This window comes from Oncorhynchus clarkii, chromosome 3 (genome assembly GCF_045791955.1).
Source record: "Oncorhynchus clarkii lewisi isolate Uvic-CL-2024 chromosome 3, UVic_Ocla_1.0, whole genome shotgun sequence".
NCBI classification, from domain to species: Eukaryota; Metazoa; Chordata; class Actinopteri; order Salmoniformes; family Salmonidae; genus Oncorhynchus; species Oncorhynchus clarkii.
This window is the reverse complement of record NC_092149.1, coordinates 77,552,190-77,677,280: the sequence shown is the minus strand read 5'-3', so window position 1 is coordinate 77,677,280 and position 125,091 is coordinate 77,552,190. Positions and strand designations below refer to the sequence as shown.

The window sequence follows — 125,091 nt, the reverse complement described above, 5'->3', positions numbered from 1 at the left end:
ATTCGTCAGGGAAGGAACTCTACAAGGTGTCCAAAGCGTTCCACAGGGATGCTGGCCCATGTTGACTCCAATGCTTCTCACAGTTGTGTCAAGTTGGCTGGATGTCCATTGGGTTGTGGACCATTCTTGATACACATGGGAAACTGTTGAGCATGAAAAACCCAGCAGGGATGCAGTTCTTGACACAAAGCCTGGCACCAACTACCATATCCTGTTTAAAAGCACTTACATTTTTTGTCTTGCCCATTCACCCTCTGAATGGTGCACATACACAATCCATGTCTCAATTGTCTCAAGGTTTAAAAATCATTCTTTAACCTGTCTCCTCCCCTACATCTACACTGATGGAAGTGGATTTAAGAAGAATCATCAATAAGGGATCTTAGCTTTCAGCTGGTCTATGCCTATACCGCTCGTCCATATATGGATATATTCTCATTCCATCCCTTTACTTAGATGTGTGTGTATTAGGTCGTTTTGGAATTGTTAGATTATTTGTTAGATATTACTGCATTGTCGGAACTAGAGGCACAAGTATTTTGCTACTACACTTGCACTAACATCTGCTAACCATGTGTATGTGACCAATAAAATGTGATTTGATTTGGTCAGTCTGTCATGGAAAGAGCAGGTGTTCCTAATGTTTTCTACACTCACTGTACAGATTCTACTTCAATAAACAAGGGGATAGACTCCTAAATACAAATTGCAATATCAAAAAGACATTTATGAAACACATTTTGGTATGTAACTTTTGATAACCACATTAGACGATATTATAAATAATAATTTTGCAAAGACAGGAACATGAATGCTGGCCAGAAAACCAACATCTAAATGCTCTAGTTTTGGTATTTTTGTAAAAATGAATGGTCTGACACACACAGTGCACATAAAAAAGTGAAAGGTATCTCAAAATGTCCTTAAAAAGGCCATCCCATAGTGGAGTCATTAAACAAAAAAGCAAAGCTACCGGTAACTTGATCTACCCTTTGGGATGAGTGGTCTGACAATCCAAAAGAAAACTCAAAATCCCAACTTCACCTTTCCCATGATGAATCCATTCGTCCTGTAAAGGCTCATGGGAAATGTAGTCCAGAAATGCAGTCCAGGTCTCTTCCCACTGGGCACAAACTGGTTGAATGAATGTTGTATCCATGTCATTTTAACAAAAACAATCAATGTGATGACGTTGAATCAACGTGGAAAACTGATTGGAGAAAGTCATCAACGTCAGGGAATTTAGTCTTTTTTCCAACTGACTTTTAACCTAAATCCAATAACATGATCACATGTTTGTTTCTTCACGTTGAATTCACGTTAGTAGACAACTCAACCAAACGTAAATCAAAACTAGACATTGAACTGGCGTCTGTGCCCAGTGGACAGGAATGGGCTTTTTGAGGAAATGGTCACTGGTTACCACAGTGACTTTTTGCAACAGAGGCTAGTTAGAGTTTTACTGTGGTCAAATGCATTGTATTCAGAAATGTAGTCCAGGTCTCTTGATCTTTTACAGTCCATGTTTTGTACAGTAGAAGAATCATAAAGCCCTCGCTGGTGCACTGAGCCATGTTTCTCTTAAAATGTCCTTGTTAGACAGTTTCTGTGTTTGTTTCATCATCACATGTGGCACATTTGGCAAAGCAGCAAGTTTAAAGGCTTTAAATCCATGTGGCACTTTGTAGATCTGCACTGACAATCCGAACAGGAAGAGGAAAGAGATACCAAGACAGTTCGCTCTGCTTGATTGTAGGGATAACAACACCTTCCCCCAATCAAGATAAAGCACAAGGTAAAGTGTCACCACTGTGTATAAACCCAACCCATCATTTACGGTACATGCTGAGAATTGAAGCATAATAATAATGCTGACGACGTGGAATGCAGGGGGAATCCTCCACTTATAATCCCACTGGTTGTGTCCCTCTCTCCCTCCCGACACTAGCCCACGCTGATCCTGACGAGGTGGAATGCAGGGGGAATCCTCCACTTATAATCCCACTGGTTGTGTCCCTCTCTCCCTCCTGCCACTAGCCCACGCTGGCACTGATGCGTATCCACTGCAGACCCTGTCTGGTGTACTGGACTGCATGAGCAATACTACTGTGTAGAGTCAATGGCCCTGACAGTGTATTCAGGTAGTTAAAGAACTCTGGAGAGAGGAGAGACAGAAAGAGGGAGAGAGTGAGAAGGAGAGAGAGAGAGAGAGAGAGAGAGAGAGAGAGGAAGGGAGAGAGAGGGGGAGAGGAGAGAGTTAGATAAAATCAAGTAAAGCAATGAAACCTAGTATCAACAACCTGAGCTCTCAACTTTCCAAAGCATGTGAAAATAACAATAAACAAAAATGAAACAAACAATCAGAAATTCATAGTAAATATTACACTCACAATAGTTTAAAAATAATAGACAATAATATAACATGTTAAATGTCTATGTACACTGTTGAAACAATGTTCACATTCTCTCTCTCCAAAAAGCCACAACTTTCATTTCAGTCCATCTACACATTGCCTAATAATGGGTTAGTCTCTCTCACCATTGTTGTCTCTGACCAGGCTTTCTGCTAGCTCCCAGTACTCATAGCTGTATAGGACATTGTTGGTGATGTTCAGGTGGTTTGCTGCCATCTGGTGGATACGCAGGGGAATGTTGATGAGGGAAGAGGGGGAGCTGCCCAGGGGGAGGGCTGAGGGGCTGGGGGAGAGAGAGGAGGGAGGCCCCCCTGTGCCCCTGTGGATGAGAACACCACAATGATGCTTCACTGGGGCGAATCAAATCAACCTAATACTATATACACATTCACAAATACATTGCAGAGATTTAGAGGGAGGAAATAAGAGAGGGAGAGACTTCCTTACTTTCCTGAGCCGCTCCAGATGGGGGGTGTAGTAGGCACTTTGGGAGAACTCTGGAACGAAATAAAACGCATGTTTACAATCTATCCAATTTAATTCGAATACATCTGCGTTTAATTGTATCACACCAAATGTTGGTGCTGGTGAGGTTTGTACCTTGAAGTAGTCCACTAGAGCTTTGGAGTATTTCAGGGTTAGGGTGAGGATAAGGGTGAGGATGAGGCTTGTACCTTAAAGTAGTCCACTAGAGCTTTGGAGTATTTCAGGGTTAGGGTGAGGGAGAGGATAAGGGTGAGGATGAGGTTTGTACCTTAAAGTAGTCCACTAGAGCTTTGGAGTACTTCAGGGTTAGGGTGAGGGAGAGGATACGGGTGAGGATGAGGTTTGTACCTTAAAGTACTCCAGTAGAGCTTTGGAGTACTTCATGGCTTGGTCCTTCTTCAGACGAAACATCTGCCAGTACAGGAGAGCAAGGCACCGGAAACTAGGGAACACACACACACACACACAGCCACACACAAACACACATTTCAAATACCTTATTTGAGTCCACAAATCCCATTACAGTTGAGAAGGAGTCAAATATTCAATGGACACAGATATCCAGACACTTACGGATACAGAAAGCACCTTCTTCTCCATACAGCAAGGCTGCCTACGACAGCTGACACGGAGCAGTACCTCACTACTCAGCTAACAATTGTAGGGAGAGAAAACGTTTTTGTAATGTTTCCTGTGTAGCTCTCCGTATATATCCAAGGGCCAGCCGTGCTGCCCTGTTCTGAGCCAATTGCAATTTTCCTAAGTTATTTTTTGTGGCACTTGACCACACGACTGAACAGTAGTCCAGGTGTGACAAAACTAGGGCCTGTAGGACCTGCATTGTTGATAGTGTTGTTAAGAAGGCAGAGCATCGCTTTATTATAGACAGACTTCTCCCCACCTTAGCTACTACTGCATCGATATGTTTTGACCATGACAGTTTACAATCTAGTGTTACTCCAAGCAGTTTAGTCATCTCAACTTGCTCAATTTCCACATTATTTATTACAAGATTTAGTCGAGGTTTAGGTTTTAGTGAGTGTTTTGTTCCAAATACAATACTTTTAGTTTTAGAAATATTTAGGGCTAACTTATTGTTCTAGAAGCGCTTTATGTGACTTTACATGTGTCCAGTTCTCTGAGGGTTAGGACAATATTCCATCAATGTTCCACCAAACATACACAGAACATAGTTGCCATGTTGTCAGAATGTAAGATATTAATGTTCTAGACACGTTTCATGAGATGTTGCAAGTTGTCATGGCTCCCGACTGGCGCATTGCTTTTAGACACTGCATCTCGGTGCAAGAGGCGTCACTGCAGTACCTGGTTCCAATCCAGGCTGCATCACATCAGGCCGTGATTGGGCGGCGCACAATTGGCCCAACAACGTCCGGGTTTGGCCGGGGTAGGCCGTCATTGTAAATAAATAAAAAATCTTAACTGACTTAAATAAAGTTCAAGTAAATAAAAGGACGTCACCTGATGGTCCCAAAGAAACATTCTCCCCCCAAAACAATTTTCATGACAGCTTGTTACGGTTGCCAAGCATATCAAGACCTTGACTGAAGAACCACTGATCCAATCACAGCTCTTTTAGTCTGTTGGCAAGTTTAGGGATTCTCGTACACAGTGCTTCACCTTACATGTTCGACACACTTGATGACATTGTGCATGTATACAGTAATTATTATCCAACATGTCCTCAGGTTGGATTTGAACTCACAACCTCTTGGTTCACAGCATTCAGATTTTCCTGCTACACTGTTGGAGTTAATATTTGATTTGACTATTCTATCATGGAGTTGATTTACTTATTTCAAGGGCTTTCTGTACAGTCTAATATTGGTGGGGCATATTAACCTGGTTTAATGACACTCCTCAATCACTGGGATCAACCAAATATTTTCTTGAGTGTACTCTTACCAGAGCTGATATTTACTTCAAAGTGCATTCATCCTATTGCTTCCACATATCCAGTTGTTTTAGATCTGAACAAGTGCCTAGGGAGGAGGGGTTAGGGTTTATTTTGGACAGGGCCTAAACTATACTGCCCCAATAAGCACATGTCCTAGAGCAGTGATCATCAACTAGATTCAGCCACGGGAGGATTTTTTTTTGAGCAGATGGGAGGGGTCGGAACATAATTACAAATATTTTGTAGATGGCAAATTGACTGCAAGAAGCCCAAACAGAGATAATATTTGACTTAAACATAATCATGTCAAACCGATCTTACATTTGTTTCTCTACTATGCGTGGGAATATTTTAACAGATTTCTTAATGTAAAATCACTTGGAGCTGATATCCTGGTGTTTATATAGTCTTACGTCCAACAATGAAAATTCCCCAAAATAAAACGTGATTGTTTTTTTTCTCAGAAAACTTGGGGGGCCAAATTAAACCACCTGTGTGCCAAATTGGGGAACCCTGCTCTAGCGCTATACCTTATTGGGACAGTGGTTAGGGTGCTTGTCATTGGTGCTGGTGGCTTGGGTTTGAGTCCTGATAGGAAAGTAACCCGACTCTCACACTCTTAGCAATATACAGTATGTTAATGTAATTATTTGGCCACGGTTACAACACATATATTTTATCTAATAGAAATTAGTTTCTATTTTTGAATCGGTAGAATTCTACATAGCTGAGCATCTCAAAGAGAACTCTATTGTCTTTATGGAATTCACACCCACACATACAGAACCATGTAGAACAAACATGCCCAGATTTGAATCACATCAACTCTCGTCTAGCTGTAACATTGCTAATATGTGGTCGAAACATAGGCCAGGGGTAGTGTTGCTTCTGATAGAAACATAGCCCAGGGGTAGTGTTGCTTCTGATAGAAACATAGGCTAGGGGTCATGTTGCTTCTGATAGAAACATAGGCCAGGTGTAGTGTTGCTTCTGATAGAAACATAGGCCAGGGGTCATGTTGCTTCTGATAGAAACATAGGCCAGGGGTAGTGTTGCTTCTGATAGAAACATAGGCCAGGGGTAGTGTTGCTTCTGATAGAAACACAGGGGTAGTGTTGCTTCTGATAGAAACATAGGCCAGAGGTAGTGTTGCTTCTGATAGAAACATAGGCTAGGGGTCATGTTGCTTCTGATAGAAACATAGGCCAGGGGTAGTGTTGCTTCTGATAGAAACATAGGCTAGGGGTAGTGTTGCTTCTGATAGAAACATAGGCCAGGGGTAGTGTTGCTTCTGATAGAAACATAGGCTAGGGGTAGTGTTGCTTCTGATAGAAACATAGGCCAGGGGTAGTGTTGCTTCTGATAGAAACATAGGCCAGGACATGGTTGCCATATTCTCAGAAATGTGTATATTTACAGCAGTATTTCTGTACTCTCACATTTGCCTTTTAAGCAAAGGTGATGATGCCCGCTAAACCAAAACAATACATAACACAGAGTGCCATCTCTAAGCTTTGATGTGCAAAAACAGACAAATTGCAACAGAATCACTTGGGCCAAATCACAATATGTTAAACGGGCAATCTGGGGCCTCTAGTGTGGCGCAGTGGTCTAAGGCACTGCATCGCAGTGCTAGCTCTGCCAGTAGAAATCCTGGTTTGAGTCCAGGCTCTGTCGCAGCCAGCCGCGACTGGGAGACCCATGGGGTGGCGCACAATTGGCCCAGCGTTGTCCGGGTTGTTGGTGGATTGATTTATTTAGAAAGAAAGCAATGCACATTTGAACACTTGCTTGTAGATTTGCTGTAGATTTTATGATTGTGCCAACGTGCACTATGTCCGCTCACACACACGCCAGTCCCCTTCAAAATGTCAACAATAGTACAGGGTTTTGATCGGAATCTATTTCCACGCTGATGCTTGGACCAGGATTTACTGCACTGACACTTGGACAGGGACGAAACGCACAGACATAATACTTATATCACAAGAAAGAAAAGTAGGCTAACTCGACCACAAGGGAATCCGCTCTGGAAAATGAATAACCAACTAAACCATTTTTGCATAAAAAAATTATAGAGCAGGGCGTTTAGGTTAGGTCCTTTTCTTAAATACAGTCTCGACCTAATGTTGAATATGCAAGCAGATTTGACAAAAACAAATCAGGAATATGAGTGAAAGCCATGGGGAAAGCTATGGAAGATTGTGGGGTGTGGTAGAGGCCTAGAAAGATGCTGGTTGCATAGAGTATAGGCCTAATTTCATGTCATTTTGTTATTTCTAAAACACATAAATAGACCTTATATAGTTAACACTAAATTGAATACTTAAGATGCCATAGATTTTCGGGATCTTATTAAATAATGGTTTATGTTCTATAATTCAGCCAATATTCTTCCATTATGCAGATGTTACTGTATATTGATCAGAACTGTACTTTTGACCTTTTATACATTTAGACGACTGTTGCTAGTGACACACTTACCACAGTACGGCCAACTGTTTGTCTTCCTGTCTGGCCCCAGGACCAGAGTGGTTCTTCAGCCTCATGGCATACCTGACAACCCCAGAGGATCACTGTTAAAGTGGGTGTATGTATGTGCGTGTTTGTGTGTGTGCACATGTGTGTGTGTGTGTGTGTGTGTGTGTGTGTGTGTGTGTGTGTGTCTCACCTGATGAGCTCTACCGTCTCTGTGTACATGGTATAGGGTGACTTGTCCTCCAGTGGTCCCTCCTCCATAGCTTTGCCACACTCCATGAAGGAGAGAGCAGCATCCACATAGTTCACTGCCTTCCCCAGCTTATCCACCTGAGACAGAGACAGTGAGAGACATTTTGCAAGTGATATGTGAGATAAAAAAGATTGGGAGAGATGAGAGCTCTCTCTAGCCACTTAATCAAGTAATTTCATGACAGGGTCCTTATTTTAAACCAGCTGTAAAGTTGTACTAATTGTCCTAGACATCTTTAAAACATTTGTAACGGTCCTATTTCAGTGTTAGAACAGTCCCTCTGGTCCTGACCCAGTCCTAACCCAGTCCTAACCCAGTCTTACCATGGCATCTGCACGGTGCTTCATTCTCTTGGCCTCATGCATGTAGTACTCAGCATGGTGTGGGCTAGATAGGGATGGAGAGAGAGAGAGAGAGAGAGAGAGAGAGAGAGAGAGAGAGAGAGAGAGAGAATAGTAAATGTCAGACACATGTTACTGTGTGACAGCTACAGACTGCTTCTGGTGGTATATGGTGGGCTGTAGAATGTGGTCATGAGGACCAAAAGGGGTCTAATTTCAGTCACTCACGGTTCATGGTTGAGTACAGTTCCTCTCTGGCTCCCTGCCCGTTGTAAAGGAGGTCCCCAGGATTCACACATGTGCGGGGGCTTCCCTGACACACCTACGCACTCCACCTCCATCTTAGCATGGGTCCTGGGCACCTCACTGTTTGTGTAGTGCTGCACTGGGGGCTGTGTTTTGATGGGAGGCTTAGTGGGGTCCGGGGTGTCAGAGAGAGGGGACAGGGGGGACAGTGGCCTCTTACTGTCTAGGTAGTCCTCCAAGAACCTGCTCACACATACACCCCCCCACCCAAAGACACAGTCAGTACTTTTTACAGTCTGTATGCCTGTTTTATGTATGAGTGGGTATAAGTGTTTATGAGAGTGTGTATAAGTGTTTATGAGAGTGTGTATAAGTGTTTATGAGAGTGTGTATAAGTGTGTATGAGAATGTGTATGAGAGTGTGCGTTCCAGTCTCACCTGTTGTGTCTGGCATCTGTGTGGGGGTCTAGACATCTGTTAGCTGTAGACTCTGTGTGGGCTGAGGGGTCGTTGGAGTGGGAGTTACTCCGCTTACTCTCTCTGTTAGCTGTAGACTCTGTGTGGGCTGAGGGGCCGTTGGAGTGGGAGTTACTCCGCTTACTCTCTCTGTTAGCTGTAGACTCTGTGTGGGCTGAGGGGCCGTTGGAGTGGGAGTTACTCCGCTTACTCTCTCTGTTAGCTGTAGACTCTGTGTGGGCTGAGGGGCCGTTGGTTTGGGACTTACTCCGCTTACTCTCTCTGTTAGCGGTAGACTCTGTGTTGGCTGAGGGGCCGTTGGAGTGGGAGTTACTCCGCTTACTCTCTCTGTTAGCTGTAGACTCTGTGTGGGCTGAGGGGCCGTTGGTGTGGGAGTTACTCCGCTTACTTTCTCTGTTAGCTGTAGACTCTGTGTGGGCTGAGTTACTCTGCTTACTCTCTCTGTTAGCTGTAGACTCTGTGTGGGCTGAGGGGCCGTTGGAGTGGGAGTTACTCCGCTTACTCTCTCTGTTAGCTGTAGACTCTGTGTGGGCTGAGGGGCCGTTGGTGTGGGAGTTACTCCGCTTACTCTCTCTGTTAGCTGTAGACTCTGTGTGGGCTGAGGGGCCGTTGGTGTGGGAGTTACTCCGCTTACTCTCTCTGTGGTGCTGGATTCCATTCTCTGACTAGGAAGAAACACAAGCATTATAGTTGAACAACGGACACCAGGCCACTATAGTTCTAAAGCAACAGTGATGGACACCAGGCTACTATAGTTCTAAAGCAACAGTGATGGACACCAGGCTACTATAGTTCTAAAGCAACAGTGATGGACACCAGGCCACTATAGTTCTAAAGCAACAGTGATGGACACCAGGCTACTATAGTTCTAAAGCAACAGTGATGGACACCAGGCTACTATAGTTCTAAAGCAACAGTGATGGACACCAGGCTACTATAGTTCTAAAGCAACAGTGATGGACACCAGGCTACTATAGTTCTAAAGCAACAGTGATGGACACCAGGCTACTATAGTTCTAAAGCAACAGTGATGGACACCAGGCTACTATAGTTCTAAAGCAACAGTGATGGACACCAGGCTACTATAGTTCTAAAACAACAGTGATGGACACCAGGCTACTATAGTTCTAAAACAACAGTGATGGACATCAGGCTACTATAGTTCTAAAGCAACAGTGATGGACACCAGGCTACTATAGTTCTAAAACAACAGTGATGGACACCAGGCTACTATAGTTCTAAAGCAACAGTGATGGACACCAGGCTACTATTGTTCTAAAGCAACAGTGATGGACACCAGGCTACTATAGTTCTAAAGCAACAGTGATGGACACCAGGCTACTATAGTTCTAAAACAACAGTGATGGACACCAGGCTACTATAGTTCTAAAGCAACAGTGATGGACACCAGGCTACTATTGTTCTAAAGCAACAGTGATGGACACCAGGCTACTATTGTTCTAAAGCAACAGTGATGGACACCAGGCCACTATAGTTCTAAAGCAACAGTGATGGACACCAGGCCACTATAGTTCTAAAGCAACAGTGATGGACACCAGGCTACTATAGTTCTAAAGCAACAGTGATGGACACCAGGCTACTATAGTTCTAAAGCAACAGTGATGGACACCAGGCTACTATAGTTCTAAAACAACAGTGATGGACACCAGGCTACTATAGTTCTAAAGCAACAGTGATGGACACCAGGCTACTATAGTTCTAAAACAACAGTGATGGACACCAGGCTACTATAGTTCTAAAACAACAGTGATGGACACCAGGCTACTATAGTTCTAAAGCAACAGTGATGGACACCAGGCTACTATAGTTCTAAAGCAACAGTGATGGACACCAGGCTACTATAGTTCTAAAGCAACAGTGATGGACACCAGGCTACTATAGTTCTAAAGCAACAGTGATGGACACCAGGCTACTATAGTTCTAAAGCAACAGTGATGGACACCAGGCTACTATAGTTCTAAAGCAACAGTGATGGACACCAGGCTACTATAGTTCTAAAGCAACAGTGATGGACACCAGGCTACTATAGTTCTAAAGCAACAGTGATGGACACCAGGCTACTATAGTTCTAAAACAACAGTGATGGACACCAGGCTACTATAGTTCTAAAGCAACAGTGATGGACACCAGGCTACTATTGTTCTAAAACAACAGTGATGGACACCAGGCTACTATAGTTCTAAAGCAACAGTGATGGACACCAGGCTACTATAGTTCTAAAGCAACAGTGATGGACACCAGGCTACTATAGTTCTAAAACAACAGTGATGGACACCAGGCTACTATTGTTCTAAAGCAACAGTGATGGACACCAGGCTACTATTGTTCTAAAGCAACAGTGATGGACACCAGGCTACTATAGTTCTAAAGCAACAGTGATGGACACCAGGCTACTATTGTTCTAAAGCAACAGTGATGGACACCAGGCTACTATAGTTCTAAAGCAACAGTGATGGACACCAGGCTACTATAGTTCTAAAACAACAGTGATGGACACCAGGCAACTATTGTTCTAAAGCAACAGTGATCGACACCAGGCTACTATAGTTCTAAAACAACAGTGATGGACACCAGGCTACTATAGTTCTAAAACAACAGTGATGGACACCAGGCTACTATAGTTCTAAAGCAACAGTGATGGACACCAGGCTACTATAGTTCTAAAGCAACAGTGATGGACACCAGGCTACTATAGTTCTAAAACAACAGTGATGGACACCAGGCTACTATAGTTCTAAAGCAACAGTGATGGACACCAGGCCACTATAGTTCTAAAGCAACAGTGATGGACACCAGGCTACTATAGTTCTAAAGCAACAGTGATGGACACCAGGCTACTATAGTTCTAAAGCAACAGTGATGGACACCAGGCTACTATAGTTCTAAAACAACAGTGATGGACACCAGGCTACTATAGTTCTAAAGCAACAGTGATGGACACCAGGCTACTATAGTTCTAAAGCAACAGTGATGGACACCAGGCTACTATAGTTCTAAAACAACAGTGATGGACACCAGGCTACTATAGTTCTAAAACAACAGTGATGGACACCAGGCTACTATAGTTCTAAAGCAACAGTGATGGACACCAGGCTACTATAGTTCTAAAACAACAGTGATGGACACCAGGCTACTATAGTTCTAAAGCAACAGTGATGGACACCAGGCTACTATAGTTCTAAAGCAACAGTGATGGACACCAGGCTACTATTGTTCTAAAGCAACAGTGATGGACACCAGGCTACTATAGTTCTAAAACAACAGTGATGGACACCAGGCTACTATAGTTCTAAAACAACAGTGATGGACACCAGGCTACTATAGTTCTAAAGCAACAGTGATGGACACCAGGCTACTATAGTTCTAAAACAACAGTGATGGACACCAGGCTACTATAGTTCTAAAACAACAGTGATGGACACCAGGCTACTATAGTTCTAAAGCAACAGTGATGGACACCAGGCTACTATAGTTCTAAAGCAACAGTGATGGACACCAGGCTACTATAGTTCTAAAGCAACAGTGATGGACACCAGGCTATTGCAATTCTTCTGAAGCAACACCACGGATTTCAGGGTATTGCAGTTCTGAAGCAACATCACCAGAGATGTAGTGGAGAGTAAACAGCATTTACCACTATATCACGGACACCAGTCTATTGTATTTCGGAATCAACAGTGACCTCAGGTCTCAGTAAAGGGTGACATTAATATTCCATGATAAACTAGTTACAGTACAACTACCTTGTTTACACATAAGTTATGAAGAGAAAAAGAGAAATGTGTGTTACCTTCCGTTTCCTCCTGCTGTCTCCTCCCTCTGTCTCTGGGGTGTACAGGTGTCTCATGGCCTCTTTTTGCTTGGAAGACGAAGAGGAGGGGTGTAGGTGAGAGGCTGGGGTGTCTGTCGTAGTATCAGGCACTCTGCTGAGCAGGGAGAGGTTTAACTGCACCACCAGATTCCTCAGGCCTCGATGTGAGGATGGGGCTTGCTCACTACGCCCAAACGGGACCAAGGTGTAGAGTTTCTGCTTTGCCTGGCTCTGCGGCCCGTGGTCTTGGTTGGATGTGGCAGTGGGGTAGAGCACTCCTGGCCTGATGTCTGAAGGCCTCCCAGGGCCCTGGTGCCCTCTCCTGGGGATGGGACGCTGGCTGGACGTGGAGTCGGCTGGGACTTTGGCGACGTTGGGAGGCAGACTGGGCTCCGAGTCGGACTCTGATGAGGAAGATGATGAAGAAGAGGAATCTGTGGGAGGGATGACCGGTGTGGGGGAGGAGGGCGACGGCGGAAGGGAAGGGTCCGGCTGAGACTCTCTCTCTTCCTCCTCACTCTTCCTCCTCCTCTTTTTCTTGGTCCCGTGGCGTTGTGGATCGATGGGATTGCGGTGTCGCTCGCTGTTGGTGTGAGGTCTCTGCTTGGGCTGGACCGCCTGCCATTCACCTCTCTGCTGCTGCTCCTTCCTCCTCCTCCTCTTCTCCTCCTTCTCTCTCTCCTCCCTCCTCCTCTTTCTCTCCTCTACGTCCTCTTCCTCCTCTGAACTCTGGACCCAGGGGCGTCTTAGCAACTTATCCTCTGCCAGTCTTCTCTCTCCCTGTTTCTCCTCTGGCCTCTCTCCCTGTCTCTCTACATTACCCCGCCCCCTTCCCTCTGCCTGCCTGTCTGCCTTCCTGTCTGCTGCCTGGGTCTCTCTCTGGTTGTCCACCTCCCGTTCTCTCTCCCTGGATTGGGGATTCCTCTGTGGAGGCTTTGGGTGGGGAGCAGGGTTCTCCCGGGACTTGACTTTGGGTATAGGACTGGGGCTGGATCTAGAGCTAGGCCCAGAACCAGCTTTGGAGATCGGCCGAGAATGTGGCTTGGGACTCGATTTGGAACTGTGACCAACTCTGCTGCTGGTCTCTTTGCTAGGGTCTGCGGGAGGTAAGGTCTTGGCCCTGGGTGTTGGACTGGGACTGGTACTGAGGCTGGTTGTCAAACTAGGCCCAAACTTGGGCCTGGGTTTGGAGTTGGAATTGTGGCTGAGTCTGCTACTCTCCTTGGGCCTTTGTCCAGGGGTTGTTAGTTGTTGGCTGGTTGTGTTGGGGTTGTGTTTCAACCTAGGCTGAGAATGAAGCCTGGGACTGGAGTTGGGACTAGGTCTGGGTCTGTGGCTCGGCTCAGTGCTCAGCGCAGGGGCTGCCTTGGCTGTGTTCTTGGGAGTGGGAACAGACTGGCTCTGTTTGGGTTTAGGCCTGGAGTTGTGCTGAAGTGGAGGCTGGGGAGAGGAACTGTGCCTCAGTTTGCTCTTGGACTCAAAGCTGGGAGCAGGTGCGATCCTGATTTTGGGTCTATGGCTCGGGCTGGATGTTAAGCTAGGCCGCGTGAGAGGCCTGAGGCTTTCCTGATGAAGACTCCGAACCTGAGGATAGTGACGGGAGCTAGACTGAGTAAGGCTGGGACTAGGACTCTTAGGGGGGTGTCGGGGTATGGGGCTAGGGTCGCGGCTGGCTCTGGTGCTGAGGCAGGGGCTCAGACAGACACTGGGGACCGGGCTAAGGATGGGGCTATGTCTTGGGCTGTGGCAAGGACTGGGACAGGGGCTGTAGCCAGGGCTAGGCCGAGGGCTAGGCCGAGGGCTATGCCTGGGGCTGTAGTTGAAGTGTGGGCTGGGAACAGGGCTCTGGCCGGGGCTGTAGTCCTCTCTGGTCCCCCAGGATGTGGCTGGAGACGGGGCTCTGTGGGGGTCTGGGGAGGGCGAGCTGTGCTCTGTAGCTCTCTGGGTGTGGTCACGGTTGCTGGAATCCCAGGAGGAGGATTTTTTTCGGACTTTCTTCAGCCACTTATCCAGCTGCCACTGAGTGGTGGGGGGGTGATCTGTCTGAGAAAAGAGAGGAGGATGGAGAGGGATGACATATATAAGGAGAGAGGGATGACATATTTAAGGAGGGATGAGTAGAGAAACAGTCCAGTAGGAACAGCAAAGGAGAGGGATCATGCTTTTTGTGATGAACAAGTCAGGTTGACTTTGATACATTCACATTGGTTTTAAACACTAACTTCCACTGTCAGTAACTTGCAGAAAGTGATTGAACTATATTCAATGAAAACAGGGGTTAAGCCAAAAACAACAATCTTCCTGAGCAGCAAGAAACACTATTTATAAATATACAGATGAGCTTTTCCCCACAAAAATATTGATATGTTGAATGGCCAGTGCAATATATATATATATATTGAAAGAAAACTACATGTTTAATAAAGTTGTGTAAGGAGGGGAACAGGAGGGAATAAGGAAGAGAAGGATCTGTCGTTTGCTCACTTCTTTCTGTGAAGAGAGAGAGAGAATTCTGAAGGGGAGGGAGGGATAGAGTACGGAATGAGAGAGAGGAGAATGAGAGAGAGAGGAGAATGAGAGAGAGGGGAATGAGAGAGAGGAGAATGAGAGAGAGAGGAGAATGAGAGAGAGGAGAATGAGAGAGAGAGGAGAATGAGAGAGAGGAGAATGAGAGAGAGGAGAATGAGAGAGAGGAGAATGAGAGAGAGAGGAGAATGAGAGAGAGAGGAGAATGAGAGAGAGGAGAATGAGAGAGAGGAGAATGAGAGAGAGGAGAATGAGAGAGAGAGGAGAATGAGAGAGAGGAAAATGAGAGAGAGAGGAGAATGAGAGAGAGGAGAATGAGAGAGAGGAGAATGAGAGAGAGAGGAGAATGAGAGAGAGAGGAGAATGAGAGAGAGAAGAGAATGAGAGAGAGGAGAATGAGAGAGAGAGAATGAGAGAGAGAGGAGAGGAGAGGAGAAGAGAGAGGAGAATGAGAGAGAGGAGAATGAGAGAAAGAGGAGAATGAGAGAGAGGAGAATGAGAGAGAGAGGAGAATGAGAGAGAGGAGAATGAGAGAGAGAGGAGAATGAGAGAGAGAGGATAATGACAGAGAGGAGAATGAGAGAGAGAGGAGAATGAGAGAGAGGAGAATGAGAGAGAGAGGAGAATGAGAGAGAGAGGATAATGAGAGAGAGGAGAATGAGAAAAGAAGCAACAGTGACAGGGGAAAATTATAGATTCCCTGAAAAAATATGACACACACTGGAATATTTCAAAACACACAACACACTCAAAACCATACAAACAGTACCCAAATTTCTTACTCACAGTCCCAGCTTCATTCTTATCACCACTGTCAAAACTGCAATTTTTTCTCAACGGCTCTAATCTACACTGCACACGTACATTAAGACACTGCACTGTCAAAACTACCACTCGTTCAACCAGAGTCTAAGAAGACCAGTTTTAAAAACAGTGGCTGCTTCTTCAACCTTCCTTCCTTTTCTACTTTCTCTGGAATCTACACACATCTGCCCTGACAGACGATAACCCCCCGCCCACACACACACATGCTGTTTATTTTGCCTAACAACTCACTCATTAATCAAGAAAGAATAGAAGAGCTTTAAAAAGAAGAGGATATACTCACTGGTGGAGGGTACAATTACTTTCCTACTCTCTAATTATTTTCTATTTTTTCCTCTCTCTCTCCCCCCCCCTTCTCTACCCTTCTCTCTCCACCCCTCTCTCCAGTAGCTGACCAGAGCTAATTTAAACTACTCCTCTACTCAACCACTGCTCTCCTCCCAGGTCACGCCCCCCTCCCAGGTCACGCCCCCCACCCAGGTCACCCCCCCCTTCCCCTCACCCTCTTTTCCAGAGAAGACACTGCATCTCTTGTACCCTCTCTGTCCACTTCCTCCCTCTCTCTAAATGGAGCTCTGGAGCGCTATCCCCCCCCCCCCTCCTCCTCCTTGGGAGACACTATAACGCTCATTCGCTCAACGTAGATGAAAAACACATGGGGCTCCCACCCCCGCACCACCACTCTCACTCCCACCACCTCTATAGGGGCCTGATATACTGCATGAATAGAGCCAGCTATGGTCATACACAGACACACAGGAGCTTCCATTCATACAGACAGGAGAAGCAGGTTTATCCTACTCAGCTCTCTCTGCATAGCTAACCTACACCCCCAACTGCTGTCCCCCTCCATTGACAATACACCCCCCCCCCCCACACACACACACACACCTCTCTCTCCCTCTCCAATTGAGAGAGAGAGTGGTCTGTCTATAAGCAGTGGTGTAAAAGGTCCTTATAGGTCTCTCTCTACTGGGCATTTACATGCTTGTAACGCACTGCCAATAAAACTTCAATTTTAAAGTTGGTCTTACCTTTACTTTAGTGTAAGATAGTACAGCAGGGAGAGTCTGCTGTTGGTTATTAGTGTGGGAGAGACTGTCATGCTAACTACGTACTAACGCAATGTCAGCATGAAACCGAATCTCCGGGACTCCCAACTCCCATGGGCTTTCCTCTTTGGGGCTGGGCTTGTTCACGTGACGCCCAAACTCTAATTCCTACAGCAACTCCCCTCACCCTGCACAACCCTCCCCCACCCCCTGCCTCCCCCTCCCCCTACATACCCCTCCCCTACCCCCCTCTCCCTGCACACCCCTCCCTGCCTCACCCAGAGAGAGAGAGAGAGAGAGAGCGAGAGAGAGAGAGAGAGAGAATTCTAAATGAGGGGAGGGAGAGAGAAAAAGGGGGAGGTAGAAAAAAAGTGTGGAAGGGGCGAAAGGGAGAGAGAAAAATCTAGAAAGAAAGAGAATGAGAAACGCCATGAGAGAGAGAGGTAGCTAAAGAGAGAGAGATATGGTACACAGACAAACAGCAGTGTGACAGACAGTGATCGTGGTGGTACTACCTCCTCGGTGCAGCCGAGGGACTGAGCGTCGGTGGGTGTCCCAGGATCGGAGTGTGTTTCTGGGCTGGGGCTACGAAGGCACTGGCTACTGCTCTCCTCCTCCGACTCACTGGAGGAGTCTGAGCCTGAAGAGTCTGAGCCTGAAGAGTCTGAGCATGAATGTCTCACCCTCCCACCATGTGTGTGTGTGTGCTGCTCCGACAGACTGTCAATCAATAAACACACACACCAGAAAGGGGTCAGCTTAGACACAGAGACACACACACACACACACACACACACACACACACACACACATACACAGATGCACGGGCACGCACAAACACGCACAGTTGCACGAACACACATACAGTACAAACAATTTGTGGACGCTCAAACTCGCTGGCCCTCTTCATTAATCACTATCAGTGTGCGTCTGTTTAAGAGTGACCAGGAGAAAGATAACATGGATTGGTCTACCATCCAACTGTCACATTCCACACCTTCATATTGCTTCCTGAATTAGAACAGGTGTAGACTTTACTGTGAAATGTTGACCTACAAGCCTTTCCCAACAACGCAGAGTAAAAAAAAAATCACTAAATAAAAAGGAAATAGTAATAAAAGAACAATAACGAGGCTCTATCCAAGTGGTACCGGTAACGAGGCTCTATCCAAGTGGTACCGGTAACGAGGCTCTATCCAAGTGGTACCGGTAACGAGGCTCTATCCAAGTGGTACCGGTAACGAGGCTCTATCCAAGTGGTACCGGTAACGAGGCTCTATCCAAGGGGTACCGGTAACGAGGCTCTATCCAAGGGGTACCGGTAACGAGGCTCTATCCAAGGGGTACCGGTAACGAGGCTCTATCCAAGTGGTACCGGTAACGAGGCTCTATCCAAGGGGTACCGGTAACGAGGCTCTATCCAAGTGGTACCGGTAACGAGGCTCTATCCAAGGGGTACCGGTAACGAGGCTCTATCCAAGTGGTACCGGTAACGAGGCTCTATCCAAGTGGTACCGGTAACGAGGCTCTATCCAAGTGGTACCGGTAACGAGGCTCTATCCAAGTGGTACCGGTAACGAGGCTCTATCCAAGTGGTACCGGCAACAAGGCTCTATCCAAGTGGTACCGGTAACGAGGCTCTATCCAAGGGGTGCCGGTAACGAGGCTCTATCCAAGTGGTACCGGTAACGAGGCTCTATCCAAGGGGTACCGGTAACGAGGCTCTATCCAAGTGGTACCGGTAATGAGGCTCTACCCAAGGGGTACCGGTAACGAGGCTCTATCCAAGTGGTACCGGTAACGAGGCTCTATCCAAGTGGTACCGGTAACGAGGCTCTATCCAAGTGATACCGGTAACGAGGCTCTATCCAAGTTGTACCGGTAACGAGGCTCTATCCAAGTGGTACCGGTAATGAGGCTCTATCCAAGTGGTACCGGTAACAAGGCTCTATCCAAGTGGTACCGGTAATGAGGCTCTATCCAAGGGGCACTGGTAATGAGTAAATGTGCAGGGGAACGAGGTAGTCTAGGTAACTACAGTAAAGGTAGTCAAGGTAACTGCGGTAGTATGTACATGTACTGTGGGTAGGGGTAAAAGTGACTAGACAATCAGGACAAACACACACAATGCTGTAGACACATCTAGTACCTATTGTTACCAGTCCAGGAGGCTGACTGCTCAGGGTCCTAGTAGAGAGATGACAGAAAAGGAGACAAGAGAGACTGGCATCATTCATTAGCGTGTAACCATGAGCAAGTAGTGTTAACCCTGTGCTGCCCTGTGAAAACAATATGTGACCCGTTTCAGGAAACTAGGTGCATGTCACTACTTCACAGGAGAGACGTTTGAACATAAACTTTTTTTAAATTCAAAATGTGCTTTTTTAGCAGAAATGCCGTCTCGATCTTGTAAACATTCATGTGCCTTAATTACAAACCTGTACGACATTTGTAAATACAAATACAATTAAATTACAAGACTAGATAATTAAGCTACAGAGAAAGTCAGCAACCTTCCCACTAGCCATGATTGGCTGAGATAATGAGTGGGCTGGACATGCTGAGAGATGAGTTGGGATTGGTCTGCCATAAAACACGCTTCTATCTATTTGAGCTGGTCATTATGTGAAGGTAATCCTGTCTACTGTATTGCATAGTAAAACTTAACAAAAGGCTCCACTATGAAAGTATCCATTTCAATACAACGTCACTGCAACACCTGTTTCAGAGCACTCTGGTCTGAGTGTACCAGAACGCAGAATAACTGATGAATTTACGAATGCTGTCAACCGGTGGGTGTAGCTGGTGCATGGAAGTCAGGCGCAGGAGAGCAGAGATGAGTGGACTAAGCACTTTACTCAGGCAATTATTAAAACAGGACGCAACCGCGTCACAAAAATAAATGCCCAAAGAACAAGTGAGGCAGCACAAAGTACACACAACCAAGTACAAAGTACACACAACAAAGTACAAAGTACACACAACCAAGTACAAAGTACACACAACCAAGTACAAAGTACACACAACCAAGTACAAAGTACACACAACCAAGTACAAAGTACACACAACCAAGTACAAAGTACACACAACCAAGCACAAAGTACACACAACCAAGTACAAAGTACACACAACCAAGTACAAAGTACACACAACCAAGTACAAAGTACACACAACCAAGTACAAAGTACACACAACCAAGTACAAAGTACACACAACCAAGCACAAAGTACACACAACCAAGTACAAAGTACACACAACCAAGCACAAAGTACACACAACCAAGCACAAAGTACACACAACCAAGTACAAAGTACACACAACCAAGTACAAAGTACACACAACCAAGTACAAAGTACACACAACCAAGTACAAAGTACACACAACCAAGCACAAAGTACACACAACCAAGTACAAAGTACACACAACCAAGTACAAAGTACACACAACCAAGTACAAAGTACACACAACCAAGTACAAAGTACACACAACCAAGTACAAAGTACACACAACCAAGCACAAAGTACACACAACCAAGTACAAAGTACACACAACCAAGTACAAAATACACACAACCAAGCACAAAGTACACACAACCAAGTACAAAGTACACACAACCAAGTACAAAGTACACACAACCAAGTACAAAGTACACACAACCAAGTACAAAGTACACACAACCAAGCACAAAGTACACACAACCAAGTACAAAGTACACACAACCAAGTACAAAATACACACAACCAAGCACAAAGTACACACAACCAAGTACAAAGTACACACAACCAAGCACAAAGTACACACAACCAAGTACAAAGTACACACAACCAAGTACAAAGTACACACAACCAAGTACAAAGTACCGGCTGCCACAAAGCACGGGTACACAACAAAACCCGGCGTGCACCGGCCGGAGGCGAACCCACCTGATAATAAACAATACCCCACACAGACATGGGGGGAACAGAGGGTTATATACACAACAAAACCTGGCGTACACCGGCCGGAGGCGAACCCACCTGATAATAAACAATACCCCACACAGACATGGGGGGAACAGAGGGTTATATACACAACAAAATCTGGCGTACACCGGCCGTAGGCGGACCCACCTGATAATAAACAATACCCCACACAGACATGGGGGGAACAGAGGGTTATATACACAACAAAACCTGGCGTACACCGGCCGGAGGCGGACCCACCTGATAATAAACAATACCCCACACAGACATGGGGGGAACAGAGGGTTATATACACAACAAAACCTGGCGTACACCGGCCGGAGGCGGACCCACCTGATAATAAACAATACCCCACACAGACATGGGGGGAACAGAGGGTTATATACACAACAAAACCTGGCGTACACCGGCCGGAGGCGGACCCACCTGATAATAAACAATACCCCACACAGACATGGGGGGAACAGAGGGTTATATACACAACAAAACCTGGCGTACACCGGCCGGAGGCGGACCCACCTGATAATAAACAATACCCCACACAGAGGGGAACACAACAAGTAATGAGGGAATGTAAACCAGGTGTGTGGGAAAACAAAACAAAACAAATGGAAAATGAAAGGTGGATCGGCGATGGCTAGAAGACCGGTGACGTCGACCGCCGAACGCCGCCCAAACAAGGAGAGGAACCGACTTCGGTGGAAGTCGTGACAAACGCTCAACACCCGGTTGAAGATGGCCGGTGTCGGTAAACGTTGGCAAAAAAACAAAAAAATAACATGAAAACAGCCTAACCAGCTCTGCTAGGGCGAGTAAAATGGGTTTGGGTTTGGGTGGGGGCTAAAGCTTAAGATGATTCTTATGGCAATGCACACGGTCAGTGTGAACCAGAGGGACTTGACACAACGGGCCAAGCAAGCTGTACAAACAAAACGGAAACGACACAGGACGTCTTATTTAATCAAAGGGTTTGAAGCGTTCATCCATGTATACAGGTAAGAGTCTAGCTACAGGTATTATACGTTTCTAAATTCATCAGAAAGTGGTTTTCTAGGTACAGCTCGCTAGCTAACATTATGTTTATGATCTGTGTGTAGTAATGTTATCTCAAAATGCCATTTCGCATGCTATTCTCTCTCTCTCCCAGCCCCCCCAGGCCTGGCCCCTCATCAAACTGCAGGAGTCCCTCTCAATCTTCGACCCCTCTCTTAATATTCTCTCTTCCTCCCACCCCTTCCAGATAATACAACTTTAAATAAGGGACGTAGCCACGTTACTCAGTTACAAAGTTATTTGTTACTAGTTACTAAAAAACAAGTTAGGCTTCTTTCTTTTACTGTGTAGAAGCCAACGGTAGAGGTGTGGTGGGGGGGGGGGGGGGGGGGGCTAGAGGAGTGTTGGAGGGAGCAGAGAGGAATGGTGCAAGGAGGGAGGAGATAGGGAGGAAAGAGGGAGGGCGGAGAGAGTGTCTGAAATATTGCTCAAATGTTCTGAAAGGTTTGTAGAATGTTCTTGGGCGTCCCTACCTTGTCAGCATCCTCCTCGTCACTGCTGAGCTTCAAGTCATCAGCGAGCATGCTGGGAAAAAATGTAAAACCATACGTAAAGAGAAAGACTAAAGTAAATGAAAGGATGAAGTAGACAGAGGCTGTATCCAGTCTAGTTGTGAGGGGGTAATGAGGTATGACTGACAGAGGCTGTATCCAGTCTAGTTGTGAGGGGGTAATGAGGTATGACTGACAGAGGCTGTATCCAGTCTAGTTGTGAGGGGGTAATGAGGTATGACTGACAGAGGCTGTATCCAGTCTAGTTGTGAGGGGGTAATGAGGTATGATATGTCATCTCTGACAGAGGATATAAAGAGTTAATAAGTCAGGAGACTGTTCTGCATCTGAAGAAGTTCACACAAATGTCAGGTCACCTTTGGACTGGTGTCCTGGTGTTTTTATGCCATGTTGGCTGCACAACTAAAACTGTCCGATTAGTACTACTTCCTCTGTGTGTGTGTGTCGGTTTGTAAGTGTGTGCGTGCGTGTTTGTGTGTAAGCGAGGATCACAGCCCGGCTCATGGCCCCAGTGTTCGGTGACCTTAGGTAGATCATGTTTCTCGTGTCCCACTTACGATTTGTGAGGCGCCACGTGAGGCTGGGTCATCCTCAGCTGCTGCACATTCTCCCAAGCTATGAGAGAGAGAGGTGAGAGAGAGACACAGATGAGTGAGAGGTGAGAGAGAGAGACACAGATGAGAGAGAGGTGAGAGAGAGAGACAGATGAGAGAGAGGTGAGAGAGAGACACAGATGAGAGAGAGGTGAGAGAGAGAGACACAGATGAGAGAGAGGTGAGAGAGAGACACAGATGAGAGAGAGAGAGAGGTGAGAGACAGATGAGAGAGAGGTGTGAGAGAGACACAGATGAGAGAGAGGTGAGAGAGAGAGACACAGATGAGAGAGAGGTGAGAGAGAGAGACACAGATGAGAGAGAGGTGAGAGAGACACAGATGAGTAGAGAGAGAGAGGTGAGAGAGAGACACAGATGAGAGAGAGGTGAGAGAGAGAGACACAGATGAGAGAGACGTGAGAGAGAGACACAGATGAGAGAGAGGTGAGAGAGAGACACAGATGAGAGAGAGGTGAGAGAGAGAGACAGATGAGAGAGAGGTGAGAGAGAGACACAGATGAGAGAGAGGTGAGAGAGAGAGACAGATGAGAGAGAGGTGAGAGAGAGACACAGATGAGAGAGACGTGAGAGAGAGAGACACAGATGAGAGAGACGTGAGAGAGAGAGACAGATGAGAGAGACGTGAGAGAGAGAGAGAGAGAGAGAGAGAGAGAGAGAGAGAGAGAGAGAGAGAGAGAGACGAGGGAGACACAGGAGTGAAGACACACACATTGTCACGCTATACATATTCGGTATAACATGACAGGGAAAGGTTACAGACATATACACACAGGACAAAAACACACACTGGAGTGTGAATACATACTTTGCTGAGTTGTGTGCTGCTTTGCTTCCTAAAGAGAGAGAGAGAGAGAGCAAGAGAGAAATTAAAGACACACACACACAGACAGACACAGACAGACACACAGACACAGACAGCCCTACCTTAGGGTTATAGGGGAAGCACTGGGCCTGACTCCCTCCTGAGGGTTGCTGGGATGGCCAGGAATGGGTCATGTCCTGGGGGGAGGAAGTTTAGAGGTCAGAGGTCACAGAGACGGATAGACTTTACCACGCTTACAGAGAAGCATCTGCACACACACACTCTGCAGTATTAGAATGAGAGTCTTCTGGGGGTTGACTCATAGTACAGGCTGCAGTGCCCTATGAGGATATCTTGACCAAGAGAAAGTATCTGCCACTAGAGGGGGTGTTGTGGTATTTCTCATGACTCATTCTAAAACATGCCACTAGAGGGAGTGTTGTGGTATTTATTATGACTCATTCAAATCCAATCAAATTGTATTGGTCACATACACATGTTTAGCAGATGTTATTGCGGGTGTAGTGAAATGCTTGATTACTCAGGTTACAGATTACTCTCCACTTCCCTGCTTAATGCCTGGACCACATCACTATGGGCGTTAGCCATTGAACTTAACCTAGCTTTAGACCAACATGTGATTGGTTATGTCCTAACTCTAACCCTTGACCTGAAAGACATGAGGGTGATGAGAGTGCTGAGGGGTGATGAGAGGGCTGAGGGGTGATGAGAGGGGTGAGAAGAGGGCTGAGGGGTGATGAGAGGGCTGAGGGTTGATGAGAGGGGCGAGGAGAGGGCTGAGGGGTGATGAGAGTGCTGAGGGGTGATGAGAGGGCTGAGGGGTGATGAGAGGAGTGAGAAGAGGGCTGAGGGGTGATGAGAGGGCTGAGGGTTGATGAGAGGGGCGAGGAGAGGGCTGAGGGGTGATGAGAGTGCTGAGGGGTGATGAGAGGGCTGAGGGGTGATGAGAGGGGTGAGAAGAGGGCTGAGGGGTGATGAGAGGGCTGAGGGTTGAGGAGAGGGCTGAGGGGTGATGAGAGGGCTGAGGGTTGATGAGAGGGGCGAGGAGAGGGCTGAGGGGTGATGAGAGGGCTGAGGGTTGATGAGAGGGCTGAGGGTTGATGAGAGGGGCGAGGAGAGGGCTGAGGGGTGATGAGAGGGCTGAGGGTTGATGAGAGGGCTGAGGGTTGATGAGAGGGGTGAGGAGATGGCTGAGGGGTGATGAGAGGGCTGAGGGGTGATGAGAGGGCTGAGGTGTGATGAGAGGGCTGAGGGTTGATGAGAGGGCTGAGGGTTGATGAGAGGGGTGAGGAGAGGGCTGAGGGGTGAGGAGAGGGCTGAGGGGTGATGAGAGGGCTGAGGAGAGGGCTGAGGGGTGAGGAGAGGGCTGAGGGGTGATGAGAGGGGTGAGGAGAGGGCTGAGGGGTGATGAGAGGGGTGAGGAGAGGGCTGAGGAGTGAGGAGAGGGCTTGTAGGGTGTCTGCAAAATATGTAGATTGTGATAAACACACACAGACACAAACACAGACAGACAAACAGACCAGACCATGGACAATGTGTGTGTGTGAATTCAAAGGTGTAATGATACAGCCGATACACGGTGTGAAACAGGTTCTTACTCTATTGTGGCTGTGATGTGTTTTGAGAGACAACCTGTCACTTCCTGACACTTTGTGTGTATTGTACATCCAGTTCTGTGTGTTTTGTGCATATTTGTGTGTGTGTGTGTGTGTGTGAGCATGTGTATGCCTGTGCATGTGTGTATGTGCACGTGTGTGCGTGCGTGTGTTTGCGACAATGTCCCTGAAGCATTGGTCTGCCAGAGGAAGGAAAGGGTTTGTGATGATCGGGGTGATAATCGTCGGGGTGATAATCGTCGGGGTGATAATCATCGGGGTGATTATAAGACAGGATAGTACACTGTACACTATCTGTTCTATCTGATTACAGGATCCCAGCTCTGACGAGGAAGCCAGCCGGCCAGCTACAGAGAGAGAGATCTGGCACTACACTGTCTGTCTTTCTGAATACAGGAGCCCAGCTCTGAAGAGGAAGCCAGCCGGTCAGCTACAGAGAGAGAGATCTGGCACTACACTGTCTGTCTATCTGAATACAGGAGCCCAGCGCTGAAGAGGAAGCCAGCCGGCCAGCTACAGAGAGGGAGATCTGGCACTACACTGTCTGTCTATCTGAATACAGGAGCCCAGCGCTGAAGAGGAAGCCAGCCGGCCAGCTACAGAGAGGGAGATCTGGCACTACACTGTCTGTCTATCTGAATACAGGAGCCCAGCGCTGAAGAGGAAGCCAGCCGGCCAGCTACAGAGAGGGAGATCTGGCACTACACTGTCTGTCTATCTGAATACAGGAGCCCAGCGCTGAAGAGGAAGCCAGCCGGCCAGCTACAGAGAGGGAGATCTGGCACTACACTGTCTGTCTATCTGAATACAGGAGCCCAGCGCTGAAGAGGAAGCCAGCCGGCCAGCTACAGAGAGGGAGATCTGGCACTACACTGTCTGTCTATCTGAATACAGGAGCCCAGCGCTGAAGAGGAAGCCAGCCGGTCAGCTACAGAGAGGGAGATCTGGCACTACACTGTCTGTCTATCTGAATACAGGAGCCCAGCGCTGAAGAGGAAGCCAGCCGGCCAGCTACAGAGAGAGAGATCTGGCACTACACTGTCTGTCTATCTGAATACAGGAGCCCAGCGCTGAAGAGGAAGCCAGCCGGCCAGCTACAGAGAGGGAGATCTGGCACTACACTGTCTGTCTATCTGAATACAGGAGCCCAGCGCTGAAGAGGAAGCCAGCCGGCCAGCTACAGAGAGAGAGATCTGGCACTACACTGTCTGTCTATCTGAATACAGGAGCCCAGCGCTGAAGAGGAAGCCAGCCGGCCAGCTACAGAGAGAGAGATCTGGCACTACACTGTCTGTCTATCTGAATACAGGAGCCCAGCTCTGAAGAGGAAGCCAGCCGGCCAGCTACAGAGAGAGATCTGGCACTACACTGTCTGTCTATCTGAATACAGGAGCCCAGCGCTGAAGAGGAAGCCAGCCGGCCAGCTACAGAGAGAGAGATCTGGCACTACACTGTCTGTCTATCTGAATACAGGAGCCCAGCGCTGAAGAGGAAGCCAGCCGGCCAGCTACAGAGAGGGAGATCTGGCACTACACTGTCTGTCTATCTGAATACAGGAGCCCAGCGCTGAAGAGGAAGCCAGCCGGCCAGCTACAGAGAGGGAGATCTGGCACTACACTGTCTGTCTATCTGAATACAGGAGCCCAGCGCTGAAGAGGAAGCCAGCCGGCCAGCTACAGAGAGAGAGATCTGGCACTACACTGTCTGTCTATCTGAATACAGGAGCCCAGCGCTGAAGAGGAAGCCAGCCGGCCAGCTACAGAGAGAGAGATCTGGCACTACACTGTCTGTCTATCTGAATACAGGAGCCCAGCTCTGAAGAGGAAGCCAGCCGGCCAGCTACAGAGAGGGAGATCTGGCACTACACTGTCTGTCTATCTGAATACAGGAGCCCAGCGCTGAAGAGGAAGCCAGCCGGCCAGCTACAGAGAGAGATCTGGCACTACACTGTCTGTCTATCTGAATACAGGAGCCCAGCGCTGAAGAGGAAGCCAGCCGGCCAGCTACAGAGAGAGAGATCTGGCACTACACTGTCTGTCTATCTGAATACAGGAGCCCAGCTCTGAAGAGGAAGCCAGCCGGTCAGCTACAGAGAGAGATCTGGCACTACACTGTCTGTCTATCTGAATACAGGAGCCCAGCGCTGAAGAGGAAGCCAGCCGGCCAGCTACAGAGAGAGAGATCTGGCACTACACTGTCTGTCTATCTGAATACAGGAGCCCAGCGCTGAAGAGGAAGCCAGCCGGCCAGCTACAGAGAGAGATCTGGCACTACACTGTCTGTCTATCTGAATACAGGAGCCCAGCGCTGAAGAGGAAGCCAGCCGGCCAGCTACAGAGAGGGAGATCTGGCACTACACTGTCTGTCTATCTGAATACAGGAGCCCAGCGCTGAAGAGGAAGCCAGCCGGCCAGCTACAGAGGGAGATCTGGCACTACACTGTCTGTCTATCTGAATACAGGAGCCCAGCGCTGAAGAGGAAGCCAGCCGGCCAGCTACAGAGAGAGAGATCTGGCACTACACTGTCTGTCTATCTGAATACAGGAGCCCAGCGCTGAAGAGGAAGCCAGCCGGCCAGCTACAGAGAGAGATCTGGCACTACACTGTCTGTCTATCTGAATACAGGAGCCCAGCGCTGAAGAGGAAGCCAGCCGGCCAGCTACAGAGAGGGAGATCTGGCACTACACTGTCTGTCTATCTGAATACAGGAGCCCAGCGCTGAAGAGGAAGCCAGCCGGCCAGCTACAGAGGGAGATCTGGCACTACACTGTCTTTCTATCTGAATACAGGAGCCCAGCGCTGAAGAGGAAGCCAGCCGGCCAGCTACAGAGAGAGATCTGGCACTACACTGTCTGTCTATCTGAATACAGGAGCCCAGCGCTGAAGAGGAAGCCAGCCGGCCAGCTACAGAGGGAGATCTGGCACTACACTGTCTTTCTATCTGAATACAGGAGCCCAGCGCTGAAGAGGAAGCCAGCCGGCCAGCTACAGAGAGAGATCTGGCACTACACTGTCTGTCTATCTGAATACAGGAGCCCAGCGCTGAAGAGGAAGCCAGCCGGCCAGCTACAGAGGGAGATCTGGCACTACACTGTCTTTCTATCTGAATACAGGAGCCCAGCGCTGAAGAGGAAGCCAGCCGGCCAGCTACAGAGGGAGATCTGGCACTACACTGTCTTTCTATCTGAATACAGGAGCCCAGCGCTGAAGAGGAAGCCAGCCGGTCAGCTACAGAGAGAGAGATCTGGCACTACACTGTCTGTCTATCTGAATACAGGAGCCCAGCGCTGAAGAGGAAGCCAGCCGGCCAGCTACAGAGAGGGAGATCTGGCACTACACTGTCTTTGCTCCAGTCCTCATCACATACAACCGATTAGATTGACAAAAACAAAACATGTTAGGAGAAGTTATTTAGTCAAAAATAAGTTTGTTTGTCTGTGTGCCAAGTCCAGGCTGCCTTTGGCGTCACCATTGAACAGGAAACAGGCTCTGGAAAAGGTCAGGCCTTATCTGTTCTGATCTGGTGTGTGTGTGTATGTGTGTATGTGTGCGTGTTTCAGTTGTCGTGGGCAGCCTAGCTGTTTGGAGAAGGAGGAGGTGCTTTCTGTACATTTGAGTGTCCATGCATACCGGGATCTTTGACAGGCTTAGATACTTTTTAAATGTAATTTGATTGGTGGATTCAAATAAAGTATTGAGAGAGAGAGAGAGATGGACATTTAGATAGCAGAGAGATGGACATGTAGATAGAGATGTCAGAACAGCAGAGAGATGAACATGTAGATAGAGATGTGTCAGAACAGCAGAGAGATGGACATAGATATAGATGTGTCAGAACAGCAGAGAGATGAACATGTAGATAGAGATGTGTCAGAACAGCAGAGAGATGGACATGTAGATAGAGATGTCAGAACAGCAGAGAGATGAACATGTAGATAGAGATGTGTCAGAACTGCAGAGAGATGGACATAGATATAGATGTGTCAGAACAGCAGAGAGATGAACATGTAGATAGAGATGTGTCAGAACAGCAGAGAGATGAACATGTAGATAGAGATGTCAGAACAGCAGAGAGATGGACATGTAGATAGAGATGTGTCAGAACAGCAGAGAGATGAACATGTAGATAGAGATGTGTCAGAACAGCAGAGAGATGAACATGTAGATAGAGATGTGTCAGAACAGCAGAGAGATGGACATGTAGATAGAGATGTCAGAACAGCAGAGAGATGGACAATTAGATAGCAGAGAGATGGACATGTAGATAGAGATGTCAGAACAGCAGAGAGATGGACATTTAGATAGCAGAGAGATGGACATTTAGATAGAGATGTGTGAGAACAGCAGAGAGATGAACATGTAGATAGAGATGTGTCAGAACAGCAGAGAGATGAACATGTAGATAGAGATGTGTCAGAACAGCAGAGAGATGAACATGTAGATAGAGATGTGTCAGAACAGCAGAGGGATGGACATGAGATGGACATGTAGATAGAGATGTGTCAGAACAGCAGAGAGATGAACATGTAGATTGAGATGTGTCAGAACAGCAGAGAGATGAACATGTAGATAGAGATGTGTCAGAACAGCAGAGAGATGGACATGTAGATAGAGATGTCAGAACAGCAGAGAGATGAACATGTAGATAGAGATGTGTCAGAACAGCAGAGAGATGGACATAGATATAGATGTGTCAGAACAGCAGAGAGATGAACATGTAGATAGAGATGTGTCAGAACAGCAGAGAGATGGACATGTAGATAGAGATGTCAGAACAGCAGAGAGATGAACATGTAGATAGAGATGTGTCAGAACTGCAGAGAGATGGACATAGATATAGATGTGTCAGAACAGCAGAGAGATGAACATGTAGATAGAGATGTGTCAGAACAGCAGAGAGATGAACATGTAGATAGAGATGTCAGAACAGCAGAGAGATGGACATGTAGATAGAGATGTGTCAGAACAGCAGAGAGATGAACATGTAGATAGAGATGTGTCAGAACAGCAGAGAGATGAACATGTAGATAGAGATGTGTCAGAACAGCAGAGAGATGGACATGTAGATAGAGATGTCAGAACAGCAGAGAGATGGACAATTAGATAGCAGAGAGATGGACATGTAGATAGAGATGTCAGAACAGCAGAGAGATGGACATTTAGATAGCAGAGAGATGGACATTTAGATAGAGATGTGTGAGAACAGCAGAGAGATGAACATGTAGATAGAGATGTGTCAGAACAGCAGAGAGATGAACATGTAGATAGAGATGTGTCAGAACAGCAGAGAGATGAACATGTAGATAGAGATGTGTCAGAACAGCAGAGGGATGGACATGAGATGGACATGTAGATAGAGATGTGTCAGAACAGCAGAGAGATGGACATGTAGATAGAGATGTGTCAGAACAGCAGAGAGATGAACATGTAGATAGAGATGTGTCAGAACAGCAGAGAGATGAACATGTAGATAGAGATGTGTCAGAACAGCAGAGAGATGAACATGTAGATAGAGATGTGTCAGAACAGCAGAGAGATGGACATGTAGATAGAGATGTGTCAGAACAGCAGAGAGATGAACATGTAGATAGAGATGTGTCAGAACAGCAGAGAGATGAACATGTAGAAATAGATGTGTCAGAACAGCAGAGAGATGAACATGTAGATATAGATGTGTCAGAACAGCAGAGAGATGGACATGTATATATAGATGTGTCAGAACAGCAGAGAGATGGACATGTAGATATAGATGTGTCAGAACAGCAGAGAGATGGACATGTAGATATAGATGTGTCAGAACAGCAGAGAGATGAACATGTAGATAGAGATGTGTCAGAACAGCAGAGAGATGATAATTTAGATAGAGATGTGTCAGAACAGCAGAGAGATGGACATGTAGATATAGATGTGTCAGAACAGCAGAGAGATGGACATGTAGATATAGATGTGTCAGAACAGCAGAGAGATGAACATGTAGATATAGATGTGTCAGAACAGCAGAGAGATGGACATGTAGATATAGATGTGTCAGAACAGCAGAGAGATGAACATGTAGATAGAGATGTGTCAGAACAGCAGAGAGATGAACATGTAGATATAGATGTGTCAGAACAGCAGAGAGATGGACATGTAGATAGAGATGTGTCAGAACAGCAGAGAGATGAACATGTAGATAGAGATGTGTCAGAACAGCAGAGAGATGAACATGTAGATAGAGATGTGTCAGAACAGCAGAGAGATGAACATAGATATAGATGTGTCAGAACAGCAGAGAGATGAACATGTAGATAGAGATGTGTCAGAACAGCAGAGTGATGGACATGTAGATATAGATGTGTCAGAACAGCAGAGAGATTGACATGTAGATATAGATGTGTCAGAACAGCAGAGAGATGAACATGTAGATAGAGATGTGTCAGAACAGCAGAGAGATGAACATGTAGATAGAGATGTGTCAGAACAGCAGAGAGATGAACATAGATATAGATGTGTCAGAACAGCAGAAAGATGAACATGTAGATAGAGATGTGTCAGAACAGCAGAGAGATGAACATGTAGATAGAGATGTGTCAGAACAGCAGAGAGATGAACATGTAGATAGAGATGTGTCAGAACAGCAGAGAGATGGACATGTAGATAGAGATGTGTCAGAACAGCAGAGAGATGAACATGTAGATAGAGATGTGTCAGAACAGCAGAGGGATGGACATGAGATGGACATGTAGATAGAGATGTGTCAGAACAGCAGAGAGATGGACATGTAGATAGAGATGTGTCAGAACAGCAGAGAGATGAACATGTAGATAGAGATGTGTCAGAACAGCAGAGAGATGAACATGTAGATAGAGATGTGTCAGAACAGCAGAGAGATGAACATGTAGATAGAGATGTGTCAGAACAGCAGAGAGATGGACATGTAGATAGAGATGTGTCAGAACAGCAGAGAGATGAACATGTAGATAGAGATGTGTCAGAACAGCAGAGAGATGAACATGTAGAAATAGATGTGTCAGAACAGCAGAGAGATGAACATGTAGATATAGATGTGTCAGAACAGCAGAGAGATGGACATGTATATATAGATGTGTCAGAACAGCAGAGAGATGGACATGTAGATATAGATGTGTCAGAACAGCAGAGAGATGGACATGTAGATATAGATGTGTCAGAACAGCAGAGAGATGAACATGTAGATAGAGATGTGTCAGAACAGCAGAGAGATGATAATTTAGATAGAGATGTGTCAGAACAGCAGAGAGATGGACATGTAGATATAGATGTGTCAGAACAGCAGAGAGATGGACATGTAGATATAGATGTGTCAGAACAGCAGAGAGATGAACATGTAGATATAGATGTGTCAGAACAGCAGAGAGATGGACATGTAGATATAGATGTGTCAGAACAGCAGAGAGATGAACATGTAGATAGAGATGTGTCAGAACAGCAGAGAGATGAACATGTAGATATAGATGTGTCAGAACAGCAGAGAGATGGACATGTAGATAGAGATGTGTCAGAACAGCAGAGAGATGAACATGTAGATAGAGATGTGTCAGAACAGCAGAGAGATGAACATGTAGATAGAGATGTGTCAGAACAGCAGAGAGATGAACATAGATATAGATGTGTCAGAACAGCAGAGAGATGAACATGTAGATAGAGATGTGTCAGAACAGCAGAGTGATGGACATGTAGATATAGATGTGTCAGAACAGCAGAGAGATTGACATGTAGATATAGATGTGTCAGAACAGCAGAGAGATGAACATGTAGATAGAGATGTGTCAGAACAGCAGAGAGATGAACATGTAGATAGAGATGTGTCAGAACAGCAGAGAGATGAACATAGATATAGATGTGTCAGAACAGCAGAAAGATGAACATGTAGATAGAGATGTGTCAGAACAGCATAGAGATGAACATGTAGATATAGATGTGTCAGAACAGCAGAGATGGACATGTAGATAGAGATATGTCAGAACAGCAGAGAGATGAACATGTAGATAGAGATGTGTCAGAACAGCAGAGAGATGGACATGTAGATAGAGATATGTCAGAACAGCAGAGAGATGAACATGTAGATAGAGATGTGTCAGAACAGCAGAGAGATGAACATGTAGATAGAGATGTGTCAGAACAGCAGAGAGATGAACATGTAGATAGAGATGTGTCAGAACAGCAGAGAGATGAACATGTAGATAGAGATGTGTCAGAACAGCAGAGAGATGGACATGTAGATAGAGATGTGTCAGAACAGCAGAGAGATGAACATGTAGATAGAGATGTCAGAACAGCAGAGAGATGGACATTTAGATAGCAGAGAGATGGACATTTAGATAGAGATGTGTGAGAACAGCAGAGAGATAGACATGTAGATAGAGATGTGTCAGAACAGCAGAGAGATGAACATGTAGATAGAGATGTGTCAGAACAGCAGAGAGATGAACATGTAGATAGAGATGTGTCAGAACAGCAGAGTGATGGACATTTAGATAGCAGAGAGATGGACATGTAGATAGAGATGTCAGAACAGCAGAGAGATGGACATTTAGATAGCAGAGAGATGGACATTTAGATAGAGATGTGTGAGAACAGCAGAGAGATAGACATGTAGATAGAGATGTGTCAGAACAGCAGAGAGATGAACATGTAGATAGAGATGTGTCAGAACAGCAGAGAGATGAACATGTAGATAGAGATGTGTCAGAACAGCAGAGTGATGAACATGTAGATAGAGATGTGTCAGAACAGCAGAGAGATGAACATAGATACAGATGTGTCAGAACAGCAGAAAGATGAACATGTAGATAGAGATGTGTCAGAACAGCAGAGAGATGAACATGTAGATATAGATGTGTCAGAACAGCAGAGAGATGGACTTGTAGATAGAGATATGTCAGAACAGCAGAGAGATGAACATGTAGATAGAGATGTGTCAGAACAGCAGAGAGATGAACATGTAGATTGAGATGTGTCAGAACAGCAGAGAGATGAACATGTAGATAGAGATGTGTCAGAACAGCAGAGAGATGAACATGTAGATAGAGATGTGTCAGAACAGCAGAGAGATGGACATAGATATAGATGTGTCAGAACAGCAGAGAGATGGACATAGATATAGATGAGTCAGAACAGCAGAGAGATGGAGCTTCATTCCGCTCTAAGAAGCATGTCTCCTTTCATTCATTCAGTCTAACACACACACACACACACACACACACACACACACACACAATATGGTAAAGCTAAACTAAATAAAAGTAAAGCATTTCATTCCCCTCTCTTCTTCATAAACACTTTCCCCACAACCCCGGAGGGCAAGTGTTCCTTCTCTCTACTCCTCCTTTCACTTCATTATCTCGCCTCTCCTCCCTCTCAGTCACCAAGGACACCGATTACTCCCTCGTTCCTCATCCCTCCTCTCAAAACAACAAGCCTTCCCAGGAGAGGGAGCAGATAGATGGCAACACAGTGACTAGGGTCTGGTTTCAATAATGAACTATTTTCGCATAGAGGAACTATGTCACTGCCTACGTCCGGGGACTCTCCCAACAAATCACGAGGCAGACATGCCAGAACGTCGCGATTCAAAACCTTTGTAGTGATTTTAGTTAAGGTAGTTGATGCAAACCAACCATTTACGAAATGCAGTCATCAAAAATAACCTTTGTGATCTCCATCCTGCTAGCTACTATTTAGTATTTTATTCAAGCTGATAAAATAGTGACGTAGGCAGTGACATAGTGCCTCTATGACAACAGAGTTTATCATTAAAACCAGACCCTAGTCACTGTGTTGCTCTCTCTCTCCTCTCTCTCTGCTTCCTCTCTCCCACTCTGTCTGCTCCTCCTTCGCTCTTTCTCTCTCCTTCCTTCCTTCCTCTCTCTCTCTGATCTCCTACCACTCCCTCTTTCTCTCTCTCCCTTCTCTTTTTCTCTCTTTCCTGTGTTTGTCTTCTGGCTAGGAACAGGTAGAATGGGAACCGCACAGTGAGACTTACTTTCAGAAAGCAGGCTACAATCAGACAGGCTACAGTCAGGCATTTCTCTGTTACAATCAGACAGGCAACAGTCAGACAGGCTACAGTCAGACAGGCTACAGTCAGACATGTTCAGTTCAGCAAACAAAAACAACACAGATTCCCCCAAATGCCTGTTACTAAAAGCCTCAGGGCAACCACCAATAAGAGGACAGGAGAGAGTGTAACGTATAATACCACACACATTTGTTCCAGCCCAGCACTAACATTTGTTCCAGCCCAGCACTAACCCATCTGATTCAACTAGTGCAGAGCGGCGTAGATCAGTGCAGTAGTTATGGTGGTCCTGTAGGGTGAGAGTATAAAGTAAATCATCTCTTACCCCTAGAATATCTTTGGAACAGCCGTTACGCTCACTTCCTGTGACCTGTGTGAGGACAGACATTTTTTGAGAAAAGTCCTATAGATATAGAAGCATCCACTAAGGTACAGTATAACATCTACAGGGCTAAAAATATGAAGGTGTTGTGGAGGTCTATACCAATGATTAATATATACACTAGAAGACTGATAGGGGGTGCTGTGTTGAAGCCTCCATCTTGGCTCTCCCAAACCATCGTAAAAAATATTCTGGAAGCTATAGAAATGCATGTATTAATGTCTACATTTGTTTTTGTCACAAATATTATCCACTACTTTACCAAAAGTATGTGGACACCTGCTTGTCGAACTTCTCATTCCAAAATCATGGGCATTAATATGGAGTCCCCCCCCCCCCCCCCCCCCCCCGCTATATAATAGCCTCCACTCTTCTGGGAAGGCTTTCCACTAAATGTTGGAACATTGCTGCGGGGACTTGCGTCCATTCAGCCACAAGAGCGTTAGTGAGATCGGGCACTGATTGGGCGATTAGGCCTGGCAGTGTGTCAGTGTTCGCAGTCGGTGTTCCGGAGTTCCAATTCACCCCAAAGGTGTCCGATGGGATTGAGATCAGGGCTCTGTTCAGGTCAGTCAAGTTCTTCCACACCGATCTCGAAAAACCATTTTTGTATGGACTTTTTTTTTTTGTACACGGGAGCATTGTCATGCTGAAACAGGAAACGTCCTTCCCCAAACTGTTGCCACAAAGTGGAAAGCATTAAGATTTCCCTTCACATTGCTTCCAGAGGCAGTTTGGAACTCGGTAGTGAGTGTTGCAACCGAGGACAGTGCTATGCACTTCAGTGGTCCCGTTCTGTGTGGTCTAACACTTCGGGGCCGAGCCATTGTTGCTTCACTTCACAATAACATCACTTACACTTGACTGGGGCAGCTCTAGCAGGGCATATGTTTGGAGAGAGAGAGAGAGAGAGACTCAGTGAGCATAGCCGTGCTATTGAGAAAGGCCGCCGCAGTCAGACATGGCTCTCAAGAGAAGACAGGCTATGTGCTCACTCTCTAGTCCTTTTTACTGCCTTTCATATTCTGTGGGCACTGTTTTCTATGTACTCATTATCTATCTTCCAGATAATTAGGCCACAAATTGTATGACCTGACTAGTTGGAAAGGTGGCATCCTATGATGGTGCCACTTTGCAGATCACTGAGCTCTTCAGTAAGGCCACTCTACTGCCAGTGTTTGTCTATGGAGAGTGCATGGCTGTGTGCTTGGTTTTATACACCTGTCAGCAACGGGTGTGGCTGAAATAGCCGAATCCACTAATTTGAAGGGGTGTCCATATACTTGTGTGTATATATAATGTATTACAGACACCTAATACATACTTTTAAGTTATATTATGTGAGCTAAACATAAAAATTAAAATATAGATTTTTGTAAGTTCTAATGTTAAGTGAATTTTGTCCTTGAAACATTGAATTGACATATTGTAGAATTCCATTCATTCCTATGGAGAACTGCTCCTTCTGGGGAATGCCAATATGGCCGACCGGTGGCTTCAGAGCCTCTCACTGGTGGCCAATACACAGCATTAGCAATCTAGGGTTTATATACATCATTGGTCTATACAGTGGTGGTCTTTCAGTAACCAATGAGAATGCGTTGATAGATATAGATTGTGAAACCAAACCAGAGCATGTGACCCTACATCAAAATGACTCTTGTTTATTTGTTTGTTGTGTTTGGCCCAAGTAAAGCTAATCTGCAGACACAGACACACACACACACACACACACACACACACACACACACACACACACACACACACACACACACACACACACACACACACACACACACACACACACACACACACACACACACACACACACACACACACACACACACACACACACACAGACACACACACAGACACACACACACACACCTGTGAGACAGAGCAATGCATGTCTGCCACCACCATTTCCTGTTCCAGATGCTGCATATAGAGACAGAGAGAAAAAGAAAGAATGAGATAAAGAGAGAGAGAGACTCAGTGAGCATAGCCTTGCTATTGAGAAAGGCCACTGTAGGCAGACCTGCCTCTCAAGAGAAGACAGGCTATGTGCACACTGCCCACAGAATGAGATGGAAACTGAGCTGCACTTCCTAACCTCCTGCCAAATATATGACAATATTTGAGACACACATTTCCCTCAGATTACACAGATCCACAAAGAATTAAAAAACAAGCCTGATTTTGATAAACTCCCATATCTACTGGGTGAAATACCACAATGTTCCATCACAGCAGCACGATGTGTGACCTGTTGCCACAAGAAAAGGGCAGGAACAAACACCATTGTAAATACAACCCATATTTATTGTTCATGTATTTTCCCTTTTGCACATCGTTACGACACTGTATATACACATAATATGACATTTGAAATGTCTTTATTCCTTTGGAACTTTTGTGAGTGTAATGTTTACTGTTGTTTAATTTGTATTATTTATTTAACTTTGTATATTATCTACTTCACTTGCTTTGGCAAAGTAAACATATACTTCCCAAGCCAATAAAGCCCTTAAATTGAATTGAGAGAGAGAGACAGAGGGAAAGAAATAGAGAAGAGAGAAATACAAAGAGAGAGAGAGACAGACATTTGGTAGATCGCCCCCTTTACTGCCTCCCTCTGTCCTTCTCTCTAACCCCCTTTACTGCCTCCCTCTGCCCTTCTCTCTAACCCCCTTTACTGCCTCCCTCTGCCCTTCTCTCTAACCCCCTTTTACTGCCTCCCTCTGCCCTTCTCTCTAACCCCCTTTTACTGCCTTCCTCTGCCATTCTCTCTAACCCCTTTTACTGCCTCACTCTGTCCTTCTCTCTAACCCCCTTTACTGCCTCCCTCTGCCCTTCTCTCTAACCCCCTTTTACTGCCTTCCTCTGCCATTCTCTCTAACCCCTTTTACTGCCTCACTCTGTCCTTCTCTCTAACCCCCTTTACTGCCTCTCTCTGTCCTTCTCTCTAACCCCCTGTACTGCCTCCCTCTGTCCTTCTCTCTAACCCCCTGTACTGCCTCCCTCTGTCCTTCTCTCTAACCCCCTTTACTGCCTCCCTCTGCCCTTCTCTCTAACCCCCTTTACTGCCTCCCTCTGCCCTTCTCTCTAACCCCCTTTACTGCCTCCCTCTGTCCTTCTCTCTAACCCCCTTTACTGCCTCCCTCTGTCCTCTCTAACCCCCTTTACTGCCTCCCTCTGTCCTTCTCTCTAACCCCTTTTCCTGCCTCCCTCTGTCTTTCTCTCTAACCTCTTTTACTGCCTCCCTCTGTCCTTCTCTCTAACCCCCTTTTACTGCCTCCCTCTGTCCTTCTCTCTAACCCCCTTTACTGCCTCCCTCTGTCCTTCTCTCTAACCCCCTTTACTGCCTTCCTCTGTCCTTCTCTCTAACCCCCTTTACTGCCTCCCTCTGCCCTTCTCTCTAACCCCCTTTTACTGCCTCCCTCTGTCCTTCTCTCTAACCCCCTTTACTGCCTCCCTCTGTCCTTCTCTCTAACCCCCTTTACTGCCTTCCTCTGTCCTTCTCTCTAACCCCCTTTACTGCCTCCCTCTGTCCTTCTCTCTAACCCCCTTTACTGCCTCCCTCTGTCCTTCTCTCTAACTCCCTTTTACTGCCTCCCTCTGTCCTTCTCTCTAACCCCCTTTACTGCCTCCCTCTGTCCTTCTCTCTAACCCCCTTTACTGCCTCCCTCTGTCCTTCTCTCTAACCCCCTTTTACTGCCTCCCTCTGTCCTTCTCTCTAACCACCTTTACTGCCTCCCTCTGTCTTTCTCTCTAACCCCCTTTACTGCCTCCCTCTGTCCTTCTCTCTAACCCATTTTACTGCCTCCCTCTGTCTTTCTCTCTAACCCCCTTTTACTGCCTCTCTAACTCTGTGGGCACTGTGTTCTATGTACTCTCTCTCTCTCTCTCTCTCTCTCTCTCTATGAGTAACTTCACTGTCTGACTGCGTAATCAGCGCAGCACTGGCATGAAGGTGTGATGTGTGTGTACGTGCAGCCCTGTCATCGAACACAATGCTGAAAGTGTAGCCATAGTAGACTATAAGTGTCCTTGTGCATAATGCATTTCTCACATCTATTAACAGTAGCATCAGCAGCCTACAGTAATGGTGGTGCAACTCTCCAGACACACACCGTGGTCTCCAGTGCCCAAACCAACCACAACCCATCACAACACCTGCAAACAAACAGCATGCAAGCCAACAATTCTCCCACCACCTGTGACCTAAAGCGCCAATAGGCCGAGGTGACAGATTCACCAGGATCAACTTGCAGTGCAGCTTAATTTGAAAGTCTTTATAAATATCTACCGTTTTTTTCTATATTTAGAACAGAGCATGCTTGGATCTAAACCGAAAACAAAAGGTTGCGCTTGGCCTGTCAACGACGGAAATTGGTTTAACCGTCACTAACCACAAGAGTCCTAAACAGATTTTACATCTCATCGTGACAATGCAGTCTACTGTATAAATCAATATAACATTTCAAACCATTTTAATTGTTGCTTTGTATTTGCAATACATCCTACACTAGCTTTGTGCATTAAGCATATTTCATCGTTAATTTTGTTTTCAAATTAAAGGTTGTCTAGTTAAATAAAGGTTAAATATATGTTTTTTAAATAATAATTTGCAAATGAGAAATGAAATGTAATAGCCGTCCATTTTTTAAAATAAAAGTTCCAATAAATTATATGAGACTACAGAATAGTAAGTTACGCTTCAAGTTAAATAAAGGAAAGCAAAACAACCGAATGTATCTCTTCTCACCTGAGATGCGCAACGAATCAGGGAACACACGATGGAAAGTTGTCCCGTGCCGCGGAGGACTGTAGGCATGTTTGGTCACTGGTCCTCTCCATCCGTTCATCTCACAGAAGACGCACCGTGCAAGCACAAATCGGTACAAATGCCAAACATCCCCGTTCTACCGCCAGAGAGCGAACAGCGTCACCAGCTCAACTGGAGAGAGTCACGGATTCGGTGTCGTCTTGGGAGTGAACGAGCGTGCGTGCGCTGTGCGTGGGCTGTGCGTGGGCGTACCAGGGGATTCGCATGACAGAGCTCCGCGCTAGAAAACATGGCATTCACATCGGTAATATGTTCAGGCATGAAGTTCAAACATAGGCGAGGAGCGCTGTTATATCAACCACTGACTAGCCTGCTGACCAGGCTGCCCCTACACACCCACATCAATGACCCACACGCACAAACGGAAACAATGTCGCGCACACTCCTCCTTATGCGTTTTTGAATGGTAGCACAGCGTAGTGCACAATTTCACCGTGCACTCAATGTACAATCTCTACAGAAGTGACTTTCTGTTCAATTGTTGTTTTGCGCTCTTCGCATCCTGCCAGTGAATGCGTATGTAATCATTAGCGCTAATGCACTCTGCTGGAGTCGCTGTCTGCAACACTGAGAGGCGGCACGACGGGTCTGTGTTGTGTGGAGTTTGTGTTGTTCTAATGAAATATGACTCATGTTCGTGCCCTAGATCCCGCTGGCAGAAAAAATAGAGAGAGAGAGGGATGGGTGGAGAGAGATGGACAGAGGTGAAAGGAGGATCGGGTTTAAGTGGAGATGGATTAACAACAGCAGAGACCAAATAGATTTAAAGCAACCCTTAACAAGGAAGGTGACACAAATCCCCAGGACCGCCCTATTGCTCCTCTGAGACAGAGAGAAAAATGGGAAATGTGGTCGTTTTTCACAAGTTTTATCTCCAAGGAGAAGTGGAGGGCATACACAAATAATAAGGGGGTATAAGAAGAATGCGTTTATTTAAGTGGTAATCACATTAATAAAGTTGACTCGGAACTGACAGGCAAAAAACGTCACAAAAGGAGATGCAAATTGTTCATTAAGTCATCATTATTTAGGTCTTATATTTTGCTCTGCAACCTAAACTAGTCAGTATGCGGCTATCTGGGAGATAAAGCGGTTGAGTACCTCAGCCGCTTATTTAAAAGGTGAAATAATATACATTTTCTTAATTGTGTCCAAATGTATTTATTGTATAACTGAAAAACACACGAATCTGTCCTAAATGCGTGGTGTGTGTTTGGGCAAAGCTACTGACCTGTGTTGAATGTAAAATGTGGATTCCAAAGGTCTTTAAATATAAGGTCAGGTATTGTTTACCTTAACACAACCATATGGATCTTGAAAAGGAATTTGTTTTTCAGTGGATGTAGGCGTTTATGTCATGTCCGGGGTGTTAATTAAAATCTTTCCCACTCCAATGTCCACCCTGTTAGGCTAAATTATAGAGCAATTAACATTTCAAAACGTTAATGTTTCATAGAGAAGTTAAAATCAAGTGTTCACAATTATGCTAGTTCAATTTTGCTTACTCAGAGTGATGGCTAATTTGGGCTACAAATTTCCACCCTGTTAGGATTATGAACCTAACAGGGTGGAAATTGCACCACCCCAAAAATAAGTGCCTGAGCATGGCCAATATGTTTTTCTGAAAGTCAAACATGTCCTTTTTCTGATAGAATACAAAATATATATATTGTAGCGTTTTCAGCGCCAGATTCTTTGTAAGGCAGAGTTTAAACATACAAACACACAACCCCAGTCCAAGTGAAGGGTTAAACTGGTTTACTACAAGCAGGCTTTGGCAACGTCCTCTCACTGTCAACTGCGTTTATTTTCAGCAAACTTAACATGTGTAAATATTTGTATGAACATAACAAGATTCAACAACTGAGACAAACTGAACAAGTTCCACAGACATGTGACTAACTATTGTTCCACTAACAAGTGGAATAATGTGTCCCTGAATTAAGGGGGGGGGGGGGGGGGGGGCAATATCAAAAGTAAGTCAGTATCTGGTGTGGCCACCAGCTGCATTAAGTACTGCAGTGCATCTCCTCCTCATTGACTGCACCAGATTTGCCAGTTCTTTCTGTGAGATGTTACCCCACTCTTCCACCAAGGCACCTGCAAGTTCCCAGACATTCCTGGGGGGAATGGCCCTAGCTCTTACCCTACAATCCAACAGGTCCCAGACGTGCTCAATGGGATTGAGATCCGGGCTCTTCGCTTGCCGGTGATGTCTGGTGAGGACCTGCCTTACAACAGGCCTACAAGCCCTCAGTCCAGCCTCTCTGAGCCTATTGCGGACAGACTAAGCACTGATGGAGGGATTGTGCGTTCCTGGTGTAACTCAGGCAGTTGTTGCCATCCTGTACCTGTCCCGCATGTGTGATGTTCAGATGTACAGATCCTGTGCAGGTGTTGTTACACGTGGTGTTGTTACACATTTCTCGAACAGCTGTCCGTCCTGTCTCCCTGTAGCTTTGTCTTGGGCGTCTCACAGTACGAACATTGCAATTTATTGCCCTGGCCACATCTGCAGTCCTCATGCCTCCTTGCAGCATGCCTAAGGCACGTTCACGCAGATGAGCAGGGACCCTGGGCATATTTCTTTTGGTGTTTTTCCAGAGTCAGTAGAAAGGCCTCTTTAGTGTCCTAAGTTTCATTAACTGTGACCTTAATTGCCTACTGTCTGTAAGCGGTTAGTGTCTTAACGACCGTTCCACAGGTGCATGTTCATTAATTGTTTATGGTTCATTGAACAAGCATGGGAAACAGTGTTGAAACCCTTTACAATGACGATCTGCGAAGTTATTTGGATTTTTACTTATTATCTTTGAAAGACAGGGTCCTGGAAAAGGGACGTGTCTTTTTTTGATTTCCCAATCTGGCCCTGAAAACCATCACGGTCACCTAATAATCCCAAGTTTACAACTGGCTCTTTCATCCCCCTCCTCTCCCCTGTAACTATTCCCCAGGTCGTAGAATAGAATAAGTCTGCAGAGCTAGAGAAAGCTCTAACTGGTGCCTACTGAGGAAGCCTGGTATGGAAATAACAGAGGCATGGGCAGAGGGCAGGGACAGAAAAAGCTGCCCTCCAGGAGATCATGGGGGAGGCAGGGTAGACTAGTGGTTAGAGCGTTAGACTAGTAACCGCAAGGTTGCAAGTTCAAACCCCCGAGCTGACAAGGTACAAATCTGTCGTTCTGCCCCTGAACAGGCAGTTATCAAATCAAATCAAATTTTATTTGTCACATACACATGGTTAGCAGATGTTAATGCGAGTGTAGCGAAATGCTTGTGCTTCTAGTTCCGACAATGCAGTAATAACAAGTAATCTAACAAACAATTCCAAAACTACTGTCTTGTACACAGTGTAAGGGGATAAAGAATATGTACATAAGGATATATGAATGAGTGATGGTACAGAGCAGCATAGGCAAGATACAGTAGATGGTAGATTTGTACAGTATGTACAAATGAGATGATTATGTAAACAAAGTGGCATAGTTTAAAGTGGCTACTGATACATGTATTACATAAGGATACAGTCGATGATATAGAGTACAGTATATACGTATGCATATGAGATGAATAATGTAGGGTAAGTAACATTATATAAGGTAGCATTGTTTAAAGTGGCTAGTGATATATTTACATCATTTCCCATCAATTCCCATTATTAAAGTGGCTGGAGTTGAGTCAGTGTCAGTGTGTTGGCAGCAGCCACTCAGTGTTAGTGGTGGCTGTGTAACAGTCTGATGGCCTTGAGATAGAAGCTGTTTTTCAGTCTCTCGGTCCCAGCTTTGATGCACCTGTACTGACCTCGCCTTCTGGATGATAGCGGGGTGAACAGGCAGTGGCTCGGGTGGTTGATGTCCTTGATGATCTTTATGGCCTTCCTGTGACATCGGGTGGTGTAGGTGTCCTGGAGGGCAGGTAGTTTGCCCCCGGTGATGCGTTGTGCAGACCTCACTACCCTCTGGAGAGCCTTACAGTTGAGGGCGGTGCAGTTGCCATACCAGGCGGTGATACAGCCCGCCAGGATGCTCTCGATTGTGCATCTGTAGAAGTTTGTGAGTGCTTTTGGTGACAAGCCGAATTTCTTCAGCCTCCTGAGGTTGAAGAGGCGCTGCTGCGCCTTCTTCACGATGCTGTCTGTGTGAGTAGACCAATTCAGTTTGTCTGTGATGTGTATGCCGAGGAACTTAAAACTTGCTGCCCTCTCCACCACTGTTCCATCGATGTGGATAGGGAGGGTGTTCCCTCTGCTGTTTCCTGAAGTCCACAATCATCTCCTTAGTTTTGTTGACGTTGAGTGTGAGGTTATTTTCCTGACACCACACTCCGAGGGCCCTCACCTCCTCCCTGTAGGCCGTCTCGTCATTGTTGGTAATCAAGCCTACCACTGTTGTGTCGTCCGCAAACTTGATGATTGAGTTGGAGGCGTGCGTGGCCACGCAGTCGTGGGTGAACAGGGAGTACAGGAGAGGGCTCAGAACGCACCCTTGTGGGGCCCCAGTGTTGAGGATCAGCGGGGAGGAGATGTTGTTGCCTACCCTCACCACCTGGGGGCGGCACGTCAGGAAGTCCAGTACCCAGTTGCACAGGGCGGGGTCGAGACCCAGGGTCTCAAGCTTGATGACGAGCTTGGAGGGTACTATGGTGTTGAATGCCGAGCTGTAGTCGATGAACAGCATTCTCACATAGGTATTCCTCTTGTCCAGATGGGTTAGGGCAGTGTGCAGTGTGGTTGAGATTGCATCGTCTGTGGACCTATTTGGGCGGTAAGCAAATTGGAGTGGGTCTAGGGTGTCAGGTAGGGTGGAGGTGATATGGTCCTTGACTAGTCTCTCAAAGCACTTCATGATGACGGATGTGAGTGCTACGGGGCGGTTGTCGTTTAGCTCAGTTACCTTAGCTTTCTTGGGAACAGGAACAATGGTGGCCCTCTTGAAGCATGTGGGAACAGCAGACTGGTATAGGGATTGATTGAATATGTCCGTAAGCACACCGGCCAGCTGGTCTGCGCATGCTCTGAGGGCGCGGCTGGGGATGCTGTCTGGGCCTGCAGCCTTGCGAGGGTTAACACGTTTAAATGTCTTACTCACCTCGGCTGCAGTGAAGGAGAGACCGCATGTTTTCGTTGCAGGCCGTGTCAGTGGCACAGCTCGATGTGCAAAACTGATAGAGACATACCCCAAGCGACTTACAGCTGTAATCGCAGCAAAAGGTGGCGCTACAAAGTGTTAATTTAAGGGGGCTGAATAATTTTGCACGCCCAATTTTTCAGTTTTTGATTTGTTAAAAAAGTTTGAAATATCCAATAAATGTCGTTCCACTTCATGATTGTGTCCCACTTGTCGTTGATTCTTCACAAAAAAATACAGTTTTATATCTTTATGTTTGAAGCCTGAAATGTGGCAAAAGGTCGCAAAGTTCAAGGGGGCCGAATACTTTCGCAAGGCACTGTATATTTATATATCTTTTCTGAGCTTTCTTATATCTCCTAGATAAAGGAAAGACACTTCAAAACCTTGTTCCTTATGATTCCTTTTGTTTTACTGGTGCCGTACATTATCATGCTGAAACATGAGGTGATGGTGGCGGATGAATGGCATGACAACTGGCCTCAGGATCTAGTCACAGTATCTCTGTGCATTTAAATTGTCATCAAAGCAGTATGCTTAGGGTCATTGTCCTGCTGGAAGGTGAACCTCTGTCCCAGTCTCAAATCCCTGGAACACTGAAACAGGTTTCCTTCAAGAGTTTCCCTGTATTTAGCGCCATCCATAATCTCTTAAATTCTGACCAGTTTCCCAGTCCCTGCTGATGAAAAACATTGGCTGGGACTGGGAAACATGGTGTTCTCGGGGTGATGAGAGGTGTTAGGTTAGCACCAAGACATAGCGTTTTCCTTGATGGCCAAAAAGCTCAATTTTAGTCTCATCTGACCAGAGTGCCTTCTTCCATATGTTTGGGGAGTCTCCCTCATGCCTTTTGGCGAACACCAAATGTGTTTGCTTATTTTTTTCTTCAAGCAATTACTTTTTTCTGGACACTCTTGCGTTAAGCCCAGCTCTGTGGAGTGTACGGCTTAAAGTGGTCATATGGACAGATACTCCATTCTCCGTTGTGGAACTTTGCAGCTCCTTCAGGGTTATCTTTGGTCTCTTTGTTGTCTCTCTGATTAATGCTTTCCTTGCCTGGTCTGTGAGTTTTGGTGGGCGGCCCTCTCTTGGCCGTTTTGTTGCGATGCCATATTCTTTCCATTTTTAATAATAATGGTGCTCCGTGGAATGTTAAAAGTTAAAGATTTTTTTTATAACCCAACCCTGATCTGTACTTCTCCACAACTTGGTCCCTGACCTGTTTGGAGAGCTCCTTGCTCTTCATGGTGCCGCTTGCTTGGTGGTGTCCCTTGCTTAGGGGTGTTGCAGACTCTGGGGCCTTTCAGAACAGCTGTCTATATACTGAGATCATGTGACAGATCATGTGACACTTAGATTGCACACAGGTGAACTTTATTTAACTAATTATGTGACTTCTGAAGGTAATTGGTTGCACCAGATCTTATTTAGGGGCTTCATAGCAAAGGGGGTGAATACATATGCACACACCACTTGTCACGTTCTGACCTCTATTTCCTTTGTTTTGCATTTATTTAGTATGGTCAGGGCGTGAGTTGGGTGGGCAGTCTATGTTTGTTTTTCTATGTTTTGGGGCAGTTCTATGTTTTCGGCCTAGTATGGTTCTCAATCAGAGGCAGGTGTCATTAGTTGTCTCTGATTGAGAATCATACTTAGGTAGCCTGGGTTTCACTGTGTGTTGGTGGGTGATTGTTCCTGTCTTTGTGTAGTGTTCACCAGATAGGCTGTATTAGGTTTTGAGTTCTCACGTTTCTTGTTTTTTCGTTAGTTTGTTCATGTATAGTGTCGTAATAAAATACAATGAACAACCACCACGCTGCGCTTTGGTCCGCCTCTACTTCACAAGAAGAGAATCGTTACACCACTTTTCATTTTTATTTGTTGAATTATTTGAAACAAGTATATTTTTTCATTTCACTTCACCAATTTGGACTATTTTGTGTATGTCTCTTGATGCTCTTGATTGTGCAGCTGTATAACTTTTTGAGGATCTGGGGACCCATGCCAAATCTTTTAAGTCTCCTGAGGGGGGAAAAGGTGTTGTCTTGCACTCTTCATGACTGTCTTGGTATGTTTGGACCATAATAGTTTGTTGGTGATATTGACACCAAGGAACTTGGAACTCTCGACCTGCTCCACTACAGTCCTGTTGATGTTAAAGGGGGCCTGTTCGGCCCTCCTTTTCCTGTTGTGGGTGAACAGGGAGTACAGGAGGGAACTAAGCACACCCTCCTGAGGGGCCCCGGTGTTGCGGATCAGCATGGCAGATGTGCTGCTGCCTACACTCACCACCTGGGGGTGACCCGTCAGGAAGTACAAGATCCAGTTACAAAGGGAGGTGTTTAGTGCCAGGGTCCTTCGCTTAGTGATGAGCTTTGTGGGCACTATGGTGTTGAACGCTGAGCTGTAGTCAATTAACAGCATTCTCACATAGGTGTTCCTTTTGTCCGGGTGGGAAAGGGCAGTATGGAGTGCGATTGAGATTGCGCCATCTGTAGTTCTGTTGAGGCAGTATGCGAATTGGAGTGGGTCTGATGTGAATCATGACCAGCCTTTAAAAAGCACTTCATGGCTACTGACGTGAGTGCTACGGGGTAGTAGTCATTTAGGAAGGTTACCTTCGCGTTCTTGGGCACAGGGACTATGGTGGTCTGTTTGAAACATGTAGGTGTTACAGACTCGGTCAGGGAGAGATTGAAAATGTCAGTGAAGACACTTGCCAGTTGGTCGAGCATACTCAGAGTACACTTCCTGGTAATCCATCTGGCCCCACGCCCTTGTGAATGTTGATCTGTTTAAAGGTCTTCCTCACATTGGCTACGGAAAGCATGATCACACAGTCTTCCCGGAACAGCTGATGCTCTCATGCATGCTTCAGTGTTGCTTGCTTGAAGCGAGCATAAAAGGTATTTAGCTCTTCTCGTAGGCTTGTGTGGGTCTGGGCAGCTCACGGCTGGGTTTCCCTTTGAGGTCCGTAATAGTTTGCAAGCCCTGCCACATCCGGATGAGCTTCAGCGCCGGTGTAGTAGGATTCAATCTTAGTCCTGTATTGACTCTTTGCCTGTTTGATAGTTCATTTGAGGGCATAGCGGGATTTCTTATAAGCGTCCAGATAAGTATCCCACTCCTTGAAAGGGGCAGCTCTAGCCTTTAGCTTAGTGCGGATGTTGCCTGTAATCCATGGCTTCTGGTTGGGATGTGTACGCACGGTCGGCTGTAGGGACTACGTCGTTGATGCACTTATTGATGAAGCCAGTAACTAAGGTGGTATACTCCTCTATGCCATTGGATGAATCCCGGAACATATTCAAGTCTGTGCTAGCAAAACAGTCCTGTTGCGTAGTCCTCTGACCATTTCCGTATTGAGCGAGTCACTGGTACTTCCTGCTTTAGTTTTTGCTTGTAAGCAGTAATCAGGAGGATATAATTATGGTCAGATTTGCCAAATGGAGGGCGAGGGAGAGCTTTGTATGTGTATCTGTGTGGAGTAAAGGTGGTGTAGAGTTTTTTTCCCCTCTGGTTACACATGTGACATACTGGTAGAAATTAGGTAAAATGGACTTAAATTTGCCTGCATTAATGTCCCCGACCACTAGGAGTGCCACTTCTGGATGAGCATTTTCATGTTTGCTTATGGCCTTATTCAGCTCGTTGAGTGCAGTCTTAGTGCCAGCATTGGTTTGTGGTGGTAAGTAGATGCCTATGAATAATATAGATGAAACCTCTCTTGGTAGATAGTGTGGTCTACAGCTTATTATGAGGTACTCTACCTCAGGCGAGTAATACATCGAGACTTCTTTAATATTAAACATTGCGCACTAGCTGTTATTGACAAATAGACACACACCCCCACCCCCCGTCTTACCAGACGTAGCTGTTCTGTTCTGCCGATGCACGGAGAACCCAGCCAGCTCTACATTATTTGTGGCATCGTTAAGCCATGACTCAGTGAAACATAAGTTATTACAATTGTTTATGTCCCGTTGGTAGGATAGTCTCCAACGGAGATCATCCAATTTATTCTCCAGTGATTGCACTTTGGCCAATAAAACGGATGGTAGAAGCGGGTTACCCACTCACCGATAAATTCTCATAAGGCACCCGATCTCCGCCCCCTGTATTTCCTACTTTCTTCACAAGAATGACTGGGATTTGATCCTGGTCTCAGAGAAACAATATATCCTTCGCGTCAGACTCATTAACGAACAAATCTTTGTCCTGTTCAAGTTGAGTAATCGCTGTTCTGATCTCCAGAAGCTCTTTTCTGTCATAAGAGATGGTAGCAGAAACTTTATGTCCAAAATGAGCTACAAACAATGCGAAAAACAAATGTAATAGCACAGTTGGTTAGGAGCCAATAAAACAGCAGCCATTCCCTCTGGTGCCATTATATTAATGAAATCATCAGCTGTCCGGGTGGCCGGTCTCAGACATTCCAGATGTGGAGGTCCTGGGCTGGCCTAGTTACACGTAGTCGGTTGGATGTACTGCCAAATTCTCTAAGCCTCGGCTTATTGTAGAGAAATAAACATTATATTCTCTGGCAACCGCTCTGGTGGACATTCCTTCAGTCAGCATGCCAATTGCATGCTCCCTCAAAACTTGAGACATCTGTGGCATTTTGTTGTGTGACAAAACTGCACGTTTTAGAGTGGCCTTTTATTGTCCCCAGTGCAAGGTGCACCTGTGTAATGATAATGCTGTTTAATCAGCTTCTTGATATGCCACACCTGTCAGGTGGATGGATTATCTTGGCAAAGGAGAAATGCTCACTAACAGGGATGTAAACAAATTTGTGCACAACATTTTAGAGAAATACATTTTTTTTGTGTATATGGAACATTTCTGGGATCTTTATTTCAGCTCATGAGACCAACACTTTACATGTTAGATTTATATTTTTGTTCAGTATATTTGCTTAAAACTCACAGGCCACTGATAGCCAGTGGTTTACCGTTTCTCCTCTGGAGAGGAAGCCATGGACTTCAGAGGGATGTGTCTTGCCTCTCCTGGTTGAATATAGTTGAGTTTTGGTTGAACCACTCAGAGACCACACTTTTAATATAACCATGGTGACATGTTTATGGTTATCAGACCATGGACAGGCCTTGGTGTGTGTGTGTGTGTGTCGGTTTGTTAACCAGGTGTCATGTGGCCTCTCTGTTCCCTGTGGGGTTGGAGGATGACAGCGAGGTCACTGGGTGAGTTATAGAGCTAAGGGAAAGAGGGGGAGGCAGTGTGTGTGTGTGTGTGTGTGTGTGTGTGTGTGTGTGTGTGTGTGTGTGTGTGTGTGTGTGTGTGTGTGTTATAGTTGATGATAAAGATGGAGGAGACGTTAGAAGACACATCTGGACACACTAACTGTTTGGAGTGGTCTGAACTACGATTAGAGTGACAGAGAGGAGTAAAAGGTAAGAGAGTGAGAGAAGGGTAGGAACTTAGGAGAGATAGAGTGAAAGAAGGATTGGAACTTAGAAGAGATAGAGAGAGTGAGAGAAGGATAGGAACTTAGAGAGATAGAGAGAGTGAGAGAAGGATAGGAACATAGAGAGATAGAGAGAGTGAGAGAAGGATAGGAACATAGAGAGATAGAGAGAGTGAGAGAAGGATAGGAACATAGAGAGATAGAGAGAGTGAGATAATCCAGAGGAGTGTGTACACCTGCCACTGTTTCACTCTGGTCTTGTCTTGTCCATGCACTCCTTTCAGTTCTCAGTTCATTTGAATGCACAGAACAGGACTAGCCACACATGTTCTACTGTTTGTGTGTCTGCAGGTGTTTGTGTGTCTATGGGTGTTTGTGTGTCTGCGGGTGTTTGTGTGCCTGTGGGTGTTTGTGTTCCTGTGGGTGTTTGTGTGTCTGCGGGTGTTTGTGTGCCTGTGGGTGTTTGTGTGTCTATGGGGGTTTGTGTGTCTGCGGGTGTTTGTGTACCTGTGGGTGTTTGTGTGTCTATGGGTGTTTGTGTGTCTGTGGGTGTTTGTGTGTCTGTGGGTGTTTGTGTGTCTATGGGTGTTTGTGTGCCTGTGGGTGTTTGTGTGTCTATGGGTGTTTGTGTGTCTGTGAGTGTTTGTGTGTCTGTGGGTGTTTGTGTGTCTGTGGGTGTTTGTGTGCCTGTGGGTGTTTGTGTGTCTATGGGTGTTTGTGTGTCTGTGAGTGTTTGTGTGTCTGTGGGTGTTTGTGTGCCTGTGGGTGTTTGTGTGTCTATGGGTGTTTGTGTGTCTATGGGTGTTTGTGTGTCTATGGGTGTTTGTGTGTCTGTGGGTGTTTGTGTCTCTGTGGGTGTTTGTGTGTCTATGGGTGTTTGTGTGTCTATGGGTGTTTGTGTGTCTGTGGGTGTTTGTGTGTTTGTGTGTCTGTGGGTGTTTGTGTGTCTGTGGGTGTTTGTGTGTCTGTGGGTGTTTGTGTGCCTGTGGGTGTTTGTGTGTCTATGGGTGTTTGTGTGTCTATGGGTGTTTGTGTGTCTGTGGGTGTTTGTGTCTCTGTGGGTGTTTGTGTGTCTATGGGTGTTTGTGTGTCTATGGGTGTTTGTGTGTCTGTGGGTGTTTGTGTGTTTGTGTGTCTGTGGGTGTTTGTGTGTCTGTGGGTGTTTGTGTGTCTATGGGTGTTTGTGTGTCTGTGGGTGTTTGTGTGTCTGTGGGTGTTTGTGTGTCTGTGGGTGTTTGTGTGCCTGTGGGTGTTTGTGTGTCTATGGGTGTTTGTGTGTCTATGGGTGTTTGTGTGTCTGTGGGTGTTTGTGTCTCTGTGGGTGTTTGTGTGTCTGTGGGTGTTTGTGTGTCTATGGGTGTTTGTGTGTCTATGGGTGTTTGTGTGTCTATGGGTGTTTGTGTGTCTGTGGGTGTTTGTGTGTCTGTGGGTGTTTGTGTGCCTGTGGGTGTGTGTGTGTCTATGGGTGTTTGTGTGTCTATGGGTGTTTGTGTGTCTGTGGGTGTTTGTGTGTCTGTGGGTGTTTGTGTGTCTGTGGGTGTTTGTGTGTCTATGGGTGTTTGTGTGTCTGTGGGTGTTTGTGTGTCTGTGAGTGTTTGTGTGTCTGTGGGTGTTTGTGTGTCTGTGGGTGTTTGTGTGTCTGTGGGTGTTTGTGTGTCTGTGGGTGTTTGTGTGTCTGTGGGTGTTTGTGTGCCTGTGGGTGTTTGTGTGTCTGTGGGTGTTTGTGTGTCTGTGGGTGTTTGTGTGTCTGTGAGTGTTTGTGTGTCTGTGAGTGTTTGTGTGTCTGTGGGTGTTTGTGTGCCTGTGGGTGTTTGTGTGTCTGTGGGTGTTTGTGTGCCTGTGGGTGTTTGTGTGTCTGTGAGTGTTTGTGTGTCTGTGAGTGTTTGTGTGTCTGTGGGTGTTTGTGTCATGCAGGTGTTTTTTGTTTTCCTATCTGTGTGGGGACCAGAAGTCCTCACAAGGATAGTAAAAAAAGGAAAAGTGGGGACATTTTGCCGGTCTCCACAAGGAAATGTGTGTGTACATACGTTTGTTGTGTCAGAGGATCATAATATGAGTTATTAAGTTATTATCTCTCCCACACAATAGTAGTGAAGCACAGGCCCCTTTCTGCATTATGATAAATCACGAGGAAGTTGGTCATAAAATAGCCATAAAAATCAAAAGAGCTGTTTACATATCCTCTTCTTGCAGAGGCAAGATGGTGAGGAAGAGGGGGATGAGGAGAGGAGAAGAAAGGAGAGGGGGAGATTAGTTTTATGCTCAGAGACTTGCCCCCCCAAACACACTCTTCTTATTACTCACTCTCTCTCTCTCTCTCTCTATCTCACACACACACACACACACAGGCACACACAAATACATGCGCACACGCGTGACAGGATCATTGGTAACAACCCGTATGGTGTTTCACTGTGTGACATGTTAATAGTTCATATTTATGTTGCTGAGTGTCTGTTCTTTCCTCCTGGGCAGGTCTGCCCACAGCAGGTGATCCAGATGTTACTGACGCTCATCTCTCAGCTCTCATTTCTTCTCTCCATACCTGTTTCTCTCTCTTTCTCCCCCCCCCCACCCCCATCTTTCGTTCTCTCTTTCTTTCTCCCCCCTCTCTCTTTCTCCACCCCTCCCTCCCTCTCTCTTTCTTTCTCCCTTTCTCTCCCCCTCTCCCCCTCTCTCCCCCCCTCTCTCTCTCTCTCTCTCTCCCCCTCCGTCTCTGTCTCTGTCTCTCTCTCTTTCTTTCTCCCCCCCTCTCTCACTCTCTCTCCCCCCCTCTGTCTCTCTCTGTCTCTCTCTCTCTCTTTCTCCCCCCCCCCCGCTCTCTCTGTCTCTCTCTCTCTCTGCTTCCTCTACTACTAATGAGCCCTGTCTGTCTGTGGACTTCCCCTGATCTGAATTATGCAGGTCCTTTATGACCTCACTATTCATGTATTCATGGGATCTGACTGTTCTTTTTCTTCTGAAGGACAAAAAGCAAGGAAGTAAAAATATTGTAAGTCAAGTAAGAAAATAAATAAGATTATATCATCCCACTGGGCACACCATGTCATTTCAACCAATGTGGATAATTGGGTAATATTTTGTTGTGAGTGGACTCTGGCGTTCACATCACAGACAAACTGAAATGGTCCACTCACACAGACAGTGTGGTGAAGAAGGCACAACAGTGCCTCTTCAACCTCAGGAGGCTGAAGAAATGTGGTGTGTCACCCAAAACCCTGACAAACTTTTACAGATGCACAATCGAGAGCATCCTGTCAGGCTGTATCACAGCAACCGCTGAGCTCTCCAGAGGGTGGTGCGGTCTGCACAACGCATCACCGGGGGCAAACTACCAGCCCTCCAGGACACCTACAGCACCCAATGTCACAGGAAGGCCAAAAAGACATCAACCACCCGAGCCACTGCCTGTTCACCCCGCTACCATCCAGAAGGCGAGGTCAGTACAGGTGCATCAAAGTTGGGACCGAGAGACTGAAAAACAGCTTCTATCTCAAGGCCATCAGACTGTTAAACAGCCATCACTAACATAGAGACCCAATCACTGGACACTTTAATAAATGGATCACTCGTCACTTTTTTTTACCCCCTTTTTCTCCCCAATTGTTAGTAGTTGCTGTCTTGTCTCATCGCTACAACTCCCGTACTGACTCAGGAGAGGCGAAGGTCAAGAGCCACGCATCCTCCGAAACACAACCCAACCAAGCCGCACTGCTTCTTAACACAGCGTGCATCCAACCCAACCAAGCCGCACTGCTTCTTAACACAGCATGCATCCAACCCAACCAAGCCGCACTGCTTCCTAACACAGCGTGTATCCAACCCAACCAAGCCGCACTGCTTCCTAACACAGCGTGTATCCAACCCAACCAAGCCACACTGCTTCTTAACACAGCGTGCATCCAACCCAACCAAGCCACACTGCTTCTTAACACAGCATGCATCCAACCCAACCAAGCCGCACTGCTTCCTAACACAGCGTGTATCCAACCCAACCAAGCTGCACTGCTTCCTAACACAGCGTGCATCCAACCCAACCAAGCCGCACTGCTTCCTAACACAGCGTGTATCCAACCCAACCAAGCCACACTGCTTCTTAACACAGCGTGCATCCAACCCAACCAAGCCACACTGCTTCCTAACACAGCGTGTATCCAACCCAACAAAGCCACACTGCTTCCTAACACAGCGTGTATCCAACCCAACCAAGCCGCATCGCTTCCTAACACAGCGTGTATCCAACCCAACCAAGCCACACTGCTTCTTAACACAGCGTGCATCCAACCCAACCAAGCCACACTGCTTCCTAACACAGCGTGTATCCAACCCAACCAAGCCACACTGCTTCTTAACACAGCGTGCATCCAACCCAACCAAGCCACACTGCTTCCTAACACAGCGTGTATCCAACCCAACCAAGCCACACTGCTTCCTAACACAGCGTGTATCCAACCCAACCAAGCCGCATCGCTTCCTAACACAGCGTGTATCCAACCCAACCAAGCCACACTGCTTCTTAACACAGCGTGCATCCAACCCAACCAAGCCACACTGCTTCCTAACACAGCGTGTATCCAACCCAACCAAGCCGCACTGCTTCCTAACACAGCGTGTATCCAACCCAACCAAGCCACACTGCTTCCTAACACAGCGTGTATCCAACCCAACCAAGCCACACTGCTTCTTAACACAGCGTGCATCCAACCCAACCAAGCCACACTGCTTCTTAACACAGCGTGCATCCAACCCAACCAAGCCACACTGCTTCTTAACACAGCTTGTATCCAACCCAACCAAGCCACACTGCTTCCTAACACAGCGTGTATCCAACCCAACCAAGCCACACTGCTTCCTAACACAGCGTGTATCCAACCCAACCGTAGTCACTTTATTTATTTATGCAATGTCAGATTTTTGGTTTAGTTGTCACCCAAATGTTTATCACTGCACTTTCAACCATTTAAAAGCACAGCATTGATCACATGGGAATACATGTCAGATATGTTGTTTATTTATCCAACAGATGAATGTGTTATCACTGTGTTTCATCTAATAGCAGAACCAAATGACCTGGAATGCAGTTGAGATTACATTAAAAGTACATGGTGCAAGATATCATAGATAATTACAGCAATTGTGAAGGTCTCTACAGACCTGCAACGAGCTATGCATTCAATCTTGAACATACACACTTTATATGATTACATGACAAGACATTTATATTTACAGTAACCTCAAAATGTGGCCATGGACATGATAACCATTTTAAGGTTGAATGCTACATTAGTTTGTAAGATGGCCTTAACTTTAGGCTATTTACTGGATCACAAAAGCTGTATTTAATTGTGTTTGGTTGAGAACGCAACCAAATGTAACATTTATAGGAGATCGGTCTGAGCCACTGGCTTCAACCCATTCTATCTAAGCAGAAGATGCATCTCCTTCAAATGTTGATATTTGGTTGCGTTGACAAACAAACACATTTAAATATCCCTAAATATCATTACATTTTAAATCAACCAGAGCTTGAAATCCTAGGCCTATGCATTGCCTATGTTTTTGTTGAATCCTGGGTTAAATCAAATCAATAACTGTTGATGACTTTACAAATGCTATAGATGTCTAATTAGCATCATTGATGATACAGTATGGTCACATTTCATTTGCTGTTTAACCTGCCCTACCTAATTTTTAAGTGGAGATCAACAATCATTCTCATTGTAATAGTCAGTGAAAAATGTCATAGCTAAGAAGGGCTTGGTTAAAACCCTGGACGGAACACCAAAGGTTAGCTGTAGATAGATCATTTCTCCAGTAGGAGGTGCTGCACAGCCTGTTGTTGTTTTTTCTGATAGTGGATATAACGTTGAAGATATGACATTGTTTTAAAGGTACAAATTCAACATATTTTTTTTATACAAGGTTTGTTTATGTTGAAATGTGGTTAACATGATGACATAATCCCGTGGTTGAAATTTCACCCAAAAAATCCAAACTTTAAGTTGATGACTTTTTTTCCCAAATCCAATGATTGTCCATGTGGATTCCACGTCACAATACGTTGACAAATTGCATTGAAACAACGTTGATTCAACCAGTTTGTGCCCAGTGGGATGTTACTTTAGAGAAAAACACATTTTGCAAAAATCTGACTGGCACAGAGGAAATTAGAAATGCGGAGCAGAGGGAGTGAGAAAGAGATGGAGGGAAAGAAAGAGAGCAATAGAGAGATGTAAGTAGAGAGAGAGACCTGGGACAGTCCCCACAGTAGCAGCCTTGGTAACAGGCTGGTGGTGACAGGACCTTAGGGCTCTGGGGTGTCCCTCGACAATGGCTGTTTAGACACCATGATAAGCACCTGGGCCTTAGAAGTACAACTTCCACACCACATACACACACACACACACACACACACACACAGTTCTCCAGAGAGATCTACGGACTACTACAGTTTCCAGTGGTATCCATGGAGACCCTCAGGGATTCCAGATTCCTCCAGGTAGGCAATCTGATAGAGATAAAGAGAGAGATTGAGCGAGAGAAAGAGAGATACATAGATAGATACATAGATAGATTGAGCAAGAGAAAGATAGATAGATAGATAGATAGATAGATAGATAGATAGATAGATAGATAGATAGATAGGCACATAGTGAACCTGTTGTGCTATACAACATATTCAGGGAGTGGCACTTTCAGTGACAGCCTAATTTACCACATGACACATCATGTTTAACGGCATTAGGCCTAACTCCATGCCACTGTAACCATTATGTTGACTGTGGTAAATGGATTACGGCAGGATTAATCTTTTAAGGGGCATTACCTGATAGGCCTTATTGGTATGACTTTTGTAGTTACTACTGGTTGGGTTCCGTTTACACATTGCCATGAGTGGTTTTGTTTGAAATAGAATGCTGTATAGCCTGCAGTCTGCCACTGGCCTGGGTATAGTTGGTTACACAAATTATTTGGTTTCACTACACGGCAGACAGAGAGGGAGGACACTTGCATGCTCTATGAGCACAACCTAGTGGCCAAACTATGAACTGCATGAGTGTCCAACCACTGCTCTCCAACTAGGCTACTGGGATAGGAGATTCTGTCAATGGCTTTAGTTTAGTAGTCAGGTCAAATGGCTTTAGTTTAGTAGACAGGTCAAATGCTTTAGTTTAGTAGGCGGGTCAACTGGCGTTAGTTTAGTAGACAGTTCAAATGCTTTAGTTTAGTAGACAGGTCAAATGCTTTAGTTTAGTAGACAGGTCAAATGCTTTAGTTTAGTAGACAGGTCAAATGGCTTTAGTTTAGTAGACAGTTCAAATGGCTTTAGTTTAGTAGACAGTTCAAATGCTTTAGTTTAGTAGACAGTTCAAATGCTTTAGTTTAGTAGACAGTTCAAATGGCTTTAGTTTAGTAGACAGTTCAAATGGCTTTAGTTTAGTAGACAGGTCAAATGCTTTAGTTTAGTAGACAGGTCAAATGCTTTAGTTTAGTAGACAGGTCAAATGCTTTAGTTTAGTAGACAGGTCAAATGCTTTAGTTTAGTAGACAGTTCAAATGGCTTTAGTTTAGTAGACAGTTCAAATGCTTTAGTTTAGTAGACAGTTCAAATGGCTTTAGTTTAGTAGACAGTTCAAATGGCTTTAGTTTAGTAGGCAGGTCAAATGCTTTAGTTTAGTAGACAGGTCAAATGCTTTAGTTTAGTAGACAGGTCAAATGCTTTAGTTTAGTAGACAGGTCAAATGCTTTAGTTTAGTAGACGGGTCAACTGGCGTTAGTTTAGTAGACAGGTCAAATGCTTTAGTTTAGTAGACAGGTCAAATGCTTTAGTTTAGTAGACAGGTCAAATGCTTTAGTTTAGTAGACAGGTCAAATGCTTTAGTTTAGTAGACAGTTCAAATGGCTTTAGTTTAGTAGACAGGTCAAATGCTTTAGTTTAGTAGATAGGTCAAATGCTTTAGTTTAGTAGACAGGTCAAATGGGCATGTTAATGGTCTTCATGGGGATTTGTTTATATTTATTGTCAGTCTAACTAGTCCAGTCTAACTAGTCCTGGTAATGATGCTTCATGGGTGACAGTTGTTGATGTGTTCAGAGGGTCCTCCCTGGTTCAAGCCCAGGTTGGGGCAAGGGAAGGGACTGAAGCAAAACAGTTACATCTACACTGTGATAAAGGGATTATGCTGGGGCTATGCAAAGTCATGAGTACCTCATGCAGAGGTACTCATGTCACAGAACTGGTTGGACTGCTTGTGTCCTTCTTGCTGAAATGTCATTCGCTGCCAGATGAGTGGCTGTGCTGGCGGCAGCGATGCGCATGTAGGACTATATGCATGCAGTCTGCTGCTCGAACGCATCACAGTGAACTGCATCTGACAGCTTGCCAAGTTGGAGAACAAAAAAAAAAGACCAAACACAGATGAGGGAAAAGCAGACCCGCTGGATTTCCACAAGCCCAGAGTCACCTGCATTCACCCGATAGAGGAGAAGGGAAAGGAAGGAGAGATCTTTCGTTGTGGCCGTCCCCCTCAAAGCTCGCATGTATGAAAGGATAATGTTTTTGTTTTAATGTCCGGGATGATTGTGTACCAGGGGTAGATATTGAAATACGCAAGAAAAAAAACACACTGCTTCGTTGTATTTTTCACCGCGACTGGGGCCATGAATTCGGCAGAGCAGACGGTCACTTGGCTGATCACACTGGGGGTGCTGGAATCGCCGAAAAATAACATTTCGGATCCCGAGGCATTTCTCCAGACCTCCCTCAAAGATGGGGTTGTCTTGTGCAGACTGCTGGAGAGACTGAGCCCGGGCTCCACTGACAAAGTAAGGGAAGAACTGCCGTTTGTCTTCCCCTCATCGTCGCGTCTATGCCTCCGCGAAAGTGACATGACGCGGTTCATCACCTCGCTTTTCGGTGCCAACTGGTCCATGAAGAGATTATTTTGTAGGTCACGAGAACGTGGATTATTGTCCCTAAAAACAGTACCAAATGATGGCACATATGTCAGTAGTCTTACGCGTGTGATAGGCTATAGGACCTACAGACAGACAGAGCAGACCGTTCGCTGTGGCGGATGCTTGTCATCTCTTCTTTGCGCAATTTATCAGTACCCTTTGTAGATTCTTAAAACAAACGTGTTTTTTTTTAACAAACTAAGTATTATTTCCACGAAATCTATGGTTTGGGAGTGGTGTAGCCTGTGGATTCTTTAGGGGGGTAGGACAGACACCAGAAAAGGACACAGATAGGCTACAGATGCGTTGTGAGATTGGAATCCAAAGCGCATCACGTTAATGTACATGATCTAAAGGCTTCTAGCCTATGGCCTAGTTATATGTATGTTTGACAGGGACACATATGACCCGGATCAACAGCTGGAGATGAGGGTAGACAGAAACCACAAGAGCGGCCTACATCGAAAGCAAAAGCGCACAGACAGGGACCCTCTCCACACTTAAAGCAACAGTGCCGTATTTGTAATGTATGTCTATCAACACCAAAACCTCCACTCAGTAAAGCCTTGTACTGTATTGTGTAGCTTTTTAGACGGATTGGACAGGTTGGGCGTTCCCTTGGCAACCAAATGGCTCTGACAGACTAGCCTAGTGCTGTCTGGACAGTGGCCACATCTGGGAGAGAGACACCTATATCACCTTATAGAACAACCTATAGCCCAATCTAGCAGGGTTCAGCCCAACCATTGATTCTGTTCTTATGGTCCGATATATAGATTATTATCTGCCTCTGATGGCCACCTGATGAGGTATTGGTCACAGGTACAAAGGAGGGTTGTTAAAATATCAGTGAGCGTGAAAGTAGCACCTAACAGTTACCCTAAACTGGGTGCTATCCAAATCCCAATACACCTCTCCCCATACAGATGCCTACTCTATCCCTTTGTTGAGCCCACCCCTCTTTATTCATGTCTTGTTTAGTCTGATGTTATGTTTTGACTCTTGTTTATCCTTTTAATTTCTATAATTGTAAGGCAACTTTGGGTCCTTGAAAATAGCTATAGGTCCCATGTGTTATTGTTATTAAGTCACCCTCTAGGAAAACATGTACTTTATTATATTCTGTTCAGTTATAATCTAGTCGGTTATATTCTGTTTGGTTACATTGTAATCTATTCTGTTTGGTTATTGTCACGATGGTCATATGGAGTAGACCAAAGCGCAGCGTGGTTAGAATACATTCTTTATTGAAGGAAGAACACAAAACGATAAGACGAACGTGACTGTTAACGAAACACTGAGCTAACATGCAACATAACATAGACAATAACATAGACTAAATATGGTTCCCAATCAAAGACAACGATAAACACCTGCCTCTAATTGAGAACCAATCTAGGCAACCATAGACCTATAAACACCTAGATGATGAACCCCACAAACCTACAAAACCCCTAGACAGTACAAAAAAGTATTTAGTCAGCCACCAATTCTGCAAGTTCTCCCACTTAAAAAGATGAGGCCTGTAATTTATCATAGGTACACTTCAACTATGAAAAAAAAAATCCAGAAAATCAAATTAGGATTTTTAATGAATTTATTTGCAAATTATAGTGGAAACAAGATCTGGCTCACAGACCTGTAACTTCTTTAAGAGGCTCCTCTGTCCTGGAGTTGGCTCAGGTCTCATACCTGACTTAACCAATCTCCTCGTGTGCCCCACCCAAAAATGTATTGGGGCTGCCTCTCGGGCTTCCGTGCTAGCCGTGTACCCTTATATCTGCGCCGTTCCTCCATTCTCCTGTATCCCGCCTCGCACTGTTCCAAAGAATCCCATGCAGGCTCTGGCACTCTCCCTGTGTAACGGCTTTCTTCCACTGAAGGAGAGGACCAAAATGCAGCGTGGTTAGAGTGCAACATGTTTAATAAAGACATTACACGAGAACACTACAACATAACAAAACAACAAATGTGAAAACCGAAACAGTCCTATCTGGTGCAATGACACAAAGACAGAAGACAGCCACCCAAAGTACCCACAGAATATGGTTGCCTAAATATGGTTCCCAATCAGAGACAACAGTAGACAGCTGCCTCTAATTGAGAACCAATCTAGGCAACCATAGACCTACAAACTACCTAGAAAGGAAACAGCCCCATAAACATATAAAAAACCCTAGGCCAGACGAAACACATAAATTGCCCATGTCACACCCTGACCTAACCAAAATAATAAAGAAAACAAAGATAACTAAGGCCAGGGCGTGACATTACCCCCCTCAAAAAGTTGCGGACTCCCGGCCGCACACCTAAATCCATAGGGGAGGGTCTGGGTGGGCGTCTGTCCACAGTGGCGGCTCTGGCGCGGAACGTGGACCCCACTCCACCGTAGTCTTTGTCCGCTTTAGTCTCTTCCTAGGAACGGCGACCCTCGCGGCCGACCTAGGATTGGCAACCCTACTAAAGGGCCCTACTGGACTAAACCAACTCCTCCGGACTGAGGGGCAGCTCCAGACTGAGGGGCAGCTCAGGACTGAGGGGCAGCTCAGGACTGTTGACGGCTCTGGCAGATCCTGGCTGACTGGCGGCCCTGGCAGATCCTGGCTTAAACAAAACGACCGTGACTGCTACCAAAACACTGCGCTAACGTGCAACATAACAATAACCCACAAAATACCCAAAGAAGATGGCTGCCTAAATATGGTTCCCAATCAGAGACAACGATAAACACCTGCCTCTAATTGAGAATCAATCTAGGCAACCATAGACATATATAAACACCTAGATGATTAACAACCCCATAAACCTACAAACCCCCTAGACAGTAGAAAAACACATACATCACCCATGTCACTCCCTGACCTAACCAAAACAATGAAGAAAACAAAGAATACTCAGGTCAGGGCGTGACAGTTTATATATTATAATCTATTCTGTTCTGTTTGGTTATAATCTATTCTGTTCTGTTTGGTTATATTATAATCTATTCTGTTCTGTTTGGTTATAATCTATTCTGTTCTGTTTGGTTATATTCTATTCTGTTCTGTTATATTCTATTCTGTTAGGTTATATTCTATTCTGTTTGGTTATATTCTATTCTGTTAGGTTATATTCTATTCTGCTTGGTTATATTCTATTCTGTTAGGTTATATTCTATTCTGTTTGGTTATATTCTATTCTGTTAGGTTATATTCTATTCTGTTTGGTTATATTCTATTCTGTTTGGTTATATTCTATTCTGTTCTGTTATATTCTATTCTGTTCTGTTTGGTTATATTCTATTCTATTCTGTTCTGTTTGGTGATAATCTATTCTATTCTGTTTGGTTATATTCTATTCTGTTCTGTTATATTCTATTCTGTTCTGTTATATTCTATTCTGTTTGGTTATATTCTATTCTGTTAGGTTATATTCTATTCTGTTTGGTTATATTCTATTCTGTTAGGTTATATTCTATTCTGTTTGGTTATATTCTATTCTGTTTGGTTATATTCTATTCTGTTCTGTTATATTATATTCTGTTCTGTTTGGTTATATTCTATTCTATTCTGTTCTGTTTGGTGATAATCTATTCTATTCTGTTAGGTTATATTCTATTCTGTTCTGTTTGGTTATAATCTATTCTGTTTTGTTTGGTTATATTATAATCTATGTTCTGTTCTGTTATATTCTATTCTGTTATGTTTTGTTCTGTTATATTCTTTCATATTCTGTTCTGTTAAATTTTATTCTGTTCTGTTTTGTTTGGTTATATTCTATTATATTCTATTCTGTTTGGTTATATTCTATTATATTATGTCATGTCATGTTCTGTTATAATCTATTCTGTTCTGTTTGGTAATATTCTATTCTGTTAGGTTATATTCTATTCTGTTCTCTTCTATTCTTTTCTGTTCTGTTTGGTTATAATCTATTATATTATCTTATGTTATGTTATATTCTATTCTGTTTGGTGCTAATCTATTTGTCACGATCGTCGTAAGAAGCGGACCAAAGCGCAGCGTGGTGTGAATGCATCATTTAATAGATGACAAAAAACACTAAATAAACTGTACAAAAACAATAGACAAATAACGACTGTGAAGCTATCATAAGAACTGTGCTGACACAAGCAACTAACATAGACACTCACCCACAAACAAGCAGTGAAACCCAGGCTACCTAAGTATGATTCTCAATCAGAGACAACTAATGACACCTGCCTCTGATTGAGAACCATACTAGGCCGAAACATAGAAATCACAAAATCATAGAAAAACAAACATAGACTGCCCACCCCAACTCACGCCCTGACCATACTAAATAACGACAAAACAAAGGAAATAAAGGTCAGAACGTGACACTATTCTATTCTGTTTGGTTATATTCTATTATATTATGTTATGTTATATTATATTATATTCTGTTTGGTTATATTCTATTATATTATGTTATGTTATATTATATTATATTCTGTTTGGTTATATTCTATTATATTATGTTATGTTATATTCTATTCTGTTCTGTTTGGTTATAATCTATTATATTATGTTATGTTATATTCTATTCTGTTCTGTTTGGTTATATTCTATTATATTATGTTATATTCTATTCTGTTCTGTTTGGTTATATTCTATTCTATTCTGTTTGGTTATATTCTATTATGTTATGTTTGGTTATAATCTATTATATTATGTTCTGTTATGTTTGGTTATAATCTATTCTATTCTATTCTATTCTGTTTGGTTATAATCTATTCTATTCTATTCTATTCTGTTTGGTTATAATCTATTCTATTCTATTCTGTTTGGTTATAATATATTATATTCTGTTCTGTTTTGTTTGGTTATAATCTATTCTGTTATGTTTGGTTATATTATAATCTATTCTATTCTGTTTGGTTATAATCTATTCTATTCTGTTTGGTTATAATCTATTCTATTCTATTCTATTCTGTTTGGTTATAATCTATTCTATTCTATTATGTTTGGTTATAATCTATTATATTCTGTTCTGTTATGTTTGGTTATAATCTATTCTATTCTATTCGGTTTGGTTATATTCTATTCTGTTATGTTTGGTTATAATCTATTCTATTCTATTCGGTTTGGTTATATTCTATTCTGTTATGTTTGGTTATAATCTATTCTATTCTGTTTGGTTATATTCTATTCTATTCTGTTCTGTTTGTTTATAATCTATTCTGTTCTGTTTGGTTATAATCTATTCTGTTCTGTTTGGTTATAATCTATTCTGTTCTGTTTGGTTATATTCTATTCTGTTCTGTTTGGTTATATTCTATTCTGTTCTGTTATATTCTATTCATTTGTATACTATTATATTCTGTAACTGCATGGACTAGACTGTTACAGGCCTAGGTCAATACTCTGGTATTAGATCTATACTTCCAATGTTTCAGCAGTGCTATATTTTGTTTGGGATTATATCTCATGGCAGTTCATGTAGCCATATGGTTATAGACTGGGAGATAAAGTGTGACGTCAGATCTAATTCAAGATTCATAGGCTGTATTACATCCATTCACGTTGGCAGTGTGGTTAGTTTCACCTATTTATTTCCCACTCGTTATTTTATAGGCTGTTTTGTTGTTGGTGGGAGAGACACATTTGATCCATTCCGCCTCTATGTTCACAGAGGAGTCGCCAGCGTCACCCCCTCACTCATGCTGTGTGTTGTTGAAAGCTCACTGAGCTCCCATTCGCCAACGTCATTTCTCTCAATCCAATGCCTTCTTCCCTGCTAGAGGATTTGTATTTTGCAGCTGGCCTATTGTAGAAGCAAGCCAAGAAGAGGGAATGTGGGCTTCTTATCCAAATCAAAAAGCGCACAAGACTCTAGAGCTTCAAATAGAATAATAAAAAAATAAATATCGAAATTCGTGTTTCTCATGTGCATTTCTGTTCTCCCAGATCTACCAAGAACCGAAGAACGACGGCGACCGCTTGAGCAACATAAAGGAGTTTCTCAAAGGTTGCACTTCGTTTCGCGTCGAGGTAAGTTATCCGTAAAATAACCCCACAAACACAACATTAATACGAAAGATATGCGACAGAAATTACGTTAAATGTTATTTAATATCCAGTGTGAGACAAAGACAAAGTGGGGGAGGCTGGACTGCGAGCCTAGAACAATCACACACTGCCGGGTTTGAAGCTGCCTTGTTTGTCGCCTGCACTGAAATGACCCATCCACGATCGTAACAATGTAACAATCATTTTGCATTTCTCTGACGCCATCCTTTAAAACATTAACAGTCAAGGTAACATTCTTGTAAGTAGACTTCAAGCACAGATAGTTTGTAGTTATGTGATACATTTTGATAATCGGGCTATCAGACTGATGCCTTGACATTATGTAAATTGTTGTCTTTCTGCCCCAATAGTGCGTGGCGTTGCTCTTTTGTCCCCCATTCTTGATTTTGAAACTCGAGCTAGGTAACCAGATACCCGCAAGCGAGAATTATGCTTGGGCAATGAATACATCCTAGTTGTTGTCAGAATGTGTGGTCTTCAAACTCACTATCTGTTGTCCCACATAGGAAGTCTTCATTCTCCCTCATTAGTTGTTATTGGGATGTTTTGGTATTTTTTTCGTACATCAGCACCCAATGCTGTCAATTATATCACAGAGACTTTGACAATAATGATTAGGGTTGAACCATCTGATTCTAAATGTGTGGTTTGAGGACAATTATTTTTATTTAACCTTTATTTAACTAGGCAACTCAGTTAAGAACAAATTCTTAATTACAATGACGGCCTACTTGTAAAGCCCCCCCGGCCAAACCCTCCCCAAACCCGGACGATGCTGGGCCAATTGTGCGCCGCCCTATAGGACTCCCGATCACGGCCGGTTGTGATACAGCCCGGGACTGAACCAGGGTCTGTAGTGACGCCTCTAGCACTGAGATGCAGTGCCTTAGACCGCTGCACCACTCGGGAGCTTAAAGCTTATCTAGAGTGAGCTGAGGACACACACACACACACACACACACACACACACACACACACACACACAGAGAGAGTTTGGTACTGTGTCATTGCATAGAGGAGTCATTGAACCCCCCAGTCTGGACAAAACCGCTCAGTGTTCATCTTCACCGCTGACTCTCCCCACTAACACTGCAGGAGGAGAGGGAAAGAATGAAAGAGAGAGAGAGAGAGAGAGAGAGAGAGAGAGAGAGAGAGAGAGAGAGAGAGGGCACTGTGGAATACAGGGGGCTAATATCATTTTGTTAATGGTTTACTTGTGCTTGGTGTTGAATGTCAATACAAATTCTTCTCTCCTCAGATAACAATCTTCTAATGATCATCAGTGCAATAGAATGGCTATGGGATGGGTATGGGATGGGTATCTTCAATTTACCAGCACATCCATCCCTTGCCTAGAGACCAAGGCACTCCTTTTGGAATAGGTTTTATTGATTTAGAAAAGTTATCATTTGATTTGGCTTATCACTGATGCGTTATGACTGCATACATTGAGACAGAACAACACTGGAATAGAGATGCTAAGCATTTCTAAATGCTGGTCCTGATACAGTTTCGCTTTTTGCCCTAGCACTAACACACCTGATTCCAATCATCAAAGGCTTGAATCGGGTGTCTAAGAGCTAGGGCAAAAAGTTAAATGTGCGACCTTTAGGGTCCCCGGGACCAGGATTGAGGAACACTGGTCGAGTACATAAACATGCATGTTTGAGGTTGGACTGATTCCAAACGGACTGCTTGTCTCACTCCTCTCAGTCCTGGGATGTTTCTGTGAGGTGTGCACTTGTCCCCTCCTTCAGACAGGCAGACATGGAACTCCTCACAGCAGCCCTCATACTGTAACCATGTTTCCCTATAAGCTGCTTAAGCGAGGGGAGGAGAGTAGGGAAGGAGATGGGAGGAGTGGAGGAGAGTGGGAGGAGTGGAGAAGGAGATGAGAGTAGAAGGAGATGAAAGTAGAAGAAGAGGAGATGAGAGTAGGAGGATGGGAGGAGAGTAGAAGAAGGAGAGGAGATGAGAGTAGGAGGAGAGGAGATGAGAGTAGGAGGATGGGAGGAGAGGAGGAGATGAGAGTAGGAGGAGAGGAGATGAGAGTAGGAGGATGGGAGGAGAGTAGGAGGATATGAGAGTAGGAGGAGAGGAGATGAGAGTAGGAGGAGAGGAGATGAGAGTAGGAGGAGAGGAGAGGAGAGGAGGAGAGATGAGAGTAGGAGGATGGGAGGACAGTAGGAGGAGAGGAGATGAGAGTAGGAGGAGAGGAGATGAGAGTAGGAGGAGGAGACGAGATGAGAATAGGAGGATGGGAGGAGAGGAGATGAGAGTAGGAGGGGAGGAGAGATGAGAGTAGGAGGATGGGAGGAGAGTAGGAGAAGGAGAGGAGATGAGAGTAGGAGGATGGGAGGAGAGGAGGAGGAGGAGAGGAGATGAGAGTAGGAGGAGAGGAACTTCCTCTCTCCCTTGGAGTGGTCACTGATCTGATGTGATATTCTGGATAAGTGAAAGCCATGTAGTGGGACCCTGCCTTCATCTACCATGTCAGGTCTGGGATTGCCTTCCGTAAGGCAGGAAGGAAGGGCCACGGAGAATCTAGTCCTTAGGCTTCCAGTTCTTATTAAACCCTAACGCTCAACATGTTGTTTCATGAACAACTTTGGAGCATAGATCACATTGTGATGTCACTTTTTATGTGATCTCACTTTCACTTTTTTCTGCATGTCCTAAACCTCTGTATGAGATGGAGACGGAGGGAGGATGGAAGAGATGGAGCTAGAGGGAGAGATGGAGGGAGGATGGAAGAGATGGAGCTAGAGGGAGAGATGGAGGGAGGATGGGAGAGATGGAGCTAGAGGGAGAGATGGAGGGAGGATGGAAGAGATGGAGCTAGAGGGAGAGACGGAGGGAGGATGGGAGAGATGGAGCTAGAGGGAGAGATGGAGGGAGGATGGAAGAGATGGAGCTAGAGGGAGAGACGGAGGGAGGATGGAAGAGATGGAGCTAGAGGGAGAGATGGAGGGAGGATGGGAGAGATGGAGCTAGAGAGAGAGACGGAGGATGGAAGAGATGGAGCTAGAGGGAGAGATGGAGGGAGGATGGGAGAGATGGAGCTAGAGGGAGAGACGGAGGGAGGATGGGAGAGATGGAGCTAGAGGGAGAGATGGAGGGAGGATGGGAGAGATGGAGCTAGAGGGAGAGATGGAGGGAGGATGGGAGAGATGGAGCTAGAGGGAGAGATGGAGGGAGGATGGGAGAGATGGAGCTAGAGGGAGAGATGGAGGGAGGATGGGAGAGATGGAGCTAGAGGGAGAAATGGAGGGAGGATGGAAGAGATGGAGCTAGAGGGAGAGATGGAGGGAGGATGAGAGAGATGGAGCTAGAGGGAGAGATGGAGGGAGAGAGGTAGAGATGGAGGGAGGGAGGTAGAGATAGAGGGATGGAGGCAGAGATGGAGGGATGGAGGTAGAGATGGAAGGAGGGAGGGAGGGAGGTAGAGATGGAGGGAGGGAGGGAAATGGTGAGAATGATGCACAGGGAGAAAATAAAACTACAGTATTCACAATCACTCCACAGGCCCAGTAACTCCAATCTATCAACTCCAGTCAACTACCTCTTCTTGGGCTCGCCTGCCACTTTCCTCAGTACACACTACCCTTGACAGTAGTTGACAGTCATTTGTGAAGAGAGCTGTCTGTATGCTGCTGGGTTATTGTCCTAACTGCTGTGTTAGTGACTTTATTGGTGGGCTTGGCAGGCAATGTGCTCCAGTATTTGGGGAAATGGGTTTTAAGTTAAGAACACATTCTTATTTTCAATGACGGCCTAGGAAAGGTGGGTTAACTGCCTTGATGAGGGGCAGAACAACATATTTTTACCTTGTCAGCTCGGGGATTAAATCTTTCAACCTTACAGTTAACGAGTCCAACGCTCTAACCACCTGCTTTACATTGAACTCCACGAGGAGCCTGCAGTAAGTCAAGGTAAGTTGCTAGCTAGCATTAAACGTATCTTATAAAAAACAATCAATCAATCAATCATAATCACTAGTTAACTACACATGGTTGATGATATTACTAGTTTATCTAGCGTGTCCTGCGTTGCATATAATCGATGCGGTGCGTATTCGTGAAAAAGGACTGTTGTTGCTCCAATGTGGCTCCTGACTGACTTGCGGCTCTGGCAGCTCTTGACTGGTGGGCGGCTCTGGAGGGAGGAGACGGAGAGACAGCCTGGTGCGTGGGGGTGCCACAGGACCCACCAGGCTGGGGAGACCTACAGGAGGCCTGGTGCTTGGAGGAGGCACCGGATGGACCGGGCTGTGGGGGAGCACTGGAGCCCTGGTGCGCAGCCTTGGCACCACTCCTCCCGGCTGGATCATCATTTTAGCCCGGACCATCCAGAGTGAAGGCACAGGTTGAACCGGGCTGTGGGTGAGCACTGGAGATCTGGTGCATACCACTCGCACCTCTCCCTTAGGCTCAATACCCACATTTGCCCGGCAAGGTCGGAGCACAGGCATAGAATGCACTGCACCCTCCCAGCGCCTCGGAGACACAGCACGCAGAGCCGGCGCAGGATACCCTGGGCCAAAACGGCGTACCGTAGACCAAACACGCTGGGCCGGCACAACACGCCCTGGCAGCGATCTCCGGGCTCATGGACATGGGAGGAGATTTTGGATGGAAAAGGACCCTGGGCACAGGCTGGGGAATATCTGGGGCCCACTCTCACTTGGCACTTGCGGGGAGCTGGTCTATAGCCCACTATGAGCGCGTACTGGCGACACCGTGTACTTGACCGCATAACACGGTTCCTGACCAGTACTGCGCTTCTTACGGTAAGCACGAGGAGTGGGCTCAGGTCTCCAATCTGACTCTGCCACACTCCCCGTGTGCCGCCCCCCCAAAAAATTGGGGGCTGCCTCTCGTGCCTATCGTGCTGCCGTGCTGCCTCCTCATATCGCTGCCGCTCAGCTTTCGCAGCCTCCATCTCTGCCTTGGGGCGGCGATATTCCCCAGCCTGTGCCCAGGGTCCCTCTCCGTCCAAAATCTCCTCCCATGTCCATGAGCCCGGAGATCGCTGCTGCCCGATAACACGCTGCTTGGTCCTTGGTTGGTGGGTGATTCTGTAACGCTTCTCCTCATCATCTGAGGAAGTAGTCAAGATTGGACCAATGCGCAGTGTGGTATGTGCCCATGTTAATATTTAATAAATCAACTGAACACAGAATAACAAAACAGCTAAGTGAAAGAACGAAACGACAACGAAACAGTCCTGTCTGGTGAAGACACAAAACAGAAAACAATCACCCACAAATCAGAGGTGGGAAAAGGCTACCTAAGTATGATTCTCAATCAGGGACAACAAACACATAGAAAAAAGAACATAGACTACCCACCCCAACTCACACCCTGACCAACCTAAAACAAAGACATAACAAAGGAACTAAGGTCAGAACGTGACAACCAGGTGAAATTGTGTCACTTCTCTTGCGTTCATTGCACGCAGAGTCAGTGTATATGCAACAGTTTGGGCCACCTAATTTGCCAGAATTTTACGTAATTATGACATAACATTGAAGGTTGTGCAATGTAACAGGAATATTTAGACTTAGGGATGCCATCCGTTAGATAAAATACGGAACGGTTCCGTATTTCACTGAAAGAATAAACGTCTTGTTTATCGAGATGATAGTTTCCGTATTCGACCATATTAATGACCGAAGGCTCGTATTTCTGTGTGTTATTATGTTATAATTAAGTCAATGATCTGATAGAGCAGTCTCACTGAGCGATGGTAGGCAGCAACAGGCTCGTAAGCATTCATTCAAACAGCACTTTCGTGCGTTTTGCCAGCAGCTCTTCGCAATGCTTTAAGCACAGTGCTGTTTATGACTTAAAGCCTATCAACCCCAGAGATTAGACTGGTGTAACCGATGTGAAATAGCTAGCTAGTTAGCGGGGTGCACGCTAATAGCATTTTAAACGTCATTCGCTCTGAGATTTGGAGTGGTTGTTCCCCTTGCTCTGCATGGGTAACGATGCTTCGAGGGTGGCTGTTGTCGATGTGTTCCTGGTTCGAGCCCAGGGAGGAGCGAGGAGAGGGACGGAAGCTATACTGTTACACTGGCAATACTAAAGTGCCTATAAGAACAGAGACAACGAAAGGTTAATGAAATACAAATGGTATAGAGAGAAATAGTCCTATAATTCCTATAATAACTACAACCAAAAACTCATGTTAATCTTGGAACTCCCTCTCCCGGATCTGGGAGAATTGTCATCAACTGACCCTAATTAGCATAACGCAACGGACAAAAAATATTACTAGAAAATATTCATATTCATGAAATCACAAGTGAAATATATTGAAACACAGCTTAGCCTTTTGTTAATCACCCTGTCATCTCAGATTTTGAAATTATGCTTTACAGCCAAAGCAAGACAAGCATTTGTGTAAGTTTATCGATAGCCTAGCATAGCATTATGCCTAGCTAGCAGCAGGCAGCTTGGTCACGAAAATCAGAAAAGCAATCAAATTAAATCGTTTACCTTTGATGAGCTTCGGATGTTTTCACTCACGAGACTCCCGGTTAGACAGCAAATGTTCATTTTGTCCCATAAAGATTATTTTTTATAGCCGAAACACTTGTACTTCACGTTTGGTTGAGAAATCCACCGGTCACGACAACGCCGAAAAATATTCCAAATTAGATCCATAATATCGACAGAAACATGGCAAACGTTTTTTATAATCAATCCTCAAGGTGTTTTTCAAATATCTATTCGATAATATATCAACCGGGACAGGTGGCTTCTTAGTAGGAAAGAGTGGCCGCAATGGCCGCATTTGTCTTTTACGCACAAAACACTCTGAGAGCCTCCAGCTGACCACTGACGCAATGTTGTCGTTCAGGCTCATTTTTCAAAATAAAAGCCTGAAACTATGTATTGTGACACTAGACACATTAGGGAAGCCATAGAAAATGGAATCTGGTTGATATCTCTCATTCACTGCTCAATAGGGATGCATAGGAACGCAGAGCTTTCTAAATAAGAGTCCCTTCCTGATTGGATTTTTCTCAGGCTTTCGCCTGCAATATCAGTTCTGTTATACTCACAGACAATATTTTTACAGTTTTGGAAACTTTAGAGTGTTTTCTATCCTAAGCTGTCAATTATATGCATATTCTAGCATCTTGTCCTGACAAAATAGCCTGTTTACTTTGGGAACGTTATTTTTCCAAAAATGAAAATAGTGCCCCCTAGTTTCAAGTGGTTAAAAGGAACCACCAGCTTTCATATGGTCTCATGTTCTGAGCAAGGAACTTAAACGTTAGCTTTTTTACATGGCACATATTGCACTTTTACTTTCTTCTCCAACACTTTGTTTTTGCATTATTTAAACCAAAATGTCATTATTTATTTGAGGCTAATTTGATTTGATTGATGTATTATATTAAGTTAAAATAAGTGTTCATTCAGTATTGTTGTAATTGTCATTATTACAAATAAATATATATATTTTTTTTAAATGTGTGTGTGTGTGTGTTTGTGTGTGTGTGTGTGTTCCCTAGACATTGGAGTGGACAGTGTGTGTGTGTTATCCCTAGACAGTGGAGTGGACAGCGTGTGTGTGTGTGTGTGTGTTATCCCTAGACATTGGAGTGGACAGTGTGTGTGTGTTATCCCTAGACAGTGGAGTGGACAGTGTGTGTGTGTGTGTTATCCCTAGACATTGGAGTGGACAGTGTGTGTGTGTGTGTTATCCCTAGACATTGGAGTGGACAGTATGTGTGTGTGTTATCCCTAGACATTGGAGTGGACAGTGTGTGTGTGTGTGTGTGTTATCCCTAGACATTGGAGTGGACAGTGTGTGTGTGTGTGTTATCCCTAGACATTGGAGTGGACAGTGTGTGTGTGTGTGTTATCCCTAGACATTGGAGTGGACAGTGTGTGTGTGTGTGTTATCCCTAGACATTGGAGTGGACAGTATGTGTGTGTGTTATCCCTAGACATTGGAGTGGACAGTGTGTGTGTGTGTGTGTGTTATCCCTAGACATTGGAGTGGACATTGTGTGTGTGTGTGTGTTATCCCTAGACATTGGAGTGGACAGTGTGTGTGTGTGTGTTATCCCTAGACATTGTAGTGGACAGTGTGTGTGTGTGTGTGTGTGTTATCCCTAGACAGTGGAGTGGACAGTGTGTGTGTGTGTTATCCCTAGACATTGGAGTGGACTGTGTGTGTGTGTTATCCCTAGACATTGGAGTGGACAGTGTGTGTGTGTTATCCCTAGACATTGGAGTGGACAGTGTGTGTGTGTGTTATCCCTAGACATTGGAGTGGACAGTGTGTGTGTGTTATCCCTAGACAGTGGAGTGGACAGCGTGTGTGTGTGTGTGTTATCCCTAGACATTGGAGTGGACAGTGTGTGTGTGTTATCCCTAGACAGTGGAGTGGACAGTGTGTGTGTGTGTGTTATCCCTAGACATTGGAGTGGACAGTGTGTGTGTGTGTTATCCCTAGACATTGGAGTGGACAGTATGTGTGTGTGTTATCCCTAGACATTGGAGTGGACAGTGTGTGTGTGTGTGTGTGTGTTATCCCTAGACATTGGAGTGGACAGTGTGTGTGTGTGTGTTATCCCTAGACATTGGAGTGGACAGTGTGTGTGTGTGTGTGTTATCCCTAGACATTGGAGTGGACAGTGTGTGTGTGTGTGTGTTATCCCTAGACATTGGAGTGGACAGTGTGTGTGTGTGTGTGTTATCCCTAGACATTGGAGTGGACAGTGTGTGTGTGTGTGTGTTATCCCTAGACATTGGAGTGGACAGTGTGTGTGTGTGTGTGTGTGTGTTATCCCTAGACATTGGAGTGGACAGTGTGTGTGTGTTATCCCTAGACATTGGTGTGGACAGTGTGTGTGTGTGTGTGTGTGTTATCCCTAGACATTGGAGTGGACAGTGTGTGTGTGTGTTATCCCTAGACATTGGAGTGGACAGTGTGTGTGCGTGTTATCCCTAGACATTGGAGTGGACAGTGTGTGTGTGTGTGTGTGTTATCCCTAGACATTGGAGTGGACAGTGTGTGTGTGTGTTATCCCTAGACATTGGAGTGGACAGTGTGTGTGTGTGTGTGTGTGTGTATTATCCCTAGACATTGGAGTGGACAGTGTGTGTGTGTGTTATCCCTAGACATTGGAGTGGACATTGTGTGTGTGGGTGTGTTATCCCTAGACATTGGAGTGGACAGTGTGTGTGTGTGTGTTATCCCTAGACATTGTAGTGGACAGTGTGTGTGTGTGTGTGTGTTATCCCTAGACAGTGGAGTGGACAGTGTGTGTGTGTGTTATCCCTAGACATTGGAGTGGACTGTGTGTGTGTGTTATCCCTAGACATTGGAGTGGACAGTGTGTGTGTGTTATCCCTAGACATTGGAGTGGACAGTGTGTGTGTGTGTTATCCCTAGACATTGGAGTGGACAGTGTGTGTGTGTGTGTGTTATCCCTAGACATTGGAGTGGACAGTGTGTGTGTGTGTGTGTGTTATCCCTAGACATTGGAGTGGACAGTGTGTGTGTGTGTGTGTGTTATCCCTAGACATTGGAGTGGACAGTGTGTGTGTGTGTTATCCCTAGACATTGGAGTGGACAGTGTGTGTGTGTGTTATCCCTAGACATTGGAGTGGACAGTGTGTGTACCCGTCACTCGGCGGACCATCGGATCAAGTCGTTTGAGTCTCTGGCCTCCCAGTCATTATTGGGCCGATCCTCCAAGCTGCTTCAGAACCACAGCCTGGTGAGACACGCACACACCACACACACAAACACACACACACACACACACACACACACACACACACACACACCCTGGCCTTAGTACCCAACTTCTAAAAGGTACAGTGGGGAGAACAAGTATTTGATGCACTGCCGATTTTGCAGGTTTTCCTACTTACAAAGCATGTAGAGGTCTGTAATTTTTATCATAGGTACACTTCAACAGTGAGAGTCAGAATCTAAAACAAAAATCCAGAAAATCACATTGTATGATTTTTAAGTCATTCATTAGCATTTTATTGCATGACATAAGTATTTGATACATCAGAAAAGTGGAACTTAATATTTGATACAGAAACCTTTGTTTGCAATTACTGAGATAATACGTTTCCTGTAGTTCTTGACCAGGTTTGCACACAATGCAGCAGGGATTTTGGCCCACTCCTCCATACAGACCTTCTCCAGATCCTTCAGGTTTCGGGGCTGTCGCTGGGCAATATGGACTTTTAGATTCCTCCAAAGATTTTCTATTGGGTTCAGGTCTGGAGACTGGCTAGGCCACTCCAGGACCTTGAGATGCTTCTTACGGAGCCACTCCTTAGTTGCCCTGGCTGTGTGTTTCGGGTTGTCATGCTGGAAGACCCAGCCACGACCCATCTTCACGGCTCTTACTGAGGGAAGGAGGTTGTTGGCCAAGATCTCGCGATACATGGCCCCATCCATCCTCCCCTCAATACAGTGCAGTCGTCATGTCCCCTTTGCAGAAAAGCATCCCCAAAGAATGATGTTTCCACCTCCATGCTTCACGGTTGGGATGGTGTTCTGGGGTTGTACTCATCCTTCTTCTTCCTCCAAACACGGCGAGTGGAGTTCTATTTTCTAAAGCTCTGTTTGTCTCATCAGACCACATGACCTTCTCCCATTCCTCTGGATCATACAGATGGTCATTGGCAAACTTCAGATGGGCCTGGACATGCGCTGGCTTGAGCAGGGGGACCTTGCGTACGCTGCAGGATTTTAATCCATGACGGCGTAGTGTGTTACTAATGGTTTTCTTTGAGACTGTGGTCCCAGCTCTCTTCAGGTCATTGACCAGGTCCTGCCGTGTAGTTCTGGGCTGATCCCTCACCTTCCTCATGATCATTGATGCCCCACGAGGTGAGATCTTGCATGGAGCCCCAGACCGAGGGTGATTGACCGTCATCTTGAACTTCTTCCATTTTCTAATAATTGCGCCAACAGTTGTTGCCCTCTCACCAAGCTGCTTGCCTATTGTCCTGTAGCCCATCCCAGCCTTGTGCAGGTCTACAATTGTATCCCTGATGTCCTTACACAGCTCTCTGGTCTTGGCCATTGTGGAGAGGTTGGTGTCTGTTTGATTGAGTGTGTGGACAGGTGTCTTTTATACAGGTAACGAGTTCAAACAGGTGCAGTTAATATAGGTAATGAGTGGAGAACAGGAGGGCTTCTTAAAGAAAAACTAGCAGGTCTGTGAGAGCCAGAATTCTTACTGGTTGGTAGGTGATCAAATACTTATGTCATGCAATAAAATGCAAATTAATTACTTAAAAATCATACAATGTGATTTTCTGGATTTTTGTTTTAGATTCCGTCTCTCACAGTTGAAGTGTACCTATGATAAAAATTACAGACCTCTACATGCTTTGTAAGTAGGAAAACCTGCAGAATCGGTAGTGTATCAAATACTTGTTCTCCCCACTGTATGTATGTCAAATGGAGATTTGTGTGGGCTAATCTTCAGGATTCAGGCCCTTCTTCAGGCCTTACTGAAGCTTCAGGTCCTCCCTTTCTTACTCTCTTCCCAATACCATACCTCTCCTCCCTTCTCTACCTCCCCCTCTCGTCTCTGCCTCCTCATCCCTCTGTCCTTTCCTCACCTCCCCCTCCCTACCTCTCATTCCACTCTCTATATCTCCATCTCCATCTGTCCTCTTCTCTGTACCTCTTTACATTCCACCCTCCTCCCCTCTATACCCCTCCTCCCCTCTCTACCTCCTCCTCCCCTCTCTACCTCCTCCTCCCCTTTCCTCCCCTCTCTACCTCCTCCTCCCCTCTCCTCCCCTCTCTACCTCGTCCTCCCCTCTCCTCCCCTCTCTACCTCCTCCCCCCCCTTTCCTCCCCTCTCTACCTCCTCCTCCCCTCTCCTCCCCTCTCTACCTCGTCCTCCCCTCTCCTCACCTCTCTACCTCCTCCTCCCCTCTCTACCCTCTCTCCTCCTCCCCTCTCTACCTCCTCCTCCCCTCCCCTTTCCTCCCCTCTCTACCTCCCCCTCCCCTCTCCTCCCCTCTCTACCCTCTCCCGTCCTCCCCTCTCTACCTCGTCCTCCCCTCTCTACCTCGTCCTCCCCTCTCTACCCTCTCTCCTGCCCCTCTCTCTACCTCCTCCTCCCCTTTCCTCCCCTCTCCCCTCCTCCCCTCTCTACCTCCTCCTCCCCTCTCTACCTCCCCTCTTTACCCTCTCTCCTCCTCCTCTCTCTACCTCCTCCTCCGCTTTCCTCCCCTCTCTCCTCCTCCCCTCTACCTCCTCCTCCCCTCTCTACCTCCTCCTCCTCCCCTCTCTACCCCTCTCCTCCCCTCCCTCCCTACCTCCTCCTCCTCCCCTCTCTACCCCTTTCCCCTCCTCCCCTCTCTACCTCTTCCTCCCCTCTCTACCTCCTCCTCCCCTCTCTACCTCCTCCTCATCCCCTCTCTACCCCTCTCCTCCCCTCCCTACCTCCTCCTCCTCCCCTCTCTACCCCTTTCCCCTCCTCCCCTCTCTACCTCCTCCGCCCCTCTCTACCCCTCTCCCCTCCTCCCCTCTCTACCTCCTCCTCCTCCCCTTTCTACCCCTCTCCTCCCCTCCTTACCTCCCCTATAGGACATGTCTGAGGGCAGCCGGACGCAGCTATTGGTCAAGGCTCGCTTCAACTTTGAGCAGACCAATGAGGACGAGCTGTCCTTCAACAAGAGTGATGTCATCAACGTGACACGCCAGGAGGAGGGTGGCTGGTGGGAGGGGAACCTCAACGGCAAGACCGGCTGGTTCCCTAGCAACTATGTCCGTGAAATTAAAGGCTGTGGTAGGTGTCCTGTCTGTATTCCTGCAACTGGACCTCACATAGTATCAGAAATAAAAGGTCTGATGTGGAGGGATAACTCATTTCTCCCTTTCTCTCTCTCTCTACTCTCTCTCTTTCTCCCCCTCTCCCTCTCAGACAAACAAGTGTCTCCCAAATCTGGGACCCTGAAGAGTCCTCCAAAAGGCTTTGACACTACAGCCATCAGCAAGACCTACTACAACCTGGTATGACCTGGTCATCATGTCTCTCTTTCCTTCTGGCTCGATGGACATTACTCTTAATGCTGTAGCTCCACCTAGTTCTCTGTATGTGTGTGTTTCCCTGACATTTTAATGTCTGTCCATGCTCTGGGTTATGGAGATAAAAGAACACGGAAATACATACCGTAATTCCTGGACTATTAAGCGCACCTGAATATAAGCCGCACCCACTGAATTAAAAAAATATATGTATTTTGTACATAAATAAGCCGCACATGTCTATAAGCCGCAGGTGCCTACCGGTACATTGAAACAAATTAACTTTATACAGCCTTTAAACGAAACACGGCTTGTAACAAAAATAAAAAATAGGCTTTTAAACGAAACACGGCTTGTAACAAAAATAAATAGGCTTTTAAACGAAACATGGCTTGTAACAAAAATAAATAGGCTTTTAAACGAAACACGGCTTGTTACAAAAATAAATAGGCTTTAACGTAACACGGCTTGTAACAAAAATTTTAAAAATAGCAGTAAACAGTAGCCTACCAAGAAAGTCATTGGTCACTATCTTCCTCCTCCTGTGCACTGAAACCACTGAAGGAGATCGGAGTTGAATAGCCTCAGAATTGCTTCATCCGATGTTGGATCGTTTTCATTGTCGCTCTCTCGTCACTTTCATCCGGAGGCAAATTCCCCGCTGAGCTCATGCTGCCCCTTCAACACGCAGCAGTCCAGCCTTTCCAAACCTGTTGATGATAGTGGATTTTTTGACAATGCTCCACGCTGTCAGGACCCACTGGCAGACTTGACCATAAGTTGCTCTTCGCATGCGGCCCGTTTTAGTGAAGGATTTCTCCCCACTTGTCATCCAAGCCTCCCACTGAACACGGAGCGCCACCTTAAATGCACGATTTACACTGATGTCCAGTGGCTGCAAATACTTTGTTGTGCCCCCAGGAATCCCAGCTGGAATTGAGTTTGTCCTCTTGATGGCTTCTTTCACAGAATCTGTTATGTGGGCCCTCATGCTGTCCAACACGAGCAATGCCTTGTTCTTGTGAAAGAATCCTCCCGGTCGCTTGCCGTAACACTCCGTATGCCATTCATGCATTAGGCCTTCCGTCATCCATCCTTTCTTGTTGACTTTCACAACAATTCCTCTCGGAAATGTTTCTTTTGGCATCGTCATGCGTTTAAAAATCAACATCGGTGGAATCTTTTCTCCCGATGCCGTGCAGCTCAGAACACAGGTGAAGTGCGTTTTTTCAGGCCCAGTGGTTTTCAGCGTGACGGATGATTCGCCTTTCCTGTTGACAGTCCCAGTGAGAGTCAAACGTCAGAGGAACCTCATCCATATTTATTATGTCGTGCGGGCCGATTGAATGCTCCGCTATCTTTGCATCAGTGAATTTGCGGAAGTTTGAAACTTTTTCCTCGTAGTCGGGAGGAAGCTGCTGACACAGACTCGTCCGTACCCTGATGGACAGGCCTTTACGTCTCATAAATCTTAGACACCACGATGGTCCACCTCTAAAATCCTCAAACTTCATTGCGTTGGCGATTGTTTTGGCTTTCAGTCGGATCTGCACAGTTGAAACACCTCTGCCGTCTGCTCTCTGTGTGTTGACCCAGTCTTCAAGCTCATTATCTAGTTCGGGCCATCTGCTTTTCTTCCCTCTGAAAGCTTTTGTTGTATTTTTGCACTGAGTCAGTTCCTCACGCTGCTGTTTCCAACGTCTTATCATCGACTCATTAACGCCAAGCTCCCGTGCAGCAGCTCTATTTCCTTTTCCAACAGCCAGATCGATCGCCTTCAACTTGAAAGCTGCATCAGATGCATTTCTCCGTGTCTTTGCCATGATGAGGGTGACAAAATGACTACCGTAATCAGAATGATGGGAAGTTTGAGCGCGCTCGATTTACGTCACATTATGTGACGGTGCTCAGTTTTTTGGCGGCATGAATCTTGTGAAAGCGGGAAAAATCCATAAATTAGCCGCGTCATTGTATAAACCGCGAGGTTCAAAGCGTGGGAAAAAAGTAGCGGCTTATAGTCCGGAAATTACGGTAGTATACTAGAGAGAGAGGGAGTCTATACACTACACCTCTCTATTTCTCCTCTGTACACTACACCTCTCTATTCATCCTCTGTTCACTACACCTCTCTATTTATCCTCTGTACACTACACCTCTCTATTCATCCTCTGTTCACTACACCTCTCTATTTATCCTCTGTACACTACACCTCTCTATTTATCCTCTGTACACTACACCTCTCTATTTATCCTCTGTACACTACACCTCTCTATTTATCCTCTGTACACTCCACCTCTCTATTTATCCTCTGTACACTACACCTCTCTATTTATCCTCTGTACACTACACCTTTCTATTTATCCTCTGTACACTACACCTTTCTATTTCTCCTCTATACACTACACCTCTCTATTTATCCTCTGTACACTACACCTCTCTATTTATCCTCTGTACACTACACCTCTCTATTTATCCTCTGTACACTCCACCTTTCTATTTATCCTCTGTACACTACACCTTTCTATTTCTCCTCTATACACTACACCTCTCTATTTATCCTCTGTACACTACACCTCTCTATTTATCCTCTGTACACTACACCTTTCTATTTCTCCTCTATACACTACATCTCTCTATTTATCCTCTGTACACTACACCTTTCTATTTCTCCTCTGTACACTACACCTCTCTATTTATCCTCTGTACACTACACCTTTCCATTTCTCCTCTATACACTACGCCTCTCTATTTATCCTCTGTACACTACACCTCTCTATTTATCCTCTGTACACTACACCTCTCTATTTATCCTCTGTACACTACACCTCTCTATTTCTCTGTACACTACACCTCTCTTTTTCTCCTCTCTACACTACACCTCTCTATTTATCCTCTGTAAACTACACCTCTCTATTTATCCTCTGTACACTACACCTCTCTATTTATCTTCTGTACACTACACCTCTCTTTTTCTCTGTACACTACACCTCTCTATTTATCCTCTGTACACTACACCTCTCTTTTTCTCCTCTATACACTACACCTCTCTATTTATCCTCTGTACACTACGCCTCTCTATTTATCCTCTGTACACTACACCTCTCTATTTATCTGTACACTACACCTCTCTATTTATCCTCTGTACACTACACCTCTCTATTTATCCTCTGTACACTACACCTCTCTATTTATCCTCTGTACACTACAACTCTCTATTTCTCTGTACACTACACCTCTCTATTTATCCTCTGTACACTACACCTCTCTTTTTCTCCTCTCTACACTACACCTCTCTATTTATCCTCTGTACACTACACCTTTCTATTTCTCTGTACACTACACCTCTCTATTTATCCTCTGTACACTACACCTCTCTTTTCTCCTCTCTACACTACACCTCTCTCTTTATCCTCTGTACACTACACCTCTCTATTTATCCTCTCTACACTACACCTCTCTATTTCTCTGTACACTACACCTCTCTATTTATCCTCTCTACACTACACTTCTCTATTTATCCTCTCTACACTACACCTCTCTATTTCTCTGTACACTACACCTCTCTATTTATCCTCTGTACACTACACCTCTCTTTTTAGTCCTGGAGTAACTCCCTGACCTGTCTAGTCCTGGAGTAACTCCCTGACCTGTCTAGTCCAGGACTAACTCCCTGACCTGTCTAGTCCAGGAGTAACTCCCTGACCTGTCTAGTGCAGGAGTAATTCCCTGACCTGTCTAGTCCAGGAGTAACTCCCTGGCCTGTCTAGTCCAGGAGTAACTCCCTGACCTGTCTAGTCCTGGAGTAACTCCCTGACCTGTCTAGTCCAGTGTAACTCCCTGACCTGTCTAGTCCAGGAGTAACTCCATGACCTGTCTAGTCCTGGAGTAACTCCCTGACCTGTCTAGTCCTGGAGTAACTCCCTGACCTGTCTAGTCCAGGAGTAACTCCCTGACCTGTCTAGTCCAGGAGTAACTCCCTGACCTGTCTAGTCCAGGAGTAACTCCCTGACCTGTCTAGTCCTGGAGTAACTCCCTGACCTGTTTAGTCCAGTAGTAACTCTCTGACCTGTCTACTCCTGGAGTAACTCACTGACCTGTCTAGTCTTCAAGTAACTCCCTGACCTTTCTACTCTTGGAGTACCTCTCTGACCTGTCTAGTCCAGGAGTAACTCCCTGACCTGTCTAGTCCAGGAGTAACTCCGTGACCTGTCTAGTCCAGGAGTAACTCCATGACCTGTCTAGTCCAAGAGTAACTCCCTAACCTGTCTAGTCCAGTAGTAACTCCCTGACCTGTCTAGTCCAGTAGTAACTCTCTGACCTTAGTCCTGGAGTAACTCCCTGACCTGTCTAGTCCAGTAGTAACTCCCTGACGTGTCTAGTCCAGGAGTAACTCCCTGACCTGTCTAGTCCTGGAGTAACTCCCTGACCTGTCTAGTCCTGGAGTAACTCCCTGACCTGTCTAGTCCTGGAGTAACTCCCTGACCTGTCTAGTCCAGGAGTAACTCCCTGACCTGTCTAGTCCAGTAGTAACTCCCTGACCTGTCTAGTCCAGGAGTAACTCCCTGACCTGTCTAGTCCAGGAGTAACTCCCTGACCTGTCTAGTCCAGTAGTAACTCCCTGACCTTAGTCCAGTAGTAACTCCCTGACCTGTCTAGTCCAGTAGTAACTCTCTGACCTTAGTCCTGGAGTAACTTCCTGACCTGTCTAGTCCAGGAGTAACTCCCTGACCTGTCTAGTCCTGGAGTAACTCCCTGACCTGTCTAGTCCTGGAGTAACTCCCTGACCTGTCTAATCCTGGAGTAACTCCCTGACCTGTCTAGTCCAGGACTAACTCCCTGACCTGTCTAGTCCAGGAGTAACTCCCTGACCTGTCTAGTGCAGGAGTAATTCCCTGACCTGTCTAGTCCAGGAGTAACTACCTGGCCTGTCTTGTCCAGGAGTAACTCCCTGACCTGTCTAGTCCTGGAGTAACTCCCTGACCTGTCTAGTCCAGTGTAACTCCCTGACCTGTCTAGTCCAGGAGTAACTCCATGACCTGTCTAGTCCTGGAGTAACTCCCTGACCTGTCTAGTCCTGGAGTAACTCCCTGACCTGTCTAGTCCAGGAGTAACTCCCTGACCTGTCTAAACCAGGAGTAACTCCCTGACCTGTCTAGTCCAGGAGTAACTCCCTGACCTGTCTAGTCCAGTAGTAACTCCCTGACCTGTCTAGTCCTGGAGTAACTCCCTGACCTGTCTAGTCCTGGAGTAACTCCCTGATCTGTCTAGTCCTGGAGTAACTCCCTGACCCGTCAAGTCCAGGAGTAACTCCCTGACCTGTCTAGTCCAGTAGTAACTCCCTGACCTGTCTAGTCCAGTAGTAACTCTCTGACCTTAGTCCTGGAGTAACTCCCTGACCTGTCTAGTCCAGTAGTAACTCCCTGACCTGTCTAGTCCAGGAGTAACTCCCTGACCTGTCTAGTCCTGGAGTAACTCCCTGACCTGTCTAGTCCTGGAGTAACTCCCTGACCTGTCTAGTCCAGGAGTAACTCCCTGACCTGTCTAGTCCAGTAGTAACTTCCTGACCTGTCTAGTCCAGGAGTAACTCCCTGACCTGTCTAGTCCAGGAGTAACTCCCTGACCTGTCTAGTCCAGTAGTAACTCCCTGACCTTAGTCCAGTAGTAACTCCCTGACCTGTCTAGTCCAGTAGTAACTCTCTGACCTTAGTCCTGGAGTAACTCCCTGACCTGTCTAGTCCAGGAGTAACTCCCTGACCTGTCTAGTCCTGGAGTAACTCCCTGACTTGTCTAGTCCTGGAGTAACTCCCTGACCTGTCTAGTCCTGGAGTAACTCCCTGACCTGTCTAGTCCAGGACTAACTCCCTGACCTGTCTAGTCCAGGAGTAACTCCCTGACCTGTCTAGTGCAGGAGTAATTCCCTGACCTGTCTAGTCCTGGAGTAACTCCCTGACCTGTCTAGTCCAGTGTAACTCCCTGACCTGTCTAGTCCAGGAGTAACTCCATGACCTGTCTAGTCCTGGAGTAACTCCCTGACCTGTCTAGTCCAGGAGTAACTCCCTGACCTGTCTAGTCCAGGAGTAACTCCCTGACCTGTCTAGTCCAGGAGTAACTCCCTGACCTGTCTAGTCCAGGAGTAACTCCCTGACCTGTTTAGTCCAGTAGCAACTCTCTGACCTGTCTACTCCTGGAGTAACTCACTGACCTGTCTAGTCTTCAAGTAACTCCCTGACCTTTCTACTCTTGGACTAACTCTCTGACCTGTCTAGTCCAGGAGTAACTCCCTGACCTGTCTAGTCCAGGAGTAACTCCGTGACCTGTCTAGTCCAGGAGTAACTCCCTGACCTGTCTAGTCCAGGAGTAACTCCCTGACCTGTCTAGTCCAGTAGTAACTCCCGGACCTGTCTAGTCTAGTAGTAACTCTCTGACCTTAGTCCTGGAGTAACTCCCTGACCTGTCTAGTCCAGTAGTAACTCCCTGACGTGTCTAGTCCAGGAGTAACTCCCTGACCTGTCTAGTCCTGGAGTAACTCCCTGACCTGTCTAGTCCTGGAGTAACTCCCTGACCTGTCTAGTCCTGGAGTAACTCCCTGACCTGTCTAGTCCAGGAGTAACTCCCTGACCTGTCTAGTCCAGTAGTAACTCCCTGACCTGTCTAGTCCAGGAGTAACTCCCTGACCTGTCTAGTCCAGGAGTAACTCCCTGACCTGTCTAGTCCAGGAGTAACTCCCTGACCTGTCTAGTCCAGTAGTAACTCCCTGACCTTAGTCCAGTAGTAACTCCCTGACCTGTCTAGTCCAGTAGTAACTCTCTGACCTTAGTCCTGGAGTAACTTCCTGACCTGTCTAGTCCAGGAGTAACTCCCTGACCTGTCTCCTCCTGGAGTAACTCCCTGACCTGTCTAGTCCAGGACTAACTCCCTGACCTGTCTAGTCCAGGAGTAACTCCCTGACCTGTCTAGTGCAGGAGTAATTCCCTGACCTGTCTAGTCCAGGAGTAACTCCCTGGCCTGTCTAGTCCAGGAGTAACTCTCTGACCTGTCTAGTCCTGGAGTAACTCCCTGACCTGTCTAGTCCAGTGTAACTCCCTGACCTTTCTAGTCCAGGAGTAACTCCACGACCTGTCTAGTCCTGGAGTAACTCCCTGACCTGTCTAGTCCTGGAGTAACTCCCTGACCTGTCTAGTCCAGGAGTAACTCCCTGACCTGTCTAGTCCAGGAGTAACTCCCTGACCTGTCTAGTCCAGGAGTAACTCCCTGACCTGTCTAGTCCTGGAGTAACTCCCTGACCTGTTTAGTCCAGTAGTAACTCTCTGACCTGTCTACTCCAGGAGTAACTCCCTGACCTGTCTAGTCCAGGAGTAACTCTCTGACCTGTCTAGTCCTGGAGTATCTCCCTTTCAGAGAGACTGTTTAGAGGCCCTGGGCCAGTGGGAGGACAAGGGTGAGGGGTTAGGAGTCAGAGGGAGTGAAAGTGTTCAGAGTTACAAAGACACACTTCTCTCTCTTTCTCTCTTTCTCTCTTTTTCTCTGTCTGTCTGTCTGTCTGTCTGTCTGTCTTTCTCTCTCTCTCTCTCTCTTTCTCCCCCCAGGTGCTGCAAAACATTCTAGAAACAGAGACAGAATATTCCAAGGACCTCCAGAGCCTTCTGACTAACTACCTGCGATCTCTCCAGAGCACAGAGAAGTAAGGTCCACTAGTAGTGCTGTATTTAACCAACCTTACTCTGTCTGTCTGTCTGTCTGTCTGTCTGTCTGTCTGTCTGTCTGTGTGTGTGTGTGTGTGTGTATGTGATGACATATGGCCGCTGGTTGGATTGGATCTACTGGCCTCATTCCAAAACTCCTGCTCTCTCCCCCTCTCCTTTCACCCTCTCATCCTCCTCTCCCCCTCCCCTCCCCTCTCCTCTCTCTCCAGACTGAGCAGTACAGATGTGTATCTGATCCTGGGGAACCTGGAGGAGATCAGCACCTTCCAGCAGATGCTCGTCCAATCACTGGAGGAGTGCACCAAGTAAGTCCTACCTTTCCACCAATCAGCATCACAGGGATCAGAGAAAGAACCTGTCACTGCTGGTCTAATCCAATCAGATCTGTCCTGCTGCTACTTGGGACATGTCAAGGCAGTTTCCCTTTGAGGTAAATAAAGGATATAGGGATATCTAGTGGTTGGTTGTGGTACTACAGTGGTCCTTAATTCAGTCAGCTTGTCATCGGTGTGCTACAGAGACACACATCTTGTGTGTGTTTTCCCATGTGTAGACTTCCAGAGAGCCAGCAGAAGGTAGGGAGCTTCTTCCTGAATCTCATGCCCCAGATGAAGGCTCTCTATGTGGGTTACTGCTCCAACCACCCCTCGGCAGTCAACGTGCTCACCCAGCACAGGTAACTTAGACCCCATGCAGCATGAACCTGATGTCATAGCATCCCTACTATACAACAAGGATGTATTGTTACACAAGCAACTAGTGTATAATTAGGTCTATAATTAGGTAACTATAACTAGGTCAATAACTAGGTCTATAATTAGACCTGTCAATTCAATTATTCCCCCTCTCCCTACCCTCTCTCTCTCCTTTCCCTACCCTCTCTCTCTCTCTCTCCTGCCCCCCCCCTCTCTCTCTCTCTCTCTCCTGCCCTCCCTCTCTCTCTCCTGCCCTCCCCCTCTTTCTCCTGCCCCCTCTCTCTCTCCTGCCCTCCCTCTCTCACTCCTGCCCCCTCTCTCTCTCCTGCCCCCTCTCTCTCTCCTCTCCCCCCTCTCTCTCTCCTGCCCCCCTCTCTCTCCTCTCCCCCTCTCTCTCTCCTCTCCCCTCTCTTTCTCCTGCCCCCCTCCCCCTCTCTCTCTATCTCTCCTCTCCCCACTCTCTCTCTCCTCTCCCCCCTCTCTCTCTACTCTCCCCCCTCTCTCTCTCCTGCCCCCCTCTCTCCCTCCTCTCTCTCTCCTCTCCCCCTCTCTCCTGCCCCCCTCTCTCCCTCCTTTCTCTCTCCTCTCCCTCCTCTCTCTCTCCTCTCCCCCGCTCTCTCTCCTCTCCCCCTCTCTCTCTCCTGCCCCCTCTCTCTCTCCTCTCCCCACTCTCTCCCTCCTCTCCCCCTCTCTCCCTCCTCTCCCTCCCCTCTCTCTCCTCTCCCCCCCTCTCTCCCTCATCTCCCTCCTCTCTCCCTCTCTATCCAGTGAGGAGCTGGGGGAGTTTATGGAGGGGAAAGGAGCCAGTAATCCAGGTATCCTGACTCTGACCACAGGTCTCAGTAAACCCTTCATGAGGCTGGACACATACCCCACACTAACGAAGGAACTGGAGAGACACATGGAGGTGTGTATGTGTAATAGAATGACCTCAATCACGGATGATGTGTGTGTGTGTGTGTGTGACACGTGTGTGTGTGTGTGTGTGTGACACGTGTAGGTGTGTGTGTGTGTGTGTGTGTGTGTGTGTGTGTGTGTGTGACACGTGTAGGTGTGTGTTCGTAATAGAATGACCTCAATCACTGATGATGTGTGTGTGTGTGTGTGTGTGTGTGTGTGTGTGTGTGTGTGTGTGTGTGTGTGTGTGTGTGTGTGTGTGTGTGTGTGTGTGTGTGTGTGTGTAACTGTAGGAGAGTCACCCCGACCGGCCAGACATCCAGAAGTGTATGACAACATTCAACAGCCTCTCGGTGAGTCACACCCACTCCAACATGGCCTCTTGTTTCCATGTTTACCCCATTAGCAGTGACGTGCGAGTCATGAGTCAACATATTATACTGTAATGATATCAGTGTGTATCACTTGTACACACACAGTCATTATGTATCTATGGATGCACATTGTTACATTGTTTCTGTGGTCATGGTGCTGATGCTGTTCCCATGGCAACCCATGGTGTGGTGCTGATGGTGTTTCTGTGGCGACAGGCCCAGTGCCAGGAGGTGAGGAAGAGGAAGGAGCTGGAGCTGCAGATAGTGACTGAGTCCATCAGGCTGTGGGAGGGAGAGGACATCAGAACACTGGGCTCTGTTCTCTACATGAGTCAGGCTCTGGTTAACAGCCCAGGAGCAGAGGTCAGAGGAAAACCTAACAACAACCTCACAGTAACATTAGAATAATAACTGATGATTTTCTGATGAGGAAAACACTATTAACAGTGGCTTCTCTCTCTTACCTCTCTCTCTCTCTCTTCTCTTACCTCTCTCTCTCTCTCTCTCTCTCTCTCTCTCTTCTCTTACCTCTCTCTCTCTCTTACCTCTCTCTCTCTTACCTCTCTCTCTCTCTCTCTCTCTTACCTCTCTCTCTCTCTTCTCTTACCCCTCTCTCTCTCACTCTTCTCTTACCTCTCTCGCTCTTCTCTTATCTCTCTCTCTCTCCCTCTCTCTCTCTCTTCTCTTACCTCTCTCACTTATCTTACCTCTCTCTCCTCTTACCTCTCTCTCTCATCTCTTACCTCTCTCTCTCTTCTTTTACCTCTCTCTCCCTGTCCCTCTCTCTCTGTTTCTCCCTTTCTCTCTCTCTCTCCCTCTCTCTCTCTCTCCCTCTCCCTCTCTCCCTCTCTCTCTCTCTCTCTCTCTCTCTCTCTGTCTCTGTCTCTGTCTCTGTCTCTCTTCTCTTACCTCTCGCTCTTCTCTTACCTCTCTCTCTCTCCTCTTACCTCTCTCTCTCTCTCACTCTTCTCTTACCTTTATCTCCTCTTACCTCTCTCTCTCATGTCTTATCTCTCTCTCTCTCTCTCTGTCTCTCTCTTTCTCTCTCTCTAGGAGAAGTGGGAGCGTTACCTCATGCTCTTCCCTCATGTCCTCCTCATGCTGTCAGCCACTCCAAGGATGAGTGGCTTTATATTCCAGGTATGACCCCTGACCGCTAACCCCCTAGTCTACTACCAGGGTCATGTTCATTTGGCACCAAATGGAAGAAATTGGACTGAAACACGGAAGGGACTACATGAACTTGTCCAATAAGAAACACACATTTTTGCTACAGCGTTCCTTAGTGACTAAGACCCAGTGTTGATGGACCACCATGTTTAGTCAGATGGTGTTGATGGACCACCATGTTTAGTGTGGAGTCAGATGGTGTTGATGGACCACCATGTTTAGTGTGGAGTCAGATGGTGTTGATGGACCACCATGTTGAGTCAGATGGTGTTGATGGACCACCATGTTTAGTGTGGAGTCAGATGGTGTTGATGGACCACCATGTTTAGTCAGATGGTGTTGATGGACCACCATGTTTAGTGTGGAGTCAGATGGTGTTGATGGACCACCATGTTGAGTCAGATGGTGTTGATGGACCACCATGTTTAGTCAGATGGTGTTGATGGACCACCATGTTTAGTCAGATGGTGTTGATGGACCAACATGTTTAGTGTGGAGTCAGATGGTGTTGATGGACCACCATGTTGAGTGTGGAGTCAGATGGTGTTGATGGACCACCATGTTTAGTCAGATGGTGTTGATGGACCACCATGTTGAGTCAGATGGTGTTGATGGACCACCATGTTTAGTCAGATGGTGTTGATGGACCACCATGTTTAGTCAGATGGTGTTGATGGACCACCATGTTGAGTGTGGAGTCAGATGGTGTTGATGGACCACCATGTTTAGTCAGATGGTGTTGATGGACCACCATGTTTAGTCAGATGGTGTTGATGGACCACCATGTTTAGTCAGATGGTGTTGATGGACCACCATGTTTAGTCAGATGGTGTTGATGGACCACCATGTTTAGTCAGATGGTGTTGATGGACCACCATGTTGAGTGTGGAGTCAGATGGTGTTGATGGAACACCATGTTGAGTGTGGAGTCAGATAGTGTTGATGGACCACCATGTTTAGTCAGATGGTGTTGATGGACCACCATGTTGAGTGTGGAGTCAGATGGTGTTGATGGACCACCATGTTTAGTCAGATGGTGTTGATGGACCACCATGTTGAGTGTGGAGTCAGATGGTGTTGATGGACCACCATGTTTAGTGTGGAGTCAGATGGTGTTGATGGACCACCATGTTGAGTGTGGAGTCAGATGGTGATGATGGCTTCTTGTCTACAGGGGAAGATGCCACTGTCTGGTATGACTGTGACCCCGCTAGAGGACAGTGAGACCCACAAAAACTCCTTTCAGCTTTCTGGTAAGACGACTGTGGTGTTTTGTGTATAATGTGTGTTTTGTGTATAATGTGTATGTGTGATGTGTGTATAATGTGTGTTTTGTGTATAATGTCTGTGTGTGTGATGTGTGTATGTGTGTTTTGTGTATAATGTGTGTGTATAATGTGTGTATGTGTGTTTTGTGTATAATGTGTGTGTATAATGTGTGTTTTGTGTATAATGTGTGTTTTGTGTATAATGTCTGTGTGTGTGATGTGTGTATGTGTGTTTTGTGTATAATGTGTGTGTATAATGTGTGTTTTGTGTATAATGTGTGTTTGTGATGTGTGTATAATGTGTGTTTTGTGTATAATGTGTGTGTGTGTGTGTGTGATGTGTGTATAATGTGTGTTTTGTGTATAATGTGTGTGTGTGATGTGTGTATAATGTGTGTTTTGTGTATAATGTGTGTGTGTGATGTGTGTATAATGTGTGTGTGTGTGTGTGTGATGTGTGTGTTATTTTTATTTCACCTTTATTTAACCAGGTAGGCCAGTTGAGAACAAGTTCTCATTTACAACTGCGACCTGGCCAAGATAAAGCAAAGCAGTTCGACACAAACAACAACACAGAGTTACACATGGAATAAACAAACATACAATCAATAATACAGTAGAAAAATCTATATACAGCATGTACAAATGAGGTAGGATAAGAGAGGTAAGGCAATAAATAGGCCGTTGGGGCAAAGTCATTACAATATCGCAATTAAACACTGGAGTGATAGGATATGCAAGTTGAAATACTGGTGTGCAAAAGAGCAGAAAAAACTAAATCAAATATGGGGATGAGGTAGTTGGATGGGCTATTTACAGATGGGCTATTTACAGATGGGCTATTTACAGATGGGCTATTTACAGATGGGCTATTTACAGATGGTCTGTGAACAGGTGCAGTGATCGGTAAGCTGCTCTGACAGCTGATGCTTAATGTTATAGAGGGAGATATGAGTCTCCAACTTCAGTGATTTAAAAAAAAAAATCCAGTCATTGGCAGCAGAGAACTGGAAGAAAAGGCAGCCAAAGGATGAATTGGCTTTGGGGGTGACCAGTGAGATCTACCTGCTGGAGCGCGTGCTACAGGTGGGTGTTGTTATGGTGACCAGTGAGCTGAGATAATGCAGAGCTTTACCTAGCAAAGACTTATAGATGACCTGGAGCCAGTGGGTTTGGCAACGAATATGAAGCGAGGGCCAGCCAACGAGAGCATACAGGTCGCAGTGGTGGGTAGTATATGGGGCTTTGGTGACAAAACAGATGGCACTGTGATAGACTGCATCCAATTTGCTGAGTAGAGTGTTGGAGGCTATATGTTTTGTGTATAATGTGTGTTTTGTGTATAATTTGTGTGTATAATGTGTGTGTGTGTATAATGTGTGTAATGTGTGTATAATGTGTGTAATGTGTGTTTGTTTCCAGGCCGTCTATTTGAGTGTCTTCAGGTGGTGTGTAACAGTCAGCAGGACCTGCAGGACTGGGTGGACCATCTGACCCGTCAGACTAGACAAGCCACCGCCCCCAGCCACAAACCCCTCACGGTCCCCTGCCACACGGTCAGTAACACACACACAAGCATGCACACTTCGGGTGAATTGGTCATGTGTGTAATCTCCAAGCTCTGGGAAATACATATGAATTTCATAAAACTTCTCTCTCCTCTCATTCTCTCATTTTCCTCTCCATTTCCTTTTCCTCTCCTTCCTTTTCCTTTTCCTCTCCTCTCCTCTCCTCTCCTCTCCTCTCCTCTCCTCTCCTCCCTCCATCAGTTGCCCTCCCACCCTTTGACTCCATCCCGTCATGCAGAGGGCCGTGCGATGACTGTGGCCCCAGCCTACCACACCCTGCCCCACCCCTCATCACACGGGGCTCCACACAGCACCATGATGTGGGGGCCTCTGGAGCCCCCCAACACCCCCAAACCCTGGAGCCTCAGCTGCCTGCGTCCTGCACCCCCCCTCAGGCCCTCTGCAGCACTCTGCTACAAGGAGGTAGGGGAGAGTGTGTGTGATGGGCAAGGAGGATGTGTGTGTGATGGGCAAGGATGATGTGTGTGTGATGGGGAATGCGTTGTGGAAGTAAGAAAAGGCTAGTTCAACATCAGGGATTAATTCCATTCTATTTCATTCAATGTTAGATACATCATGTAGAAAACCTTGAATATCAAACCGCTTCCAGTTTCTTTTCGTAATGACACGTGGAGATTTCTTAGGAATATTACCATCTCTCACACAGGGAATAGCACAGTGATCACTTATGTTATTTGCAAAAATACCAGAAGCATTAAAACGAGGAGGAGTTTTGGTTAAGATCAAATCAATCAGAGGATTTCAGAGAATATTTTATATTCAACCTAGTTACACTGTTGACAATCTGAGTGAGATTGTAGGTATTACTGTTATCCAGTCCTGATTCAGATCACCCATCAGGACAAACTCAGAGTTGACATGCTGTGATAATCTGAAAATACAACCCAGAGAGCCAACAGTAGCAGATGGTCTATCACAACAAGATACAACAATACCTAAAGATGAGCCGACAGTAGCAGATGGTCTATAACAACAAGATACAACAATACCTAAAGATGAGCCAACAGTAGCAGATGGTCTATCACAACAAGATACAACAATACCTAAAGATGAGCCAACAGTAGCAGATGGTCTATAACAGCAAGATACAACAATACCTAAAGATGAGCCAACAGTAGCAGATGGTCTATAACAGCAAGATACAACAATACCTAAAGATGAGCCAACAGTAGCAGATGGTCTATAACAGCAAGATACAACAATACCTAAAGATGAGCCAACAGTAGCAGATGGTCTATAACAACAAGATACAACAATACCTAAAGATGAGCCAACAGTAGCAGATGGTCTATAACAGCAAGATACAACAATACCTAAATATGAGCCAACAGTAGCAGATGGTCTATAACAGCAAGATACAACAATACCTAAAGATGAGCCAACAGTAGCAGATGGTCTATAACAACAAGATACAACAATATCTAAAGATGAGCCGAGGTTTAGGTTCAGAGACAGATATTCAAATTGCTGAGGTTTAGTAACAGAAGTCAGAACGACCATAGAGAACTTGTATTTTATGTATACAGCAACACCACCACCCTTAGATTTACCATCTGTACCAAAAACATTGTAACCATTTATGCCAATATTTGTGTCTGTAATAGATTTTTTTAAGCCAGGTTTCAGAAAGCATAAATACATCCGAGTCGGCAGATTTTATCCATATATTCACAAAATCAAGCTTCGGCAGGAGACTTCTTACATTCATATGCAAAAACTTCAGGCCGCTCTGACTACTTAATTCAGCAGGGGTAAGAATGTCAGGACCTGGATTAGACTGGACATTTCCAGACAACAGAAGCAGCAAGATAATGGCAAGTCTAGATCGGGGGTTACAACATTTGGATTGACAGACAGCAGTTGAAGGAGAATCCAGAGTCACCAGAGTCTTTAACATCACATATTACAGGGGATGTGTGAAGTCCAGAGACATGGTTCAGTACCAAGAGAACAGTCCTGACGTAAGAGCAAGAGTCCCATTTCTACCATATTGTCGGGAGAAATGTGCATAGTTCTCGTGTGCATTTCCGGAGCAAGCGTGGGGTCTCCCACAATACGGGAGGGAGAAACAATCATATATTTCCTAATTGACAGTGCAACGGGCTCTAAATGTATCGCCAACATTGTAAAAGCCAAGGGTAGACACCAGCAAAATGAAAAACAGCATCATGTTTGATAAAGGCCCTAAAAGTCACTAATCAAATAGTTCAACCGCTGATGAAAAAAAGTCAGCGATGTATGCGTATGATGTAGACGAGCAAAGCTCCGGGGAGAGAGAGAGAAGAGGCGATGGCACCTGTACCAGAATGGGAGAGACAGACCAGGGCAGGCAGGGAGCAGGCAGGCAGACAGGCAGAGAGCTCTGGTCAACAGCGCACATGAATCCTTGGTCGGGATGTCTGTGTGATGGGGAGGGAGGATGTGTGTGTGATGGGGAGGGAGAGTGTGTGTGATGGGGAGGGAGAGTGTGTGTGATGGGAGGGAGAGTGTGTGTGATGGGAGGTAGAGTGTGTGTGATGGGAGTTAGAGTGTGTGTGATGGGGAGGTAGAGTGTGTGTGATGGGAGGGAGAGTGTGTGTGATGGGAGGTAGAGTGTGTGTGGTGGGGAGGTAGAGTGTATGTGATGGGAGGGAGAGTGTGTGTGATGGGAGGTAGAGTGTGTGTGGTGGGGAGGGAGAGTGTGTGTGATGGGGAGGTAGAGTGTGTGTGATTGGAGGTAGAGTGTGTGTGATTGGAGGTAGAGTGTGTGTGATGGGGAGGTAGAGTGTGTGTGATGGGAGGTAGAGTGTGTGTGATGGGAGGTAGAGTGTGTGTGATGGGGAGGTAGAGTGTGTGTGATGGGGAGGTAGAGTGTGTGTGATGGGAGGTAGAGTGTGTGTGATGGGGAGGTAGAGTGTGTGTGATGGGGAGGTAGAGTGTGTGTGATCGGAGGGAGAGTGTGTGTGATGGGGATGGAGGATATGTGTGTGATGGGAGGGAGAGTGTGTGTGATGGGAGGTAGAGAGTGTGTGATGGGAGGTAGAGTGTGTGTGATGGGAGGTAGAGTGTGTGTGATGGGAGGTAGAGTGTGTGTGATGGGGATGGAGGATATGTGTGTGATGGGAGGGAGAGTGTGTGTGGTGGGGATGGAGAATATGTGTGTGATGGGAGGTAGAGTGTGTGTGATGGGAGGTAGAGTGTGTGTGATGGGAGGTAGAGTGTGTGTGATGGGAGGTAGAGTGTGTGTGATGGGGAGGTAGAGTGTGTGTGATGGGAGGTAGAGTGTGTGTGATGGGAGGTAGAGTGTGTGTGATGGGAGGTAGAGTGTGTGTGATGGGAGGTAGAGTGTGTGTGGTGGGGATGGAGGATATGGGTGTGATGGTGTCAATAGAAACTGTTATGTGTGTGGGCGAGTTTGAGTGACATGGTTTATTTGTGTTGTTAATTTCCATCTCACTTTCTCTCTCTCTCTCTCTCTCTCTCTCTCTCTCTCTCTCTCTCTCTCTCTCTTCCTCTCTCTCTCTTCTCTTACCTCTCTCTCTCACCTCTCTCTCTCTCTTACCTCTCTTTTTCTCTCTCTCTCCTCTCTCTCTCTTTTGCCTCTCTTAACTCTCTCTCTCTCTCTTACCTCTCTCTCTCTTACCTCTCGCTCTCTCTTTCCTCTCTCTTTCTCTTACCTCTCTCTCTTTTACCTCTCTCTCTCTTTCCTCTCTCTCTCACCTCTCTCTTTCTCTCTCTCTCTCTTTCCTCTCTATCTCTTACCTCTCTCTTTCTCTCTCTCTCCTCTCTCTCTCTCTTTTGCCTCTCTTAACTCTCTCTCTCTCTCTTACCTCTCTCTCTCTTACCTCTCGCTCTCTCTTTCCTCTCTCTCTCTCTTACCTCTCTCTCTTTTACCTCTCTCTCTCTTTCCTCTCTCTCTCTTACCTCTCTCTTTCTCTCTCTCTCCCCTCGCTCTCTTTTGCCTCTCTTAACTCTCTCTCTCTATCTTACCTCTCTCTCTCTTACCTCTCGCTCTCTCTTTCCTCTCTCTCTCTCTTACCTCTCTCTCTTTTACCTCTCTCTCTTTCCTCTCTCTCTCTCTCTCTCTTACCTCTCTCTCTTTTACCTCTCTCTCTCTTTCCTCTCTCTCTCACCTCTCTCTTTCCTCTCTCTCTCTCTGTTACCTCTCTCTCTCTTTCCTCTCTCTCTCTCTCTCTCTGGTTTATTTGTGTTGTTAATTTCCATCTCACTTTCTCTCTCTCTCTCTCTCTCTCTCTCTCTCTCTCTCTCTCTCTCTCTCTCTCTCTTCCTCTCTCTCTCTTCTCTTACCTCTCTCTCTCTCACCTCTCTCTCTCTCTTACCTCTCTTTTTCTCTCTCTCTCCTCTCTCTCTCTTTTGCCTCTCTTAACTCTCTCTCTCTCTCTTACCTCTCTCTCTCTTACCTCTCGCTCTCTCTTTCCTCTCTCTTTCTCTTACCTCTCTCTCTTTTACCTCTCTCTCTCTTTCCTCTCTCTCTCACCTCTCTCTTTCTCTCTCTCTCTCTTTCCTCTCTCTCTCTTACCTCTCTCTTTCTCTCTCTCTCCCCTCGCTCTCTTTTGCCTCTCTTAACTCTCTCTCTCTCTCTTACCTCTCTCTCTCTTACCTCTCGCTCTCTCTTTCCTCTCTCTCTCTCTTACCTCTCTCTCTTTTACCTCTCTCTCTCTTTCCTCTCTCTCTCTCTCTTACCTCTCTCTCTTTTACCTCTCTCTCTCTTTCCTCTCTCTCTCACCTCTCTCTTTCCTCTCTCTCTCTCTGTTACCTCTCTCTCTCTTTCTCTCTCTCTCTCTCTCTCTCTCTTACCTCTCTCTCTTTTACCTCTCTCTCTCTTACCTCTCTCTCACCTCTCTCTCGCGCTCTCTGTTAAGAGAATTATGTTCTCAATATTCATAACTTCAATTAAACTACTCGGTCTGCTACCAAGAATTTGTAAGATTCTTGTTGAAATGAAACAGACAAAGGCCAGTCTACAATAGTCAGCAACGTTTATTTACGAGAGCTCTGCCAATCATTTCATGTACATTGGTTTACAGTGCCTTGCGAAAGTATTCGACCCCCTTGAACTTTGCGACCTTTTGCCACATTTCAGGCTTCAAACATAAAGATATAAAACTGTATTTTTTTGTGAAGAATCAACAACAAGTGGGACACAATCATGAAGTGGAACGACATTTATTGGATATTTCAAACTTTTTTAACAAATCAAAAACTGAGAAATTGGGCGTGCAAAATTATTCAGCCCCTTTACTTTCAGTGCAGCAAACTCTCTCCAGAAGTTCAGTGAGGATCTCTGAATGATCCAATGTTGACCTAAATGACTAATGATGATAAATACAATCCACCTGTGTGTAATCAAGTCTCCGTATAAATGCACCTGCACTGTGATAGTCTCAGAGGTCCGTTAAAAGCGCAGAGAGCATCATGAAGAACAAGGAACACACCAGGCAGGTCCGAGATACTGTTGTGAAAAAGTTTAAAGCCGGATTTGGATACAAAAAGATTTCCCAAGCTTTAAACATCCCAAGGAGCACTGTGCAAGCGATAATATTGAAATGGAAGGAGTATCAGACCACTGCAAATCTACCAAGACCTGGCCGTCCCTCTAAACTTTCAGCTCATACAAGGAGAAGACTGATCAGAGATGCAGCCAAGAGGCCCATGATCACTCTGGATGAACTGCAGAGATCTACAGCTGAGGTGGGAGACTCTGTCCATAGGACAACAATCAGTCGTATATTGCACAAATCTGGCCTTTATGGAAGAGTGGCAAGAAGAAAGCCATTTCTTAAAGATATCCATAAAAAGTGTTGTTTAAAGTTTGCCACAAGCCACCTGGGAGACACACCAAACATGTGGAAGAAGGTGCTCTGGTCAGATGAAACCAAAATTGAACTTTTTGGCAACAATGCAAAACGTTATGTTTGGCGTAAAAGCAACACAGCTGAACACACCATCCCCACTGTCAAACATGGTGGTGGCAGCATCATGGTTTGGGCCTGCTTTTCTTCAGCAGGGACAGGGAAGATGGTTAAAATTGATGGGAAGATGGTTGGAGCCAAATACAGGACCATTCTGGAAGAAAACCTGATGGAGTCTGCAAAAGACCCGAGACTGGGACAGAGATTTGTCTTCCAACAAGACAATGATCCAAAACATAAAGCAAAATCTACAATGGAATGGTTCAAAAATAAACATATCCAGGTGTTAGAATGGCCAAGTCAAAGTCCAGACCTGAATCCAATCGAGAATCTGTGGAAAGAACTGAAAACTGATGTTCACAAATGCTCTCCATCCAACCTCACTGAGCTCGAGCTGTTTTGCAAGGAGGAATGGGAAAAAAATTCAGTCTCTCGATGTGCAAAACTGATAGAGACATACACCAAGCGACTTACAGCTGTAATCGCAGCAAAAGGTGGCGCTACAAAGTATTAACTTAAGGGGGCTGAATAATTTTGCACGCCCAATTTTTCAGTTTTTGATTTGTTAAAAAAGTTTGAAATATCCAATAAATGTCGTTCCACTTCATGATTGTGTCCCACTTGTTTTTGATTCTTCACAAAAAAATACAGTTTTATATCTTTATGTTTGAAGCCTGAAATGTGGCAAAAGGTCGCAAAGTTCAAGGGGGCCGAATACCTTCGCAAGGCACTGTATATACCTCTCATTTCGTCATAAATGTCCCTCCTCCTCTCAGACAATGACACTATAGTTTACAAGTCTTCTCCTAATCATACATTGCTTATCATATCCTGCAACATGTTACACAATCTACTACAAGCCCAACGGTTTCTCCCCTCTCTGGGTGGGGAGACCTCCTTCCCTGTTATCAGTTTCACAGTGGTCACACCTTGTCTGCCACACAGTTCCTTGCGTGTCTCTTTTCTTATGGACAAACATTCTTCATCATTATACAGAGACAGGGTAGAATTGCTTTAAATGTATACATCATTTAGTCATTATACATCAAATTCACAACACTCTCTTCTCTCTCTTACCTCTCTCTCTCTTACCTCTCTCTCTCTCTCTTACCTCTCTCTCTCTTACCTCTCTCTCTTTCATACCTCTCTCTCACCTCTCTCTTAACTCTCTCTCTCTCTCTCTTACCTCTCTCTCTCTCACCTCTCTCTCTCTCTTACCTCTCTCTCTCACCTCTCTATCTCTCTCACCTCTCTCACTCTCTCTCTTTCTTACCTCTCTCTCTCTCTTACCTCTCTCTCTCGCTCTCACCTCTCTCTCACCTCTCCCTCTCTTACCTCTCTCTCTCTCTCTCTCACTCTCTCTCTCTCTCACCTCCCTCTCTCTCTTACCTCTCTCTCTCTCTCACCTCTCTCTCTTACCTCTCTGTCTCTCATTTCTCTCTCTCTATCTCTGTCTCCAGGACCTCAGTAAGAGTCCTAAGAGTGTAAAGAAGCTCCTTCCTAAACGAAAGCCTGAGAGGAAACCGTCAGAAGAGGAGTCTGCCCTGAGGAAGAGTATGTTCATTCTGTTTGTGTCTCTGTCTGTGTGTGTATGTCTCTCTGTCTGTGTGTGTGTATGTGTCTCTCTGTCTGTGTGTGTGTGTGTGTCTCTCTGTCTGTGTGTGTATGTCTCTCTGTCTGTGTGTGTGTGTCTCTGTGTGTGTGTGTGTGTGTCTCTGTGTCTCTCTGTGTGTGTCTGTGTCTCACTGTGTGTGTGTGTGTCTCTGTGTGTCTGTGTGTCTCTGTGTGTCTCCCTGTGTGTGTGTCTCTGTGTGTCTCCCTGTGTGTGTGTCTCTCCCTGTGTGTGTCTGTGTGTTTCTGTGTCTGTGTGTGTGTGTGTGTCTCTCGCTGTGTGTGTGTGTGTCTCTCTCTGTGTGTGTCTCTCTCTGTGTGTGTCTCTCTCTGTGTGTGTCTCTCTCTGTGTGTGTCTCTCTCTCTGTGTGTCTCTCTCTCTGTGTGTCTCTCTGTGTGTGTGTCTCTCTCTGTGTGTGTGTCTCTCTCTGTGTGTGTGTCTCTCTCTGTGTGTCTCTCTCTCTCTCTGTGTGTGTGTCTCTCTCTCTGTGTGTGTGTCTCTCTCTCTGTGTGTGTGTCTCTGTCTGTGTGTGTATGTCTCTCTGTCTGTGTGTGTGTATGTGTCTCTCTGTCTGTGTGTGTGTGTGTGTCTCTCTGTCTGTGTGTGTATGTCTCTCTGTCTGTGTGTGTGTGTCTCTGTGTGTGTGTGTGTGTGTGTCTCTGTGTCTCTCTGTGTGTGTCTGTGTCTCTGTGTGTCTGTGTGTCTCTGTGTGTCTCCCTGTGTGTGTGTCTCTGTGTGTCTCCCTGTGTGTGTGTCTCTCCCTGTGTGTGTCTGTGTGTTTCTGTGTCTGTGTGTGTGTGTGTGTCTCTCTCTGTGTGTGTGTGTGTGTCTCTCTCTGTGTGTGTCTCTCTCTGTGTGTGTCTCTCTCTCTGTGTGTCTCTCTGTGTGTGTGTCTCTCTCTGTGTGTGTGTCTCTCTGTGTGTGTGTCTCTCTCTGTGTGTCTCTCTCTCTCTCTGTGTGTGTGTGTCTCTCTCTGTGTGTGTGTGTCTCTCTCTGTGTGTGTGTGTCTCTCTCTGTGTGTGTGTCTCTCTCTGTGTGTGTGTGTGTCTCTTTCTCTGTGTGTGTGTGTCTCTCTCTGTGTGTGTGTCTCTCTCTCTGTGTGTGTGTCTCTCTCTGTGTGTGTGTGTCTCTCTCTCTGTGTGTGTGTGTCTCTGTGTGTGTGTGTGTCTCTCTCTCTGTGTGTGTGTCTCTCTCTCTGTGTGTGTGTCTCTCTCTCTGTGTGTGTGTCTCTCTCTCTGTGTGTGTGTCTCTCTCTCTGTGTGTGTGTCTCTCTCTGTGTGTGTGTGTCTCTCTCTCTGTGTGTGTCTCTCTCTCTCTGTGTGTCTCTCTCTCTCTGTGTGTGTGTCTCTCTGTGTGTGTGTGTCTCTCTCTGTGTGTGTGTCTCTCTCTGTGTGTGTGTCTCTCTGTGTGTGTGTGTGTGTGTGTTACGCACACCTCTAGGAAGAGGGAACACAACACCCTGCTACAACTCAACTCCCCGTGAAGTGAAAGATGTATGGGACTGTAGGTGCGAGTAAGGATGACAAAGGCAGAGAGAGTGGTACAGTTTACAAGGAATTTATTCCTTCACATGCTAATATGGGGAAAAGGGGCTGGACGGAACCAAAGCAAAGAAAGTACATATCAAAGCCCCCTCTCCTACCTTACCTGCCTACCCACTACTTACCTAACTAGCACCACCTGGTGCCCTAACCAAAATACAGGGGGTGGTCCGCCCAGGTCTTACCTAGTGTGCCTAGACAGTGAATATACTATGGGTATATGTATGCCCGCAGGCCTCTTGCCTAAACACTCCCTAGGTGCCTTCCCCTCTGGTAACAAACTAAACAGAATATTACAAACAATTTCACATATCAAAACACTACATCCTATTGACACACAACAGACATAACCAATCAGCTCCCTCAACAACTAACATAGTACATACCAAATCTCTTCCTGAGAAACAAACATATGCTATAACCCTCAGCCATCAGCCTCCTCTCGCAGCAATCTCTCTCAGCAGTGATCTTGGTTTCTGAGCAACAGATCACTGGTTTTAATATAGCTTCAGAAGGCATTGGTAATTGGAGACAGCTGCGTCCTGACGAGGGGGCGGGGTCAGCTCTCCAATTAGCCATGGAGTCGACCAATCAGCTGCTTGGGGGGGATTTCAGGAAGCCATCCTGAAACACACACCTAAAAAACCACAACACAGAAATTGGGGAACGTAACACACCCACCACAAAAAATGCAAACATACAGTTTGCAATAACAAAAACCAACGCATCCCCAGTTAGTAAACCCGTGATAGAGTGTTGGCAACCACATTCGCTGAGCCCTTCACATAGGCTATCTGTACATTATACCCTTGTACAATCAGAGCCCACCGCATAAGGCGGCAGTTCTGATTGTACATTTGCCTAAAAAAAAACTAAAGGATTATGGTCCATGAAGACCAGTGTTAGCACGGCACTGGATCCCACATATACCTCAAATAACTGTAATAAAGACAGTGTCTCTTGTTCAATTGTGGAGTACCTTGACTGACACGAGAAGAAACTGAGGGGCCGATCCACTCAGTCTTCATCTTCCTGTAAGAGAACCGCACCCACCCCACTATACTAGCATCTACCTCCAACTTAAAAGGTTTGTCAAAGTTGGGGGCGGCAAGCACTGGGGCACTACAAAGTAGCGCTTTGGTGGACTCAAAAGCATAATTACAGTCCTTGGACCACTTAAATGGTTCCTTGGGACTGAGCAGAGATGAAAGGGGAGCTACTACCATTGAGAAATTCTTACAGACTGTACGATAGTACCCTACCATCCCCAGGAATCTGCGCAACTGGCGGCGAGTCGTGGGAGCAGGAAAAGCAACAATTGCGCCCACTTTTCCAGTTACTGGGCGCACTTGACCTCGTCCCACTTGTTTACCTAAGTAAGTCACTGTAGCCTTTCCAAACTCACACTTGGCCAAATTGAGGGTTAAAGAAGCATTCTCCAACCGCTGAAACACACTTTTCAAAGTGGAGAGATGATCAGACCAAGTAGCCTAATGTATCACCACATCGTAAAGGTAAGCAATACAAGTTGGCACATCTGCAACCACAATGTTAACTAGCTGCTGAGAAGTAGCAGATGCATTACACATACCAAAGGGCATCACAGTATATTGTACAAAGTTATCAGGCATAACGAAAGCCGATATGTCAGAAGCTCGAGAGGTCAGAGGCACCTGGCAATAACCTTTTAGCAAATCTAACTTACTAACGTAAGCAGCAGAGACAATTCTATCAATGCAGTCATCTAAGCGAGGTAGAGGAAAATAATTAGACTGTGTAACTGCATTTACGCGACGATAGTCCGTACATAAGAGGCTTAGAAACGAGAATACATGGGGAACTCCAGGAGCTGTTACTGGGTTTTGCCATGTCATTCTGTAATAAATAAGCTACCTCCCTTTTCTTATCATTAACCCGGTACGGATGCTGACGTATAGGAGCAGGGTTCCCCCCCATCCATGTCATGTTCCAAGATGGACGTGCAACTTGGAACGTCCTGAAACACTTTGAGAAAACAGTTTATCAATAGGATAAGATCCTTAGTTTGATCGTTATCCAAATGTTCCATTTGAGAGGGTAACTTCTTCAGCATCTCTGATTTACATAGGCGTTCACACTGCTGTAACGTATGGTGTAACTCCAACCCGTCCTCTTTATCCTCCTCTAGGTCCCAGCCAGGCTTCAGCACCACCGCAGCCACACTGGAGACGGCGGGCTGGACCGGCTTACTTGAGGAACTGTTAGGAGAATCACGCACATAATATGTTTTCAGTATGTTAACATGACACACACGGGAAGAACGCCTTCGATCTGGTGTCTTTATCACATAATTGGTGTCACTGAGTTTCTTTTCCACAAGATATGGTCCAGAAAAACGTGCTGACAGATGAGCCAGGGATTGGCACCAAAACTAAAACTTGATCCCCTGGTGCAAATGAACGGCAAACAGACTTTTTGTCATAATGCAACTTCATGCGTTTTTGAGACGAGGAGAGAGACTTTTGGGCTAACGCACATGCAGCGTGCAGTCTCTCTCGCATCTTACTGACATAATCCAACAAATTTTTAGGGCCGCTACTGGGTGTAGGAGATAAGATATGCTCCTTCAAAAAACTTTCAGCGGACCCCTTGGGGTGTGTCCAAACACAAGATCACCAGGGCTGAACCCTAAGGACTTGTGTATTGTTTCCCTAATAGCAAATAGGACAAAGGGCACCCCCTCATCCCAATCAGTACTGGTATCCATGCAATACTTGCGTAGCATTGCCTTTAGCGTCTGATGCCAGCGTTCGAGAGACACTTGAATCTCTGGATGATATGGACTGGAGACCTGATGGAAAATACACAATGTCTTTAACACATTTGAGAACAGTTTTGACATGAAGTTGGATCCCTGATCAGTTTGGATTACTTTAGGAAGTACAAACGTAGAGAAGAACTTCACTAGTGCCTTCACCACAGTCTTAGCCGTTATAGTACGGAGAGGAATAGCCTCTGGGTATCGAGTAGCACTGCACATTATTGTTAGTAGGAAGTGGTTACCTGACCTGGTTTTCGGCAATGGACCTACACAATCAATTATCACTCTTTCAAACAGTTCCACCCCCACAGGAATCGGGCAGAGCGTTGCTCGAGGAACTGTTTGATTCACTTTCCCAGTGAGTTGACATATGTGACATGTTTTACAAAATTGGACCACGTCAGACTTCAAACCTGGCCGGAAGAAATGTCGAAGGACTCGGTTATAAGTCTTTGTGATCCCCAAGTGTCCGGACCACGCCTGGTCATGGGCGAGTGACAGCACCTGCTGTCGGAATGGTGTAGGAACAACCACTTGACACACTTGACTCCAGTCATTAACGGTGTCATGAGTTGCCCATTTACGCATCAAAACTCCTGCTTCCATAAAGTAGGCAGTCTCTCTAGTTTTAGCTTCCTCAATGGAAATTACCGAAGCAAAACACCTGCAAAGACTGGTGTCTCCTTTTTGACATTCAATCACCTTCTCGGGGGTGACAGACAAAAGAATGTCATGCAATTGGGGTGCGATTTCGCTTTCCCCTGCCTTAGTTTTTAACGGGAGTAAAAACTGTCGGCATTGCAGAAGGAATACTCGGATCATTGTCTTCTACCTCAACATTCTCAAAAATGAAACTAGCCAAATTCACCACATCTCCAAGCTTGCGAGATTGTGACCTCGTTAACACACAAGCAGGAAAAACATGGGGAAATGCTAGAACCAATTTATCATCTGTAGTTTTGATTTCTGGGTTGTCTACTACTTCTAACACAGGAGTGACGTTACCACCAGCGGTATCGTTCTCTAGTAGCAAAGTGACTCCTTTTACTGGCAGTGTAGACACTACACCAACACGGAAATGTCCTGATACCAAGTCTGACACTAAGTGGACCTAGTGTAATGGTACAGGTACGGTTTTTGTCTCTATACCCTGTAATATGACATGCGAGCCACAATACATTTCAGGAGACCAGGGTAAGGCATCAGTAACGATTACTGACTGCGCCGCCCCGGTGTTTCGTAAGATTTGTATGGGCTTTTGATCCGCTTGTTCTCCTGTTAAGGAAACACAACCGGCAGAGATAAACGAAGCATCGACAGGATCCGGTTTCTCAAATGCTGAATCAATAACTCGATCCAACGGACGAGACAAAGACTTGACTAAACCCACACTTTTCATTTTTGGGGACGGTGACTGGGACTTTTTCGGTTTATTTTTAAAAACCTGGCAGTCCGCAATCACGTGACCCTTTTGGTGACAGTAAAAACATTCACGGATTTCATGAAAAGGCTTAGGGTTGTCAGAGGAAAAGCGACCTGAACGAGGAACTGATGACGTAATCGTCCGGCCTTCAAAACGTGGTGCACCAAAGACAGTCTTGTGTGTCAAAGCGTACTCATCTGCCAACACTGCTGCCTGGGCCAATGTCACCACCTTCTGTTCATTTAAATGAACTACAATTCTATCTGGGAGGTTGCTTTTAAAATCCTCCAACAGCATCAATTCCCAAATATCAGAAAGGGTGTTAGCTTTGCTGGCTGAACACCATCGATTAAACAGAGACTCCCTTGCAAACTCAACAAAAGTCCGTGAGATGTTTTTTTGTGGTTCCTGAAGCGCTGTCTATAAGCGTCGGGCACCAACTCATAAGCCCGCAACACGGTAGTTTTAACTGTATCGTAGTGTAAACTGTCTTCCAGGGAGAGAGCAGCTACTACTTCCTGGGCTCTCCCAGACAATTTACATTGCAACAGGAGCAGCCAAATCTCGAGTGGCCAATGCAGCGTAGCGGCCACACGCAGAGAAATAAGAATCAACTTCAGACTATCGGAATGTAGGGACTAAAGCTATATTTTTACTTACATCGAAGTGGACTTGATGATGAGTCGCACTGGAGCCAGCGTTTAGCTCCAGTTGTCGGATCCTCACCTCCTTGTTCTATTTTCCTAATGTCAAGAACAAAATGAATCTGTCTCGCTTTATCTTTTTGCTGCATTTCTAAACGGGCCTCACCTTCAGCCAGGCGGTCCCGTCTGAACGACCCAAAGCAGAAGATAAAGGGTCATATCGGGGCAATGTAAAGGGGGTACGAGGAACCCCTTCCTCTGCCCTGTCCTCCGACTTGGCATCGGTAGGTCTACCCGTCTCCTCTCCTTGCAATGAGAGAATTCGTTTTCTCACTAAACCCTCCCTGACTAGCACCAAAAGCTCAGCCTTAAGGGCTTTCTCAGGGATAACGAGTCCATAATGGTCAGCTATAGCTAAAATGTCTACTTTACGAAACCTCACCAAACAATCAATAGAGGGCGCTGAGGCAGCCATCTCGTACAATGCAGTCTACTGAATACACACAAATTAAACAAGTCATCCAAACTCACAACCTACCATCACACCTCAATCACCAATCACAGAGAGCCATGAGCACCAGGGTCCGGTGGGTTAATGGATCCCGGATGAGCCCCCATTATGTTACGCACGTCTCTAGGAAGAGGGAACGCAACACCCTGCTACAACTCAACTCCCCGTGAAGTGAAAGATGTATGGGACTGTAGGTGCGAGTAAGGATGACAAAGGCAGAGAGAGTGGTACCGTTTACAAGGAATGGTTTACAACCATCCATCACAAGGTCATTTTGGGGAAAAGGGGCTGGACGGAACCAAAGCAAAGAAAGTACATATCAAAGCCCCCTCTCCTACCTTACCTGCCTACCCACTACTTACCTAACTAGCACCACCTGGTGCCCTAACCAAAATACAGGGGGTGGTCCGCCCAGGTCTTACCTAGTGTGCCTAGACAGTGAATATACTATGGGTATATGTATGCCCGCAGGCCTCTTGCCTAAACACTCCCTAGGTGCCTTCCCCTCTGGTAACAAACTAAACAGAATATTACAAACAATTTCACATATCAAAACACTACATCCTATTGACACACAACAGACATAACCAATCAGCTCCCTCAGCAACATCTAACATAGTACATACCAAATCTCTTCCTGAGAAACAAACATATGCTATAACCCTCAGCCATCAGCCTCCTCTCGCAGCAATCTCTCTCAGCAGTGATCTTGGTTTCTGAGCAACAGAACACTGGTTTTAATATAGCTTCAGAAGGCATTGGTAATTGGAGACAGCTGCGTCCTGACGAGGGGGCGGGGTCAGCTCTCCAATTAGCCATGGAGTCGACCAATCAGCTGCTTGGGGGGGATTTCAGGAAGCCATCCTGAAACCTAAAAAACCACAACACAGAAACTGGGGAACGTAACAGTGTGTGTGTGTGTGTGTGTCTCTGTGTGTATGTGTGTTTGTGTGTGTGTGTCTCTGTGTGTGTGTTTATCTGTGTCTGTGTGTGTGTGTGTGTGTATCTCTGTGTGTGTTGGTGTCTCTGTGTGTGTTTCTGTGTCTGTGTGTGTTGGTGTATGTGTGTGTGTGTGTGTCTCTCTGTGTGTGTGTGTCTGTGTGTGTGTGTCTCTGTCTGTGTGTGTGTGTGTGTTAGTGTCTTTGTGTCTGTGTGTGTGTGTCTCTTTGTGTGTGTGTGTGTCTGTCTGTGTCTGTGTGTGTCTCTGTGTGTGTGTGTGTGTGTCTGTGTGTGTGTGTCTCTTTGTGTGTGTGTGTGTCTGTCTGTGTCTGTGGTGTGTGTGTGTGTGTGTATCTCTGTATGTGTTGGTGTCTCTGTGTGTCTTTGTGTGTGTGTCTCTGTGTGTGTGTGTGTTTGTCTCTCTGTCTGTGTTTGTGTGTGTGTGTGTGTGTCTCTCTGTCTGCGTGTGTGTGTGTCTCTCTCTCTGCGTGTGTGTCTCTCTCTGTTTGTGTGTGTGTGTGTGTGTTTGTGTGTGTCTGTGTGTGTGTGTGTGTCTGTGTATCTCTCTGTGTGTTGGTGTCTCTGTGTGTGTGTGTGTCTGTGTGTATGTATTTGTGTGTGTGTGTGTGTGTGTGTGTGTCTGTCTGTGTGTGTGTATGTGTGTTTTTGTGTGTCTGTCTGTGTGTGTGTGTTTGTCTCTCTGTCTGTGTTTGTTTGTGTGTGTGTGTGTCTCTGTCTGTGTGTGTGTGTGTGTGTCTCTCTCTCTGCGTGTGTGTCTCTCTCTGTTTGTGTGTGTGTTTGTGTGTGTGTGTGTCTGTGTTTCTCTGTGTGTGTGTGTTGGTGTCTCTGTGTGTGTGCGTGTCTGTGTGTGTCTTTGTGTGTGTGTCTGTGTGTATGTATTTTGTGTGTGTGTGTGTCTGTGTGTGTGTGTGTCTGTGTATCTCTCTGTGTGTGTGTTGGTGTCGCTGTGTGTGTGTGTGTCTGTGTGCGTGTCTTGTGTGTATGTATTTGTGTGTCTGTGTGTTAATCTGTGTGTGTGTGTGTGTGTGTGTCTCTGTCTCTGTGTGTGTGTATGTCTCTGTGTGTGTGTGTGTGTTTGTGTGTCTGTGTGTTGGTGTCTGTGTGTCTGTGTGTTTGTTTGTGTGTCTCTCTGTCTGTGTGTGTTTCTGTGTGTGTGTGTGTGTATATGTGTGTGTGTGTATGTGTCTCTCTGTCTGTGTCTGTTTGTGTGTGTGTGTGTCTCTGTGTGTGTCTGTGTGTGTGTGTTTGTGTGTCTCTCTGTCTGTGTTTGTGTGTGTGTGTGTGTGTGTGTGTGTATCTGTCTGTGTGTGTGTGTGTGTCTCTGTTTGTGTATGTGTGTGTCTCTCTCTGTCTGTGTTTGTGTGTGTGTATGTGTGTGTCTCTTTCTGTGTGTGTGTGTCTCTCTGTTTGTGTGTGTGTGTGTCTCTCCCTCTGCCTGTGTTTGTGTGTGTATGTGTGTGTCTCTCTCTCTCTGTCTGTCTGTGTGTGTGTGTGTGTGTGTGTCTCTCTCTCTCTCTCTCTCTGTGTGTGTGTGTCTCTGTCTGTGTGTGTCTCTCTATGTGTGTATGTGTGTGTATGTGTGTGTCTCTTTCTCTCTGTGTGTGTGTGTTTGTGTGTCTCTGTTTGTGTGTGTGTGTATGTGTCTCTCCGTGTGTCTGTGTTTGTGTGTATGTGTGTGTCTCTCTCTCTGTCTGTCTGTGTGTGTGTGTGTGTGTCTCTCTCTCTCTGTGTGTGTGTGTGTTTGTGTGTGTGTGTCTCTCCCTCTGTGTGTGTGTGTGTGTCTCCCTCTGTGTGTGTGTGTGTGTCTCCCTCTGTGTGTGTGTGTGTGTCTCTCCCTCTGTGTGTGTGTGTGTGTGTGTGTCTCTCTCCCTCTGTGTGTGTGTGTGTGTGTGTGTGTGTGTGTGTGTGTGTGTGTGTGTGTGTGTGTGTGTGTGTGTGTGTGTGTGTGTGTGTGTGTGTGTGTGTGTGTGTGTGTGTGTGTGTGTGCAGGCTGTTCTAACCTCTCTCCTCTCGTCTCCAGGTACAGCTGCTCTAGAGGAAGATGCTCAGATACTGAAGGTGATAGAAGCTTACTGTACCAGCGCCAAGACCAGACAGACCCTCAATTCCAGTAAGAACACACACACACACACACACACACACACACACACACACACACACACACACACACACACACACACACACACACACACACACAGACACAGACACAGACACAGACACACCCACTTGTTGATGTCAGGTCATGTTGTCATTCTAGGATCAGTATAGTTTACCCTGCTGTTAGTTATTAATTCTCTTTTCAACATTCTCTGTTCTGTCTCTCTCTTCACTCCTCACCACTCCTTCAATCTTCTGTTGACGTTCGTTCCTAATGGTATTTTTATTTCATCATTTGTTTTTTGGGGGGGGGTTGTTGTACTACTATGATTACATCTTACCATTCTGATTTAATCCATCGTTCATCCCTCGTCATCCACTCCTGATTGGTTACGGTTTGCCCTCGTCATCCACTCCTCATTGGTTATGGTTTGTCCTCGTCATCCTCTCCTCATTGGTTACGGTTTGTCCTCGTCATCCACTCCTCATTGGTTACGGTTTGTCCTCGTCATCCTCTCCTTATTGGTTATGGTTTGCCCTCGTCATCCACATTGTTTGCATCACCCACACCCCCCCTCCCCCTTTCCCCTCCCCCTTTCCCCTCCCCCTTTCCCCTCCCCATGCGTTTGCACCACTCCCCATCAGCCTGGCAGGGTACTGACCTGATGCACAACCACGTCCTGGGGAACATGGAGCGGTCCAGCGTGGACTCTCCGGGCCACCGTAGCAGCGTGTCGCGACCTGACTTGACTGGCTCAGACCTCTCGGAGGACTCTGACTACGACTCTGTGTGGACGACCCACAGTTACAGGATGGGCTCAGCGTCGTGTAAGAGCTGCATCTCTCACCAGAACTAAACCCCCAAAACTACCGTGGTCGTACCCTACCGTACCGCGTGATACCACACAGCACAGCACAGCACAGCACGTTCACCTCTTAACCTGTGGTCTAGAGGAAAACCAACCAGTTTTTAAGTCTATTTATTTAATTTATTTGGCATTGTTATTGTGTTCATTTTATTTTTATTTGTGTTTGTAATTTTTGGGAGATTGTACTCTCTTTGTTTGAAAATCTACCATGTTACCTTAACCTCTCTCTTTCCGTATTTGTCAGGTAGCTTGTGTTGGGCATCGTCTGGGGTTCTGTGTGTCTGATATTCAGATGTGGTTCAGGAAGGAAGGCATTCTATTGACCATGTTCTCTAACCTAGTTCCTTCTTCCACATATATTACAGCAGCAAATGTTGTGCTGACCTTTGACATTTCCAATGAATCGATATACTTTTGTTATTATTATGACTGCCTTAAGGCTTTTACCCCTGTTGCAGTACCCCCTGCAGTATTTCACACACAGGACACAGCATCGACAGTAGTATTTCTACGATATTGGTATTAATAGGATATTATATAGGATATGAGATCGAAGTTCCCCTATAAACAGCATGCATGCTTCATTCCCAGGGTGACGATTTACACTCTTATCAGATTTTACCCCAATCCAAAATGCAGTACTTTTAAACTCAATATTCCCTCAACAGCTTAACAATGATATTCTCAAAAGCAGTACAACTTTAGGCCCTAAGCAGAGCCACAAGCCTGGCAGGTCCAGTTTCTATATCCCAAGTAGGAAACATTTGTTTGTATCCTTCAAAACATTACCATGCTCTTCCATGCATTAGTAAGAACGCTTCTCCTGAGAAAGTATTTCCTTATGCCACGTTAAGAATTCCCAGGGGACAGTTTTTCAAAGGTTATCTGGATTCCGGCTATTGGATCAGCTATTGGATAGGAATGGGGACACCCGTTCAATTTATTCTATTCCTATGCATTTAATCCTATCCGATAGCCAGATAGATAACTTTTGAAAAACTGGGCCCAGTTTACTGTTCACTTCAAATTAGTCCTCTCTCTCTGCAGATCAGTCCTCTCTCTCTGCAGATCAGTCCTCTCTCTCTGCAGATCAGTCCTCTCTCTCCGCAGATCAGTCTTCTCTCTCTCTGAAGATCAGTCTTCTCTCTCTGCAGATCAGTCCTCTCTCTCTGCAGATCAGTCCTCTCTCTCCGCAGATCAGTCCTCTCTCTCCGCAGATCAGTCTTCTCTTTCTGCAGATCAGTCTTCTCTCTTTGCAGATCAGTCTTCTTTCTCTCTGCAGATCAGTCTTCTCTCTTCGCAGATCAGTCTTCTTTCTCTCTGCAGATCAGTCTTCTCTCTCCGCAGATCAGTCTTCTTTCTCTCTGCAGATCAGTCTTCTCTCTTCGCAGATCGGTCTTCTTTCTCTCTGCAGATCAGTCTTCTCGCTCCGCAGATCAGTCTTCTTTCTCTCTGCAGATCAGTCTTCTCTCTTCGCAGATCAGTCCTCTATCTCCGCAGATCAGTCTTCTCTCTCTCTGCAGATCAGCCTTCTCTCTTCGCAGATCAGTCCTCTATCTCCGCAGATCAGTCTTCTCTCTCTCCGCAGATCAGACTTCTCTCTCTCCGGCAGATCAGTCCCCCATCTCCGCAGATCAGTCTTCTCTCTCTCTCCGCAGATCAGTCCTCCATCTCCGCAGATCAGTTTTCTCTCTTCGCAGATCAGTCTTCTCTCTCTCTGAAGATCAGTCTTCTCTCTTCGCAGATCAGTCTTTTCTCTCTCCGCAGATCAGTCTTCTCTCTCCACAGATCAGTCTCCTCTCTTTCTGCAGATCAGTCTCCTCTCTTTCCGCAGATCAGTCTTCTCTCTGCAGATCAGTCCTCTCTCTCTGCAGATCAGTCCTCTCTCTGCAGATCAGTCTTCTCTCTCCACAGATCAGTCTTCTCTCTATCCGCAGATCAGTCTTCTCTCTCCACAGATCAGTCTTCTTTCTCTCTGAAGATCAGTCTTCTCTCTTCGCAGATCAGTCTTCTCTCTCTCCGCAGATCAGTCTTCTCTCTCCACAGATCAGTCTCCTCTCTTTCCGCAGATCAGTCTCCTCTCTTTCCGCAGATCAGTCTCCTCTCTTTCCGCAGATAAGTCTTCTCTCTGCAGATCAGTCCTCTCTCTCTGCAGATCAGTCCTATCTCTGCAGATCAGTCTTCTCTCTCCACAGATCAGTCTTCTTTCTCTCTGCAGATCAGTCTTCTCTCTTCGCAGATCAGTTCTCTATCTCCGCAGATCAGTCTTCTCTCTTCGCAGATGAGTCTTCTCTCTCTCTGCAGATCAGCCTTCTCTCTGCAGATCAGTCTTCTCTCTTCGCAGATCAGTCTTCTCTCTCTCTGAAGATCAGTCTTCTCTCTTCGCAGGTCAGTCTTCTCTCTCTCTGCAGATCAGTCTTCTCTCTCTCCGCAGATCAGTCTTCTCTCTCCACAGATCAGTCTCCTCTCTCTCCGCAGATCAGTCTTCTCTCTGCAGATCAGTCCTCTCTCTCTGCAGATCAGTCTTCTCTCTCCGCAGATCAGTCTCCTCTCTCTCTGCAGATCAGTCTTCTCTCTTCGCAGATCAGTCTTCTCTCTCTCTGCAGATCAGTCTTCTCTCTCCACAGATCAGTCCTCTCTCTCTGCAGATCAGTCTTCTCTCTTCGCAAATCAGTCTTTTCTCTCTCTGCAGATTAGTCTTCTCTCTCTCCGCAGATCAGTCTTCTCTCTCTCTCCGCAGATCAGTCTTTTCTCTCTCTGCATACCAGTCTTCTCTCTCTCCGCAGATCAGTCTTCTCTCTCTCCGCAGATCAGTCCTCCATCTCCGCAGTTCAGTCTTCTCTCTTCGCAGATCAGTCTTCTCTCTCTCTGCAGATTAGTCTTCTCTTTCTCTGCAGATCAGTCCTCTCACTCCGCAGATCAGTCTTCTCTCTGCAGATCAGTCTTCTCTCTCCGCAGTTATCCTGACAATATATGGAATAAATGGCTTTGTTATTTATGTATTTCTACAAATCATTTGTTTTATTTTACCTAAATTATTTTGTATTACATATGTGATTAGTATTATTTTAATTTCACTGTGTATGTCAATGTTTACAACCGATTAGTGGAACATACAGTTAACCTCTCTCTACATGATGGTGAAATGGTATCAGCGTTTATACATTGAGCATGTGAGGTTGGGATTCATTTGTGCACAACCTCTGTGGTAGAGCATTGAAATGTGTTAACCATGAAGAGTTTCTGTACCTCCTCTAACCAGTGTGTGTATAACATCAAACTGAGTGGATGGTGTAGCCTAGTAATTACGATTGCCATAGATATTGAGTGTCCCCGTACAGCTCATCCATACTGTAAATCTACAATGTCAGTGTTGAGGAAGTGTCAACCAAAAGAGAACTTAGTCTTGTGGGAGAGGTCATATGTGACATACTTATTCATCAACACAGATCAACATGAACTAAAATAAATGATCTCCTTTTTGTACATAGTGGATGTCAATAGAACAAAAAATAAGCCAAACAGTGGTTCTATCAATATTTGAGCTAAGAATATGACTGTCCTCCTGTTGTGTCTTCTACTTTGTAACTGCAGTGTATTCTGTGGTTGGTCAGGTCATGTGACTGCAGTGTATTCTGTGGTTGGTCAGGTCATGTGACTGCAGTGTACTCTGTGGTTGGTCAGGTCATGTGACTGCAGTGTATTCTGTGGTTGGTCAGGTCATGTGACTGCAGTGTACTCTGTGGTTGGTCAGGTCATGTGACTGCAGTGTATTCTGTGGTTGGTCAGGTCATGTGACTGCAGTGTACTCTGTGGTTGGTCAGGTCATGTGACTGCAGTGTATTCTGTGGTTGGTCAGGTCATGTGACTGCAGTGTATTCTGTGGTTGGTCAGGTCATGTGACTGCAGTGTATTCTGTGGTTGGTCAGGTCATGTGACTGCAGTGTATTCTGTGGTTGGTCAGGTCATGTGACTGCAGTGTATTCTGTGGTTGGTCAGGTCATGTGACTGCAGTGTATTCTGTGGTTGGTCAGGTCATGTGACTGCAGTGTATTCTGTGGTTGGTCAGGTCATGTGACTGCAGTGTATTCTGTGGTTGGTCAGGTCATGTGACTGCAGTGTATTCTGTGGTTGGTCAGGTCATGTGACTGCAGTGTATTCTGTGGTTGGTCAGGTCATGTGACTGCAGTGTATTCTGTGGTTGGTCAGGTCATGTGACTGCAGTGTATTCTGTGGTTGGTCAGGTCATGTGACTGCAGTGTATTCTGTGGTTGGTCAGGTCATGTGACTGCAGTGTATTCTGTGGTTGGTCAGGTCATGTGACTGCAGTGTATTCTGTGGTTGGTCAGGTCATGTGACTGCAGTGTATTCTGTGGTTGGTCAGGTCATGTGACTGCAGTGTATTCTGTGGTTGGTCAGGTCATGTGACTGCAGTGTATTCTGTGGTTGGAAAAAAACTAAAGAAAAGCTAAAACTGAGAGGTGAAGTGACTGCTTTGTCCAACTGTGTCCTCTGTATGCTCCAATGATGTATAGGACCTATCCCACACCTGTGATCAAAATGTCCTACCTACCTATCTTACCTACATACCTACTGTACCTACCTAGAAACCTACAATATATACAGACTGATGTACAGTACCAGTCAAAAGTTTGGACATGCCAACTCATTCCAGTGTTTTTCTTTAATTTTACTATTTTCTACATTGTAGAATAACAGTGAAGACATCAACACTATGAAATAACACATATGGAATCATGTAGTAACCAAAAAATGTTAAACAAACCAAAATATGTTTTATATTTGAGATTCTTCAAAATAGCCACCCTTTTGCCTTGATGACAGCTTTGCACACAGATATAACAAACTGACCCTAGCCCCCCGACACATAAACTACTGCAGCATAAATACTGGAGGCTGAGACAGGAGGGGTCAGGAGACACTGTGGCCCCATCCGAGGACACCCCCGGACAGGGCCAAACAGGAAGGATATAACCCCACCCACTTTGCCAAAGCACAGCCCCCACACCACTAGAGGGATATCTTCAACCACCAATTTACCATCCTGAGACAAGGCCGAGTATAGCCCACAAAGATCTCCGCCACGGGACAACCCTACATTATTCCATCTGTGTTATTTCATAGTTTTGATGTCTTCACTATTATTCTACAATGTAGAAAATAGTAAAAATAAAGAAAAACACTTGAATGAGTGGGTGTGTCCAAACTTTTGACTGGTACTGTGTATGACAAGAGGTCCCAAACACTGTATCATTGAGTTGTGAATAAATCTGTCTTTTGTTAGCAGTTGGTATTTGGGGTGTTTTGTCAGAACCTTATTTCACTGTGTTGTCACTGTCAACAAGATTCCAGGCTAAACTATTAGAACAGGAAATGTGAAAACAAAATGGTGTCTTTTCTCTCATGACAATACGCTGTATTCTTGTTGTTGTTTTATTTTTGTCTGCAACAGCGTGGTGAGGTAAAACCAATGAGGGGTGATTGGATCAGGATGATGAAGAAGGAATTACGCCTCTCTCTCATCCTCTTGCTGTTCTTCCTCTCCTGGCTCCTCTGTCCTTCTGTCATTGTGTCTTGTCTTTCTGTGCATGACTAACTAACCCACGGCCTCTCCAGTCTCATGTGTTTGTGTCCTCGTTTTGCTTTTGTTATAATGTAATCAATCACCAACCAGGAACTCAGTCACTTATGTTAGCTAAACTGCTGTGGGTAGAAGTTGACCTTAGGCACAGATCTAGGATCAGCTTACTCTCCCACAATTCTAACCAGCCATTAGGAGTTGGAAGTCCAAACAGACCTTAGATCAGTGTGTCTAGTGTGTTGTGTTCGTCTGGAACAGGGGTGACGCGGAGTGACACAGGGCTGCAGGTCATCATTCCCGGAGAGGAGATCATCATGGAGGAGACGATGAGCAACATACATTCTGTGGTTGGAGAGAAGTAAGACCTTCTCCTTCCCTCCTCGTCCTCTTCTTCCACCTCCTCTTCTCCCTCCTCCTTTTCGTCGTCCTCCTCCTTGTCTTCCTCCTCCTCTTCTCCCTCCTCTTCCTCCTCATTCTCTTCTTCCTCCTTCCCCTACTCCCCACCCCACTTCCTCCTCTTCTTCCTCCCTTTTCCACCTTCTCCTACTCCCCACCTCTCCCATCTCCTTTCCACCTCCTCCTCATCCTCCTCTTCCTCCTCCTCCCCCTTCTTCGTTTTGGTCAGGGCTGAATATCTTGGTAACCCCTCACAGTTTCTGTCATCATGTGCTGCAGTGAGATGGTGTTCACCATCCAGAGGGCTTCTGTTTCTGGATGTTTAACTGTGTTAGTTAGTGTGTAGACTAGTGCAGTACTGTGTGCATACATACAGTGCCTTCAGAAAGTATTCAGACTCATTGACTTTTTCCACATTTTGTTACGTTACAGCCTTTTTCTAGAATTGATAAAATAAATAAAAATGTTCAGCACACAATACCCCATAATGACAAAGCGAATAAACAGGTTTTTAGAAAATTTGGCAAATGTATTAAAATTGAAAAACAGAAATACCTTATTTACATAACTATTCAGACCCCTTTCTATGAGACTCAAAATTGAGCTCAGGTGCATCCTGTTTCCATTGATCATCCTTGAGATGTTTCTACAACTTGATTGGAGTCCACCTGTGTTAAATTCAATTGATTGGACATGATTTGGAAAGGCACACACCTGTCTATATAAGGTCCCACAGTTGACAGTGCATGTCAGAGGAAAAACCAAGCCATGAGGTTGAAGGAATTGTCTGTAGAGCTCCGAGACAGTATTGTGTCGAGGCACAGCTATGGGGAAGGGTACCAAAACATTTTTGCAGCATTGAAGGTCCCCAAGAACACAGTGGCCTCCATCATACTTACATGGAAGAAGTTTGGAACCACCAAGACTCTCCCTAGAGCTGGCTGCCTGGCCAAACTGACCAATCAGGGGAGAAGGGCCTTGGTCAGGACGGATCAAGTACCCAATGGTCACTCTTTTTATTTATTTGTATTTTTGGGTAGATGTTTATAACTGTTAGACTAATGGTACATCACAGTTGAAGTTGGGTAGATGTTTATAACTGTTAGACTAATGGTACATCACAGTTGAAGTTGGGTAGATGTTTATAACTGTTAGACTAATGGTACATAAGAGTTGAAGTTGGGTAGATGTTTATAACTGTTAGACTAATGGTACATCACAGTTGAAGTTGGGGTAGATGTTTATAACTGTTAGACTAATGGTACATCACAGTTGAAGTCTGGTAGATGTTTATAACTGTTAGACTAATGGTACATAAGAGTTGAAGTTGGGGTAGACATTTATAACTGTTAGACTAATGGTACATAAGAGTTGAAGTTGGGGTAGATGTTTATCACTGTTAGACTAATGGTACATAAGAGTTGAAGTTGGGTAGATGTTTATAACTGTTAGACTAATGGTACATACAAGTTACAAGCAAGAAAGACAAGTCTGTCTACGGTCTCTGGCTTTAAAGCTGCCCTATGGCAGGTCACTATGTTGCCACCTGTGCTAAAAACACGCTCTGAGGGGGAGCGCGTGGCAGGAATGCACAGCGCTTTGCCAGGTGGATGACTTTGGGAAAGTGTTTTGATTGGTTTCACTGTTAGCATCAGGAGACTGAAGGTAGCAGCTGAGTTCCTTGTCTACCAGCTGGATTTCATTAAGACCTTTCTCATTCAGATAGTCCATGACTATTGTTTTGATGGTTTGGGTGAACGCTGCTTCTCCATCATCAGGTTTCATGACCTCTGTATTGAACAGGTGTAGTAGGGTAGTGGGGCGGCAGGGTAGCCTAGGGGTAGCCTAGTGGTTAGAGCGTTGGACTAGTAACCGGAAGGTTGCAAGTTCAAATCCCCGAGCTGACAAGGTACAAATATGTCGTTCTGCCCCTGAACAGGCAGTTAACCCACTGTTCCTAGACCGTCATTGAAAATAAGAATTTGTTCTTAACTGACTTGCCTAATTAAATAAAGGTTAAAAAATACCAAAAAAAAGTACTGACATAAGACTCACCAGACAGAGCATCTGTGGATTCTAGTGGGGTCAATGCCTGGTTGCAGAACATCTCTATCTGTGTAGGTGGGAGGATGTGCCTGGTCTTCTTGTCACTGGACAAGACCTGTGGTATGGCTTTCTCCTGCTCCAGGACTCCTTGCACCGTCTTTTGACGTGATCCCACCTGGTAGGCGACTCTGTCACCAACTTGTTCTGGGGTAGGTTGTGTATTTTTGAGCAACTGCCAGGTCTCTTCTTTTTCCACCAATAGGAAAAAGCACCTACCACCTTCTTACACACTCCAGTTGCTCAATCCACCCGTTTCTCTCTACCCACTCTCTCTAAGAGAAATTAATAAAATGTTCCAATCACAATAATCCCTTTAATTGTGTACAAATGTAATATTTAACTTAATCAGTTGATGAAAAAAATGCCCTTTTAGTTTCTTCTAACCAATCACTTCAATATACACAATTGACAAGGTTACTTACCAATGGCCAAGTGCAGACGATGTCCAAAACATTGCAGTCGGGTCCATTTGTTGATCTGAGCGGCCTCCAACACGTTCACACCACTATCCGTTGTAATGCAGACGTGTCTGTCTTGACTGAGTCCCCAGCAGGAGAGAGCGTCAATGAGCCCCTCTGCTATAGCTTCACTCGTGTGGTCGTCGGGACAGTGTGGTCGACGGGACAGTGTGGTCGTCGGGACAGTGTGGTCGTCGGGACAGTGTGGTCGTCGGGAAAGTGTGGTCGTCGGGAAAGTGTGGTCGTCGGGACAGTGTGGTCGTCGGGACAGTGTGGTCGTCGGGACAGTGTGGTCGTCGGGACAGTGTGGTCGTCGGGAAAGTGTGGTCGTCGGGACAGTGTGGTCGTCGGGACAGTGTGGTCGTTGGGAAAGTGTGGTCGTCGGGACAGTGTGGTCGTCGGGAAAGTGTGGTCGTCGGTACAGTGTGGTCGTCGGGACAGTGTGGTCGTTGGGAAAGTGTGGTCGTCGGGACAGTGTGGTCGTCGGGAAAGTGTGGTCGTCGGTACAGTGTGGTCGTCGGTACAGTGTGGTCGTCGGGAAAGTGTGGTCGTCGGTACAGTGTGGTCGTCGGTACAGTGTGGTCGTCGGGACAGTGTGGTCGTCGGGAAAGTGTGATGTTTGAAGGCATTTATTACAAAGATTCCACTCTGTCAATATAGTGGATAGTGAGGCTAATATACGGCTCTGGCGTGTGACTAGACCACAGATCGGTAGTAGTAGCAAAATACATCAAATCTGTCTTGAGCTGTTCCTCAACTTTTTCCCTACACTCGGCGTAGAGTTTAGGCAGTGCGGTGAGAGAAATGTTTGTGGCCAGGGGGCACGTTCCTGGAATCAATTCAATTGATAAGCCTCTTGAAACCTTCCTTTTCGTTTGTGCTAGTTGGTAGCTTGTCCTTAGCAATGCAATGGATAATAGCATTTGTGATGTCTTTGTGTCTTTTCGATGTTTTCTCCAAGAGCATAAACGTTGTCAGTGTTGACTGCTTCGGGCAAACATCCCTAGATTGGCTGGTGCTTGAGGGGCGTTTATCAATACCGTGGAGCAAACTCAAACATCCCTAGATTGGCTGGTGCTTGAGGGGTGTTTATCAATACCGTGGAGCAAACTCAAACATCCCTAGATTGGCTAGTGTTTGAGGGGCGTTTATCAGTACCGTGGAGCAAACTCAAACATCCCTAGATTGGCTGGTGCTTGAAGGGCGTTTATCAATACCGTGGAGCAAACTCAAACATCCCTAGATTGGCTGGTGTTTGAGGGGCGTTTATCAGTACCGTGGAGCAAACTCAAACATCCCTAGATTGGCTGGTGCTTGAGGGGCGTTTATCGATACCGTGGAGCAAACTCAAACATCCCTAGATTGGCTGGTGCTTGAGGGGTGTTTATCAATACCGTGGAGCAAACTCAAACATCCCTAGATTGGCTGGTGCTTGAGGGGCGTTTATCAATACCGTGGAGCAAACTCAAACATCCCTAGATTGGCTGGTGTTTGAGGGGCGTTTATCAGTACCGTGGAGCAAACTCAAACATCCCTAGATTGGCTGGTGCTTGAGGGGCGTTTATCAGTACCGTGGAGCAAACTCAAACATCCCTAGATTGGCTGGTGCTTGAGGGGCGTTTATCAGTACCGTGGAGCAAACTCAAACATCCCTAGATTGGCTGGTGTTTGAGGGGCGTTTATCAGTACCGTGGAGCAAACTCAAACATCCCTAGATTGGCTGGTGCTTGAGGGGCGTTTATCAACACCGTGGCGCAAACTCAAACTCCCTGCATGTTCCAAAGAGTGATTTTGCTTCAGATGGTGAAAAAGGTTTGTCGTATTACCAGACTTGGTAGCCACCTGTCTACGGCACAATGCACCGAACATTGCTCTGCTCTTTGTCAGACTTCAAAAAGCCAAACCACTTCCAAATGACTGAAACAGTACAACCCTCTTTATCAATCATTTCTTTGTTAGAAGCTGCTCCTTTTCCATGGCTATCACCACCACTGTTTTCCTGGTTAACAGTGGCAACTCCATCAATCAAGGTGCTAAGTGTTTTTTTTAGTGGGCGTGTACCTCCACGTGCATATTGTTACTTCTCCCCACGCTCCTGCTGGGTCACAGAGGTGAAATGGACTGTTGTACCTAATGATTCTATATCAACATTATTAAAAATGAATCTAAATGTTTTTATATCATCATTGAGGGAAGTAATTACGTCGATAATTATCGATATTGATTTATCGCCCAGCCCTACTGTATATGATCATGTATTTTTCTGTAGGATGGTGTTAACCGTCTGTGTTGTGTTGAAGGAGCCTGGAGGATGTAGTGTATGCCCTGAGGGACGAGGTACAGGAGCTCCAACAGGTGATTGTCCCCTCTGTGTCCTCATTATGCCGGCTTAAGACAGGCCTATGACAACTCAATATGGCATGCGACACTTTCCACTGTTATGACGGATGAAGTGGTAAAGCTACCAAACGAATGCTTTGTGGCATATGAAGCTGACCTTTGACCCCTCAACAGGACAATAAGAAGATGAAGAGGTCACTGGAGGAGGAGCAGAGGGCACGGAAAGAGCTGGATAAGGTTGTCCGGAGGGTGTTACATAGTATGAATAACTACACCTGGGACGAGACTAACTTATGATGTGTGTGCAGATATGATTGCGTGCAGATACATGGTTGTGTGTGTGTTGAGCTAGGGCCCTGAGTTTTTTCCAGTCAGGTCATGTGCCTAGGAAAAACTCCTGGCCCCACCTATAATAATGAGGAATGTCTTTGGATCCATCCGTGAACTAACATGGACCTGGAGTGGCACCTAGCGTTTAAGAGTGTCTGGCCAGTAACCGAAAGGTTGCTGATTTGAATCCCTGAGCCGTTCTGCTCTTGAGCAAAGCAGTTAACCCCCAACAACACCTGCTTCCTGGGCTCAGATGATGTGGATGTTGAATAAGCCAGCTCCCTGAACCTCTCTGATTCATAGGGGTTAGGTTAAATGTGGAAGACACATTTCAGTTGTACAACTGACTCTCCCTCCCTCCCTCCCTCCCTCCCTCCCTCCCTCCCTATAAATGCAATACAGCTCTAATGGTACTGTACAAAAACAACTCATCATTTCACCTCTTCTCTACTGTTATTCATTACTATGAAATCCACCCATTTGGATGTATTGCCATTGTGCAATGTGTTGTGGTCTTCTGTGTAAGGCCTGGACCCCTGGCAGCCTGCCTATTAGTTAAACCTTGTGTTGTCACTGACCGGGGGGTCAGAAGGGATTTGTACAGAAATGGACTGACTGGTACTGGTATTGGTACTGACGGGTATTGGTACTGACTGGTATTGGTATTGACTGGTATTGACTGGTACTGGTACTAGCTGGTATATGTACTGACTGGTATTGGTAGTGACTGGTACTGGTATTGACTGGTATTGGTATTGACTGGTACTGGTATTGGTATTGACTGGTATTGGTACTGACTGGTATTGGTATTGACTGGTATTGGTACTGACTGGTATTGGTATTGACTGGTATTGGTACTGACTGGTATTGGTATTGACTGGTATTGGTACTGACTGGTATTGGTACTGACTGTTATTGGTACTGACTGGTATTGGTATTGACTGGTATTGGTATTGACTGGTACTGGTACTGACCTGTACTGGTACTGACTGGTATTGGTACTGACTGGTATTGGTACTGACTGGTACTGGTATTGACTGGTATTGGTATTGACTGGTATTGGTACTGACTGGTATTGGTATCAATACCAGTCAATACCAATACCAGTCAGTATTGACTGGTACTGGTACTGACCTGTACTGACTGGTATTGGTACTGACTGGTACTGGTATGGTATTGATTGGTATTGGTACTGACTGGTACTGACTAGTACTGGTACTAGTACTGGTACTGACTGGTATTGGTACTGACTGGTACTGGTACTGACTGGTATTGGTACTGACTGGTACTGGTACTGACTGGTACTGGTACGGTATTGATTGGTACTGACTGGTTTTGGTACGCTTTGATGTAAAAATGAGTACTGCTGAGGAATGTGCCTTTGGAGAAATAAATGTGTTTTTAGGAGAACAACTCCAACCCCCATGCTTGCACTGCAGGAAGACTCTGACAGGGATGCTGATGATGCTGCTGCTGCTGCTGATGATGATGATGATGTAGCACTTTTCCAGGTGCTCAAAGCTCTTTACATTCACAACTCATCCACCACGGATGTGCAACACCCACCTAGGTGATGCCATGGTATCCATTTGTAGCAGAAAGCTCACCATTCATCAGCTACTATGTCTCTGTATGTCACTCTGTCTCTCTATGTCATTGTATGTCTTTGTATGTCACTCTGTCTCTGTATGTCACTCTGTCTCTGTATGTCTCTCTATGTCACTGTATGTCTTTGTATGTCACTCTGTCTCTGTATGTCACTCTGTCTCTGTATGTCTCTGTATGTCTCTGTATGTCTCTCTGTCTCTGTATGTCACTCTGTCTCTGTATGTCTCTGTATGTCACTCTGTCTCTGTATGTCACTCTGTCTCTGTATGTCTCTGTATGTCACTGTATGTCACTCTCTCTGTATGCCACTCTGTCTCTGTATGTCTCTGTATGTCTCTGTATGTCACTCTGTCTCTGTATGTCTCTGTATGTCTCTGTATGTCTCTATATGTCACTTTGTCTCTGTATGTCTCTGTATGTCTCTGTATGTCTCTGTATGTCACTCTGTCTCTGTATGTCTCTGTATGTCTCTGTATGTCACTCTGTCTCTGTATGTTTCTGTATGTTTCTGTATGTCTCTATCTGTCTCTGTATCTCTCTATCTGTCTCTGTATGTCTCTGTATGTCTCTGTATGTCTCTGTATGTCACTATGTTTCTGTATGTCTCTGTATGTCTCTCTGTGACTCTGTCTCTGTATGTCTCTCTATCTGTCTCTGTATGGCTCTCTATCTGTCTCTGTATGTCTCTCTGTGACTGTCTCTGTATGTCTCTCTATCTGTCTCTGTATGTCTCTCTATCTGTCTCTGTATGGCTCTCTATCTGTCTCTGTATGTCTCTCTGTGACTCTGTCTCTGTATGTCTCTCTATCTGTCTCTGTATGTCTCTCTGTGACTGTCTCTGTATGTCTCTCTATCTGTCTCTGTATGTCTCTCTATCTGTCTCTGTATGGCTCTCTATCTGTC

At 45.7% G+C, this 125,091-nt stretch overlaps 2 protein-coding genes across 2 annotated transcripts; one reads left to right on the top strand and one right to left on the bottom strand.

The window, feature by feature from the left end:
• Positions 1 to 706: 706 nt before the first annotated feature.
• On the bottom strand, positions 707 to 40,821 carry LOC139404880 (AF4/FMR2 family member 3-like). The gene is made up of 18 exons (XM_071147415.1): positions 40,618 to 40,821; positions 35,793 to 35,837; positions 23,914 to 23,988; positions 23,795 to 23,822; positions 22,933 to 22,990; positions 22,337 to 22,388; positions 18,998 to 19,035; positions 17,364 to 17,568; positions 12,425 to 14,488; positions 8,575 to 9,278; positions 8,119 to 8,379; positions 7,873 to 7,936; positions 7,490 to 7,626; positions 7,303 to 7,374; positions 3,249 to 3,342; positions 2,862 to 2,911; positions 2,540 to 2,733; positions 707 to 2,155 (listed from the first exon to the last, which is right to left on the bottom strand). Exons 1-18 carry the CDS (start codon positions 40,684 to 40,686, stop codon positions 2,034 to 2,036), a joined length of 4,332 nt encoding a protein of 1,443 aa, XP_071003516.1. The 5' UTR covers positions 40,687 to 40,821; the 3' UTR covers positions 707 to 2,033.
• Positions 40,822 to 75,886: 35,065 nt separating this feature from the next.
• LOC139406151 (rho guanine nucleotide exchange factor 7-like) lies at positions 75,887 to 122,547 on the top strand. Its single transcript, XM_071148636.1, has 19 exons — positions 75,887 to 75,987; positions 78,843 to 79,044; positions 79,180 to 79,268; positions 86,870 to 86,964; positions 87,196 to 87,291; positions 87,540 to 87,662; positions 88,450 to 88,588; positions 88,872 to 88,931; positions 89,169 to 89,315; positions 90,006 to 90,092; positions 91,297 to 91,375; positions 92,813 to 92,946; positions 93,160 to 93,381; positions 100,352 to 100,445; positions 110,403 to 110,492; positions 111,125 to 111,307; positions 117,209 to 117,308; positions 122,211 to 122,265; positions 122,425 to 122,547. Exons 2-19 carry the CDS (start codon positions 78,846 to 78,848, stop codon positions 122,545 to 122,547), a joined length of 2,115 nt encoding a protein of 704 aa, XP_071004737.1. The 5' UTR covers positions 75,887 to 75,987; positions 78,843 to 78,845.
• Positions 122,548 to 125,091: the final 2,544 nt, after the last annotated feature.

Bases quoted from the DNA above. Each gene is read 5' to 3' on its own strand.
- LOC139404880 (XM_071147415.1), bottom strand. From the start codon at position 40,686: ATGCCTACAGTCCTCCGCGGCACGGGACAACTTTCCATCGTGTGTTCC. The intron at 23,823-23,913 runs GTAGGGCTGTCT...CTCTCTCTTTAG, and splicing joins GCTTCCCCTATAACCCTAAG to GAAGCAAAGCAGCACACAAC. The intron at 9,279-12,424 runs GTAACACACATT...GTTTCTTCCTAG, and splicing joins ACAGCAGGAGGAAACGGAAG to TCAGAGAATGGAATCCAGCA.
- LOC139406151 (XM_071148636.1), top strand. From the start codon at position 78,846: ATGTCTGAGGGCAGCCGGACGCAGCTATTGGTCAAGGCTCGCTTCAAC. The intron at 91,376-92,812 runs GTAAGACGACTG...GTTTGTTTCCAG, and splicing joins AAACTCCTTTCAGCTTTCTG to GCCGTCTATTTGAGTGTCTT. The intron at 110,493-111,124 runs GTAAGAACACAC...ACTCCCCATCAG, and splicing joins CAGACAGACCCTCAATTCCA to CCTGGCAGGGTACTGACCTG.